Raw genomic sequence first — 140171 nt, 5'->3', positions numbered from 1 at the left:
AGACACTGTTTTTTCCATCATTTGAGTGTCACATAGTGTGGGTTGTTTGCTTCTTTGCTACCCAACCAGAACCTGCAGGGTATAACACATCAACATCACAGTGCATCAGTCATTTAGAGCCAAAGAGACCAGGCTGTGCACGACTATCTTCAGCCCATTTCAAACATGCTTTCATCACTGAAGCTGAATCCGAGTTAGACGTGGCAGATATGTTCAAATTTGTGTTTCACCACTTGGATTATTTTCATGTTCGCCTGCTAGATGAGAACAAAATAGGACATCGGCTCAGAGTTTGATCTATTCTTAGAGCCGAATCAGCAAGCCTTGGAGATGACTGAATATCCCTGAAGTCCCAGCATGCTCTATTTAGACCATGACTGACAATATTTGATGTGCGCCGTTAAACAAGAGAGCTGGGATGGTGTGTGACTGTGTGTGTCTGTGTGTGAGAGATGTTGACGTTTGCATATGATAGCCCCTGTACAGCTGGAACCAGTACATACGATTTGACCTCCATGTCCTCCATCTTAGAGTGATGCAAAGAAAATCAAGGATTAAAATATTATGGGATTATGTAATCCTTCTGTCTTTCTGTTCAGTTCTCCAGATCACAGCAATGTTTTTCAGAATTTATTATTTTTACTCTGTTTTTATTTATACACATTTTTTTTCGGGTTCTATCTTGTATTTTAGTAGCTTAGCAACTAGGATGCTTCCCAGATGAAGCACACAATTGCTTTGTGCTATAGTTTTTCACAACAACTACTTATTGTGGCTTTTCCATGACATTTTACATTTTTGACCCTTTTTATGTCATGATTTACTGTTCACACAACAGAAAATATATTTAACCTTGAAACAAAGCAAAAAATAAGAAGCATTCTAGAAAACAGCACTTGTGAAAACAGTAAGACAAGTATAGGAGACTGCTGTCAGCTGCAAGGTTGATATAAACGCATTAATTTCCTGTTCTTACATTTCCCTCCACTGCGTTACAAGCTGCTTAATTACTCCTGAAACATGCGATGTTGTATTAAAAATTAGAGCTACAACTGATTCTCTTTTGTTTTGTCTTTAAAGGAAAATGCCAGCAACGCCAGCCCTAAAGTTTGAATCAACTCACAATGAAGACAAACTGCCACCAGACAGGATGAGGAGCTGCAATCATCCTCCTGGTACGTATTTAAAATAAGAACACATGCATGATGGGCACAGATGTGGTCCACTTTCATATGAGCAACAACCCATGATGCTGCCAAGTATATAAGCAGTTTGCTTATTCTGCCTTATATATTTTGGGCATAATAATAAGTCCGCAGTGTTAAGAAAAAGGTTCAGGTCAAACTTTAAATTGCTAGAGGCTTGCAGATAGTTTTGTTCCTACAGTGTCATGAGCCAGCGATGTTGCAACATTGCTGGTGGTTGATTGTTGTCCATATTTTGTGGAGTTGTGTGTGTGTGTGTGTGTGTGTGTGTGTGTGTGTGTGTGTGTGGGTGTGAAAAGAAGAAAGACAGACTGAGCCTGAATTTTGAAATATTGAGGATTTTGTATTTTGCATCAGGAATGATTTTTAAAGTGTGCAGCACTGTGGTAATCCTCACCGCCTTATTCAAACGGAAAGGGGCATTAAGAAGGACGTTTATAGCCATTTTTATTTGCGCACAGTGTAAATGTCAGTTTTATATCATTCATTTATATATCAGAATATATACATGGAGTGTGTAGCAGCAATAGACTGTAGCCTACAGCAACAGAGAGAGTGTAAACGCTGTGAATTGGAGCGAGTGAAGTAAGACCTCCATGTTGAATTCATCATTCCTTTCTCCTTTGAAGTATTAACATTTTTTTTTTTTTACATTGTACATCTCCCCCATCCTCCTCACACACACACACACACACACACACACACACACACACACACACACACACACACACACACACACACACACACACACACACACACACACACACACACACACCTCTCTCTCTTTCATTCTCATACATTCAGCGTTTTATCCCTTTAAACACTATGATCCTATTTGTCAGGTAGACTGTGTGGTAGGTGCAGGGGAGGTGGCCGTGTAATCTTTGCTGCGGTTCTTTATCCCGTTAGGAGAGCGCAGGCGTAGGGCTCTCCCAAGGTTTGGACCTGCTCATGTGGAAAGAGTGTTTGGGTGGCTCTGTCCTTTTTGCCCCTAATGCCTTGATGAGCCACCCTCCACTTGTCCAAAGTCTCCTGATTGTTGTGCACCAAGTATCGATTTGCATAAAGGTATAACGCATTATTCAGCATTAAGTCGAATTGCTCAAAAAAATCTTTGCCTAAATTACAAAGGAAGTCTATTGTATGAAGATCGGCTCAGTGAGATGTTTTTGGTGTCACCTCGACATTTAAATAATAAATCCTCAATTTTAAGGCTTCTGAGAAATAAGAACCTGAGCCAGAAAGATGTTGTTCGAGTTATTTCAGCAAGATCGAAACAGAAACGTTCCCAGCTTTAAGGCTGTCAGTATATTCCCTCCAGTGCTCCCATAAATAGCTGAGCATTAGGAATTAAACAATAAGTGCATATTGTTAGCAAGGTCAAATCTTCATGGTTCCACAACCTTGAAGCTCAATAGAAAGCTCAGTTATTCAAATTTAGTATGGAGTTCTTTGAGTCGCCCAGATTTTCCCAAGCTTTATATTAGCATATGCAAGGACCGGCCTGTGCTGCTGTTTTCTAGAGTGGATGTAAATTATAACCTCAGTATTATACAGGCTGATAGGAGATAAATCTCTGCAGTAATGCATTGCAGCGAATGGGGGTAGGGTGGGGGGGTGTTGTAGAGGGGTTGAAGAGTGTGTGTGTGTGTGTGTGTGTGTGTGTGAGGTACTGTACAATAGCCGGTGGCAGATGGAATACAGACTAGCAAAGCACTCGCTAATAGTCCTGCTAAACTCTCTGTTCACTGGTTTTAGTTACTCTTGATTTTCTGTCACGTCCCTCAAAAAAAAAAATTTAAGAGAAAGATGCACCAAGGCATACATTTTCAGACAGTAGCGATATCGGTGAAATAGTTTTGCAACTGTGCACACATCGTTTTAAAACAAATATTAACACAGGGAGATTACTAAGTCGAAATTTGCACTTGTGCGGTCCAAAAGGCTGAGGGGCTTCAGGCCTCACGAGCAGAGTGGAGATCTCTTTGGAATCCCTATGCAAACTAGGGCTTGAATAATGAGATGTATTTATGAAGGGCTGGGAAGGGGGTCCTGCTTTTGAAAGCCAGTAGGCCGGAGCCTGAATGGGATAGAAGGAGGTGGGGGGGGAGTCGGACAAGGGGGAACGGGTGTGTGTGGAGGGGGTACAGGGGCCCCCAGCAGTCCAGGCCTCGGCTGAGGCAGCTGTGAAAAGGGGTCCCGTCTTTTTCCCACGCCCAGCAAGACGCGAAACACTGCCGCAGCTCACTAGGGTCAAGTCCCACCGCTAATATATACACACATACATATACACGCATGCACACACACATAGAGGGAGAGATGTGTGTGTAAAAGTTGTGCAAATTAACAAGCTGTCTGTGAAGCTCACTGACATGTGGACACCTGCTATTCTCCCAGGATGCTTTGCACTCTCATCAGGGGCCACTGGGCTTGATGGGACAACAATTAGGTCATAACTTCAACTTGAACTTCAAATTCTGTTAAGGGTTGAAAAGAGCTATTATTATTATTATTTATCTATTTATTTGTTCTTTCTTTTGCATTTTGAAATAGTTTACATGCCTCGTTCTCTGGTTACATTTATTTAAAAAAAAAAACTATCACTTTCAGAAGAGTGTAATTTGTTAATTTTTGAAGTGTACTAATTTTGTATTTTCATTGTTGCTCATGATGAGAGACATTTTTGAGAAACTGAGCGATATTTTACTTCTACAGTTGCTGATGTGTCCATCTACTCTGTCCAAGTCTGTGGAGACAAACTTGGCCTTGTGCTTGATCTGAAACCCAAACTGTCAACTTGGCATTGTCTGCATCCACACTAACGCACACACCCACTCACGCACACACACTCACACACAGCTCGCTTCAGGGACACACAAAAGAAAAATTTAAACATGAAATGTAGGAGGGTTGGAGGAAGATATGGCAACTATAGAGGAATGTTTTGCATCTGAACCCTTAGCGTGACCCTCTGTCTTTCTCTAAATACAAAATGTGAGGAGCTGAAAAAAAATGCCATTTTAGACAGAGAATACTGATCACTATTTTTTTTGGGGGGGGGGGCAAGAAAAACTAAGTGCTTTGCAACAATAATTAGAAAGACAAAATCAAAGAAAGGCAAAAGCGTCACACAGTTATTGAGTTAATTTGCTTCAAGCGTTTCCTTATTTGGTGTTTTGTTCATTTCATTTGCCGGTTGTTTAATCTGTGTCGTCCATGTCAGCAGCTGCTCTTTTACCACCTTACCCAAGAAGCTGGTGTCACACCCATTCCTTCCCTTCATCTCCCTCTAGATACTGACACACCAATCAAAACGGTGCCGCACTCAGTTCCCTCCCCACTCCCCTCCATCGCTGCATCTGAGCCACACAGAGCGGTGTCACACCAATTCAGTTCCCCCTGCCTGCCTGAGCTCCGAGCTTTAATTCCACACTGTGAAAGACACACTGCTATCTCCTTGAGTCTATATTAGCAAGCGTCCTCTCTTCTCTTTCTCCCTTGCTCTTGCTCCGACTCCCTTTCCTTTCTTTCTCCTGCCTCTCCCTCCTTCTCTATCTTTCTCCCGTCCTCGTTATCATGTTCCCTCCTATTCAGATGAGTTTCAAATAGAGAGGGGGACCCTTCTAATTAGCTCTGTAAAGATGCTTTGTCGTGGTCAGTGTGGCCACCAGTGTGTGCATTGAGAGGGGATGTGTGACAGCTAGTGTTAGCATTGAGAACGTGTGTATGGGCCCTTAATGAGGTTTGTTAGCTGAGTGTGTATCCTGCTGTTTGAATACACCCTCGGCAGCCTTTGAAGGAACAGAGATGAAGAGAGCGAAGGAGGAGAGAGGAGTCTTTCAGCGAGGCAAGTTGCAGAATGCAGATGATGCATTATGCTCAGTGTGGTTTCCATTTGAACAGCAGATGAGAGGAGAATAATGCTTTACTTGCATGTTGTCTGTGAAAACTGTGGGAAATATACAGAGGTCATCGTGCTCATCATACACTGGGGGGGATTCTCCTCGCCTCAGATATTTGTAGCGATTCCAATAAACCTTCGGTTGATAAATTCTCAACAAATGCTAAAGCAAGTAGAGAAACTGACGGTAGGAAATATTAGCTCCGAATTCATCTATTGGCTTAGCATTAACGATGGCGACCGTAGCTCTAAGACACTTTTGGAAACTCAGCTAACAGTTTTCTGATGAATGGGAGGCCAGGTGCAGAGAGAAACTGATTCACCTCATCATTTGTGATTACAAGTAAAAAAAAAAAAAAAAAAAAAAAAGGAGTAGAAGCCTCCTCGCTGAAGAAGAGAGCACCTGTTGGAAATCAATATTCTGCAGCTTAAGTATTAGGTAATCGAATACCTGTTACTTTTATTTTCCTTTTAAAGTCTAAAAAAAGGACTCACATGTTGTACATTTGAAATAAGGGCAGTCATGATGATGGTTAAAATAACTGGTTATCAGTGAGAGGAAACATTTTTTTTGAAAATGTAGACAAAAGTCAAAGGAGAGGTGGTGGTGGTTATGGTGGACGAACAAGGGAGATTAGAGACGGCTCTAAACAGACGAGAGCCAGAGGTGGAAGGTAGATGGAGAGAGAAAGAGAGAGAGAAGGAGAGAGAAAAAAAAATAGGTTGGGAAATGAGGGATTGTATGGCGCCAAAGCGCCAACCTGCTGGGCCTGCCTGCTGCCTCAGAGATTGTAAACTGTCAATCAGGATGCAGACAGACAAGCAAGACAGACATCATTTGCCCATATTACCCTCTACTACTGAAACCGCCGTCTATGCAGCCCCCTCTGCTCCCCTTCTTTTCCTATCCTTCACTCCATTTCCAGGCGATATTTTTTGCCTGTGCAGATGCACGTATATGAAACTCCTTAATCTATTTCCTCCATCTTCCTCCTCTCGCTACTTTCCTTCTGTCTCCGGGTGTCTTTTCCGTTGATGAAATGAGTCAGCTTGCAGTATACTCTCCCCTCTCATTGTTCGATGGTTCGTTGCCTCTCCATAGGAGGTAGAGAGTGTTCGGGCTCTTTCCCCTGTTTTACCAGTTTACCAGTGTAATCCTTTACACCGCCACAATGAGCTCTCACTCCAGCCACAGGATTCAATTAGGCTCCCAGAGAGACACAGGATCTCCATAAACATTTTCCAGCGATTCCTTGCCCCCAGCCCCAGACACCTATACCACCTTGTGGCCTCAAACTTTAAAGTTTCCTTCATACATTTTAAGCACAAATTTGTTTTGCCATAGCAGATTTTACTTGTCTGGAAACAGAAGAAGGTAGAATAAAAGCTTACAAACTTACATTACCAAAGGCTTGTTAGTGCTGTCAGCTTCAGTCCCAAACTGACTCCCAAAACAGTGTTCCTTTACAACCGCAGTGTATATAACAAGCAACTGTGAACAAGTAAATGCTTGTTATATGGTCTTTGGAGGAACACTAAAGATGTTTAAAATGCTGAAGTCACTGGAGGATGTGATTCCTGCTTTCTGCTGCAAACATGATGCCATTAAAGTCTGCAGAAACTGTATATCAAATTCACAACCTGGCTCTGTACATACATTTCAGTCAAACCATTTTTAAATGTGCAAAAGTACTGGCGCATTTTGGTGTTTCCTTTCCATCTTCAAAAGCAAAAGTTGAACGTGATCATAGGGCAACTATAGGAAGAAAATGTTGCTGCTTTTACAGACTGATACTAACATTTCGCTCCTTTCGTTGCTACATGTCATGCTTTTCTTCTTGTCGGTGCCTTTAATGGTTGTGACAGTGAGATACAGACAGGAAACTGGGGGCAAAGAGAGAGAGAGACAGGGATGTGACATGCAAAAAAGAAGTTTCACCAGCTTGAATCAAACAAGGGGCACTTGTTATATAGTACACGCAACAAGCATTTTCACTGGTGCTGAGTAATGTGTGTTATTTTATAAAATAGACAAGCACTGTCTCAGTAACAGTTTGCTGAGTCAATATTCATCAGCGATGCATCTGCAAGACGTGCATAGCACAGCCGAGTTCAGTTTCATTTGAAAATGATTTGCAACCATTAAATACTTTTTATATGATCTGTTAATGTGGCTCTGTCAATTTCTTGAAAATGCACACTTAAGCTATAGAGTGCAAGCATCTTGACATGTGCATCAATAAAATTCCCCAGACAGTTTTACTGAAAAACAAGTATGGTCAGAGACTACAGTGCTCTCCAGACTCCCTAGCTTCATCCACAATTCTGCCTCTGAGCTCTTCAGGCAGTTCCTTTGACCTCATGATTCTCATTTGCTCTGACATGCACTGTGAGCTGTGAGCTGTAAGGTCTTATATAGACAGGTGTGTGGCCTTCCTAATCAAGTCCAATCAGTATAATCAAACACAGCTGGACTCCAATGAAGGTGTAGAACCATCTCAAGGATGATCAGAAGAAATGGACAACACCTGAGTTAAATATATGAGGGTCACAGCAAAGGGTCTGAATACTTATGTGATATTTCAGTTTTTCTTTTTTAATAAATCTGCAAATATTTCAACAATTTTGTGTTTCTCTGTCAATATGGGGTGCTGTGTGTACATCAATGAGGGGAAAAAATGAACTTAAATGATTTTAGCAAATGGCTGCAATATAACAAAGAGTGAAAAATTTAAGGGGGTCTGAATACTTTCCGTACCCACTGTATTAACCAGTCCGAAGCAGGAGCTGAAAGCCGTCATTATTGGCCCTTATTAAGAACTGTGCAATGAAACTACAATTAATTATAAATATTTATTTACTTTCTGAATGGTTCTAATGTGTTTTTTAATGGTTATTAAATCCTAATGCTGCTTCATGTGGTTAGGGGATATTTTTGTACTATTTATTCAATACATCTTTGTACATCTTTGTAAATACACCAGTACTAGAGAAATGGCTCACTTTCAACTGTTGTCCCTCGGCCAAATGTTGAATTATCCATTAAAAATAATAAGACGGGCAACGTGTAAATCCAAGCCAAGAGAAAGCAGACGAAACACAAGATCTAGATTAACCATCTGTTGTACTGTACAGGCTGATGATGAATATCTCTCCAAATGTTAGAATAATGATGCTGAATATGGCTTGAGACGTCTCTGCTGCATGTTCTTTAAAATTTTGCAAATATTTAGGGCTGTAGGATGGCTCATTCTGCAGCGATGTATTTGTCAGTCTCTGTCTGTTTTGTTCCTCAAGTCCAAAGCCATGGGTCACAGCCCACCACCCCATCAACCCCCCCCCCCCCCCCCCCCCCCCCATACACAAACATATCCCTCTATCTCCCGTCCGTCTCTCTCCTCCTCCCATCTTGATAATGCAGCTCTTTTCTTTTTCACTGGGTGGAGGGCTGCCCTGAACCAACATTGTCCCCTACGCCGGCTCTAGTGGGGGGCCCTATTGTGTGTGAAGGAATGGCGAGTTAACACCCATGTCTGAACCCCCTCAATGGGTGCATTGTGTCTGAATCTTCCTCCGGCTCACCCAATCTCACCCCACGTTGCTCCCCTGCACAGGCCAAGTTAGGGGCTACTCCGAGTGTTCCCCCATTATATGCTGAAAACATCCACACAGCAGCAAACTCAGATTCACCAACAAACCATCCCATAACTGTCCTGGATCATTTTATCTCACTACTTTCTGTGTCTTATTAATTTTCCAGCAGGCCACACTGAGCTGAATGTGCATTTGCTGATGGCAGAAACAGGGTGTGGGGTTGTTGAAAGAGGCCCCTTCAATTCGTTTTTCTTATAGAAAAGAACAAAGCGACACATAAAGGACTATACTATATTAGCATGATAACAGGATTCAGAATATTTCAAGATACACTGAAGTGAAGGAGTCCACGCAAACAAATTATTTGTTTTCAGTATCAAAAGGGTTTTATTTATCATTAGGCCTGGTCAAAAATTACGTAACATAACGAATGTGAGAAATATTTACTAATAATGTAGGTTATGTGTAATGATTTTGATGTGAATGATTTATATTCCTGGAAGACATTTTAAAATATGAACAGAGATAGATGTGTCTGTGTTTCATACAGTATGCTGAGCATTTTTATTTGTTTCTGTATAGCAGCAAGTGCCTTGGGGCAGGTTACAAAAGAGCAAGTTGGCGTTTTCTTCCCACATAGTTTTAATCAAAGTGTTAGTGTTTACATTTGCATTTGCATTGAGCAGAGGGATGCTGAATGCCAAAGGTGAGATTTTGAAAAACACTCTCTGTTTTTCCTTTTTCAGATAGAAACAAGGGTGGGTGGTTGGAAGGCTGGATAAAGGCTGGTAGATGACTGAACCCAGAGACCCGGCGCAGCTCATCATCATTGCCATGGGCTCTCATCTTCCTCCTCTCCTCCTGTGGCCTGTACCTCCATCCAAGGGTCCAGCAGAGCCAGTGAAGCCCAGGCGGGGGGCTAGTGAGTGGGCTGGGAAGGATGGAGAAGGTCCCTGAAGGCTAGAAGCACCTCTGGAGCTACCGTCATGCAGGAGAAATCAATACGAAACACAGAGCCTGCACAGCTCTGAGTGGGGTTTCCTGTGTTTACTCTGTGGCCTCAGGGCCCACAGACCTCCAAAGGACAGGCCCTGCGTGGCCCTCTCAGCTGCAGCCCTGGCTCCTAAGAGTGGACCTAAAGTCCCGAACTCCACTGGCTGTGTGTGGTTCTGCTGAAGGGGATCTCTCCCCAAATAATACCCAATACCCAGAATGCTGAAAGACCGCTGAGAGGGATATTCCTTTCTCTTGATTATTTTTTCCTTCATAAGATTGACATATCCCCCACCTTCTGCCTCTGGCTGTTTAAAAACCAGTTTGGGAGTTCTGCTTTTGACTCACTCTCCATCCTCAACTCGCTGTTTATTCCCCAACCAGTTTTTACATTTGACAAAGAGACAGTACTATCTTTATTTTCTTTTCCTCTCTTGGTTTGCTGTTACTATGGTGAGCCATAGACGTGTGTCTGTTCAGACCAGAAACACTGGCACATGAAGTATGAACATCTTTTTTTTTTCTCCATGATGTATATTATTCAATTCCAGACTGATTAAAAAAGCTGACTGAACAGCGAAGAGGGCTGAAGATCACAGAGCAGAGGGACCTGCCCACCTTGTAGTGGAAATGGTACAATGGCAAGTATCTCTCTTTAGCACTCCACTTTTTCCATCCTATGAACAACTCTCAATGTGCCCTCGTTACCTCATACATTGTCTAAAATAGCGTGTGTGTGTGTGTGAATTTGGTCAGAAGGGATGATTTCGGGCTGTTAAGTACTCCTGTTAAAGAAATGTTTGGAACTTAAAAGGTTAATTTAAGTGTTAATGTGACTAAAATGTGAACATTTTGAATCGGGTGAGACAGCCACTCTCTGCGTGTGTGTATGTATGAATGGACTGTATATACTTGGCCTTGAGAGTGTTTGCCAGTGCAGAGCAGCAGTGTGCACCCACTGCTCCCAAACTGCTGCCGTTGTCACAGTAATGCAGTGTGGTTGTTTCTATCCAGATGGGCACAGCTTCAGACAAAATGGCCGCCAGTCTCTCCCTCTGCCAAAGATGGCGGGCGCATCTCTGTTGTCTGCCATCTGTGCATCCGTTAGCTGTTATCAAATGCAAATCGAGGCTAATTGCATTTGCATAACCTCCAACCATCATGTCGTTGGCATGATGCAGATAATTGCTTCCATGAATGCGGTGTAGCGGCGAGCGCACAGGAGTGGAGTAATGTTTTAAAGCATGTTTGGTGCCGTTTGTTTTTCTCTTGAGGTGCGAATATTCGCACCCTGAAATGTGTTTGATAGGTGTTTTGGTGCACATGAGATCAAGAGTCTGGACCTACTGTGCCATATGGTGTGCATGTGATTCCCTCGCATGCAAATATGACACTGTACAAAAGACTAAGCCGAGGCTTTCTTTAATCAGATAGCGCTCTGTCACACATGCACACTCACAGAGTTTTTTTACACGCAGACATACATAATGCACCAATGAAAGCATTAAGCAAACAGAGAAGCTCAGACATACACACAGACTCTAATTAAGAAGGGATCCATAGGCCCCAACAAACTCCAGACAGACAGACCATAATAGTCTCATTTTCATGCACATGGGTGTCTGGTTACCATGGCACTGAACAAATCGTGGGGGGACTGATTTTGCCTGAAAAGGGCTGCACATGAAACATATAAATAGGCGGCATCACAAAAATTGCTGCATGAAGAACACTGGATTACAGCTTTGAAGTATCATATAATGCTTTTCCCCAAGAATTCACCAGTTAGAGGAAAATGAGAGAAAACTGAACTGCTTCTCATCTGTTTGAGACTTTCGAATACCACCATGCATAAAATGAAAAAATATTCAACATGTCTGATCTCATAACTTGGTATAATGGTAACGTTCGGAGCTGTTTATGTAGTCAGGGGATTGAAGCGCTGTATAAATGAATATCTCACGTTTCTGCATTTTGGCAGTGCATCATTTTGTGGTCACATTTGATTGAGCAGGTCTTGTTTTTGGGGGCGTTAATTCATGCGATGAGAGTCGTCTTAGGGGCTGAGTAACAATGCAGCGTTTCGTATTTGCATTCGCCCATCAAGGCAGCTGCTGCGTTGTACAGTTAGGTCTACTGTGGGCAGCAAAATGGCGGTCACGCGAATCATAGGGTCTGTCTGTTGGTCGTGGGAGCTGAGGAGAGGAAAGAGAGGAGGAGGGGGGAGAAGGAGGGAGGAGGAGGGGAGGGTTAGGATTTTGGGGCGTCTGGTTCGAGAGAGAGAGCGAGGGTTTCAGGGTCTAGACTGTGGGGTGGGGGGGTCGTTCAGGAGGGGAAGATGGAGTGGGGGTGTTAGTGGAGAGGTTATTATTTGAGAAGGGGGGCGTCTGGTTTTAGGATGAACCATTAATGAGGGACTAGAGGAGGGGGGGTAGTTTGTCTGCATTTGTGAACATGTGTCTGTGTCTCGGCCATTTGCATAGAGCGATGAGGGTGTCCATATGCTGTGCAGCGAGGCAAATTCAGTCACAGCCTTTTGCACGCCTCTCTATGTCTCCCTCACATGATCTGAACGAAAAACCCGCCGAGCGTTGCGCCCTTCCGCATCTGACAGTCACATTATCTGTCGGAGAGCAGGAACACGCTCTACCCCATTTCTCACAATAACACATAAACACCCCTACTATACAAAAGCCTCATGTTAGTGGCATCACTGTTTCTGTTTGTCACACCAGCCAATGAGGAGACGAGGAGCAGCTTTTGGCCAGTGACAAATGGTAAAGAATCAGGAAGAGGAAGGAAAGGCGAGGGGAGTCGTGAGTTTACCCTTGATGTGCCAGGGAAAAGAGAATCAACAACACATCTTCAGCGGGAAGAAATAGGAGAGAGGAATGCAAAGGATAGTGGGAAGAGGAGGAACGACATGCGAGCATTATTTCGTGATAACAAAGACATTGTTTTTAAGACATACCAAAGTTGGAAAGCACCTAAATAGGAATCAAAGCAATTTATTAGAAGTAAATATGACTTTGTTATATTTTATTTGTGCCAGTCAGACATGGGATCATAAGATATTTACAGATTAATGTGAGGAGGAAGAAGGGAAAGACCCCCCCCCCCCCCCCCCCCCCCCCACTAAAAAGGAATAGTCATGAAGATGGTGGTGATCAACATGAGGGCCCGAAAAAAGTCAGACTGCCAGACACAGACACAATGCAGATGTCCATAATGTCCCCGTATGAATACTGATGTTCTGAAAGTGTGATCTTCTCCCAGGCTGGAGGTCTGCGCTCGGAGCGTGGGAATGTTGGGAGAACATATGCAGAACAGTCAGCCGCTGGCGAGACAGCCTTGCTAGCATGAATGCTGTTGTAGCAGGTGAAAGAGGACCCTAGAGTTCATGGGTCAAGGCCACTGAAGGGGTTGTCTGGTTCATGAGTGTGTGTGTGTGTGTGTGTGTGTAGGGCCACTTTAGTTGTCGTCTGGGTCCTGTAGGATGCTAATGAAGTTGCCAGGCTTTTTGATAAGCACTGCTGTCTATTGTTAGTTCAGTCTGGTTGCTCAGAGAGGACTAGACTGTGTGTAGACTTGGACAAGAGATCCTTCATCATCTTGTAGCCGCAGCAGAGTAGAAGACAGGCAGATAGACAGGCAGCCTAAAGTCAGACCTCCCCTGCTGAAAGTGTGATTGTGTTGTCTGGAAGCCTTTTCTCCCCACATCTCTGCTTTCTGTGACATTTCTTCTCTGAGTGACACATTGGTCTCAGTCTCTCCAGTGTGGGGCCTGTCTTTGTTTCTTTCTAGATTGATGGCAGCTTTGTACAAGGACTCCACATTTCCATGGTGCAGTTTTAGCCACTGTGATTTCTGTCATATCAAACTGTGAAACCTTATTAACGTTTTTGTCAAAACTTTAGAGATCTCTTTTGTCTCAAAGGATAAATTCGTCACATTCTATCTTTTGTTTATTGTCAACAAATCCCACGAAAAGACCAAAAATAATGTTGAATTGCTTATTTACTTTGGCAAAGGTTGATATAATGAAGGAATCTCTGGATCTCTCTGTTGTGTAGGTATTACCGTAATTGTAGTTTACTTCCTATTGTTTTGTTGTTTTTTTTTGTAACACAGGTGCAAAAAATCATTTAAATATCTTATATCCTTCAAATGGTAGACCATCCAGACCACAGGAGATCTTAGACAGTGTATAAACTGCTTTTCTATTTTTATCTTTCAATTCTGAGGTTGCATTTCTACATTTTTTGTCATTATTAATTAAATTAGCCTTATAGTGTTCCCATTTAATGATATTATAGTTAATAATTTGATTTATAGCAAGGTCTTTTCAGTTTCTTTGAACTGATACTACAGTGGCTGCTTATATATCCAGTCTCTGCTATGTCTTATTCCTTTGTGTAATAGAGCTCAATTATTTTCCAAAACACATCTGTGAGCTGCACTGTTGCACTGGATGACATGATCCTTGATTACAGTGAAGCGGGACACTGTGTATGTATTTTTTTTTAGCCAACACAGACACTGTGCTGCTGCTGTAAAGACACACTAAAGCACCAAATGTGTATTTATCCACAGCTGAAAACAGTCCCAAAAATATTGTGTTTACTGCTTTTTGAGCAACATTTTACTAAAAACTGCAGAAGAAGAAAAAATTAATACATTTGTGAATCTTTGGTCTTTTCATGGGTGTAAAAATATAGAAAAATGCCAGCTATGTAATTCATAGATGCAGCATTTTAACAGCATGTATCATAAAATTGTATCTGGCTTTCTGAGCATGAACATTCATGCAAAAGATTTACTTATGCTGTATCCTGTTGTGAAGAGCTGCGTGCGTAAAGGTGCGTTACTTATGGTATCCCTTTAAGAGAGAAAGCATTACCTCATCAGGAGCTGTGTAAAGGAAGGAAGTGAGTGAATGGGTGAAGGAGCGCAGTGCTAACTCTCTCCACTCCTTTATGCTTGTGGGTGCAGGCTTCATTAGCTCCACAGAATGGGACAGCTCCCTCCAAGTCCCCTCAATAGACCCATAGACCTGTCTCACTGGCACAGGCTCTGGCTCAGTGGGGAGGGTGTGTGTGTGTGTGTGTGTTTCAAAGTGTGTATTTGTGCCTGTGGTATGTGTTTGCATGTGTGTTCCCGAACCATTCACACACCACCAGGCCTCATAGTTTTTCACTCATGCCTAAAGGAAGCCTGGCATTGACACTTTTTTGCAACTCACACCTCTCTCGCACTCCCTTTGTCCCTCATTCTCTCGGTTTCTCTCACATGCTTTCCATTATTCTCCATTTCACAATTTTTACTCACTGTGTTTTGTCTTTCAGTCGCTTTATTCCTCTCTGTCTCAGGCCTCTCACAGAACTGGCCTTTCAATGACCATATGTTGTACAGGACTCAGGCTGTTGTACTCTGCTGTAGATATTAGTCTTTTTTTTTCCTTTTTTTTTTACTTATCCTCTTGGTGATCCTCCACTTAAGTTTCTTAACATAAACTTTTGTGATGATTCTCCACATTACTGGCTCTGTATAAAGACTGTAAAAATAGCACCAAAAAAAGATTAACCTATACTTAAAGCTTATTTGATTCCTACTTAGACCTTAAAATTGCATTTCACCATTATTTAAACTACCATTTTTGTATAAGAACTGGTGTTTGCATTTGCAACGATTACTCAGCAAAACTTTGCCTGTGAATTGCAAAGGCCAGCGTAGCTCACAACATGCAGTGGTGACTAATTTACTTTTCATTTTTCTGGGTACATACACATTCAGATGAGAGATTCACTCATAAAAGTGTCTCTCTAACTCCACTAAAACTGATTCCTCTGCAATTTTCTTTGCTGTATTGTTTCAAGAAACGTTCACTGTTCCACCAGGCTAAGATTTACTGTTATTTAGCTATGATGGACAGATACAGCAATGTGGTATAACTTTTTTTTTTGCTTTTATTAAAACCCTTTCTGACAGCCAAACTGCTCTGTGAATAAACTAAAGGCTCAGAGAGACAGCCGAGACGATGGCGGTAGGCGCCTATCCCTCAAAAACCCTGCTTCTGTTTCCCATCAGGCAGTGTGTGTGGGCAGCTATTCGGGGTCCTCGTCTAGTGAGGGGGAGGAGATACATATATAGGCAAAGGTGCTTGAAGGTGGCGGGCTAGCAGGAATGATTAGCATGGGCAACTGCCGCCTCTTCTTCCGCTCATTGTTGCAGTGCTGCATTAATGAGCCCAGTGTGCATCAGACACTCACCAAATCGGCACTGTCATTCGCTCATACAATGAAATTAGGGAACAAAGCTTCTTTTTACACCATACAATTATTTTGTCCGCTCAAGACCAAGTGAAAGATAACTTATCAGTATGGAGATTTAGCATACCTGCTGCTGATTAGTTGTTCTTTAATTATTGATTTCCAGTCGAGTCCAGGTCACATCTACTGTGGGTTCAAAACTCCAGCGAAAGTAGAGTGAGGAAAACTTTGTTATACCCGGGGAGAAATGCGAGCTTTGACTCAGAAATAGAAGCCTTGATAGTGAAAAAGCGAGAGAGAGGGAGAGGCTGACAGAGAAGGAGGAATAAGAGTACGATACTGTGTCCTGGTTTGTGGTTCCAGAGGGATACAGACACTTTCGCGTTTCCCCTGCAAAATGAGATAGGATGATCGCTTTTAACACACTCACACACACACACACACACACACACACACACACACACACACACACACACACACACACACACACACACACACACACACACACACACACAGATATACATACACACATGCACACCTTGTTCTCGCCTTCTAAGTGAGTCAGGACTAGATTTGTGCAGCTTTGTTGTTGAGGCAGCAGGAAACTTATTGCCCCAGATTTAAAGCAAACCTGCTTCTCCACATGCAGCAGTTAACTGTTAACGCTCTTCAACTGAATTCAACTCAAAACCATTTTAATCATAATTTCATCCTTTTATTTTCTGTTTTTCATCAGTAAATCAGATGTCCAACAAATTGCATGTGTACGTGTGTATGTAACAGAAAGCCTGACCTCTGACCTCGTCCGGCTGTGAAGCATTCATTCCCATAGGCTGGGGGTCTGTGGTCGTCCCTGTACACACAAACACATACAGTCACACACACACACACACACACACACACACACACACACACACACACACACACACACACACACACACACACACACACTGTTGGCTCTATTGGTATAGCTTTCGCTCGGCCACCCATTCAGGGCTCAGTCACGGCCACTTAGAGCGCAGCAGACTCGGGGATTCAGACGAGCTGTGATCCAATGACATGTATTTATAATGAGGGGGCTGCGGGGACGTCTTTGTTGGACAGACACAATGTCAGCATAAGGGTGTGTATGTGTGTGTGTGTGTCGGGGAGGAGGGGGGTTAAATACAGAAAGAAGGGAAGTGGAGGGAGAGAGTCCGGTAGATCCCCCCAACACACACACACACACACACACACACACACACACACACACACACACACACACACACACACACACACACACACACACACACACTTTCTCTGTTGTGCCCTCGTTACCATGAGAATATCATCTAAAGATTGTCCTTGTCCAGTGTGAGAGAGGAAGAATTTGTTGGACAGTTGGACAGTGTTTTCTCTGTGTTGGAGAAGTTTTGTTTTTTTTTTATTCTGGGATTTTATCAGGTGAAAACTTGAGTCTTGAATCTTTCTGAATTAATGTCTCAAGTCTACAGCTCTGAGATCACCTCAGATACAATCACACAAAATTACCTTACCGTTATATTTTTGAAATAGTTTTCAAAGAGGGCAAGATCTACCCAAATAAATAAACAAATGTTTGGTGAATAAAGTATGGTGTACTAGAGTAGAGTTTGGTGCGTGTGTATGTGTTTCCAGAGATAGAAAAAGATAAATTGTGGACAATGTAGATTTATTTATGAGGAAGAGAAGAAGATCTGAGAGTCTTTTTGCAAAGATATTAAAAAATCCCACAGTTGTTTTAGGATAAATGTGACAGAGTACAGAGGAGGGAAACTGAAAAGACAGAAAGCAGAGAAGTGATCTGCTAAAATAAGCCACAGTTGGAAATGGCCCATTCACTTCCTCTGACCTCCTGTATCTGTGTCTTTCTTTGGCTCGTGTTCTCATTTTTGTCTCCAAGCATAACACTATTACATCATTTTAAGGCTCACAGTAATCTTGTTAAGGCTCCAACCTTTACCCCCATCACTCCTGCTTTTATTGAAATAGGAATGAAAACGTACATATTTAACAATATTAAACTCTTTACAAGTGTGTGCAGTTTGGAGACAGGACTGTATGGCTCCCCTCTGCATACATTAGCCAGTGGTTGGGACAGCGTGGGCAGGAGAAGAGCCCTGGAGAGTCCTACAAGCTCAGGAAGGCCCCTCATAATGGTTCAGTGTCTGAAACACTGCATCTATCCAGGGACTGTAGTCTGGCTGTGATCTCCTCAATCATAACTAACCCTCCTCCTCCTCCTCTTCCTCCTTCTCACAACCCACACACACCTTGATTTTCGCTGTCTGTCAGTTTGTACTGTTGGAGAATGAATAGAATTAAAAAACTGGAATTTCAAACCATGAACCCTGAGTGATTTTAGGTTTTATAAAAAAGTTCTGCAAAAGAATTAAATTGTGTAAATACAAAGGCAGTGGGTCTGTCCTCTTGTCAGCTTTTTTTTTTTTATTCATGATCACGATTAAAGTCTGGACAAATTAGGATTAAATCCCTTATCTCTGGTAGTCAGATCCTAATCTCGTTCAGTCATGACGGTGCAAAACCAGACAGCAGAACTGTGTCTGTGTCTTGAGTGTGTGTGTGTATGTGCATGCATGTGTTTTCCCTTAGGCATAATTGTGGGGGTCCCATTTCGTCTGTGTATCCTCTTGACGCTCCAGACTTGAGAGGTCAGAGGTGGACGAGTGTGGGCTCAAACACAGACAGATATTGGTAGTCATGAGGAGGGAGTCCCTTCTGTATCTTCACTCAACACCTCAACTTTTTTTTTCTGTTTTAGTTGAAAACTGCTGTGTCAGTGCTGTGATATGACACACAGACACAATTCTCCACCCTGAAAGTTTGGTTATATAGTAGTTATATCTCAGGCAGGGTGTCTGTTCTTTCTGATTCTGGCTGCAAAATAAATAAATAAATTAATAAATAGGACAGTTTTGTTATGTCTCTTTTTTTATTTAATTCTCTGTCCCAGTTGTGTCACTAATTTCCTCTGTCTTCCTTTCTCCTTGCAGATTGATGGCGTGCTACTGGCAGAACAACTTCTGACTCAAAGAAAAGGATTCCTGGCCAGAATGGACTGGACCAATTTTGCAATTTTTCAATTTTTGCCAATTTTCTGCTGTACAGTTAACACCTAAAGAACAAAACACTAAATCCAACAAAGAGACTAAGAAAGACTTGTAACACTAGGTCCAGATCATTTTTTTCCAGCAGTTGTGCCTTTAGTGGGATTTTTATTGTTAAACAGCACATGTGGGTGTTAAGATTTAATACACAAAAATATATAATAATTAAAGTGAATATTATGTTATATTTTTTTATTTTCCCGACCATTTTCACGAAGATGTTAACTAATGTAAAGTGATATATGACACTGACTGTTAAATACATCCATCCAGTTTTAATCCTGAGTCACTGGAAGTGTTTTCTTGCTTTTTGTAGTCAAGATGTCAAGGTTGAGTCAGTTAAAAAATACCCCAGGTCTTTCTGAGTGTCATTTGAATAATTTGAGCTGGTGTAAAACTCTGTATGTATCAACTGTATAAACATATATGTGGTCAATAAAGAGAACATTGGCTTTGACGCTGATTTCCAGTGAATTCATTCAGTCTTCATACTAAATATGTTTTCAGTAAAAGCTCTTAACTGTGACACAGTGCTCTCACATTTATAATTAAAGCAGGGTCAGTGTTTATTACAGTTTCCTGTTCTGACACGTGAGCTTCTTGTATTAAATTAAGTTAGATGATTAGTAGTGGAAATTGTGTCGACACATTTTTATTTGCTTAAAAATCATCATTACTGCTTGCTGTTGCAAAAGAAATAAATCTTCAATGTAGTTATCTAGTTCAGATAGCTAAGAATTTGGCAACGTAATAAACCTATTCCGATGGACTTTCTCAGGTTTTTTCAGACTTAAGACCTTTCCTCTGTTATACACACCTTTTTTCTTTTGTTTTATTATTTTTGGCGCAGAGATTTTTTTTTTTACATAAATAAGAAATAGTATGAAATTTCAAAAATAACTGTCTTTTAGTCCAAAGGCCCAACACCAACTAATTAATCCACTGTACAGACCAACGTCCTCAGAGAAGGCTAATTAGTATGCTGTCCATTAACCCTAACCCAGTTTTGTATATTGAATGGGCTATTAGGGCAAGACTGTAAAAAAAGGGGCTGCCCTTTTTATGCCCGAGCTTTTTGTCTAAAAGGAATGCTGCATTTTCGTTTTGAAGCTTAATCCAAGGAACAAATTTAGGCCTAAATGAAATGTCCACAGGCCTAGAGGACAGTATTGCAGAATTCTGTTCTTTGTATTTTCAACAAAAGAAGAGAAAAATGGTTAGGCATTGTTAAAACAAAATTAAATAGAATTTTAAAAAAAAAGAAAAAGAAGAAAAAGGAGAGATAGTCTAGCTTTACAACTCAACTTTTCAATCAAACAAATTCTAAAATGGTTATAAACGAAAAGGGGGGAAAAAGCTTTTTGGTTTTTAACAGAACAAAATTTTGTGTTTTGGCTCCATCAAATAAAAACACATGTATTTTTTGTCAGGCATGAGTAGGTTAATGTTGTGTATTTTTGAATCAGTTTTCACTGGGTTTTGCATTGCAAGAAAGAAAATAAATAAATAAATACGGAAAAATTAAAACTTGTGTCATAAAGAAATTGAGTTTTTAAAGATAAATCTGAATTGGAAGAAATTGAAAAGGAAGAAACGGCTGTTTTGCTCCTTTTACTTTCAGAGAGAGAGAGAGAGAGAGAGAGAGAGAGAGAGAGAGAGAGAGCAGCCATCATCTGAATAAATGCAAATTGGGTCTGCCTCCACCTGGCATCATGCCAAGTATCTATAGCAACCACATCTTCTGACAGCCTCCGTCCATCCCTCCCTCCTTCAGTCTCTAATTAGTCCTCTATCTTCCCTATAGCTCCTTTCTTCCCGTGCTTTTTTTACTCCCACGTTCCCAGAAATCTTTGCACAAAGACTCTGGTCCGAGCTCTCTGTCCGGTTTAAGCACAAAACCCGGACCAAACCAAACATTTCTCCTGAAGGAAATTGTCGCTCGAGGATCACAGACAGACAGTGAAATCCCCTGTAAATAAAATACGGAGTAATTTTCCTTGTACAAAATCTGGTTTCATCTAAGTTTAACCTCAGACCCGTTCGTTCCCTTTCATTAATTAGGTCTGTTTTTGATGAGTTTGTTAATTAAGGTTAATTACATCAGTTCGTCTTCGGCAGGTTCCTGTTGTTGCTATGTTGCGTTCACGGTCAAGTTCAAAGCGCCAGCACGGCCTCAGGCGGAGAAGCAGCTCCGTCTGACCCAGCTCACCTTCTTCCCTCAGCTCTCAGAGCCGCGCTGCACCGCCACCTACCGGCCACAACACGAGCTGCTGTCAGAGGAGTTCACCTATTCATGAGGACGGAGCGTCCTCCAGTGGTCATTGTGTGCCACTGCATACCATGTGGCTTCAGTGTAAACAAAGACCCCTTGTTAAGTGTAGGGTACGGATCCCCTCTGGTGACATGGTCAAAAAAAAAATTAAATTATGGCCACAAAGTACTTATAACGTGCGCACGAAATACTAATTTGAGGCCACGAATTAGGTATAATATGCGCGCGAAATACTAAGTATTAGTATCATTCCTAAACAACTGGGTAAGCAAATCGAGCGCACCGTTTCTACAACCTGCAATAATCTGCGCACGGGGCAGGTTGTAGTGACGGTGCGCTCGATTTGCTTACCCAGTTGTCCAGGAATAATACTAAATAGTATTAGTATTAAATCTGGATCTTGTCTCCTATGTTCTATGTGTGATGTGTCAAAAAAAAGGGGGGGGGAAAATCAAATAATAATAAATAATAAACAAGTATCAATCTGTTGTCAACATCCAGTTTTATTTGTAGAATCTGATATTTCAAAGCTTTCATACAGATACACCATCAACACTACAGACTGAACACAGGGTGTGGTATTAGTAGGTACGTTTACATTCAGTTGGCACAAATCACTAGGATTTACAAAACAGCTGTTGTATCACTGCTGCACTGACACAAAAACATACAAGACAATACTAAAAACCGGGTGCAAACATGCAAACACACTAGCATTGTATGTCTGCACGTCTGTGTAGGATTTCCCACAAAAAGGGTTAAAACAAATTCAGCTTGCTTTTATTAGAGCAAATAAAGTCACAACTCTTACCAGTTTGTTGTTGTAGTGTGTCAGTGCTCCTTCTCATTAAGCCACTGTCAGGTTCTCAACAAAATTCATACTTTTATTTTGAAACAGAAAGCATAAAACTTTTTTGGCATTTAGTGATTGTCTAGTAGTTTGTCCAGATTTGTTCCCTATTGACCCTCCCTGTTATAGTATAGTTCATCATGAGTTTACTAATCTCCTTTGATCTATAGGTACGTCAATAGGGAGATTACATTACAATGCTCTTTATGTTCTTCCAATTGAAATCGAGATACAAATAGCCATTAAATGCACTTTTAAATCAACCTACATTCCTCCAATCATTTCCAAAAGTGTTGGAATGGATTCATTGAGTCTGTTAGGGAGCCAAGAATCATGCATCTCACCTTAGACAGCACTACCCTGCAAGGCAGGTTGTAAGTTTTACAAAATTCACATAAAAAACTGCACCTGAAGAAATACATTCAGTCACAGAGATCTAACAATCCCCAAACTTCAAACCACCTTCAAACCATCTGCTGCTCCTTAAATACTTGTAACTTCAAGACCGAACCAAGGCTAGAAAATGGAAGCAACCTTCAAAAAGGTTAGTAGAAGTAGCTCAGTCATAGTAAAAACGTTACTATGCCTTGCTAGGCACTTAGAGTCAGTAACTGTCAGTCAGATTTCAGTTACTGTATACTTTCAACCAAGCAGCACTCTTGCAAACAGAACAGGTGCAGGTTTCAAGCTGTCATTGATCTAAACTTAGTACCACATATTTTCCTTCCTGCTACCAAAAGTAAGGGGTAAGGATGACTAACTGAACGTGCATCTACTGCTCTGCTGTAAACCCGAGCACATCAGAGTTTTCCCACTTGTTTGCTGATGTGAAGACAGCCTGGTCAGGTTCGGGTGTGTCACCTGAACGCTACATTTCTCCTGATTCATCACTGGACAATGAGGAAAACAATCACAACATCCATTAACAGACAGATGAGAGGATGATGGTCAGACAGAGGTGGGTTAAAGGAGGGTGGTGAGTTTGATGAATGAGGGCGTAATAGTGTAACAAGCCACTGAACAGAGCTGGGTATTAAATTTCAAAATGTTTTGGTAGCGACCAAAACGTGGCCCTAGGAGCAAATATCAACAACTGTCAAGAGCCAAAAGCTGACAATCAACACTTGCTCTGATTTTAAGCGGAATTGTCAATATCTGACTATTTTTTACAGCTGCTTGAGTTAACTATTAGTATAAGTATTTGACATTCGAGAAATTTGGCGTCTATTAGTAAATGGAAAAAAAGGGATTATAGAAAAACATGTAATATTCCACAAAGTGAGGTATCAAAAAAGAATTAGTCTGGTATCAGTGCTGAAATTCAAGTATTGTATCAACATTAGAACTGAAAAATACCCAGCCCTGGAGCTGAAACTACCAGTCGATAAATGAGTTGGTTAATGGACAAAATCAATTCCAATTTTAATATGCGACTAAACTTTTAAACTGTGAAAACACACAATATCTGCTGATTAAAGATTCACAAACATAAAGAGTTGTTTCCCTCTTCCATAACTCAAAAAAAAAAAAAATCTAATTTTGGAGCGTTTGTATGCTGGTCAGAAAACTTAAGTAATGTTAAGGCATTACTCTGGGCTCTAATAACTGCTAAGGGCATTTGTCTGGTAATTATTCAAATAATTTCAAAATTAATCAATAATAAAAAAAACAATCACTTGTGCAGCCCTAGCAGAGTGTTAAACAATCCTATATTTAAAAAAAATACTAAACAGAATTTTTTTTCTTAAACAAAACTGTTGAGTTACAGTTGACACCTGTTTGACAGAGCAAACATCCTGCTTTATTCTGGTAAAGAAGAGACTTCCTGCCCTCTGCTCCAGTTGGCTCTACATCCAGCTGTTCCCTCAGCTCAACCACCCTGCCTCGGTATGTATGGTCTAAGTATAGAAACTGCCCCTTACAGCCACCGAGGCTCCTCAATGACCGTAAGCCTGCATCAATACTGCTGAAACTGTCACACATACGGTCAAATGAAAACTGAGCATAAAGCTCCATTTCTGACACTACTGCACACAAAACTGATATGTGAGAATTCTGTGAACATTTGATTACGTGCCGAGGTAAATTACAATACTGAGAACGCTAAAATGTGCTGAATTATTCCTGTAACAGAGAATTCTAATGATTTCTTCACTAGATGTGTGCATACCGGTCCTTCCAGTCAAGTTAGTTCATTAGCAAATACTGATACAGATCTACATTGTGAGTCCACCCCAACCAGAAGCTTGTAAGATATTTCAATGACCTGTCAAAACCTGAACTAGTGTCCTGTCGAGGTTTAAACAAAAGAGGCGTGAATAGCAGCAAAGTCATCAAGAGACAGATCTTGCAGCTGCTGTGTTGACAGCAAATGGAAGACAACATTTGTATATGGGACTCTGTGTGGGTCCATTACCACTGACACATACATGAGGGTGGCGTATATTAGAAACACCTGTCAATGTACTGTAACCCAAAACAATATAATTAAAAATACCAAGGATTTAAAGCGACACCTCTCACAGTGTCAACAATTATGGGACATTGTAAACTTGACAAAGGTAGTATTCACTCCAAGGTTTGTAATGGATTACATTAGACTGTGCAGGTGTTCCTACTAAAAAGTTAAATCAGTGTCTATGATTGCACGTTTGGAAAAGTACCTATCAAACTGTTTGATTTGCATTACTTGAGACTTTATGTCAATGTGAGGTTAAACTGGAACTGCTATTTTCAGCTGGTATTCTGAACTGGAACAGAAAAAGTAAAATCTGTCTAATCCCCTGTATTGACACGTCAGACAACAAAACAGTCTATCACAACTAACTTTTTTTTTTTTTTTTTTAAAAGCCCATGATATGATTAAAGTGAAAACAAACATGAAATAATATGGGCACTCTTTATACTTCATATCTGTTGGCACTGGCATAAAATATAGTTCATCTGTCTGCTATCAGCGCAGTAGGTACAGCAGCTCAAAGTAAAAGTCTGTGAATTCAATGTTCAGGAGCTCCACTCAGATACTGGAGTCAGAGATTTCTCAAATCAGATCTTCAAATCAAACAAAAAACTAACTATTTGATGGCAGTCAAGATGCTGTTATCTCTTTGCTGGGCAAGACTGCCTCTCTTTTGTGCTTAAATATACTAGCACCACTAACATCAAATAATCTGCAGCTAATTCACATCCTAACCTTTGGTATAATTCCTTAAAACAAACTCACTCATCAAAACAAATCTCAAGGGGGCTCACTTTAGTCTTATCAAGTCAAATGCAAAGATAATATTAAATGAGTGGCAACCTGCATTGCATCGAAAGGTGTCAGATTTAAAGCAGACACACAAGGCAGCTGAGCAACGTCAGTATGTGTGTGAACCTCTGAACTCTCTGATTGATGAGCACACTCACAGGCCTGGTCCACAAGGGCAGGGGCATTATAATTTATGTGTACACACATACACACATAAAAATCACTGAGCATATTGCACTTAGATGTACATGACAACAACGTGTACAGGTACATGGTACCACCCTATACCCTACTTCACGCCTACACAGACTGTACATCCCTCGTTACACACAGATATAGCGAGAGGATACATTAATATTACCCACACATCCTGAGCCAGTGTGTGTTTGCTTCTGTCCAGAAATACACACTCTTCACTCTCTCACTTCCCCCTCTTTGCTTCTCTCCAGAGGGCTTATGGGGATCTTGTGCTTTCCCCCCGTTTTCCACTCTGAAGCGCCATTATCGAGCCGTGTAGCCCATCTGATGCAGCTTCCGCAGGAGAATCTGAGTAAGGTCAAAGGTGGTGAAGCTGATCCCCACCGCAATGGGCCCTTTGACCCAGTTCATACTGAGACCTTTGTAGAGTCCCCGGATGACCCCCTCCTCGGACATGATCTCCCTCATGGTGCCCAGGATGGTGCCGTACGTGTGACCCGTGACTCCTGCGGTCTGCATGCGGCGTCGTACCACATCCAGAGGATAAGAAGCAGACTGGCCGATGAGACCTGCACACGCTCCAAACGCCAGACGTTCATATGAGTAGGGCTGTGGGCGCCCGCTGCGTTCTATGTGACAGAGGAGGACGTGAAGAAGTGCAATTCAATGGACAAGTTCTTCAGATATGTAACATAAACACAATGAGTGAAAGAAATGGGTTGCAGATAAACACTAATATATTACTAATATTTAGAATTGGCAGTGGTAGTGCATTACCGGCATGTAATTTTTTCAGTGTTTCGTAGGTAAAGAAGCTGAGACCAGCATAGGGAACAACACCCAGGATTGTGGGAGCAAAACCTCGATACAGTGTCTTCAGGCCTTCTTCTCGAGAGATGCGGACAAACACATGCAGAATGTTACTGTACCTAAAAAAGAGGAACAAAATAGAAAATAGAAAAAAAATGTTTTGCAGTGGGATTAAACCAGATAAGATGCTGTGCAGCAAAAGACTACTACTCATTATTGGATTCTGGCCAAAGACCATCCAAAAACCTGTTTTCATTCAGACAATAAAAATCTTTGACGTTCTCTGTACCAAGGTCAGCAGCACTGTGTGCTGTTTTGCTATTCTTGTTGTTTAAGTGCCCTAATATTCACTGATTTATTCACTGTGTTTTAGCAGTAAGCTGTCCTTACATTTCTTTAGGTGTTACAGCCATCCTGGCTCGCACCATATCAAGAGGATAGGTCAGCATGGCTGCTGTGGTACCGGCCATAGATCCGGCCAGTAACCTTGGGAACGGAGGCAGGGCTCTGAAACAGCAGAGGAAAACACATGCACGTCAACCTTCATCAAACAAGACATGAAGAAAACGTTATTTTGGGAGTCCCCAGAAAAGTTCATAAATGAACCATCAGACCTGAGTTGTTAGTCTACCAGCATAAACTGACACTTACTTTCCCTGAAAGCCATAGTAGCCTCCCAGCAGCCTCTTGTACTGCTCGTGTGCGCAAAACTGGATGGCAGCATATGGGATGACTCGCACCATGGTGGCAGAGTTCCCCCTCCACAGGCTGAAGAAGCCATCCTTCAGGTAGGTCCGGTATATTAACCTGTAGGCTTCCTGCACACGGAAACACACACAGTACATCCTCATACTTAGTTTGAACTGATGATTATCAATTTTTAATATTTAAGTGCACAAATCAAGTATATGCAAGTTCTTTTTTATCAGTAAATTAAACATGTTGACTTCTATGGGTGTGAATTAACCAAGAAGCAGGTAAATGTTTTATCAAGCAACTGGAAAAACTGGCATGTACAATGATCCTTAAGCCAAAACTCACCTTGGCAGAGAATCGTGCTGAAGACACTGTAAAGACAAAATATACATACAATATAAATGACATGTGTACAGTGTTTTTTAACAGTCCACTTATTATCATGTCAGTAAAAGCAAAAACACATTTTTTAGCATTCACATTGTACAAACAGCAGCAATGTAATTAAAATATAAGAGTCAAGAATAAATTCCATGTCATCAATTTGGGTCATCTGTAATATTAAAACAGTTTTAGGTCAGCCGAGCATCCAACTTGCCTTGGAAGATGATTTTAGTCCTGTCCAATGGGGCGACAGCTGTCTTGGCCACAGCTCCTGCTAAAGCCCCTGAGAAGAGCGAGTTGAGGACAGAGCGAGTGTGCTTCAGCCCCTGCACAGAGATGGAGGAATCTCATTTAAGGTCACCAACTTCAACAGAGTGAATCCTAAAGAAACTGCATCTTTAGGTGAACAAAACTGTGTTTGAGATGCTGTTGATCATTAAGCCGGAGTTACGTAAAGATAACAAATGACAACTGACTGGCTCACAGAACCTTACAAAGGGGAACAGATGCCCTTAAATGAATCAAAGACAAAGAGGAAACCATGAAGCTACTAAATTCAGTTCAGCTCTTTCACAAACAATACAGAGATCCTAATAGCAAAGGGAAGCATCCATGGTTCAAACAACTGATGACAAATGATTCACTTAATTTAATTAAAACTGGGCTGCGATGCAAAAAAAACGTATTATCAGGTGGATTTTTTCCTTTAACTGTTGAGGGAAGGCTCATGTCTATAAAATGTCACCTCATAGCTCACTTCTGACTGACTGGAGGAAGCCAGTGGCAGCACTTCTCCCTGCGTGAGTGATGCCCGTTGCTCCTGGACTCCACTCCCCATCCCCGAGGACTATGCACGGCTATCACTGAGCGCGCTCATGAATTCAACCACCGGAGGGACAGCAACACCAGGTGCTAAGAGATACAGAGAAAAGAAGCAGAGGCCAGAAAGAGACACAAGAGGTCACTTAGATGTTGAATTTTTAGCTTAGCAAGACATTTAGTTGGTTAAGTTTTGATTCTTTTTACTTTCAGGGAACCACGTCAAGTTCAAGTGGCAAGCATGACTCTGACTATGATGAATTGCAAGCATTACCTACAAATTAAGATGATCTGATTTTGTATTCAGGAGTAGCTTCAGGATGTGGTCATGTGTACCTGCTAGCTGAAAAATCTGTTTTTCTTTAGTAGTTTCTTTGCATTTCTCTGCCGACATAACCAGCGTCATGTCAGCAAGTGATGACAAACAGAGGGCGGTGATGTTTAAACAAGAAACTGAAAATGCGATGCCCACTTCTAGTAAATGGAGAATAATCCAGTTACCTTGAACCAACTCCCACACCTATGAAGGCTATAAAAAGACGCCAAGCAATGCAAAGTAAGTCACACCCAATCTCTTGCTGGACAGAGCTGAGGGCTTGTAGGTGAAAGGTATCTGTCTGAGCAGAACTTAACCAAAAATAAATAAACAGAAAACTCCCCCCCAAGAGCACTATTGAAGCCCCTCCCTTGTTAACATCCCAGATTACACTTAAGCAATTTGTACAATCAGGACATTCTTTCCCCTTTAGTCAATGAAAACATGAGATGAACTTTAGAAGAAGAACATTATCTGGGGCAATCTCACTGCCCTTACAAACAAAGAAGTCTGCATGTTTTTCAATGAGCTAATCGTTTTATAGGAACAAATCACCTATTCATACAACCTTCAACCCTAACAGGGCTCTGTGGTACTGTGTGAAATACTGTAACATCACTCTTCACAGTCAATCATTGTTCAAACCAATTTTACTTTAACTCACAGTCACAATGACTATGTTGTCAAATATGTAAATGTGAAATCCAAGAAATGTGTATAAAGTTGGCATGTGTCTTTTTGTAGAACTGCAATAACTATTTTCACGACTGATTAACATCATTACAAATATTAGTAGTAGGTGTTTTAATCAACTAGCTTTTGTTAAATAATTTTTTAAGATATTTTGGGAGAAATATCTACTTGGAAACATAAAAGACTTTAGCAGCAGTGGGGAGGACCAAGTAAAACAAAATGGAGCGAGAAAACCCAAGAGAAAAGAGAGTAAACAGAGGGTCTGCTGAAAAGCTGGGTAGTCATGGGCAACTAATATTGGCATCAGTACAGCAGGGCCTCAAGCCAGATCCTCAAATGAGTACTTAGACCCCTGATACGTCCCCCTTTCACCTCACCCACTGTCCTTACTCACACTCCGTCCCTCACCCCTCCCTACAGCCTCCTTCCCCATGCATATCATTTTACAGTTTCTTAGTCCTGACAGCCATCTAGGTCTGTTTGGTTGCTTCACTTGTCAATTTTGAATCAATACCCCATTCCCATGCTACACACCCAGCAGTGGAGAGGCACAGCTGTCTCCACGGATTAACTGTGTGAAATACACAGCAATGCCTTCCTGTGTGCTGAGCCGGTTTTGTGAGAAACCTCTGTGACCAACTTGCCTTTCAGCTGGGTTACTTAATAGTCATTAGTAAAATATCAGTGTATCAGTAAACTGTGGTACTTCACAATGTGTCAAGATATCCACAATAACTGCCTTAAACTGTGTGGCGAAACAGGGTGAGCAAACATATTAACACTTTATACATTAGGTCATTTCAGCTTAACAGCCACTTTAAAAAAATGCTCTTTGTGAGTTTTAGTGCTGTGACCACAAATTATTTCATTAATGCATGGATTATTTTTTCAAAGGTTTACAGAGTTTCAGAAAATAATGCTCAAGGTGACACTTTCACATTGTTTCTTCTGTGGGCCTGAACCCACAGATATTCAATTTACTATGATTTAAGACAGAGAAAGGCAGCAAACCCTCACATTTGCTTAAACAATTGACTGATTAACATAACTAATAGCAATTAATTTCAGCTCTGTAAATTTTAGGAAAAAAATCCAAGAATTTGTGATGTTACTACAGTGGACTGAATTTTACTATAAAGTGTTTCTGCAATTCATGTTCATACCTCCTGGTATTTTGACTTTTTTGTCATGTTAGGTAATTGTTTTGTAACATCATTGTATCCCATATGCTACTATTTCTCTTGGCATGTAAAATTACAGTTAATCATGTTATTTGTGTTATCACAGCACACTGCATAGTCCATGCAGGGTACGGTTACACATCAGCTGAGTTAGCCAAGAATTAGACATTCATCATTGATAAAATAGTCGCCACGCTTCTGTCTCACTGGCTGGTGCACCCACCAGTCTTGTCGAAACTTGCCCACTAACAAAACACAACCACCCTTTGCAGACAGCTAGCTATCAATGCTTACAAACATTATATTTCATACCTTATTTCTCTGAGACCAGCACGAAGATTTACGATTTTCTGAAGCCTTTATATCCTTCGCTCGGAGAGTTATTTAAAGTCGTTAACAGGTTCTTCCGAAGCTGTTTCTAAGTTAGCCAAATACCACTAACATTAGCTAGCTGTTAGCTTATCGCTACACTAACATCACGCTCGTTGTGGACATATAAATATCTACATTGAGTCTTCATAAAAAAAATATCTCCTGGTGTTAAAGGCACTCTCTTCCGAATATTTCTCAGATTCATTGGCCCAGCAGTGACTTCAAGTGACTGACATCGTCCATACTGTTGTATTTCTGCCGTTACTACTCCTGTCAGCGACCCGAGGCAGTTAACGTTAGCCTGACCACAGTGAGGTTTGACAAGGACGAGCGCAGCGGCATTGTGGGTAATGAAGTCTGAGTGAGGCGTGCCTGGATAGGCCGGTCAGAGGGGCGTGAGCAGGAGATACTTGGCAACCAGTTTCTTTCTATAGTTTCCTCTGTCCGTGAAGTATGTACTGATGTGGCGGTTTGCTTCCTGCTTTAGTTGTCAAAGACGTTTGTTTAAATGATTGTCGTTTAATGTTATCTTACATGTTTTATGTTTGCCTTTTACATCCCTTTCCTCTTTAACATGTTATCCCTTGCACTGATGTTTTGTAGATCCATATTTTTTAAAAGGTAGTTAATGTAGCATTTAAAAGAGTTAGCCTCAGGTTCACCAAACACACTGTATCTGGATATACACACGGCCACACAGCAAGATAAAGGTGATGCATCAGAAGTGAGTTTTATCATAGCCATGCAGGATATATGCTGTGGTCAGTGGTTGTTCTAAATATCAGAGATCTGAGTTTTACACTGTAATAATGAACAAACAGACTAAAAACAAATTAGGAAATGTTTTGTTCTGGTAAACATATAAGGCATTCAGTACATGTAAAATTTGGCTCTGCCAGCATGAGAAAGGAAACTGCACAAAACAGTGCAGTTAAACTATTTGCATAGCAGCAAATACATGTATATTTACCCATGGCACAAAACTCACAAACCTACATTTAACATCTCTCATGAACACAAATGCATTACAGATATGAAATTGGACATCAAAAATCTGTAAACAAAATAATAATAGCAAATAATACATGTACAACAGCACTACAATGAGCATTTTATACTTGTCAAAAACAGAAAAAGGACTGCAAAATATATTCAGCCTCATAAAGGCATTGTGCGGGACGAGTGGCTTGATTGTTTGAAAAGCTCACAAGTCTTTTCTACAACAACTACTCTGTACAAATGTGTCTAGCTAGGTAGGTGCAGCTGCTTGTCCAGTTCTTGGCCATGTACACCAACATCCTAACATTTCATCTTCCCTAAAAATGCATTTCAGGCAAACTCATTGTAAGGGTGCATGATGTTCATTGATGTTCTCCTCTACTTTCAGTTCGTGAGGCTGCCATGTTTGCCAGTCCACAGCTCTCGAAGCTCCACCTGGCACCCCAGATCTCTGAGGGCTGCTTTACCCACATCACCGCAGTCTTGATGGGTCTTTAGTGCCTGCGTTATCAGGGCCTCTGCTCCCATCTCCAGGATTGGTTGGCTGAAGCTGCGCATACGTGAAACCAGGTTTCTCAACAGCATACATCCCTGTTTCTGTTCATAAAGAAAGAAAACACAGACATGGAGAGTTGGCACACTGTCACAGGCCTCTTTTTTTAAGTGAGTAAATTCATTATTAATGACCTCCTACCTGCACATTAACTGCATCAGTATGTGCCTTCATTGCCTGCACAGCAGCCAAGGCACCTCCATTCTCCATGATGACTTTGCAGTTGTTGGGTTTACGCAATGCAAGGACAGAAAGGCAGGCACAGCCTTGCTCACACACCTACAGCAGAACATGAACACAATCTTAGGACATATGCAGAATTTCTATACAACTTAAATTTATTTTTACATAAAAAAAAACTTTACTAACTTTACTAAATAATTTGTAAATTCTACATCAAATCCATAAGTATGACATTTAACTTACAGCAGAATTGCTCATGTGTTTGTTCATGGCAATGACAATGAGTTCGACTCCACCAGCATTAACAATGGCATCTTTCACATCATCATTTCCTGCTATGGCTCGTATTGCACTTAGGACCTGCCTAGCCAACTCCTGCAAGAGGAAAACCAGTTCAGTGAGCAGAACAAAAATGGAATTTGAATCTTGAATCAGTTTGTTTTTTGTACATTACCGCTGTTTCATAGCAGTCTGCAAGCAACGTCATCATGAGTTTTAATCCTCCCAGATCACAGATGTCTTGACAGAACTCGTTCCTTACAGCCAGACGGGACAAAGTTGAACAGAGCTCACTCAGAACAGAAGTATTATCAAGGTGAGCTGTGAGGGAGGAACATGAGACGTCAAGATATTACATTAATGAGATCAGGATCTGATTTATAAAAAGGACATAGTAGCTGAAGCTGTTATGATGAACCCCCAAATGAACCAGCGATCCGCCTGCCTTACCTTTTGCAGCCTCAATTAAGACCTTCAGTCCATTGTGCTCGAGAACAATACTCTTGGCGTGCTCATGAGCATGTCCAAATGTAACACGGACATCATCATCAAAAGTCATGACCCTAAGAGCTGCAGAGGTCTCCTTCACCAGCTCCGCACATCCACAATGTTGTGTAATGGCAATGGTCAGCAGGGGCAGGACTCCCCCTTTAACTAAATCCTGCCTGTTCTGTTCATGTTTCAAACAGCAGTGACGTACAGCACAGATGGCTACACATGTCACAGAGGAATCTGCCTGGTACTTCTTAAGGACATCCAAAAGGAACTGCTGGCCCTCCACATCCAACAAGTCTGGCTGTCCATCTGTCAGTGCAGCCAGAGCGGACAGAGCAGCCAACACAGCCTCCTGCTCCTCCACACTCTTTTTGCAGTAGGAGAGAATGATGGGGTAGGCATCTTTTTGGGCAGCCAGGTACCTCTGGGCAAAGCCAAGTGAGCACTGCTCAGTGAAGCATTTTATGTCTGCTTTCACTTCTGTAACACCAGCAGTGTCTTTACCAATGCGGAGGGCATCCAACGCCTGCAAGTGAGAAATGAAGTGAAAACGGAGTGAGATTCTGACAGCGGATACTTTCAGATTAAGCAGTTCCTTTTTACAAAACAGGCCACGACTTACCTGTAAGACCTCGTGTGTTTGCTCTTCTTGCTTCTCATCAGATGATACAGCTGGTACAGCTTGTACTATACAAGTGAGGTCCACACCTATATCCACACATAAAATTAGGGTTAATGTATCAACACGCAATAGAATATCAAGTACAAAACAGGAGAGGAACAAGGTGAACATAATTTACATTGATGAAGCTACTAACAACTGAAGAGTGTACAGTAACATCAATTATCCCCACAAAGGTACAGAGATGTCTGTTAGGCCATTGAGAGACTTTTAATTGATCTAAGTTTTCATGAGACAGCTGTCATTTTGGAATATGAGAAAGTTAAAAACTGGCCACACATTTCCTAAGTATTAGTCTAGTCTGGACATTGATCATTGGAGCTCATGGCTCCAGTCACATTTTACCTTGAGACTCAAACTGCTCCACAGCCTCCCTCAAAGCCTCGTCGGGATCCATCTCAAACTCCTCCATGTTCTCCCTGACCGCAGCATCAAAAGTTTCCTGTGTGATCCTCCGTTTCGCCATTTTGCCTCGTTATTCTTCAGCTACGAATAAAGGTGTTGTCAAATATGAGAAACAACAAGACAGCCAGTAACAGCTATTGTTAGCTAACAGATGCTGTGTTTCTTCCCCTGTTGCCAACTATGGCTGCTGAAATTTACAAAGCTTCCTTTAAGTAAAGAAATTATTTTAATGTAAGATTGCTCCCACTTCAGAAAAATATCGTCGTAAAAGACATAATTCAAGTTACTCAACTGATACCACCGCCCAGTGACAGTGCTCTACTGTTATGAATGAGCCGACCACCCTGTCGATTTACGCACTTTACGTAGCCGGTTGCGTTCACTGCCCACAGCTCTCAGCTGTGGGCGCGGGGCGTGAATTGTGCGGAACATTTTAAGTGAATAACAAATTCCGCCAAAGGTCCCACTCATACATTTGCTCCGTTGAAACGTAGACCACAAAACATTGGTTCCACCAAAGCACTGTTTTTCTGAAGACAACGGTTTCATAACTTTTTTTTTGTATTACCGGGGCCAAAAAGTAGAAATGAAGAAGCTAATATGTTTGTTTTAAGAAGAGTTGGCCTCTTCTTGATATGAAACGTTATATGTGAGATAAGAGCCCATTTTACTTCAATGTTTTATTTTGACGACTTTCTCCTCAAAGTAAAGGAGGAATTTATGTTATTCATAATATTCCTGTTGGGAACTCACATGTCACGTAGATTTTAGCCGTGAAATTGTTTTTTTTTTTTTTCGGGATGGGTAGCCGTAAATGTTTTATTGTTGTTGCTGTCATGAGGTACAATAACCGTAATCACGCAAAAGTGTTATGTTCGCCTAAATGTTACGTATGGCGTTTTATTTTGAAATCAAGAAAGAACCGGAAGTTATTCTTCATCTTGTGATAGCTTAGCGCTATTACTCAGATTCATGCAAATGACTGAAGCAGAAAACACGAGAGAGGCCAGCTACAGCTGAGGACCAGATTCGGCGGGCATCGGTCCAGCGGCAAACTGGTATCTTTCGTTGTTGTTTTGTCTTCGGACAACTCAAGATGGCAGCGAGCACAGAGGCCCCGGAGCCCTGGTACCTGGCCCTGCTGGGCTTTGCAGAACATTTTCGCACGTCGAGTCCGCCGAAGATCCGCCTGTGCGTCCACTGTCTGCAGGCGGTGTTTCAGTTCAAGCCGCCTCCGAGGGTCGAGGCCCGGACTCACCTGCAGCTGGGCTCGGTACTGTACCGCCACACAAAGAACAGCGAGCTGGCCCAGACTCACCTGGAGAAAGCGGTGAGCAGCAGCCACAGCGTCTGACACCGGGCTGTGGTACAATGAATCACTGAAAAGGATAAACATGTGAAACACGCCCAGTGTGTAATGCTTTTTTTCATTCATTGCACCACTTCAGTGTCACGGTCGATGCTCAGTGTGATGCTGACTCTAATATTTTATTTTTCTTATTTTCTCCACAGTGGTTCATTTCACAGCAAGTATCCTTTTTCTGAATGAAATGGGAAATTACACGCATGTCGATACCAGGCGTGTAACCTCAGACTCCTCAAAAGTCCTTAGAGGCATGTACGTGTTGTGTTTCAGGATTTATTTTGGCGTTAATTCTGTATTAATACTCCTTAATAATTTATGTCAGATCTCTCAATTTGAAGATGTCAAGTTTGAAGCAGCAAGTATTCTATCAGAGTTCTACTGTCAACAGGTAGGTGCATCCAGACATCCTGTAATAACAATGTAATGCGAAACGTTGAAGCTGGGAAACTTTAATACAATGTTTCATCAGGCTAACATCCTTAATAGGCTATAACTTAAATACAAGAGTAAAAAGAATGTACTTTCTGAAGCAGATGTCACCTGGTTGTTTTTCCTCTGTTTTTGTAACTCATCTATTGGCTTCTGGTTTGAAGAACTTGGTGGACTCGGCCAAACCAGTGTTGCGGAAGGCCATTCAGATCTCTCAGCAAACTCCCTACTGGCACTGCAGACTGCTTTTTCAGCTGGCAGTAAGAAAATATCATGCATTACAGACATATTCATATTTCGTAAGTTGATTTGAAGCAATTAATGTGTGGGATGTTCTTTCTTTCTTAGCAATTACACGCACTAGAGAAGGACTTGGTATCTGCCTGTGACCTCCTCGGGGTGGGAGCAGAGTATGCAAGAGTCATGGGATCAGAGTACACACGGTAAAAAAAGATGGAACATCTTTGTTCTTAATGCTGATCTGTGTTTTAATGCTCATTATAGCACATTAACTGTGATGCTCTTTTCTTTTCCTGCAGAGCTCTGTTCTTATTAAGCAAAGGAATGGTAAGCTTCAACCGTTCAGTGTTAATTAAAGGCACTTCACATCTTCTTGGTGCTGCTCTCTTACCATGCAGTTCCGTAAACCACATATGCATCTGTGGCTCTGCAGCTGCTGCTGATGGAGCGGAAGCTGAGCGAGGTGCATCCTCTGCTGACGCTGTGTGGGACCATTGTGGAGAACTGGCAGGGAAATCCCATTCAGAAGGAGTCCCTCCGAGTTTTCTTTCTCGTGCTGCAGGTTACACACTACCTGGATGCTGGACAGGTACAACTGTATCCATATGTCTCATTATTTGCAACCAATATCATGCCGACGCCAGGCACGTATTTATCTATACACTGGGTTTAGGTGAAGAGTGTGAAGCCATGTCTGAAGCAGCTTCAGCAGTGCATCCAGACCATCTCCACTCTCCATGATGATGAGATCCTTCCCACTAATCCAGCAGCTCTCTTCCACTGGCTGCCCAAAGAGCACATGTGTGTGCTTGTGTACCTGGTGAGATTTTGTCACAAGCATGTATTCTGAAAAGAGCATGTCTATGTTGTGCAACTGCAATATGAAATGTCTTTTTTTTTTTTTTTTAAATACAAAAAGGTGACAGTGATGCACTCCATGCAGGCGGGCTACTTGGAGAAGGCACAGAAGTACACAGACAAAGCTCTCATGCAGCTGGAGAAGCTGAAGAGTAAGTCGCTGGAATACTCTCACTGTTGTTTTCCCCCCTCGGTGTCAGTGTTGTTGAATCAACTCTGGTCCATCTGTATGTGTCCAAAGTGCTGGACAGCAGTCCCATCCTGTCCACGTTCCAAGTCATCCTGCTGGAGCATATCATCATGTGCCGGCTTGTCACCGGACACAAGGCCACAGCTTTACAAGAGGTGAGTCATCAGCTGTGAAGGACAGTCTGTCTCCAGACAGCCGCTGTTTGTGAACAGAAGCATAGATTCTTTAATAGCTGTTTGCTCCACGGGTTGTCTGTCTTGTTTAAGATTGAGAAGGTCTTTGTCTGTGTGTAGATTTCTCAGGTTTGTCAGCTTTGCCAGCAGTCTCCCAGGCTATTTACAAATCATGCTGCCCAGCTTCATACACTGCTGGTAAGTCTGCAAGAAAGGGCAACACACACACTTTTTACAGAAAGGGAAACACACTGTATTACGATAAAACAAATTAGATAAGATGCAGATGTAGGAATGGCAACATACACATTCTTCTGTCACAGCCTTCACAGCCTTCATCAAAGCTCAACAGTCTCTTCTTCAAGCCCTTGAAATATGCAGCAAAATTCTGCTCACACATGTTTGAACATTTCCCTTTTTTTTCTCATTTATGGTTTTGTTTAAGTCCCTTGGTTGCAGAGTAAAGTAGAACTGCTCACTGCTGACAAGACACATCTGTCCCAGATAATATGAACCACTCACATCTGTTTCCTCTTTTTCTGTGTCAGGGCCTCTACTGTATCTCAGTGAACTGCATGGATAACGCTGAGGCTCAGTTCACTGCTGCTCTACAGGTGAGTTTCATATCATCACAGTTGCCCCCTGTCTGCTACTTTGACCCCTTGGGTTTATCCAGAAGTCTGTTTGTATTTGTTACTGAAAAGTTTTTTTTAAAGACACTAGGCGAACATGTGACCGTAACATTTTTCATTTCAAAAAGCAATAGTTTGGGCTATAAAAACCTTTGGCTGTGTAAGGCTTTGAAGACTCAGTGTTGTCAACGTCTTCTCTTTTGTGTTTTTGTCTTCTGTTAGATGACAACACACCAGGAGCTGTGGACTTTCATTGTGACCAACCTGGCCAGCGTCTACATCCGGGAAGGCAACAGACATCAAGAGGTCAGAAAGCCATTTTCTTCCCCTAGCAGTTGCAGTAAACAATTACAAATGTGTGTGTGTGTTTTTTTCCTTTACTTTGAGTATAATGTTTGATTTGAATCAACAGCTGTACAGCCTTCTAGAGAGGATTAACCCTGATCACAATTTTCCTGTCAGGTAAATACAGAGAAAGTGTTGCATCATATAAGTTTGTCACGTGCCTTTTGCTGAATTTTTAAATAACGTAACTTTGCCTTCTTCAGCTCTCATTGTCTACGAGCTGCAGCGTTTTACATCAGAGGGCTCCTGTCTTTCTTCCAAGGACGTTACAATGAGGCCAAGTAAGAACAGCCACTTCCTATGAGAAATGTAAACTTTACATTAAATGTTGATGTTCTGCGCCCAAGTTTATAATAAGAAAGCTTTACATGTAAACTTGCATCAACAGAAGATTTCTAAGGGAGACCCTGAAGATGTCTAATGCTGAGGATCTAAACAGGTTGACTGCTTGCTCACTAGTCCTTCTGGGACACATCTTTTTTGTCCTGGGCAACCACAGGGTGAGTCCACAAATCACCAGATATACTATCCATTAAACCACACACAGTAGTACTGTAGATGTGATCTTGACTGCATATCTGGTTCCATATTTTCTCCAGGAAAGTAACAATATGGTGGTTCCTGCAATGCAGCTTGCCAGCAAAATCCCAGACATGTCTGTGCAGCTGTGGTCCTCTGCACTTCTCAAAGGTACAGCTGTCACACAGCTTTAACTCACACTGAGGTTAATTGTGTGTTTTATTACACGAAATATTTACTCAAAATATGTTAAAACAAGAAATTCCAAATCCTCACTGGCAGTCTGTGCAAGCTGAACTGTTAATTACATCCCGCAAGTATAATAAGATAATAATTAATTGACACCAGGGAGAAATTCACAGCTTTCATTGCAGTCTGCCTGTTTGAAGATAAGATCGCCTGATGGGGGCGCAAGAGGAAAGCTCATGCCCATTCAGTTTTGATTTTTGTTTTGTACTAGTGGACTTTTTGGTCTGATGATGGCACTGACTGACAGTGCCAGTTTTAGGCTCAGCAATTAACAGGGCAAAAACAGCTGTTGGTGATGTTACTTGATTTTCTTAGTTTTATGTTTTAGGTTTTTTTTTTGGCCACATAAACACACCATAAGATCACCTGGATATATTTCTAGCACAGAGGGACAAAACAAAATAAGACTCCACAGTCATGCTGGGAGAGATCTCCTGCAGAGGCAGCAGAGATACCCATGTCTCAGTATCAGTACACCACAGTGTCATGAGGCCACAACTGAATTAGCATTGGACTCTGGCAACCCTTGCTTACACTGCAGTAACTTTGTACATCAAAGAAATATTGAAGGACGTGGATGTGACGTTAGGATCCAGAATTGTTAAACAGAAAATTGCTGCTGTGGTCATCAGTCTTCACAACGTTCTGTTCCCCAGCAGATCTGAACAAGGCTTGTGGAAACACCATGGATGCCCACGAGGCAGCTCAGATGCACCAGAACTTTTCCCAGCAGCTCCTGCAGGACCACATTGCAGCCTGCAGCCTCCCTGAGCACAACCTCATCAGTGTAAGCACAATATCACTCAGCCAACCAACCAGCTCATACAACGGTGAGTCAGTCCACCCTGCTTGGATATTGGAAGTGAGTAATGTTGTAATTTGTTTGTTGCAGTGGACAGACGGCCTCCCACCTGTGCAGTTTCAGCCTCAGAATGGACCTACAACCAGCCTGGCCAGCCTTCTCTGAGAACCACGTCCCACCCCGACAAGGATGAGGAAACACAGGGGAGAAATTTCAGGGAAAAAAATGACAGAAAAAGGTGAACAGAAAAAAAAGAAGAAATGGCTGATAGAAGGGTAGGAGGGAAGGAAGGCACGAAAACTAAATTAGAAACTGAAGGCATAGTGCACTGTGTCATTTGGCAGGCCTCCATTCAGTGCATTCCTTCACTCATTTGGAGCAGTGGGACATTATGACTGGATTTTAAGTAACAAGTTTTGCATGAGGTGTCGTGGGCAAATTTTTATTGCACTGGCACTCTTTGGAGTGGTTGTAGTAGTTTATTCTGCCAGCTCTAAAACAAATGAAAAATGATAGAAAAACATGAGCATTTTTGAGAAATACAGTCGTTTTCCTTGATACCGAGAGTTAGATGTGAAGGTTGATACCACTCTTATGTCTTTATAGTAAATATGAAGCCATCACCAGCAAACAGGTAACTGACCACAGCATAAAGGCTGAAGAGGGGGAAAGGGCTTTAGAGTGGGTTCCACCTTCTCATGTAACTCTCAGAAAGAAATGAAATTTCTGAAAAATGCCAATTAGCACATCTCTTTACTCTTTCTTGCAAAACCATTAAGGAGGTATTTTTATATTGGATGAAATAAAATAAAAATTCTGCGAGAACACATAGATTTTAAGATAATTTAGAGACAGACTCAGTCTATTATTGTGCATGAGCTCACTGTTTTTTCAAAGCACTGTTTGGCCAGTTCCGATACACAGTATTAGTTAGGATACATTTGGAAATGCAGTATACTATATATCTGTAATGATCTTAATATAGTTTAGTGGTAAGTTTGATATGTTTGGTGATTGAGCTGCACATGTGTTTTATTCACTGAAGTGGAACAGTTGTGAGCATTCATGCTGACCTGAGATCGATGACAATTTAAAATTACATTGGACTTACTAGACAGCTGACCATTTTATACAAATGCAACCTTTGGCTTGACATCCAACAGTGTGTAATAGTGTTCTAAAGGTAAGAAAAGTGAACTTGTTTGAGACTTTGATGCCTCATAAAGAGTATTTGGGTACTTTGCTGACATTACAATTCAGTGGACTTGCTGCCTGACTGTAATTCCCTTTAGATTTTTACCATTTCATTCTCACTGTGGTGTGTGTTTATATTCTGTGCACATTTTGCCTGGAGTCAAGAAACTAGTAATAATAGTAATATTTCTACTAAATAAGATTGACTGTTACCTGTTTGCACATACGTTGTTTCATGATGAAACCTACAATTTTATCTTTTCCATGGAAGTATTTTTGGAATAATTGTTTTATTTTTCTCACTACAGTTGTTCTCTTTTCCTGTTTTACTCATTTCTTCCAGATGATGGCAGTATAAATCTGTATTTAAATAACTTATTTATTTAATATTGCTTTTCATTATAGCAGATGCATTTGCCTTTTTGCCTTTGTTGTTTATAACTGGTAGGACTGTCAATTTAGTGACACTACTGTGGGAAGGGTACATTTTAGTTTTACCTAGTTAAGACATTTACATTCGTTATGCAGATTTCTGTACTCATAGTTTTTACTATCTAAAAATTAACTACTTAGTTTGGCTATTTGCAAAGTATTTGCTATAATAACAACTACAGTACGGTTGTCATTTATTAATATTATTTTGCAGTATTTTATAAAACTGAATGTTTGATTTGTTGTTCGCCCCCACTGTCATTTCAACTATGCTTAACATTTAACACATTTATGACTTTTATATAAATAAAAATTCAAAAGTAGAATGACTTCTTTATTCATATTGAATATGCCTTTAAAATTTGACTTACCAAACCTATGAGATACCTCATGCAAAGAGAGAGAAGCTAGGCAATGAATATAGAGAGGTGCAGATGCTCTGTGTGGTGCAATGTCTTGATGTCACTGCATTTCACCACTCATAACTGATTTGAAATGAAACAGACTATAAAATCAAAGTGCTGACATGAAAGGACCATACCAGATGTTTGTTTGAATATATTTTCCATCTCTCTTTTCATACATTTCCCATATTTTATGAAAATCTGTAAGCATACTTGTGATATTTGCTTAAGTTGTCTCTGTGAAGTCTGCATTAATTTATGTCAAAGTTACTTTACTGGCTTTGGATAATGCAGTTCAGAGTTTTCACATCAGTCTGCACTTACGCTACATTACCACACAGTGAAGGATTGTACAACTCTACTACTCTGTTTATAGCATACAGAAATGAAAGGAAACCAATGGATGCATGAAACATAAAAAAACTGAAACTGTGCATTGTGTATAGTTAACAGGCTAAAACTTAAACCAGCATACTGACATTTGTTCTTTAAGGCCAAATAGAGATGTTACATTAAAAGCCAAATTTGATAGAATGCAATTCAGTCATAAGAGCTCAGATTTTAATTATAGCCTGCCCTCTTTAAAAGTTTAAGGGGTTAAAGCTTTAGTCGGCAGTCCTCAATAACAGGCTGAAAAGATAACTAGAAATTTTTATAATCTGTTGCTTATTAACATCCACGAGTTTGCCAGAATTAAACTCCTGGGTCCAATATGAAGTCTGTGCAGCGGTGTCTGTGTTATTTATGCTCGACTAAAGATTGTCTCCTCAAAAAAGACATTGTGACAACACTGTGTATTGTTATCAGAAAATTGAGTGTGATGAGACTGAATAGCCATTGTTTCATTTCATATGTAACGCGCTTGAGCACATAACCAACACAACAGCAAAAATGTGTCACTGCAAATAGTCACACGAACAACCCAGTAAAGTTTGAAGGAGATGACAAAATTTTTGTCTAATGCAAAGGTCATCAAGATCGTAAGAGAGATGAGGATCAGGTCATCTGTTACGGAAAAAGGTCATCGAAAGGCCTCATGATTCAGATGATAAGTGCTGACATCCAGCTGTCTGAGAGGCTGTTCCTAGCCCATAAAAATTAAAGAAATTACTGTCATATGAGTGAATGAGACACAGAGAAAATGTTTGGAGAAAAGCAGCTGTTCGGAGGGAGATATCTTATGAAGGGATGAAGAGTATGCCACAACACATTTAAACCTCAATATCTCAGACAGGAAACCAGTTGGTTGCACTTTGAATGCGGGTTAATCAGTCAGGCCAAAGAATGCTCACAGATGCTTTGTTGTAATTGTCTGTACTCTTCAGTTTTACTCTTCAGTGTGCAGTTTACCATTTTCTTATTACATTGATTACATGTAACTACATCAATGTAATGTGATCCTGAAATAAAACCTGGAATCCATTACACTAATTGTACAAACAACAGTCACACTTGCAGAACGAGTCTGGGAAGGCTTTACATGTTTAGACAGTTTAAACGTTAAAAAAAAACAAAACACCAATAAGAATTATTCAGCTAAATATTACATTAATTTAAAAGATGTAGGGCTGAAGTGGGTTTTTTTAATCATTATTGTATTTTTTTAATCATTATCATTGTATCATCAGTAGTGTTGGAGGTTTACCAATCAGATGCAAAACATAATCTAATAAATTATTAGATTTAAAAAATGAATAAATAATAAATATGTGCACTTTTTGTTCTAAGGTATCAACTAGAAAGACGCTTGAAATATATATTTACATATAATATATATATTTGTCTTTTAATATATATATTTCACATATATGAAATACCGAGCATATAAGACCCGACTTTGACAAAATAATTGCTGTAATATGAAAGTAAACTGGGCTGGATATTATCATGGGCTGATCACTGGGCTGGATTCTCATTCACAAATCATTATCATTATTGTGAAATTTCGGACGTAATCGTCTTTGTTCATTTAAGTTACGCAGCCGATCTCATACATCGATATTCAATGGAGACACCCTCCGATAGCTCATCTACTGATTGTTTTTGTTTATATAAAACATGTAAACAAAGAACGTATTTTCATCCAGTTATCATATGTCTTCTCCCCTTCCTTACACCCTCGTGTTCACTGATGCCGGGAAACTATCGACACCAAAGGGAGAAGATGACTGAGAATAAAGTGAAAAGTTTTGGGACGCTCTAGGTGTCTTGGACGCAGCTGAAAGGAGCCATTTCCTGCCAAATAGTGAGCCCGTCTAATCGTGACTGCAGCAGCTACTTCCTGCATTGTTACAGTACTTAATGAGGATTAAGTTGAAGCTGTCATGTTGTTACGGGCGGCCATTAGGCCTACTCCACACGGAGAGAGAGAGAGAGAGAGAGAGAGAGAGAGAGAGAGGGAGAGGCAGAGGAGACAGAGGCTGGAGGCTCACCTCACCTCAGTCTGGTTTCAGAGCTGATCATTTCACCTGGACAGCACCAACTGAGTGACTCTGTCCTGTCAAACTGTAGACTGATGTGTGTTTAAACCACCTCCTTTTAGATTTAGTGCATAACCTCAGTTCACCCCCATCCTCCCCACGTATCAATCAATTTATAAAACAGTAACGCCTTATTTAAAAAAAAAAAAAAAAAGGCCCCTGTGTCCCATTTCATTAGGCCTATCTGGTTTGTTATGTAATAGCTGTAAACAATGAGTAAACAAAATGTGCACTGTTTTTAAATTAGATGAGGTGGACAAAGAAATAGGCCCACCTGACAATATTATGTAATCTAATACACCCTCCTGAAGCCCAACCTCAGGGAATAACCATACCTTTAAAGGAAGACCACAACCACATCTAATGGCATGATCTTCATCATGAGATCATCATGATCTTCATCTGTAGACAGTCATAGCAGGACTGCTCTCTGTATTATATTTCCAGGTGTACTTGTTATTTTCTATCTATCACTGTGCATTTATTAAAAGACAAATTAGAATCTGTTTATTTTGTTTATTTATAGTCCTGGCAAGCAGTTGTAACATTGTAATGAATGAATTATGTAAAATGTATTGAATCTTTACAGTAACTGGCCAACTAAATAGGTCCTGGAGTGTAAGGCTTGGCATGGTCAGTCAGCTGTTTGTTACAACACTGTGATCCAAACTGAATATCTCAACAACTATTGAATTGATTAGAGTGAAATTTTGTTCAGACATTCATGGTTCTCAGAAGATGAATCGTATCAGCTTTGGCGATCCCCTGACTTTTTATCTAGCGCCACCAGAAGGTTGATTTTCTAGTTTTTTAGAAAAATGTCTCAACAACTACTGGATTGATTTCTGTAAAACGTGGTTCAGACATTCGTGGTCCCCAGAGGATGGGTCCTGATGAATTGGTGATAGACTGACTTTTCTTTTAGTGCTATCAGCAGGTCTAACTTCTCACTTACTCACGATATGAATTGGCACAAAATTGTTACTAATATTCGTGGTTCCCAGAGGATGAATCCTAATGACTCGCTGGTCCCCTAAATGTTCTTATAGCGTCACCAACAAAATGACATTTTTGGCTCAGAATGACATGTCTTGACTGTTGGATGGAATACCATGAAATTTGTTGGAGATATTCACAGTCTTTGTGAACGCTGGTGATCCCATGACTTTTCGTTCAATAGCGTTGACATCAGGCCTCAGTAAGGGTAATCATACAACTCTTTACAAATACAAAGAACCTAATGACCTTGATGACAGCCCCAGGCTGAAATGCATCTGACAATGCAGTTGTTCTAAGTACAACAAGTATTCCTCCGACCAGGTAGCTAAAAATGACCAAAATCCCAGAAAATAATACCGAAGACATGAAATCATTGTCCTGCCTGATCTTGGTATTGCTGAGGTAACAGTTATTGGTGCACGAGCCCACAGGAAAACTGACAATATTTATGGAAAGATTCATCATAACATATAAACTCCAGAGTGTTTTCTTATTTTCATTAAAATTTTGCTTTGGGTAGGGTGATTGCATTTATACTAGACTGTCTGTAGCCACAGGAGATGGAGAGGAAGGATGAGAGGACGGAAACAATCAGACTTGATGACACAGCATCATCTACAGAGAGCTTTTTTTTGTCATTTAAAGAACGGCAGGGTGAGGCTGACAAAGCACTCAAACACCCCAACCCCCTGACCTGTTAGAGAAAAGGCACCCCTGCCCACTTCAGTCTTTGTGAACGACTACTTCTCTTACTCAGATCACAGTATTTCAAACACATATGTGTGTGCACGTGCATTTATATAAGTGTTTGTGGATGAGAGAGGATTAGTTCAGTTCACAGGGATGCTTTGAAGGGATGTGGGTCTTGTCATGAAAGAGGCAGCCAGCTGGAGCCTTTATGGAGGCGATTCTGCAACTTCTGACGTAGTAACCCTACCGTGTGTGCTCTGGACTCACATGTATGGATCTGACTCTAACTGTAAGCCTGGTGGACTGGTTAATAATACAACCCTTGACTTAATCCCTACTGTACAGTACTACTGTACTGTTCTGAGTAAGGATACAGTTGAGGATTGGTGCTGGAATATGATTTTTTAAAAACCTCAGTTAATACAGAAGATACAGTGCTGGTGTTGATGTTTAGATCTTAATATGGGGTCAGTCAGGTCAAGTCAAATGTGATGCCAGCGTAAGAGACAGGGGTTAATTATATGATGCTGAGGTTGGGATAAGGATCCAGATGTGGTAGTGATGCAGTTCCCTGTTGAAAGGCTGGAGGTAAATAGTCAGATAGTCAGACAGAGTTTGGGGGATAATATGATGCTGAAGCTTTTTGACTTTATGATTAGGATGAAAAATGCACTATACTGCATATTTGTATGATACAGTAGCCATGTGAACTCTCGTTGTGTATTTACTGGACTTTCTGGCAGAACCTGATTAACCCATTAGAGGGCCCCAAGGCAGAAGTTTGCTATTGGGCCACTACTGACCCCCACTCCTCCCACTCCCATGCACTCTGTCACCTCAAAGTTTCCATACAGTACAATGCACACAGTAGACTGTACATGAACCTCAGGTTACTGTGTGTCTGCTATTGGTGGCAATTTGATTAATCACGGCTCAGCTTATGAATACATGCTGATGTGCAGACAATATAAACTACTACTTTGATCCAATAAAACTTTATTTAGGAACATATGTGATGTGAAAAACAATGAAGGTCTTAAAACTAGATGCAGACACTGGGCCCCGCCACAACACAGGGTTATATTACGAAAAAAAAAAAAGAAAAGAAAAAAGCAGGGCCTACAATTATTTTATATTATGCTTTAGTGGTGCGAGTTCCATAACAAATTTGCAGTTGATCATATTACCAAAAACAAACAGACTGGCAGTAAATCTGGGACTTTTGGGGGGTCCCTGCTGGTCTGAGGCGGCAGTATAATTGAATGGATTACCAGCTGTGCCTGGCTGTCTCACACAGTATATCGGTTCAGCACTGTTAATGCTATATGGTGTTGCAACTACAGTTTACCCGCTATTTACTGCGTAAAATAATCATGTTCTTTATGTTGGATCTTTCTCCGCTGTCATGTCTCATGTTTTTGCTATAACCAGATCCAGTGTGCTCAGCATAGTGACAATAAAGTTAAATTTGAGTTGGGGGTCTGGACTTGGGGTTGCCAGTTTACATCCATATTGTGAGTTATGGAGACAAAATGTGATGCTGGTGAGTGTTTATGGGGGGGGGGGGGGGGGTGTGATTTTACATTTTCCATAGGTTCCTATTGTAACATGATGTGAGTGTTTGTGTGTAAGTGTGTGTTAGGGAAGATCTCTGTAGTTGCTGGTACAGTCATGGGTCACCCCGAGGAGCCCGGGGCCCCTGGCATGGTCGTCCTGCTTTGGCCCTTGGTGGTCAGAGGCTTACATGATGTGATCCGGTCGCCCTGGTATGCCGAGGTGCGCATGCCCACTAAGAGGACGCAGCGGCTCCATGTGTGTTGAGGCGCATTATTTGGCAACAGACGCGGCAGTGGGGAGGGCCGAAAAAAAGAGGATATCCCCTGGATTTCAAAAAAGCAACGATTTATCGAGGTTAACTGCAGATTAAACATTCCTTGGTCGACCATCGGCGAAGAACGGGCGACAAAGCGACCGAGTAAGTTGACTGAGGTGAAGCCGAAGTTTTTTAGTAAGTGGATCGAGGGGAGCCTTTTATTCGGACTCGTCGAGAGGAGCCAGGTTTTCCTCCACCTATCTGTGACGATAAAGAAGCTGATGGGCTGTTGAAAAGTAACACTTCTCCGCAGAGCCAAAGGTTGAGCACCGGGGAGGAGAGGGGGGGGGGGGGCGGCTCGCTCAGGCAAAATTTATTTTATTTTACGTTTTCCGAAGCGTGCCAGCCTGTAATTATGATCCGTGGACTTGATTTTGTGCGGTAGAAGTCGTTCAGTGAGGTAAGGATTATAACGTTACATCGCCAGCGGCTCGTCGGCGGCAAGCTCAGCTCAGTCCGTGGGCCGGTCGATGAAATTTATGAGTTCTGACTCGGAGGTTTTTTAATCTCGGGAGGGGGACACCCAGGTAAACAGTCCCAGTGAGCCCCAGACAGCCCCACTCTTAGCGCAGTGGGATGAAAGTTTGAGTCCTCCCCCCTTTCTTCTTTTTTTTTTTTTTTTATGAGCTGATGGTTGTCCCGCATCGGGGTGCAGCCAGGTCACAGATTCGGGCTCGGTTCTGGTTGTGTGGGACATGCTGATGAGCAGCTGGCCGGCTGGAGGACTTTTACTACTTCGACTTTGAAGTCGCTGTGAGCGGGTGATGGTCAGACATTAACCGCTTACATCCGAGCTAAAGTGGCTTCGTGTTTTTGTTTGTGCGATGTAGCTAATGTTAGCCCGCTAACTAATAACACGCTCACCTCCTCTGAGGCGGTGTCAATAATAAAAAAGCCGGCTGGTTGCACATGTAGTGTGGGCTGGGTTTAGTTTTTAAAGGGCTGACTTTGGTTTGGACGGTGTACTGGGTGGTGTAACGTTAATGGTGGACGCTGCCGCCCGCTTTAAGCCCCGTGGCACCAGTGTTGGTTCTGCTATCTGGTAGCTAATCTTCCTACTTCTCTGTGTGACAACCGTAGTCTTCCTCCTCTTAAAGCTGAACACACACACACTCTGACACACACCGCACACACTCCCTCCCTGTCTCTTCCTCTCACCCAGACAGGCACACACATACACACTCACTCACACACACACACACACACACACATTTCCAGCCATCGCGGCCATACGAGTTTGCAGCGCTTCGGGACAAAGCTGAGTCTCAGGATCTCTGCCATCAAACCAGTTTATACATATTTCACTATATGTCTGTTTTTATCTGGACGAGCACAAATGGATTTGAACGCTTTTATTATTTAGTTGTTGAACATGACGGAAGCCGGTGTTGCTCATGGTATGTTGACAAAAACCACATGCAGGCACTGACTGCTGCTTGTTAACTTTTATTTGTGATAGTGTAAGACTTTAAAATTTAACTGCACTTTTGATGAAACACTGCTTTTGACTGAGATTTGCTTAAGTCTTTCACATAATATCTGCCTTGTTATTACAAGTGCTTTCTCAGTAACAGCAATAATAATCAAATCTACAACTTTGAACTTAAATATGTTCATAATTGGACTAATAAAAAAGGACTGAACAGGGGATAAATGAATGGCTTTGAGTTGTTGTGTTGAACGTGTTAGTTTTACAGAATTCATGATTTCACAAGAAAATTTTAATTGTTGCTTAATCTTCTGATGAATTTTTTGTCATTTGTGCTACAAAAGATGCTTAGATGTTAGTTAGTTGTTTTTTTGTTGGTTGGTTAATCATTTAATCTTTGCTGTTCTCCTTTTTGTCAACTAAACTTTAACATTCTTACCAGTAATTATTGGTTAATTAGTACTGCAACCAGACCAGGGCAACACAACACAGGTACTTGAAAGCCCTCTGTGGACTGGGGAGGGTATGGTAGTGGAATGGTCTTCTTTTAGGAGACTTTATTGCCTCTTTGTGGAGATCTAGAATGAACACTCAGTTGTTCATGACAACAAAGGCCTTGTCGAGTGTTATTTTCATGTTAACAAACCATGGCGTGGTTGCACTGTTTATGAACTGTCACTGTGAACAATATACCGGTTGCCTTTAGTGAAGGGGTTGTCCAGCACTGGTCAAAATAAAGGAGAGTGGAGAATGCCATACTTTGTCTCTGGGATTACTGAACTACCTGCCATGACAGACAGTGCAGAAGTTATACACCCACAGTTTGATGCACTGGTAGTCCTCTCCATCCCACAGTGACAGTGGATTTATAAGTATTGAAATTACAAGACTGAGTGAGTCAGAAACTTGTTTTCCAGAAAGCACTGTTACACTGATCATACACAAGACTGATCCAGAGTAGTTGTGTAATCAGCCACTGTTCTGGAAAGGGTCGTCTGCTGGCCACATTTTAAGCTGCTGCACATGACTGCAGGGGTCACAGGGCAGCTGTTTGGTCAAGCCTCCATGACTTCATCAGATATACAGGGAGCAATTTGCTCTCTAATTGCCTTTTCTTGCCTATTCTGAGACAGTGGTGTTAGCTGCTGCATAAAGCACCGACTTGTTAAGAGTTAAAGTTATTTAATTGAGCAAGCCAGTCACCCACAAACGTTAGCTTTGGCTAAAACCAACCCCAAAGCCAAACTGTTAAATTACACCAAGTCAGATTAAAGTCTTCTGTTGTGATCATGCAGCAGTGGTTTTGTTTCACGTCGGGGCCAGGAGACCATCATTGCTATCATTAGTTATTCAGACAGATGCAGCCAGATAATTAATACGGATATTTTTTGTGGCACAGCAGCGTTTACAGGGTAGTGCTTCTGTGTGGTTGCACAGTTTTCTGAATCCCTCGTGCAGTGTAGAAATATGTTTTCGCAGGGTAAAGGTCTGTCAGTGGGTAAATAAAATGCTGAACACATATTGTGTGAGCAGCCAAACATCGATGATGGTTGAGAGTGAGCCTGCCAGCCTGAATGAAGGATAACTGAGTGACTGGTGCTTGACGTGATCCATGAGTGACAAGATGAATAACCACCTTGGGGGCAGGAAAAAAAGGTACTTAGCAGAAAACCGGACAGGTGTAGATAAACTGTAAAATCTGACGAGCGGTTCCCAGATAGTGGTAGAAACTTGAAACCAGATTAAAGTACTCTGTAATTATGATATCATAATGATATGATGATGACAGAGGTAGTGCTTGTTAACAGAGTCTTGTGGTCATTTTGTTAATGAATAGCCTGGGTCATGAGCACACACAGACACAAGGGTGGCAAGACGATTGATTAAATGATAAGTGAGATTACTTTGGTAAAAATCGGTTTTGATAATTGTCTGGCTAATGTAAAGCATATCTCTATTTGTGTTCTGTCTGTAGACCTGCTTGTGCAGAAATAGTGCTCACCCCTACAATGTAGGACCCAGGAGCATTCTGGGAAACGCACAGACACTTTGGAAAGGTGGAGAAATTATGTGGTTTTTTTTTTTGAGAAATACAATAGAGACAATGTAACTTGTTTTCCTTGTCAAAAGGATTTGGTCCCTTTAGGTTAAAGCAGTTGAAAGAAGTACAGAGGAAAACTTTAGCTCTGATAAAAGTGTATTAAAAGAGTGACAAACAAACTGTAGGGACATCAGAATAACCACGACCACACACTGTATGAAGTCTGTACAGTGTTGTTAAATGCTGTTCGAGGATTTCCATCTTATTTGAATATTTATAAGGATAATATTGTTATGGAGATAATGCTGATGATTGCACCATGAAAATTTCCTAATTACACGTGCCTGCTGATAAAAACAGCATAATGTTGAAGCTGACAGTGTGCTGTAGCGCCTATCCTGATATGTGCATTAGTGAACAGACAGTTAACTCGAATATCAGCTTTGCGTGCGTCGCATGAATGTGTTTGTAAAACTCGTCAAGTTGAGTTTTCCTTTCAGTTTTAGTTGCCTTTAGAGACTTTGCACTGGTTGCATGTGATGTCAAGTTCTTGGTGGGGTTGGGGGTTGATTCACCGTATGTGTGTGGGCTTGAAAGAAATGTGTGTAAACTGCCATGGAGATGAAATGTGAAACCTGTCAGCCATTCAGATCCCCTGTTACAAAGATAGGGTCAGTGTCCGTGTAAGGTTGGGTGGAAAAGGAGGGGGGGGGGGGGGGGGGGTCCTCACCGTGTCCAACTTTTTCCACCAGCATCATTTCACAGCTACATGCACCAGAACTGATAATTCCATTATAACTAACCTCTCATCCCCACCCCACTCCGACCCCCTCCCACCCCCTCACCAGCACACAGACACATACATGCACTCACATACACACACTGTGTAATGACCATCACTGTGGAAGCCCTGCGTCTGCTCCAGCACCTGAAGGGTTAAACCTAGCTTCAGCTTCTCTCTCAGTCATACACACACACACACACACACACACACACACACTAGCCAACCGGTTTAAACCGGTTCTCAGGAAAAGTGCTTTGTGTGTCCCAGTGAATCCTGGGAAGGGTCATGTCATGTGTGTCTCAGAGTGATGTCAGAGTATTAAAAAAAAAACTTTGTCAGCTCTGATATCAGATGATTGCTCTGCAGGCTGCATTGTGACTCTGAATGTATACTGTATAGGTACATCATGGATACACTGAGTGGGCTCTGTGCTCGCCGCCATAAACGTTCTGAGAACAGGAAGGGGAGGGGGTAGGAGTGTGTACGGTGTGTGTCGCTGTGAAGTAGCCCAGGTTGTAAGGGTTAATTGTAGTCCCTTTCCCACCCCCCACCCAAAAAAAAAAACACAGCTTCCTGTACTGCGTCGCTGGGCAGACGGAGGGCCTCAGCAGACTTGGCAGGACTAGGCCTCGATTCTGTAACATACATGCATGAATATGCTTCAAGACGTAGCTGTGCTGTGTTTCTTCTTTGTGGTTTTTCTGTATACAGGGACCAAGTGAATGTACATCTCTGAATTTGACTTATGTTCTCTGTTTGGGATTCAGTGAACTTTGACCGCAGGTCACGTCCTGCACCACGCCATATGAGTCAGCACGTGTTTACCTATTACACATTTGATAATGGCTAAAGTCATTTCAACTAGAGCGTGTACATGCATTATCAAGTCCCCGGTTGTGACTCTTATCCAAGTTTTCATCTTGTTCTGGATATGAGGTTTACACTGAACTTGGAAAAGTCTGGTTGTTGATATCCCCATAGCCGTGATCATAACTTAATTCAGGTTTCCTACCATCAGGTGTGTCTTAATCCTTTAACATCTGAGCCATCATCTCTGTACCAACAAAGTGACATCAGAAGTTGAGGATAAACACGGTGCTGTTTCCGTGTATATGCCTCAGTTACCCCTTTGCTTGATTTAGCAACTCAGTCTGACAACTAGTAATGAAAAATGAGAGTGAACATTAAATTTATACTCTGCATTACTGAAGGAATGCTTCTACTTTATCTCAGCGTGTTGATCCTCATTACACAATCGGATGTTTTATGTGGTACTGACTAACTACTAGGTCACATCAGTTGCTGACGCTCCTGTGCACAAGACCTGGATAAGGTGTTTACGTGCCGTTACGTGCAGTGTCTATTGGAGCACCCCAGCTAGTGACGTTTCTGAAACCAATATATGATGCTTACATGCGCAACACATAATGCAGATACTCTGAAAACCAGTGCACGTGTAAACACACTCAGTGTATTCATTGTACCCTAACAGCAGGCTCTTTCAGACAGTCTCTGCTGGAAGGCATGCGTAGTGTTGCACTCAGCTGTACACACGAAAAAGTGACAGAAATAGTTGTGTAAAGAGAGCTTACGAATTCAAACCCGGCTTACTTTCTCGCCTCCGCACACCTGTTCAAATGCTGCATGAAGTGTGAACACTTATCAGATTGTCGGATTCGGAAAGTTACAAATAATCAAATTGTCGGGCACAATGTCGAAAAGGTGTGGTGTCTGTGACACACACACGGTTCTTTATACACTGATGTGGAAATTGCATCGGAGGTGTGCACAGAACAATGCGGCAGGCCATTATGAAAACCTTTAAAGGTAGATGTGTACTGACCCGTGTGGTCCAATATCTCCTGATGTCTCCTTTCTCATTTCTGACCTGACGCTGGGGATTCAGAGCAGCCATTGTAGGGATAACGTGTGGCGCACATCTGCGAGTGCGCCAGTTCACTCTGTAACCCTCATCTGTCTGACACGACGAGCTGCTGTACGTCTTCGTATCCGTTACTGCTGGCATGTCATCATCTGGTGGGACTGAATTTGTTGTGCAGGAGGTATCAGACTGTACTGGATCTGGTACTCAGGGAAAGAAAGGTTATACATGAGCTAGTGTCTTTGAAATGAGTGCAAAAAATGTTTCACTTGCACATATAAATTACTAAAGTACGCTTAGTCGCTGGCTGTGATGAATATTTTAACAGAAATCATGCTCAAGTTCATTTTAAATATTCTCCAAGTCCCTTTTAACTCTAATTTGATTACGATGTTGTCATGTTTTTCCAGCTGCTTGATGTCGCTCTGCATTTTTTTTTTTTGTTGTTGTTGTTGTTAACCTTCTTTCAAAAGACCCTGTAGTTACAGTCAAACGATCCACAGATTATTTTCTGTTGTACTGAACACTAAATACTTACTGAGAACTCCATCTTTTTTTCAGTTTCCCCTTCTTTTGGTTTTTGGTTTAGACTGGATAATTGGATAATTGGATGTTTTGGAATTATACTTGAGTCAACATCTTGGTCATGTGACCTTACTAATTTAACATGTTTTGTCTGGTCACCGTGTGTCCCCTGCAGCTGATTCAAGGTCAGTTTTGTCTGCTTGAGCTCTAAATGATAGGCGCACAATCACATCTGCACTTCCAGGACAATGGATAACATAATTTATCATTATGTAATAGCTCTGTACTGCAGGTCTGTCAGACAGCGTCAACATCACAAGAACAAAATGTGGCATCCAGTCAGATCTTAAATTGTCTTTTTAAATGTTGTGCAGTACAGCTGTAAAGTTTCAAATGCCTATAATCAACTTTATTTTTAAGTTGAGCCAAATTTATTTGCTTGCAAACATTAATTGTTTCCTTGGTTGCTGGGAGATAAAATGGATAGACCTTTCGTGACTTGTTTACCACATTGCTCACAGTTCACAGTTTTCCCTTTTGGAGGAAACAAATGGGGATACACCAACTCCTCTCAATGCTTAAACCGAGCCTGAAAGCCTTTCAGTGTTTCAGCTTCAACTCTTCCAAGTGTAACTTAAAGAGCAACTCCCATAAAACATTTCACATGTAAGGAACCCATATTTTAATACATTTTAACTTGTACGGATTTGCACATTTGTATTCTCTATCATCAGGGCTAGATGCTTGGCTGTGGTGATGAAATGTAACATGACTCTGCTCTGTTGAACTTTGCTCAGGAAAAAGACTTGCATTTCTGTCACTTGCAGGATTTCACTTGTAACTTTGATGCTGTTTGAATAAATGACATTTGAGATAACAGTTATTTCTTTCTTTATCTGCAGGGGATGTCTGAGGAGGCTGTCCGCCAGACACGCAGCCAAAAGAGGGCACTTGAGAGGGAGGCTGCTCCCCAGTCTATAGATCCCTCCGATGCTGAAAATGGAAGCAAAAAGCCTAAACTGGACCCATCTGAACCCACAGCACAGGCAGAAACAAAACCAAAACCCGACCCTGTTCTGGCACAGGATGGTCAGAGCCGGACTAGCACCGGATCAGAGCACGAGAAGGAGCAAGAGCACAGCCGGCTGCCGTTATCTTTAGTGTTACCTTTGACCTCACAGCCGGTGAAGGATGATCAGGAGCTGACCCAGAGACAGCAGACAGACGAGCCCAGCTCAGACAATCGGACTGACTGCAACGACAGAGCCAGCAAGGCGAAGATGGAGCCAGCTATGGATACAAGGAGCCGGTCCCGACTGACAGAGCCAAAGGCGTCCAGTGGCATGCTGGCTGCAGGCGAGGTGAAGGCCACCATTAAAGTGGAAGTTCAGACGGGGGAGCAGCCCGTGGACATGAGCACCTCCAGAGGGTGAGGAACGGTTCATAGTGAACTCTGTTCAGCTGTGACAACCACGAGAAGTATCTGTGAAGAAAAAGTAGTGCCGTGATTGTACAGGAAACTTCATCTGCCTAGAAGCTCTCTGGTTTCTCTGAAACACTGGAAGCTTCTCATCTAAACTTTCTTGCTCTAAAAACCCACTTAAAGGAATTTTACAAACGGATAAATGACTTAATTTGAGTGTAAATAGACTAAAAATGTTGAAAGTTACTTTTATGACCGGTGATGTTTTTTTAAACTTACTGTAGGGGGAGAGGGGGCAGGTGGTGGGGGTGGGGGTGGGGGCGGGGGGTGTTGTGCTCAGAGGTGATGTTTAACTTTGTCTTTTACTCTACCTCCATTTTCCCCCCACTCACCACCTGAACCCTAAAAACTCCCCTCACACAAAATGAAGCCGTGTGTCACAAACCGGTTCCAGCCGGTTGTTGCCATGGTTTCCACAGTGGAAGGAACAGTGAGGGGAGGAGGGTGGGAGGAAAAGTGAGTGTGTCACGTGATGATGACTTTGAGGTCATGTGACTTCTTTGGAAGAGTAGTGATTAATCCACAGGAAGTGATGATGACGCTAAGCCCTGAGGAGAGACTAATACACACACATACACACAAGGAGGACGGCTAGGAGAGACAGGCCTCACGTTGTCATACGTCGACTTTAACGACTTCTTACGCCACATAGAAATGCATAATCTGTGTAATCACGAGGCCATCCTTCTTTTTTATGGGAACATTACTTATGTTCTTCAGTTTGTGAGTGTCACTAGTCAAAGAATTTAGGTCATCTGCATCCGCCTCCAGTTGAACCAGTCGCTTTGCGGTAGAGGTTATACGTGTTGAGAGGAGTTAAGTAATATAACACGATTTTACAGACAAAAGTGAGGGTTGATCCAAACTGCCTCCCACTTCCTTCAATATCCTTAGCATGCTTTGTATGATGTAGTTAGACCCATACAGGTCACCCACAAATACCTCAGACACCTTTTATACCCTGCCACAATGTCCTGTTTCAACAATTTGCCCTCTCAAACAGCCAGTTCGCTGCGAGTTAAAGACCTTTACTGGAGCATTAAGTCCCACCTTGCCCCTCCCTGGTGTTTAGGACTGTTCTGTTGTCTTTGGAATAGCATCAGCATGAAGGGAAGCTTTATGGAGAGATGTCTGGACTTGCTAGATTACAGTGGAGCGAATCAACCCCTGGTCATAAATTATTATTGTGGTTGAGCAGCAGACTTCCTGAATATAGACATTACTAAAGGATTCTAACATTTGAGTCAGGTGAGCTTCATCTTGCCTCAAACAGCCCTAAAATGTTCTTAACCTCTTCAGCCCCACTGGATCAGTGTAAACTCACACTATGCAGCCAAACATAAACCCTCAAAAACATTATTGTTAAATTCTAGTGGAGATCCCAGTGTTAGCAAAAATATCAAATACATGTTAATTTTGTGGAAATGTGTATAAAATTATGTGCAAGGGGCCTAGAACATTATAATTTGATGGAGTGGTGCTGCCATAAAAAAAAACATTAAGTCCTGGATTTGAATATTTCGCATCATAAAGCTTCAATAAAGAGCTGGAACAAGCTGATACAGTATTTCTGATATTGTCAGACAGTGTTGAATAAGATGATTTTAATAACCTTAAATCTACTTAAGAGGAAATAAAAGTGGAAAGGTGGATGTTAAGGGGTTAAAATGGATGAAATAACTTTTTTCCCAAAATGGGATAAAAGGCAAATTATATTCTTTAACATCCTAATATTTTATTTGAAGAATAATTTTGAATAATTCTGTTTTGTGTTCATGATGTACAAATATTAGTGCAGTAAAATAATATCAGTAAAATACTGAAAAATGAGTTTTACTGTCATTGTCCCTCTTATGTCCAGAAGTATTAAAAGGGAGAAGCGCCCTCCGTCCCCTGAAGACGATGATGTGATCATCTTGTCCGATAATGACTCCCCCAGTCCACCCATGAATGGCCTGAGCCACTTTAAGGAGCTGGACACGGACCTGCTCATGGTGAGACAAAGACACACACAAAGTCGTGCATTTCATGCTTCTGTTCTCCTTCAACTTAAACCTAAACTTAAAATCACAACATAAACTTTGGCTATAAGCTCTTTCAGATTTTTAAATGTGGACACAGGAGCGTGGGACTTGGTGTGTTAGAGCAACTGAAAATGTCCCACAGCATGCGTGACTGTCAGTGGACAATTGTACCAGATGAGGCTCCCACATGTGACACTGCAGTACCTGGAAAGTGTGTTTGTGTTTTGTAATGTGGGTGGTGTAAGTGATGCTATGATCTGTTGAGTGTAGAAGAGCAGCCCAGCGGAGAGGGAGCGCATCATTAAGCAGCTGAAGGAGGAGCTGAGACTGGAGGAGGCCAAGCTGGTGTTGCTGAAGAAACTCCGACAGAGCCAGATACAGAGGGACACTCTCCAGAAGGTGAACAGCAGTTATTACCCATGGCAGCTCAGGGTCACACAAAGTGTCACACATTCCCACAACACTGGCCTCCACTCTTTCTGTTTGTGGTTTAATATATTTGTCTGTTGTTTTTTTTTTTTTTTTTTTTTCAGCCCTCAGCTCTGTCCGGCTCCTCTGCTCCCCCGCCTCTAATTCGAGGATCGATTGTAAGCAATAAAGGCTCTCAGCAGGTCAGTGCTCTGATATCACACGTGTGCTCAGGCGGCATAACAGTGTGAAGCCGCCTCACACTGTAGTTCATACTGTTTCTGATGGTGGTTGTCCCTGCCCAGGTTTTGACAGGCAGGAGCTCAGGCACAGTCATCCCTCCGCCACTGGTGAGAGGAGGGCAGCAGGTGTCGTCCAAACATGGCTCCCAGATCATCATGCCGCCTCTGGTCAGAGGGGCACAGGTGAGTCGTGGGAAAATTAAACGCTCTTATTTGCACGCTAAGATATTAAAATGCCATGTTTTATATATTTAAATCTCGTCTTTGTCTGGGCAGTGATTGCCTGAGGTATCCAGTCTTTCTCTTTCCAAGACAACCTGCTGGGAAACAATCACGTTTAAATTTAGAACTTATGATTTCTTTTTGCGCCTCTCTCTCTTTGTGTGTGCCCTTTGCTTTGGTGCTTTTGCTGTCCCTCCCTTTGTCGTCCACTCCCTTTTGTCCGTGATGTCCCTCCATGTCGTCCCTCTCATTGTCCTGGTTAGCCCATCTCTGTATCTCCACAGCAGATCCAGGCTCTCCGCCAGCAGCAGCAGCAGCAGTTGGTTGCCTCCGGAGGCTCAGGCTCTGGACCCCCTCCTCTGCTGTTGGGCCCCAGGACCTCAGGCCCTACAGCCCAGGGCCAGAGAGGCATGGTCCAGGCAGGCCTCATTAGAGTCGGCAATAGTGCTAACATGCTGGTCAGTATCTCACAGGTGCTTCAAAGTTAAAAACAGAAAGAGAGAATATGAAAAAAGTATCGGACACAAATCATTATTCCAAGCAAAGTGTTTTTTACATGTCTTTGAATATGTCTGTCCAACTGTCCTAGCTCTGTTCTTTGATCATTTAACACCTTACAGTTACTCAACGGTTAATGAACAGCAAAGGGACTTTGTCAATTTCTGTATTGCTCAAACAAGTCAAAAGATGTCATGATTCAACTGAATGTCTAAACCTGTGTTGTTTCTTCCTGTCCTGCCCTTGTTTTCAAAGGCCTCCAGTTTGAAGGGCGCCTCCTCAGGAAGCAGCGGCGTGTCTGTGGTCAGCGTGAATGACTCTCCAGCCAGTCGCCAAGCTGCAGCTAAGCTCGCCCTGCGAAAACAACTGGAGAAGACCCTCCTGGAAATTCCCCCACCCAAGCCCCCCGCCCCGGAGTTCAACTTCCTGCCCTCAGCAGCCAATAATGAGTTCATCTACCTGGTGGGACTGGAGGAGGTGGTACAGAATCTGCTGGATACCATCCACAGAGGTGGCTTGATTTTGGGTTTTGATGGCTTTTGTTTACATGTTAGTGAGATAAAACACAGTTAGTTCAGTCTATGGACAGAAAAACATTCTCAAATTCCAGCTTTGAAAGTGGGCTGAAATTGCAAATAGGCAAATACCTTTGTCTGTTTCTGACAAGTGTCTCTGGGTTTCCCATCTCTCCATCCAGGAAAGACAGGTGTAGCACTGTCCAAGCCCGTTATCAGAGACCCTTTCATCTGCACTCAGTGCAACACTGACTTCACCTGCCGCTGGAGGCAAGACAAGGCTAAAGGTGGGGTAGTGCTCTGTGAAGACTGCATGTCATCCAATCAGAAAAAGGCTCTGAAAGCTGAGCATACCAGTAGGCTGAAAGCTGCGTTTGTCAAAGCGCTGCAACAAGAGCAGGAGATAGATCAGCGAATCATTCAGCAGACGTCCTCATCAGTCTCCCACGGTAGCTCTTCATCCTCCTCATCGGCCTCTTCATCAATGAAGGCAGAGCAGCTGGTGTCTCATCAGCTGAAGCAGGCTCAGGCCAGAGCGTCCTCGCTCCAGCACCACCACCACCAGGCCAACCGAGGAGCCAACATCATTCACCATCACTCCATCAAGCAGGTTGGAATCAGTTTTTTTCTTTTTTTAAGAGTAGCACTGGTGCAATCAAAGCCACTGTAAGCCAAAACCCCTCTGTGTGTCTCTGAAACTCCCCCTCAGAGCTCCCAGGGCCAGCTGTCCCATGGAGTCTCATCAGTGGGGGTGAGGGGCGTCCCCCATTCCTTCTCCTCCTCCTCCCAGCTGCAGAGTGCGGTGGCGGCCGCGGCTTTGGTCAACCGGCCAGGTAAGCATGCCCATGTTTCCCACCGCTCTGTGCAGAGTTCAAAGGTGAGCAGCAGTGGAATCGGCGGCGGCAGGAATATCAGCGGAGGTAGTGCCTCAACCACTGCATGGAAGAAGCAGAGCAACAGCAACACAGGTAGACTCACATTAATACCAGCCCAACTCTGGCGCCTGACATCTGCTCTCTTTCAAATTCCTGTCTGGTCCTAAAGCAATCCTTACACATCCTGAATTCAAATTTTTTTTCTGGTGTTAAGGAATCATTTACCGAGGTGCATTTACCTATTATAATCACACACATTCGAGAAAAAAATAAAGTACAGTTATGAAACACGCAGGAGGAAATGTTTTCGGACAAGGCAATCCCACTCTCCAGTTTCCCTACTGCAAATGGTCTCCATCCTTCCTACTATAGTCCCTCAGTTTGGTGGTTTTATTTTTTTTTCCTTGGTGTCTCTACTGTACCTCAGAGTAGAAATTCTGTCATTTTTTTTCCTTTGTCTTGTCTTGTGTGCTGTGGGGACGTGGGTAGCTAACTGTTCAGGTGTTATGCAAGATCATACTGCTTTTTTTCTTATTTAAAAAATGATTAAACTGGCAGCATGCAGCTTGTACCACACCCTGACCTGCTGCTCTGTTGCATGTTCACAGGCGTGACTATGGCCTATGTGAACCCCAGCCTGACAGGTCACAAGACGTCAGCCACCGTGGACGCTCGCCAGAGGGAGTACCTGCTGGACATGATCCCCTCTCGCTCGTCGATCTCGCAGGCGGCAAACACATGGAAATAACTGAAATACTCTTCTATTGATTATTAGTTTTTGTCCAAGTTCCTCAACTCCAATAATAAGGTCAACAGCACCCCCTGGAGGACTGTTAAGCAAATACAATCTCTCAAAGTGAAAAAAAAAAAACGTTCCTTCCTTACCTTTCTATGACTGTTGTTTTAGTTTTCTTGTTTTCTTTTGTTTAATTTTGAGCTTCACTGTTATTTGGTAACTGTGCAGAAACCATTTTGATTTGATTGAGACAAAGTAAATAACAAATACTTGAAGGGCTCCCCCCCTCTCCCCGGGTACTCCTGTCCTCCAGACTGGGTAGATAAATAACGGTGCAGTAAGAGGTTAGCAGTAAAAATGAGTACTCTTTTCTGGGGCTTGTCAGCCCTTTCTGCCATGATGTGGGTCAAACTGACCCGACCTTTTGACACTTGAATGGTTGTAGTCATACCCAAGAGTTCACATTCAAAAATACATTTATTATAAGCAAAAACAAAATAACTGAGTTGTAAAATTTTCAGTACACCACCCCTGTAGTTAAAGGTTTGAATTTTGAATATTTTGTATTTACAGTAAGTTATTTTGTTTTTTTTGTTTTTTTTGACTGATGTTAAAAATCACTCAGTATATTGTGGTTTCCACAAATGAAGAGTTTATTCTAGCTTTGTATTTTTTTTTCCTGTTTAACAGCATGCCTACCCTTAACCCCTCTGTTCATTTTGCACCTTAGCTGAAGAAGCATGGTGTTGTTGCTTAATTCATCTGTAATTACCATGTGTAATTTGCTTATTTTATATTAATGTCAACATTGTAAGATTATTTTGAGTGTTATGTCATTGCTGAGATAATGCAAACTCTGAAGGAGCTGAATTTGCCACACTGGAGACAGAGATCTTGCCTCTGATTTAAACAACCATAATCCATGCAATATCTGGCATATACACAGCCCTGAATCAGTTGTTAAAGGGAATATCTCCCAGCTACCAAGACCCTGGAATACACAAGACCGTTATTATCATGTACCTCTCACCATATTGCATAATTTCTCTGCTTCCTGATCTTAATTGCATTGTACAAACTTATGTTAAAATTTATTTGGTTTACTTTTTTCCTAGCTCCTAAAGAAATAATAAAAAATATAAATTTTAAACACTTGTTTTCATTTGTGTTTGGATAGTCTAACTCTAAATTTAACACGTCGTCCGGTATCAAATCTGCTCTCATCAGATCAGTGTACTTAGAGGGCAGGAAACGGCTCCCCTGAGTATGTCCCAAATCAAAGAGGGAAGAAGGAAATTAAACGTAAAACAAACAATAAGTCAGAAGATGACACTGTAAATTTCACTGAGCATAGATGAAGGAAAAAGGTTGATCTGCAAACATGGAAACAGGAAAGACAGGTTGGTGACATCACAGATCATTAGATAAGAAAACTAAAGATCAACATACAAGTGTACATACTAACAGCCATCTGTCACAAGTGCACAGGCAGTCGTGCCCTCTTATACATAAAAGAATGACAATTTACAACTTAGGTACAGTGGAAGAATGTAACTAAGTACATACACTCAAATACTGCACTTCAATACATTTTTGATGTACTTTAGTTGAGTGTTTCATCTTCTGTTACTTTTTGCTTCTGCTCATCTATATTTCAGAGGGAACTGTTGTACTTTTAGTTTACTACATTTATTTAATTGACACCTATACTTGCCAGTTACAGTGGGTACGGAAAGTATTCAGACCCCCTTAAATTTTTCACTCTTTGTTATATTGCAGCCATTTGCTAAAATCATTTAAGTTCATTTTTTTTCCTCATTAATGTACACACAGCACCCCATATTGACAGAGAAACATGAAATTGTTGAAATTTTTGCAGATTTATTAAAAAAGAAAAACTGAAATACCACACGGCCATAAGTATTCAGACCCTTTCCTCAGTATTTAGTAGAAGCTCCCTTTTGACCTAACACAGCCATGGGTCTTTTTGGGAATGATGCAACAAGTTTTTCACACCTGGATTTGGGGATCCTCTCCAGTTCTGTCAGGTTGGATGGTGAACGTTGGTGGACGTTCTGCTGCCCCAGCGGCAGCAGAGGAACTGCAGCTTTTTGAACGCGGAAGTGATCCTCACTGCTGAAACCTACAACTCCCCCCTTGGGGCAGTAGAGCGTTCCTGCAGTTTTTCTGCACTAGCGAAGAAGAGGGGTGTTGGTGACGTCAGCAGCGTGTTTTGGAGAAGGCCGGAGGAAGATGGCGGGGTCCAAGGTGAAGCAGGACATGCCTCCTCCGGGAGGCTATGCCGCGTTCGATTATAAGAGAAATCTACCGAAACGAGGACTTTCGGGTACATGCACCACATACTCAGTTAGCTAATTATACAGGACCATACACGAGCTCTTCAAAATGCACAGTGAATGTAACACTTGCTACTTATTGAACAGCGGCTAATGCTACCTGGTTAGCGCCAGTCGGATAGAAACAGAAGCTAATCTGCTAAAATTATTATATTAAAGCCTTTTGTGGCTCTTACTACGAGGTCTGCCTCTCTGAGCTGCATAATTAACAGTATAATATGACATTGTGTAGAATGTTTAAGGGGCTAAACAACATTCTTGTGAGAATTATTACTGACAGTGATGTTAGCTGCTTGCTAACTAGCTAACATTGGCATTTTGGTAATGTAAATAAACTAAATTTCAGATGGGTGTGTAGCTTCCCTGCAAGAAAAATATTTATGTATTTGATTGCCTTAAAGTCTGAATGCTACCATTTTAACATACAGAAGCTACACCAGGCCAGTCGTCAGTATCTGTGAGCCTTATGATAGCCCTGGATCTTATAGAAAGTCTATTAGAGATTCATTTATTCCATCGTGGTAACATTTGAGTAGAAAACTGGGGAAAGCACAAGTTAGGGAGCTTACTGTTCTTTTGTCTTTTTCTGTAACTTCAATACATATATAAACAAATATACAATGGCTAGGTCAATCATATGCACATATCTAATTAGGTTCATTTTGATACTGATAAATAAAATTGACCTGATACTATGGCTGAGATGTTACTCAAAACCCAACTCCAATATCTCTCATTCTTTAATCAACAGGATATAGCATGTTCGGCATTGGCATCGGCCTCATGGTGTTTGGTTACTGGAGGCTATTTGGGTGGAACAGAGAGAGGAGGTAGGAAAACTCTTGTAATTCTGCTTTGGGTTTTTGGGTCACACATTCTGTAATCTTCACTGACAGGTAAAACTGGTGGTGATGTTATGTGTTTGTGTATCGCAGGCGCTTGCAGATCGAGGAGATGGAAGCCAGGATAGCTTTAATGCCCCTGCTGCAGGCAGAGCACGATCGAAGGTGACAACAAATATACTCACACAAACAAACACACATTTAATGTTTTAAATTAGAGATAATTCCCGCTGGCTAGCTATATGTGTAACATTTGGATTTCCCCTCTGGCCAGGACTTTACGAATGCTGAGGGAAAATTTAGAAGAGGAGGCGATTCTCATGAAGGACGTTCCAGGTTGGAAGGTAAAGAAAAGTCATTTTTAGGTGTCTGAAAATTAAAAGTAAATTACATAACATGCAGTTTACAGGGTGGTTCCTAGATTTATCACCACAGTCACATTTATTAACCCCTGGATTCACAGGAAAGTCAGGCCAGGGCAAAAAAAAAAGCCAAAAAGAGGACTAATAATCCAAGTTAATAATTGATATCTGATCCAGGTGCCGATTAACATCAGCGTATCTGTGATGATGCAAACTGTGCGCTCTCTTAACACTCTTTCAGGTCGGTGAGAGCGTCTTCCACACAGACCGTTGGGTCACTCCTCTGTCAGAGGAGCTGTTCAACCTCCGGCCTCGTGAGGAGCTTTTGCACAAGCGTTTTGGCTTCTTGTGGTACGTGTAAGGACCAGTGAGATGAACAGTGTCCCTGAGCTCCAACTACTTTTCAAAACCAGTACCACGTGGACCTGAACCCTTGCTCAATTCAGCTTGTAAATGTTCAATATTAAAGTATCTTTTTTTCTGTACCTCACTTCTTCGTTTACTTGTCTTTTTTTATTTTCAGTTTTAAGTTTACAGCATGTACCTGATAGAAAGGATTACATCCAGTGGTGGAAAAACTCCAGCAGTGTATTTGAGGTAGTTGTACTGTCCTTAAGGTGTTTGCATTGAAAGAGGGAATTCTAGCTAATTTTGATCAGCATGCACATGACTCGCTGTTCTCGTCCTCAACTTAGCCTTAAGCACACCTGTACATACCATCTCCAATATATGCAAGGTTACTTTTCCAGACAAACTGGAACACGCAAATTTGTGCATTGACTACATTGGGGGTAAAACATGGCCATGTCCCTCAGGTGCACAGCTGTGTCACATACCTCAATTCTTTTAGATTCAGATTGTACATCCATCACTAATTTAGTCTGACTAAACCAGCCTCATATTCTGCTTAGTGTCAGGTAACAGTCTCTTTCTGTGTTGGTGTCTTCAAGTGACTGAGGACATTTCATAGTTCAATTTAAGATTGAGTTGATAGGATCAGGATTTAAAAAGGCCAATGAATCATCTCAAAGCATCAGGCTTTCATGCTGTAATAGTTTAAGTCTCATCTGGCCATAGGGAGGTATCCCTGTATTTTTGGGTCTTTCAGTCTGATCACCTGAGTAAGATTTTGCCAATTTCAAACTGTTGTGTGAAATAAAACAGAATAAGCAGTTAACCTCAGATGAATTTTATTTTTGAAATCAAAATACAAAAAGTTTAAAACTAGTGCTCAAGTGTCTGGAGCATTAATTAGCCTTACAAAGAACATAATAGTACATCTTTCATGTAAGCCCACTGTCTGAAAGGCACTCCTTGTTACATTCAAAGTAGTGAATTCAAACGATATTCAGTCCTTAGTGCATACAGTTCATCCTGCCCATTTCTCCATTTACATTGGATATCAAGGACTTTTCATCCATAACATTTGAAAAATGTGTTTCTCAGCCAAGCCAACACTTAATATTCACAATGGCCTTGAACTTTTAGTTGGCAGGGCCCTCCCAGGTAGCCACCGCTCATAGCTGCCCCACCGATGCTGCAGGTTGGACCTGAAATGGAGAATGAAGAGAATGTGATCAGCCTGGCAAATCTTGACTGCACCGGTCCACAAAAAAAAAAAAAAGCAGCATGAGGGATAAGATGTTTTACATTAATAAAACAAAAATTTACCTGGCAACTGCATCTGCATCATCAGTCACCGCCACCTAAAGCTGCACGCTTCAGCTGTGAGGAGATCGAGTGAAGCCTCCGACACTTCATTCTAAAGAAAGATTAAGAGATGGATTAAGCCTGGCAACAAATGATTGACTTAAATCACAATAAAGTGCATGCAACACTATTCATGAGTCTGCAAACTCACCACTTATTCATATGTAAGGGTACAAAGAAAAACAACTGAATACAGTCTAGACACCTTACACATCAAATAGGACTGCTGTGGGACATTACTGGAGCAAATTTGAGGACTAATGCAGTGAACAGAAGTGGACAGAGCACAAAACTACCCATGACTTAAGAGGCCAATGCTTGTTTTTGGTGGACTCGGGGTGGAGCACTACAATCCAGAGGAGCTTCATAGAAACATTTTTTTCTCTCAATGGACATTTAAGAATCAGAATCGAGGAAGAGGCCATGGCATGTTTGTAGGCGACATCTGAAGCAGAGGACTAAAAACAGCGACTAACTTGAAGGTATTCATGGAAACAATGAGAACTGAGTTTGAAGGATGTGAGCAAAGCAAAAGGAGATTTTTACCTCACGTGCATTGGCCTACTTTCTCCACATATGACCTAGGCAAGAGAGCAGCTTTCATCTCTGATGAGCACTTGTTGGTAGTCGCAACACTTCGCTCTCCAAGGACTTGTAGGTTTTTGAAGTAGCTGACCTCTTGAACGTAATGAAGCATTAACATGACCAGACACCAGCTGATGTTTCCCCAGCATTTCCATGTGCCGCTTTAAGGGACTAATTATTCATACCTCACTAGAAGTATGATCTCTGTAAACTTTGAAGTTGTCTGTCAACACATCTGGCTTATCAATGGTTCTGAGACATGTACAGGACTCACGGGGCATATATTTTTTTTTTTTTTGGTGTTAGGAAGCCAGAAGGACACTGGCAAAAGAAGTGGACTTAATAACCAAATTAGAGCTCATCCTGCTTTACCATCTTATCAAGACAACTTGGAGTAAACTTCCAATTTGTGTTGCCCTGCAGAGACATCCATGTGCAATTTCAGTGATTAGAGCAGGTGACTTGGTTCTCACGCAACATTACAGTAACAAAGCCTACAACTTCCCCATGCGGTAGTTTTGAAAGGCAAAAGAATCAAGATTATTTTCCACAGTCTGTTTAATAGGCTCCATGAAGCCAAACTGACAAAAAAAATGTTGATCATACAAAGAACATAAAGTACAAAACTGTTCCCGGTTGAGATATTACTTTGGGGAAACGAAGTTACATTTTTCGATCACTTAAACAAGATTAGTCCATTTTACAGCACATTTAAAATGCAGATGTTGAGCAGAGCATAGAAGATACCTTGGACAGACTGTAGCATGCTGCAATTTGCAACTTCATGAACAGCCGGCCACTTCGGAGGTGTAGTTCACCAGTCTGAAAGGAATTCACTCTTTTGGGAAATTGAACACACAGGAGCCTCAGCTAAACTAAGTTTTTGATAGTAAAAGGAATTTAGCATAAAATCCCCCGAAAGCCTGTGCTAGAATAAATGGATCTCTTTCCTCACTCAGTTTAAAACCTGACAGGAGGTAGGTGAGTCACAGAGACTGAGAGGGGAAATAAGAACAAAAAAAGGAGAAAAAAAAAAAGAAAAACAAAAACTATACAAGCCCCATATTTCAATATAAAAACGAAACAAAACAAAAACTAAATAAGGAATCAAATGAGGAAACACTTTAACGTGCTGGACAAAGTCTACAGCGATGGTAGTGGCTGTTCAACGGAAAGCCATGTGGAGAGCCGTTGTTTGATCCCCCAAATGGGGACTTGTACTTGTATCAGATTACAGAGATGCCTTTTTAAACGATCTTTTATAGGAATAAAGATGCCCAATCAAGCAAGGTAAGAGTCTTCAAATGTAATTTGTAACATGGTGTGTTAAGGAATGACCAAAACTCATGGCTACATTTTTTTTTTTTTAAGATGCTTGAGCTACTACAACAGAACTACAAAACTAAGGTCAGCAATAACACGTGGACATTTTCTTGAGGAGCGCATCTTTGAAATACAGCCAGCCAAGTGATGATCTTGAATCAGGGAGATGTTTACTCGTGTGTAGCTGAGGATAAGAAGTGGGCACACAGGTAAAGACACTGAAAGTTCCAACACTGGAGTTTCACAACATCCCCTTCAACCCACCAGACAGTCCAAAAACCCTCCCTCTTTTTTTTTTTTTTCCTTTTTTGGGCCTAACGGGGCTCCATCAGCTGAGATACGAGCAAGATTAGAATAGCAAATGCTGAAGGCTACACCTAGATGTTTCAAATTGTTTGCCAGCCTCTTTATCAGAGTGGGGCAGGAGGCTAGCAAAATTTTCCAACGGTATACAGAGAGGCATCAACTTGGGCTCATGTACAAAACTGAGGGGCATACATGATACAAGTCCTCATATGTTGGGGCTGTGAAATTTGTCTTAATTCAGTGTTTGATGACATCTAGTGTGATGAGGTGTTTAGAAATCTCAGCCTACTGCCGCCAACTACATATGTATTTTTTTAGAATCATTTTAAATAACTAGAAGTAACAAGCACTAGCAGACAAATATTCAACATGCTTTAAAGTGAAATGTAAGTTAAATGTGTGTTAAATGTCTAAATGCAAGTTTTTTTTTATGTTAAATTTTAAAGTTTGGAAAAAAAGACAGCCCCAACATAAGTCTGCGTACACAATACAAGTGCATATCATTCATGCTTACCATAGCTGTCGTATCCATCGCGGTAGGATCCAGAGCGGTCACCATATCCACCCTGACCCCTGGAAATCAGGCAAACAAAATTTAATTAGCAAAAAGGTATTCAATTACTTATAGTATTCAATTACTATTACTCAAAATAATTTTGTGAGAAATCATTTCATGTGTGTGCTTACCTATTTTCTCTGTAGCCACCTGAGGAATATCCCCCACTCCTGTATCCACCACCACCAAAGCTCCTCTCTCCACCTCCGAAGCTCCTGTCGCCATAACTCCTGTCACCATATCCCCTATCTCCATTGTATCCCCCACCTCCAAAGTCAATAAAAATATATTGACAAAACAAGATAAATATGGACGAATTAGAATTCAGCAAAACCACAACACATTCTACCACCAGCCCTCACCTCGGGAATAACCACGCCCACCTCTGCCGCGGGATCCGCTGAATCTTCCACCTCGTGGGCCTGAACCGAAGCCTCCTCTGGAGCGCCCACCCTTCCCTGCTTCATCAACGCGGATAGCACGGCCATCTAGAGTCTGCAACACAAAAGCCATCATGGTGATTTTTCTTCTTAAACAACTAAAACATCATTAAACACATAATGATGACGCACACATATTGTGCACAGACCAGTGAAAACGTGTGCAGGAACATGTGTTCGTGCAAAGAGTTTAAAACATTCTAAAATTTAAAAAAAAAAAAAATCTGAATTAAACAAAAATGTACGCGTTCATCGTGCAGTGTTTATTTACCTTGCCGTTCATGGCGTCCAGTGCATCTTTTGCATCTTCTGCATTATCGTATTTCACAAAGCCGAACCCGCGAGACCTTCCTGTCTCTTTGTCTCTGATCACATCCACTAATGGGCAGAAAAAAGATTATTAATAAACACGCACACTGTTAAAAAAAAAAAAAAAAAAGTCACTTCCATTGAGCACATCGGTGACGATAAATTTGAAAAAACTGGCTGCAATGGAGGTTTCACCTTTCTCGATGGTGCCGTATTTGCCGAAGGCCGCGGCCAGAGAGTCCTCGTTGGTCTCGAAGCTCAGTCCTCCGATGAACAATTTGCCCTCGTCCGACATCTTAAGTGTAGCTTAAAAATAAAATAACTAAAATAAAACCACCACAATCACCTACAGCCAACACAAAGATTTACATAAATCCGCAAAATCACGCTCTGCTTTAACGCACATTGGCAAAACACGGCCAGCAACAAAAGTAGGTCACTGTTCTCATTCCACGAGATGATCATTTCGTGCGTATCTGTGGCAAAGCCCCTTTTTCCTAAATACGTAAGAATTTGCTAAACAAAATATCAAATAAAATGTACGTGTAAGCTTGATTAAATCAATTATAAGTATTATCAGATTGGTGCCAAGCTAGGCCTCAGGCCCGTAAACGTGGTACAGTTTCGTTAGCGGCTTAGCTAGCTAGCTTTTTTCCCTCTCGGCGCCATTTTGTAGCACCGAGCTGCTGCCCCTCACTTTTGTTTCGCTGATCGACTAAAGACTCCGCTTCAGCTGCCTTATTCTCTGGGTTATATAATTGTTCGATTTAACTTACAACAACTAGGCTAGTGAAAAAAAATCTCACCATTTTACATGTCTTTGATTCTCAACAGCAGCACAACGCGCACCATTTTAACACGGTCTGATGCAGTATGAATGCTTTACATAGCTACGAAATCTATTAAGCTAGCGCTCGCGGAAAACGTTTTTTTAAAACGGGGCATTAAATTGCGAATATGCCATTTATGCCCCATAAAAGCAGCAGTATTTGGGTACATGTAATTTACACAAAATTACTCTGAAATCCGGTAAGCATGAGTCATTAAACGGCCTTTACCTTTTCACTAGCAGGTCTCAGATGGTTGGGGAACAGAGCCGCAGGTCGAATGAGCGAGAAGAGATGGAGCTCCGCTTTTCACCGCTTTGCGCTCTGCTGTCTTCTTCTGCCGGTGTGCAGGCGGGTCACCAGGTAACATGACGGCAACACATCGCCCCCTACTGTACCGGATGGTGTAACTACATGGTTTTGAGTTAAAAAAAAAAAAAAAAAAAACTATTTGAATAATAATTAGTGTGTCTGATATGACTGTGAAGTAAAGAAGTTCAGTTACCCTATTAATCACTCTTTCTCCCCCACTGAGAAATCCATCTATGATTCTAAATATACAAACTGGGGGCGTATTCAGATTTCATAGGTGGGTATTGATTGTTGATATCAATACCATAACTGAAACTCTTTATTATTAAAGGCAGCTAATGTATTATCACGTGAGGTGTGTCATGATTTATGAGGTACTGTTAATATCAGAATATACTGTACTTCAATTACCATCAAATAATTTGCCAAACATAAGGCTTTTTTTTAAATTCTTCTCTGTTAATGTTTTAATCACATGCATGTTTGAACCCAAAGACAATTTTCAGTGGCAAAAAATTTTTAAAAACTCATAGAAAATTATCAAACTGTAAAGCCACAACTTGGCCCACTTTCAGTTCAAGGTATATCACTTCTAGACAATCAAATGTAATATTCTCTGAGAGTCTGATGAGAAATCCATTAATGAGAACACCACTCCACATTATGCTTTGGATTCCAATTTTTTATTTCACTGCATCAGATGAATTTCAATCCTCATCACAAAACTAAAATGAACAAGGAATGATCATCATGAATACTACATTTTATGTATCATGGTCCATCAAGCTGACTGATCAGGAATATGAAATTAAATATTTAAAGATGTTCTTTGTTTGTATGAACCGGTTTGTGTGAGTCATGTCAAAGGCTGGTCAAGTGTGTGGGGCCTGAATTAGGCCAATGTCTGACTTGGCTGTGTGGGAGGTAGACGTGTCTGTACATGCATCTGTAAGCAGTGAAGTATGTTTGAATGCCAATGTGTAGGAAGTGAAGAGGGAAGAAGGTACATCTGTGTAGGAGGCCCAAAGCCCAGCCAGGTGTAATCGGCTCCATCCTCTCTGCACTGTTACATATTGTGTCTGAAAGGAACAGTTTGGGAAATACACTTGTTTTCGCTTTCTTGCTGAGAGTTAAATGACAAGATTGATACCACTCTCACATCTGTATGCTAAATATGGATCTGGATCATTTCCTTTCAATCCTTATGGACTTGAGCATGGTGCCCCCCCACCCCCAACACATTAACAGTGCATCTGCAGCACAGACAGTCATTAAGATACCATCATATGAGTCCAAAAACCTTGAGCGTTAAAATGTCTACCAGCTGTAGTCGCACCTCCAGCCTTTCACATGATGCTGCAGCTGCTCACCACACTTGATCATCCCCATCTGCAGACCTCCACCTCAAATGACATCAGCATTCAAGCTGCACTTCTGAGATGTGTTGTTCACCATTTTATAGCTGAATAAATAAACATACCCATCAATGAAAGAGCTGGCCTTGTGGTCTCCAGAGGAGAGAAGGAGTCCGGTTCTTCTCTTCTCTCCGTGGCAGGCTGTGCAGATCTCTTGGGGTTGGAACAAGACAAGGTTTTATCTTTCTTTTTATATCAACAGTGAAGATAGGTGCAATGCTTCCTCTTAGCACACCTAGTCACTGTACTGTTGTGGGAGGCCTGTGGTGAAAGGACAAACCCATTTATAAGAATCCTCATGAGTCATCAGCCTCAGAGAAAAGTACAGAAGATCAGCTGCTGTCATGGAAGAAGTGAAGGTGTCCAGGAAGGCTGCACATCACTGCTGCTAACATTCTGCTTCCTGGGCTTGAATATACGTGAATGAGAAAAATCAGCTCTGGCTTCTGAGGGACCCGAGCATCGCAACATTGTCTCCCACGATAGTTTCTCCAGATGCCATCATCATGACTTTTCAGCCACCCCTCTCTCTCGTACGCCAGATGCCAAACACCATGTGAGCATATTTACTGAAAGTTAAATGACTTGTCATATCTAAATGAAGCTGTGATGAAAATGAACATGAGAGATGCCTACGCCTGAATGACAAAAAGCCATCACTTGAACAAATACAGCAGATAAAGACAGCGCTGTTAAGAGTTCCTTGTCTCAAAAGGACTTGACACACTAATGCAGCATGTCCAGCTTTTTCCATTTTTTTCTTTATTCTTTTCCCTTCTTCATGTTTACATCTGACTATTGCATATGTAAAATATTTTAGAGCAACAGAGATCAAAACATACAGTTTACATTCAAGACAAGTATGGTTAAGGCATTGAATACATAGACAAACATACAGTAAGAGGTCTTTATACAAAACACCAAGATGTATAACATGAAAATGTACACTGAAATCTTTTGTGACATATGCTACAGAACAACGAGAGCCATTGTCACTTAAAGACAGACTTATGGTAGATGAAATAACTATACTCAACAGAATGACAACCACAGTAATTAGAGTCCTCAGGTCTTTTAAGCTTACATTCTTTAGAAATACTTATAATAGTATAAAATGGCAACAAACGTCTCCCTCTCAGAAACTTTCATTCATTAAGGGAGGCGCCCTCGCTCTTCAGCAAGTTGCCACCGCTATCACAAGGGGTTACGGACGATGGTGACGGTGCTGGTACGGGTGAGACGTTTGTGAGACGTGTGAGCTCCTGCGAGTCCGCCTGCGAAGGCGCCGCTGATGCATCAAAAACTGGAGGCGCTCTAGCTTACAGTGCAAGGTTTGATCTTCCTCTGTGGATGAGCGAAGGGGGTGACTCTCAATGTCTACAGGAGAGAGAAGAAATAACAAAATGTCAGACACCCTTCACAAAAGAAAGAAAGTTAGCGTTTAGTACATTCTGTCATGAATAATTGTATCACTAGAAATGTATTCAAGAGGTTTTTTGGTCTGTGTTTTTTTGGTAGAAAGTGGAGAATGTTCTCTACACTGAGGTCCAGTGCAAGAATGTAATGATAAAATCCTTCATCAAGGCAAATGTTTGACAAAGATCAGAGCACATCCAAGATTTGCCATGAAAGAAGACATGTGAAATGCAGTTCAAAATTGCAGGTCAAAGGGTCTAAGTACACAGGAAACTCCACAAACCAAAACCAAAACAGAAAATAAATTGATATATATCATAACTGAGAAATCAAAATGAATGAAATGAATATCAGAAGTAATAAAACGAAGGGAACAGAAGAGGAGTAAAAGACAAGAATAAAAACTTAAGAGTGTGGCCACACAAAGGGAACGCATGGTGAATTAAATTTACTGTAACTCATGGAATTATTCCAGCAGCGTGCAAGTGTACAACTGTATGTCCTCACTGTAAACAAAATAAAATTTGATCAAGCTGACCTGAAGCTTCACTGGCGTGCTCCGCCCTCTGGGTCACCAGAGGTTTGCTTCTGGCTTTGCTGGGCTCCTCTGCTGTGAGCACTGGGCTGACTGGAGGGTGTGAAGGAGAACAGTGGCGCTGAGGAAGGGTGGGTGTTGCCCCCTGTTGGTAGTAGGCAGCTCTGAGGAGGTCATTGAGAATCTGGAGAATGATGCTGATGCCACGTCGAGGGTGGTTGATGCCGCTCTGACTGTAAGGAGTCAGAGTGCCTGATGGGAAAAGAAAAAAGCAGACGAAAGTGAGTGAGAGAGCGAGCACAAGGTGAATGGTAGGTAAATGTTGGCAAATATGAAGTGACACAGCTGACATCTAACCGAGCCGCCACGGTTTCACATTGTGATGTGTTGTCATCCTTAGACCACTGCTGTTTGCACACACTCACCAGAGAAAGTCCCGGAGAAGACGCCTGGAGAGTGGCTCACAAAACTTTCTATGACTGCTCCTGGCTGCTTACACAGCTCTGCAGTGGATGACGCATGAACATTACTCTGTAAAACAAAAAGGAAAAGTTTATCCCCTGTTTTCGCCATCCATGATTAGCAATAAAAACTAGGTCAACTCTTAAATACCGGATATATCTTTTTATTTTTTAACTCTTTACTGGCCTGTTGTAAAAGTTATGTTACTTATGCATGCTAATAATACACAATGGTGAAACCATAACAATGAACTATGATTTGGACAGATTTTGAGGTAGAATATGTGAAACTAACCTTTTTGAAGGTTGAGGCTGGTACTGGACTCGGGGGTCCGGAACTGTAGCCGGAGGGAGCAGGGGAACAGACAGGTGTGGCTGCTTGTAGCGGACTGCTGGGATGTGGACAACCAGAGGGCAAAGAAGTGGTTGAAAGCACGGGGGCAGATGTGTGTATAGAGTGACAGGATTGAGGTAGAGGTGAGTGGTGTTGGCAGTTTGCAGCAGGGACAGTAGTGGATGGGTGGGAGGTGGGAGCTGTTGAGTTAAAGCAAGTTCTTGGTCTTTGAGTGCTAAGTTGGATCGGGGACGTAGAGTCAGCAGGGTCCGGGGCTGGAATGGAGATTTGGGAAGCAGGTGAGGTAGTGGAGCCTGTGGACCAGGCTGAGGCAGAGCCGGGGTGACTCACACTGCCAGCTGTCGGCAGGCTAGTCTGAGGCTCGCTGCTACTGCAGACTCTCACATCCCCATCCTTCTGCAGCTCTTTCACATCCTGCGCAGACAGCTGGAGCTGCACATACATCATGTGAGCACCGATTCCCAGGTTAATGGTCAAAGGTGAGCGCCCGGAGAGGAAGTCACTGATCTGCAGGACAGTCAGGAAACAAATACTATAATCCTTAGGATTTTAGTCTTGAGTGATTTGGCGACACCTGTAGTTACTAGAGGTAACCGCAAGTGTGGTTTAATACTACAGCAGACACTAACTGAGAAGCTACTGTCTGCGGTGCAACCAAACAAACAAAATTAGTGAAAGGCTTCCATAGAAAAAACCCTAGACCATTAACAGTAACATAAATGGGATGATGAACATCTTGACTTTGGGCCAAAGCACTTTGCTTTACCTCACTGTTCAAGTGAGGTCTGTAACATTTGTGCTGTATAACTCTTATTCAGCAGATGAGGTGTGCAGACACCAGTGCATAGTTAGAATTCCTCAAGGACAATCTTGTCTCTTCATCTCATTTATACATTCAACAAGTGCCTATTTGCAGCATACAATTAGTGAGACATTAAATAAAACTCTCACCTGAACTTCTGTTAAACTTTCCAAAACATCCATCATGGTCCTCTCAGCTCTAGCACTTGAGCACTGTGGCAGTAAAACAACAACAACAACAACAACAAAACACTTTCATGAAGTGAAGCCCAACAACATAAGTGTGAAAATTACAATTTTTATTTAGAAAGTATAAGATATGCTTTGGTTTACTTACTAGTAAACCGGCTTCAATGACAGGGACCAGGGTCAGTTTGCTGCCGTCTGCTACACCCAGGTCCAGCAGTTTTCCTGCAGTCAGCTGCCTGATGTATAAATCATATGCAATAAAGAGTGCAATTCTAAGTCACGCAGTGTAATAAACACACACACACATACACACACAATAAAGGCTGGTCAACCCAACCCAGCGTCCTGAAGTGCAGGGCATGCAGTGTCTTCAAACCAGCTCACCTGTCTTTATGCAGGAGCACGATTCTGTCTGTTTGCAGTCTGAGTTTTTGGGAGATACGTGTCCTCAGTCCCTCCACAGTCTCTACTCGGGGGACGCTGAGCTCCACTGGGCTGCCGGTGGTCGAGGTGATGGACAGACGCATGGTGGACTGACCGGTGGAGACTCCAACCCCGCAGCCTGCAGACCGGGCCGGGGTGAAGCTACAGAAACCCCGCTGCTGCTGCTGCTGCTGCTGCTTTTGCTTCTGCTGCTGCTCCATTCAGCTGACTGCCTGTGAAATGTCCGGAAAAAAAAAAAAAACAGACCCCGGTCGCCAGAATCAATTAGGGAAAGATGCGGCACGATTTTTCTTTTTAGTCTTGCTCCTCATTCCTCAGTGGTAAGGGTGAAGCATCGCCGAATGTTAAAAAATTAAGATTACAGGAAGGTTGAACCACAACAGGCTGTTACAGTTCCTCTTTCTGGTGGTGACAGACGCAGCTCTACTCCACCGAGCGTAAAACACCCCAACCCCTCTCAGCGTAAGCTCCTCCCGCCAGGGCACTGGGCCAATCAGCGAGGAGCTCAAGAACAGTCAGCCCGGGCTGGCCAATCATAACGTTCGTTTCACACAAGGCTCCACCCTGCGTCTCACTCACCATTCATAAATGATGCAATCCATACAGCACCACAACAATTTGTACAGGATGTCATCATGTCAAAATGTCTAATTTCTCTATTAAATGACTGTAGGAACTTGGAATTTGTAGGAACTGAAATGCCTGGTGATTATTGTCGTTATTCAAATCTTCTCCGAGATATTTTTTTAAATATTTATGCACAAATGACTTTGACATTTAGTGACACATAGTTTCCATCACAAACAGATTTACTTGGAGCTTGTGTCTCCTGTGATGATCGTAGCCGTCATGTTGCACTACGGGGGGTTTTCTGCCATGACACATTGTTAAGGTGTAAAAGAAAAAAAAAAAAATACCAGGGCGTTAGCACGCTATAACGTCAATATCTAAATTGTCTGTAAGCCTACTTGTGCGGCTTAAAAACACGGCATCGCCTACTTTAAGTTGTGAAACCTGAACATACTGATCATAAAACCCAGTGTAGGCACACCTGGAGCTGCTTATCATTCAGGATACAAGGATTCTGGACAACAGCTCTTTCAGTGAGTCAGCTTGAAATGCTAACTAGTTTTCTTTATCTCCTATATTTGAACTTTTTATTTAGCTTTTTTTTTTTTTTTGAGGATAGAGGGGGTCCTATGTGGTACAGATAGTAAAGCAAAACAAATAAATAAATAAAATAAAAATACATAAAGCGAAAATGACTTGACTAAATCCCACACCTGCCCACTCCAAAGCACATTCATGTAGTTTGAAATGACTGTATAAAACTACAATAGTAAGATGCATTGCCTCTTACATTCCTACAACGTTTTAAGGTCTTATAATGTCCCAAAAAAGCCAGTAAAAAAGGTTGCAGTCTTATACATTAATTTCTAACTACACAAATGTACATTGGAGTTGCAAAGGTGTGTCATGAAGTGCATCTTATGTATATAACCCCAAATCACAAATTTGAATTCTAAAATATGTTTTAATTTTTTTTTTTGAATCTAATAAAGATAAAATTCAGTGCATTATAACGGAATTGTTAATCAATTGAAGCTTGTTCCAGCATGCACTGGGGCTGAAGGCAGGGAAACACCCTGACCAGTCCATCACGTACGTCTGTGGGTGCTGTACAACCTCACTGATCAGCCAGTGGGAGGAGACGCTCACAGAAAGAGTCTACAGTACCCTTTGTTTCCTGCAGTCTTTCACATCCTCTGCTGTTTAGTATTCATGTCCCACCTCAGGTCCAAGGCAGGGTCTCCTTTGCACCTGTCACATGATGCACTGAGGCAAGGACCAGCTTGGAGTAAAGTGACGTATGAAGCTGGAGAGGGCAGAGAAATGCAGCTAATATTTGTCTTCTCACGAAGGCTAAAAATAGCTGCACCCACAACACCCCCGCTTTATCCAGCCTGCGTCACTCCACTCCCATATCACCTTCCTCTCTTCCTCACCTCACCTCCACACTCACGCCTCTCCACACTCTCCTGATTGCAGACGTGTAGTGTTTGTCTTGTTGTGTCTTTTCTGTCTGAAAATGATCAACCTGTGCAATGTGTGAGAATTTGTCCTGTTCCGTTTCCCTTGCTTCACTACTGCAATTTCCTCTCTGTTTGCATTAACATGCTTCATATTTATGTCCTCTAGAAATATGAAAGGCATCCTTGTGGATAATGTTACATATCCAGACAGTAAACGAAATTTAAAACCCTGACTTCATTGGAATTCAAAAGGAATCCCACGCAGATCCCTTCTTGGTCTTTTACCCCCTTTTCAGTGACTTGAGGAACTCGATGTCCCAGTGAGATTTTTATGACAAACCTTCCATCCTCGCAGCCTCCCCCGCCCTCACTCGTCCCTAACATTTCTATGGCAGCATGTCACTCCAACGTTTCACCGGGACTGGCGAGAAAGGGAGAGGTTGCTGCTTTACATTCTTCAGGCCTCGCCGAGAACAATTCCACAGGATGTCCTGCTCTCCAGAGCATGCACAGACGCAGCTCTGACGTCAACCATCCAGCAACACACACACACACACACATATACACACTGCGTTCATACTCTCCCCCACATTCCTCCCACCCCTGCACGGCCTCTCCTGGCATCATTTCCCAGATGTTTCAATCCTCTGGCATGTTACACCTTAGAGTCCTTGGAATTTTGGAGATAAAAACAATTGTACGTCAAGAATGTCTCCTGAATATTTCAACAAGGATTTCACTGATCGACTGAGAAAACATCAAATGGCTGACAGATTGTCTGAAAATATAGGCGCACAGATCGAGGAGAGTATTTATTGCTCTTCTCTGAGCTTAAAATGTCTTTGTTTTCGAAATTAATCACAGAATCTAATAAATTTCAAATCATTGTCTTTAACTCTCCCATCTGTTTTACACATTTCCTGTAAAGAACAGCAGGCCTCAAAATACTATTTAATCACTTAATGTTTATTTTTATCAGGACAAATATGTAGCATGGAACAGTGCCACATACCACAGCATTCGTAGCTTAATGCCTGTCCCTAGATGGGCCTCTACATGTACACAAATTCAACAAGAAAATACACACAAAACAGCACAAAACACAAACAGTGATGCAACACAAAACTCACTGACAAACACTAAATCAGACCATTGGTGACTTTATTACTGATTCCTCTTTTAAAGCAGTTTCATTTTGAGTCTCAAGTGATCACAGCCATGATCATCGTTGAGTTCTGTGGGTAAGGTGCTCCACGCACTGATCCCCCAAACAAGAGAGTCATCTGTCCAAAGGAGGATTTACAAAAGGACAAGTTATGATCCCCCAAAGACACACAGAGTCACTGCACCAAAAACACCGAGAGCTTTCACCATGTCAATGAACATTCAAGGTTATTTAGACTTTTATGGATGAGTTTAATATTGCATTAACATCTATGTATATTAGAAATATACATAATAAATGTAATCATATAACTATATGTACAAATTTGCATGTAAAAAGCATATAGCTGTAAAGACTGTGCCCACAGTGGCAACATTTTTTTTTCCTCTAAACTGTATAAACAAGTCCCAAGTCCTTGAAAACCATATGCTGTGTTTATGCTTTAGATGTTTGAAGAGAGCTCTCAGGGTATTTGAGTAAATTAAACCCTCTTAAGGAAGCGGAAAAGAGACTGGAGAGCTCAAAATGTCCCAAAAAATGTACTGGTACATTGCCTGAGAAGACCAGGTCAGAAAAAGTTTACACAAACATGGCATATGGGACACATCAGCCACATTCTCGAGTTGATAACATCTCTTCTGTTTCCATAAAAACTGTGACACCTCAGTCCTCCAGCAGACTTCTTAATGTCTGCAGAAGCACTAAAACAGGTTCTTCAGATGTCTCACTAACTTTTGCTGCTTCAGACTCACCGTCTTCCCACATTCTGTTATCGCACAGGCACAGATTAGACCTCCTGCCACTTTGCTGCTGAGGCATTTTCTATTTGTGCCAAGCCTTCATTTTCTACATCACACAGGAGTGCACGCTGCACAGGGTATGACTGCAAAAGGCATTTTGGATTAGACTGTGTGGGCAAATTTCGTTTGCCAGCCTGAGAGAAAAATTACTTGATGTTACAGAAATACATAGGGGACAGACAAAATGACAGACAAACACATGGTGGAAAAGGACTGATAGATTCATTGCGCCAGTGTTTTGAGAATAATGGCTTCATGAAGTTTTTAATAAAACACGTACTGTATGTAGCTGACTTAAACAAAGCAGTGCTCCTTTACCCAGCCATAGGCTTCCTGTGTGTCACTTAGTCTGCTGTGATTAGATGAAACACAGCTTTATTTCTCTGACCAAAAGGCAGTTACCCCCTTGGAACCATTGGCAAACATGACTCGTGTAAATGTGAGGAGACAGCAGCAGTGCAGGATGAAACCTTTCATTAGAGAAGAGGAATATAATCTCTAATTTTGATTACCTGTACTGATACTCTCATTCATGTAGCCGTAGGGTGCACGGTCCCCTGAAGGTCTGGACTGGATTCGACTTTGAAAAAAAAAAATTGCATGAAGAACTTCCATCTTGAGTATTTTCAGCCTGAAAACTACAGTGCAACGCTGCCACCAGGTGGTGAAACATGAGACTACAAAAACGTCCACAACAACCATCTGTCTTCGTGCATCTTGAATGGCAACAAGGAAACACTTGCAGACTGAAACACAGCAAATGGGAAATATTCAGATACAGATTTATATTCTGTTTACATCGATATTAATAATAATCTGATAACCAATCAATCGCCCTGTCAGCAGCTGCCATTCATGAGCAACCTCTGTGAATGAGGACGGGGTTTCTCCACCATTTCACAACGCCATCATCATCATCATCACCATCATCATCATCAGTGCTGGTCACGTGGTGCGTCGGGAGCGGGCGGTGGGTGTGTCTAATCGCGTGTGGTTTCATTCATAACTACGGTCTTTATTTGAAGCCCAGATTAAAGTATGCAGACGGGGCAGGCTGCCTGTGCACCGCTTCAAACCGAGTCCACAGCCCGGTGAGTCCGACCTCTGTCCAGCTTACATCAGGACCAGTTAACACCGGGACCTACAGGCGTGCTCACGGTGTAATGTGCTACTATTTCATTATGTAAGATGCGAGATAGGTGACACAGCCGGCTCTAGATGATCGCCTCATCTGATTTAGTGAGACATGTTTGATGCGCAGGGACCGCGGCGGAGCCCCCGTGTCCGGCACATGAAGGCTGCTGCGTGACTAATGGTGATTTATCCCCCGCAGGCTGAGAGCAGACGACGCAGAGATGTGGGACAGCCCTGATCGGCGGGTTTTCGGAGGAGAGGGGAAGATGATGCTGCTGCTGCTGATGCTGAGGCTGCTGCTGCTGAGCGCCGCCGGCTGCAGCGGGTCGCTGTAGTCAGTCTGCACAGAGCGGAGGGAAGCTGCTTCAACACCGCCTGTATAGACCGTAAGGTACAGCACATCTGGAGCACATCAGCATCCAGTCACACCGCCCCCCCCACCCCCACTCCCTTCCTCTTCACTCCATATAGACTTCTGCAGCTGGGATTCATAGCAACTCAACTCATCAGCATCATTACAGTTAAGAAATAAAGTAGGTGGATGTCTGTGTGTCTGTCTGAGCCGCGTCGTCCAGCTGTCGGTCGGCGCTGATGCGGTGAGAGCGAGGGATGATGTGAGGATGTAACGTGTTATTAGACCCTGGAAACTAAGGCGCGCGCACCCGCACGCGCATACACACGCTTTGGATTTGGATTTTCTCCACCAGTCGGGGTCAGTGTTTTCAGTCTTACTCTAACCCTCAGTATTTACTCACAAATCAAATGATGGTGAAGCTCAGAGGTCACTACTGTGAACCATAGCTTTCACTGTAGGAGGATGCTTATTATCAGTGGAAGACAAATGTATAGAGCACGTATAAGCACATTAATAATACATTTATACAAAATTAATAAAAATATAATTAACATAAGTAATTTAATAATAACATTAATAATAATTATGTAGTCTATAATTTAAAATGTGCTCAAAAAGAGGCCAATAAGAAATATGTTATTATAAATGTATGGCTTGAATGACAGACTGTAAATTATGTAATAGATATATAGTGTATAATAATGATGATAAAAAGGGTGGAAAAATAACCATAAACTAAAGTTATGTTGTGGGTTTGAACAATATTTGGCTTTACAGCACGAGTTTGCCATGATCGACCCAATAACATATTAACATATTATACTATGTATTTATGTCAGAAATGCTTTAAGTCAGTGTTGCTGAGTGTGAACTGACAGTTTTAGCTGCAGGTTCATTGTCTGTCCAGATTTAAAAAAAAAAAAAAAAAAAAAAGACAAAATACAAGTAGCTCGGTATGTCAATAAATGGATGAACAAATGTTTTAAAGTTGAATCCCTCCACAGTGTGATTCTTACAGACAGCTTTATAAAATACAGTGAAATTAGTTTAAATGGGCCTCTGCTTTGAAACCTCTTAAAACTGCTTCTACTTCAAGTCTGACTTTATCAGGCTGTAATAAGAACAAAAAGGAAAACGCAAGACTTCCAGGAAGGGCGTTTTTTGAAAACCTTGAACAATGCAATGCATAATGTCATTTCATTTTTACACAAAGTAGCTGTAAACCATTTGGACTGCTTGTTATTTAATCAGCAAAGAGAAGACAGACGTGCTGAGTAGCAGCTCTGTCCTGAGGGAAACAGTGGTCGTGTGAAACATACAAAAAACAAAACAGGAAATGAATAAAAAAAAAACATAACAAAATAAAAAAGGCCAGAGTTGTTGTTGTTTAAAAAAAAATAGATTAGCAGATTAATTAAAACATCCGTAACATGTTTTAATTAATCTGCTCATAGCAAATGAGAGAGAAACTCCTAACACTCACACACCCACAAGGACAAAAAGGCCTGCTGACACTGACCATGTGTGAAGCATCACTGAAGATAATTGAAAAGAATAAGGATTTAACACGTGTATGTGCAGTGTATGTGTATGTGTGTGTATGTGTGTGTGTGTGTGTGTGTGTGTGGGGGGGGGGGGGTCCTCTAGTGTAAGAGAGCGTTCTCGCTATTCAGAGCTGCATCCTCATCGTTACCTTGAGCTGTTGGTATGTGTGAGATATTACATAAAATATGACTCTCACATGGTGAGGGAATGTGTGGCAGTGTTAGCAGCATGTGTAAGGAATGCAGTCATGGACTGATGTTACACAAGCCGCGCTCTGTGTAAATAATCGTGTACTGTCAGCTATTCTGCCTTTCTCCGTCTCTTAATACACTTCTGTCTGTCTGTCTGTCTGTCTGTCTGTCTGTCTGTCTGTCTGTCTGTCTGTCTCTGGCTCAGATGCACACAGAAACATAAATGGTCATTTTACAGAGATTGGAATGTAGTCTACCCACAGAGATGAGAGTTTGTTGTGAAGGATTCTTGGCTATTGTGAATGTAATAGTCCATCTTCATCTTCTAGACATGTTGGAGTTTAATGCACAGCCCAGACAAAGCATTTGGGCTTGCTGAGGACTATATTCAGAAGTGGATTAATACACATTTTGTGATCTCATGAGTACTTACAGCAGCAGGGTGGTGTATGCGGGATTGACTGAAAATAAACTAGCTCTGTCTGACTATCATCACTTTCTTCATCCTCTGCAGGGTTCACTCACGCTGACCTGGACCATGAGCAATGATTTGCCTGTTCTGACAAGTCTGACTGAGAACTCCACTGTGAGTACTGCTGCGCCCGCCCCTCCCGCTCTGTCCGACACCATCACATCACCTAGTGTCTGTTGTCTGGTGAATGACAATGCTTTATGAGTCAAGTTGGACTTCAACCAAAGCAACGACTAATAGGTGTCCGAAAAAAAGAAAAAGGAGAAAAAAAAAGAAAGATGAGCTGAGTTAACACCACAATGTTCCAGTAACAGGTATTTTATCCCAGGTGGAACGGTAGCCTGGACAGCCTGATCTGTATCCCACTAGGATGAGACTGAAAACCAGCACTGTGTGTGTTGCTGGCTTTGTGTGCCATGCAGCCTCTGGAGAACTGAGGGTGGGAGGGTGGGGGTATTTGAGCCAGCAGCAGTGATTATCTGACAGTTAAAGCTGTCTGTGCGGAGGGAGAATTGACTGTTGTTTGCCTCCATCGAATGTGTTAGAAACATGGCTGGAAGACTGGAGAGAGGCTTCGCTGCTCCAGCTGATTGATTGTGTTGTTCTTCCTGTTTGGCTGAGCTTGTAGAAACAGCAGATTTCATTAAGCTACAGACGCTCTGACAAATTCTGTGCGGGTTTGTGTGTGGCACACATGCATGTAACTGTGGGTGTATCAAGGTGCGCATGTTGTGACAGAGCTGTTAGTCTCACACACACACACACACACACACACACACACACACACACACACACACACACACACACACACACACACACACACACACACACACACACACACACTCACACACAAACACACACACAGAGATAATATACTATATCTCCCCCACAGGCTTCAACTGAATGTAGGCCACTACAGCATCTAATGAATGTAAAAATGTACTCTATGTATGTGTGACACGGTGCTCAGTTTAACATGTTCTGGCCTGAAGCAGGTTTGAGGATGAATGAAAAGGGTGTTTTCATTTGCTCCTACAAACATAATCGTCGTCCTCTTCTGGTTTTATGAGCAGAAAACCTCAGCTGCTTCTATTCAGCAGCACGCTCTCCTTCTTGTAGCGACTTGCCGCTGTTAGATTGAGCTTGGGATTGAAGTTGAAACGGATTGATTGATGCTTTGTCTTACGGAAGTACCTTTACAGTGAAAGCAGAGTCACCACAAAATCAGCTGCTTTTGCTCTTTTTTCACACACACCCACCCTCTGTTTTCCAATCAACCACTGCCTCTATTTTACTGCCTTTTCTCCGTTTCCTGTTCTGTTACAGTCTGAATGGATAGCCGATTATTTGACAAGGTGATCGACTGAAAATTAATTGGCAACTATTAATAATTTCAATCCTTTTTCAGTCAAAATGTCAAACATTGGTCTGCTTTTCTTTTTCTATTACTGAAGGACATTCGACAAAGAAAAGTAAACTCTTTATCTTTGGCTTGTCAACTACTAATCATAAAAAAACAAGGATTTTAAAGATGAATTTTTATAACCTGAAAACAAATAGTTATTTCATAGACAAAACGATTAATTGGAAAAATAATGGGCAGATTAGAGAATGAAAAAATAGTTGCAGTGTGTGTACTTTCAGTCAGCAGCAGGCTTTGGGTTTTTTTTCTGTTGCTACTGCTGTTAAGGTCATCATCATCTAAAGGTCAGTCTGTGGTCCGTGAGGAGCTCCTCCACGCCATGCTTCTCCTCCAAAGCACCAGCCGGCGATGACAACCTTTCACATTTTCATTTATTACATAAAGCAAAAATCTTGCAATAGATGAATATTCCCTTTGCGATGGCGAAAAGAACCCAATTATATTCACCCTCTTTTGAAACTGACATCGGAAGAAGAGCCAGGAAAGTCTGGTGTGGGGATTGCTCATGTGCGCCTGCATCCTCCTCCTCCTCCAATTTCCATTTTTAGCCTGCGGAGGCCTCATTTCCCCCTCATTGAGAAGAGCTGGGAAATTGAATTAAGGGTCTCGCTGACGTTTCGATTAGCATCCCCAGGCTCACTCAGCCAAGGCTGAGAGTATTAATCAGAGAGAGTAGAAAAGAGAGCGGTTGTGTTGTCTGTGTGTGTGTGTGTGTGTGTGTGTGGATAAGAATCACTGTGAGGAGGAAAGGACTTAAGAGTCTTTCAGTGTTAATTCCACTCCTTATTAAATATTATGGCGCTTAGCTGACAGCATAATGCGACAAAGAGATTCCTCATTGCTATGAAGCTCAAAGGGAGAAGAATCAATTACTGTCCCAGTGTCAGGGCTGAGGTAAGTAGTTGAGGACACAGGCGCAGAGTCAGAGTTCAAGAGTATCAACAACAGTTTAATCAGTCCAGGATCGGTTCACAGAAAGTCAGTCCACGAAGGCAGAGGTACAACAAGGGATAGGCAGCTCGAGGTCCAAACAAATCACGGCAGAGGTCATACACAATAATCACAGTGGAACGAACGCTGGAAAGCTTGGTCGGAACACACAAGACAATCTGGCGACGAGTGCAGGGAGGACGGGGACTTGCATCAGGGGGGAGGAGAGACAATTACACACAGGTGAAACATATTAAGGGGGGGTGGGGGGGCAATCAGGAGGTGGAAGGAGCACACGAGGAGAGGGAAGTCAAGACACCTGAAACGAGAAGGAAAAACAGTCAACCGGAAATGAAAGCACAATCAAAATAAAACAGTAAATACTAAATAAGCGAAATAAGACCGCCCTGGCTCCCAGGGCACCACCTAGCTTTTCCGGGTGACGGCGATGGAACTCACGGATGAGAGCGGGGTCCAAAATGCGGGATGTAGGCTCCCAAGATCTTTCCTCCGGGCCGTACCCCTGCCAGTCAACCAGGTACTGAAGTCCCCTGCCCCGTCGTCTGACGTCCAGCAGACGGCGGACAGTGCAGGCTGGCTGCCCGTCAATGATCCGGGGAGGTGGTGGTGGAGGAGTTGCCGGCTGCAGAGGACTGGTGACGTGCGGCTTGATCTGAGAAACGTGGAAGACTGGGTGGATGCGGAGAGACCTGGGTCTGACTGCCACAGGGTTAGTGATTCTGTTTCAAATCTACCAATGTACTTGGGTGACAGTTTTTTGATTCCGTTCGGAGCTTAATGTGTGCTGTGGAAAGCATCACCGACTCACCTGGAGTGTAGGTGGGAGCTTGGATGCGGTGCAGGTCAGCCCGGGCCTCCCTCCAGATGCGTCTGCAGCGACGGAACTGATGTCGAACCGAAGGAACCGCCACCTCCCACTCTTCCTCCGGAAACAGGGGAGGTTGATAGCCTAGAGCACACTCGAAGGGAGAGAGACCGGAGGCCGAGGAGGTGAGGGAGTTGTGTGCATACTTTACCCAAGGGAGGTGGGTGCTCCAGGACGACTGGTTGCGGTGGCAGACTCATCGGAGAGCGGCCTCCAAGTCCTGAATGACTCGCTCCGTCTGTCCGTTGGTCTGGGGATGGAAGCCCGAGGACAGGCTGGCAGAGGCGCCGAAGGCAGAGCAGAACACTCGCCAAACCTGGGAAACAAACTGTGGTCCCCTGTCAGAAACAATGTCTACAGGAATCCCATGCAAGCGGAAGACATGTTTGATCATAAGTCTTGCCGTCTCCGCTTGCGAAGAGCAACAAAATGAGCCGCTTTGGAAAAGCGGTCAACCACAGTCAGAATGACAGTCTTACCCGTAGAGGGAGGTAATCCGGTGACGAAGTCTACGGGCACGTGTGACCAGGGCCGGCTTGGAACAGCTAGTGGATGTAACAGACCCACCGGTGGCTGGTTATTAACTTAGCATTGCGTGCACACCTGACATGCTGCAACAAAGTCTTTGGTGTCTTTATTTAGTCCCGGCCACCAAAAACGGCGCCGGAGAAAAGAAATAGTCCTCCTAACCCCAGGATGATATACACAGGCGCGGTGGTGAAAAGCTGCTTCAGTCTAAGAAAGGTTGAGTTAGCTTCTTCTGTCCAGCGGAACGGAGCGGAGGGAGAGGTGAGCCCCGTTAACGGAGCAGCTATTGCACTGTAGTTCCTAATGAGCCTCCTAAGGAAGTTAGCAAACCCCAGAAAGCGTTGGAGTTCTTTGCGGGTGGAAGGAACCGGCCAATTAACCAGAGTGCTAACCTTAGTGGGATGCGGCCTCAGCTCTCCCTCAGCTACAATAAACCCTATAAGGTCACAGGGGCAGAGTGAAATTCACATTTTTCAGCCTTGACTAATAACTTGTTCTCCAGCAACCTCTGCAGGACCATTCGAACATGCCGCCTATGTTTCCCTCCTGGTCCCTGGAAAAAAAATAAAATAAAAATCAGAATATCATCAAGATACACAAATACAAAACGATGCAGAAAGTCACGGAGCACGTCATTCACCATCCCCTGGAACACGGCGGGTGCGTTTGTCAGCCCAAAAGACATTACCAGATACTCAAAATGTCCCATGGGTGTGTTAAACGCAGTTTTCCAGTCGTCCCCGGCCCGGATGCGGACCAGGAAGTAGGCATTACGCAGGTCTAGCTTGGTGAAGATCCTCGCTTCCTGTAGGGATTCAAATGCAGAGTTCATTAATGGCAGGGGATACTTATTCTTAACGGTAATCTTATTTAGGTAGTCAATACAGGGGCGGAGAGTCCCGTCTTTCTTAGACACAAAGAAAAATCCCGCTCCTACAGGAGAGGTGGAAAGCCTGATCACCCCTGAGTTCAGAGAATCAGCAATGTACTTCTCCATGGCCTCTCTTTCGGCCCTAGCCAAGCTGTACATCCGACTCTTAGGAAGAGAAGCTCCTGGCAACAGTTCAATGGAGCAGTCATATGGCCGGTGAGGATGGAGAGCCGGGGCTCTAGATTTAGAAAAAAAAAACTGATTATGGAGGCACAATGGAGGCACAATTTGTGCCTCCATTATCAGACTTGACACGGGTTTTGTGGGCGCCTGTATTTCGCTCGTCAATGTGCCCACTGTTAAGGACGAGCGAAGGCGTTTGGGCGAGCCGTGCACTCCCGTACATAGTGACCCTCCTTACCGCAGTACATGCACTCCCCTGACTTAATCCGTCGTTGCCGCTCCGCCGCGGAGAGACGACTGCGGCCCAGCTGCATCGGTTCCTCAGTCGCCTGAGGGGAAGCTGAATGCCCTGCGGAGGAAGAGGACAGAACACAGGTTAGTGGATTGGCACGGTGCTCTCCGGAGCGTCCAGGTCGAGCGGAACCATCCGAGGGTAGCCGACTGGCGACTCCCACTCTGCCGTAGCCCAAGCCGCCGCTCAGCCCGTCAGGTGGGAGATGATAAACGCGATACGGGCTCGGTCAGTGGCGTAGGCCGAAGCCAGGAGTTCGAAGTGCAACTCGCACTGAGTGAGAAACGCCCGACAGTCCCGGGGAAGTGGAGAGGCCGCGGGAGTGGCGGAAACCTCGGCTGGAGGAGCAACCGTCATACACAATAATCACGCTGGAACGAACGCTGGAAAGCTTGGTCGGAACACGAAGAACACACAAGACAATCTGGCGACGAGTGCAGGGAGGACGGGGGCTTAAATATATCAGGGGAGGAGAGACAATTACACACAGGTGAAACACATTAGGGGGGTGGGGGGCAATCAGGAGGTGGAAGGAGCACACGAGGAGAGGGAAGTCAAGACACCTGAAACGAGAGGTGAACAACCGGAAACTAAAGCATAATCAAAATCAAAATAAAACAGAAAACATTAAATAAACGAAATAAGACCGCCCTGGCTCCCTGGGCGAAACCTGACACCCAGTACAACTAATGCAGGCAGCGAGCTCACAACGACAAAACATGACAGCAGAGAGATGTAAGCTTCTACCTTATTGTGCTATTAAAGGAATGACTTATGGGCTCCAGCTATGCCTTCTGAATACATGCAATGGAAATGAACCCGTCCAAAAGACAATTATGTTCCAAACACAAAAAAAAATATTCTGATGGTGGATTTCTACTCATGTACTCAAAAATCATTAGCAATGAAGAAAACTGATTAAAATACTTTATTGTGTTTAATTTTGAGAGTATTAATCAGAGAGATGTGTAATTCTGACATTCAGATCTCTAGACCATTCCAACGGCAGTCCTCTTCAGATGATATGGAACACTGTGATTGGCTAGTAGGCATCCACTCAAATAAGTTTGTGCATTTGGATGGACTTGGCATACCGGGTGATGTGTATGTGTGTGTTGTGAATGTGTGTTTTAAGGCTTGGGAAGTTGGGAAAAGGGGCTTTAGGATCATTATACAGAGTGTTTTCCTCTTCCTCTTTCTTGATGGGCTTATAAGTAGTATTAACCCCCAGCACCATTGCATTAACAAAGTTAATATTAATGTCACTTGTCACCAAAACCATCTAGAGAAAGAGCGAACAGCAAGGAGAAGTAAGAAACAAGGGGACAGCCTTGTTCCATTTGCAGCTGGTAACAGGCCAAATCACATTTTGTTTAAAAAGCCAAGACTGCAGTTGATAGATTAACATACCTCCTGTGCCTGTTAGTCTTTAAGGAGGTAAAACCTCCATCCTGACAGAGGCAAAATAAACTCACTAAGGAGCACAGGATTTATAAGGTGATAAATAATATGTCAGTGTGGCATTTATATATTGTTTCGCTTCTGCCAAGTACCTCACAATTAAACTCCAGCACATTACTTGAGTAAATGTACCACTGCTAGGGCCCTAACCTCTTCTCTTGGTTGCCCTCCCTCAGGATGTGCCTGTGTCAGCAGGCCAGGTGGAGAACTATGTGCTGCTGTTGGTGCTGCTGAGTGTTTTTGCTGGGGGGACGCTGGTCCTGCTCTCCCTGCTGCTTCTCTTCTGTCACCGCTGCTGCATGGGTGGAAGACGCTACTCCAGGTGGGTGGTGTCTACCGAGACACACACTTCGGGGGACTGGCAGGCCTGGTTGGTCTGCAAACACAAGGGGATTACAGAAGTCAACGTGATTATGACAGCAGTGGATTAAAGCTCTTATGAATATGAAACTGAAAGCTGTGATGTGACGAGGCATTTTTGTTTCTGTGAAAGAGCACAGAGTAAAACTAATTTCCTCTCTTTCAGAGCCAGCGATGACCCGGAGAAGACAAACACTACCTATGCTGAGGATTCTCAGCCCACCCAAGGTTAGAACTGAATTTTTTTTTAAAGTTCATACAGGATGTACATGCATTTCGGTCCACTGTCGTCACTAACTCCATTATTTCTCTCCTTCGGTTTGTCCTTGTCCTTTTTGTCACTCAGAGATCACCATTCGTCTGGATGAATCAGACGCTCTCTCAGCTTCGAGCTGTCACGATGGAGAGTCAGAACGATTTGTTTCCACTGGGTCTACTGGCCGCAGAGTCTCCTTCAACGAATCTGCACTTTACGAACAGGAGAAGACGACTCAGGACAAAGGACGCAGGTACAATTTATCTGAGCTAAAGGTGAAATTTTTTTTACAGCTTATTTAATAAAGCTGTTTAATAGTTAATGATTTATCCTCCTCTTCAGGTATACTCTGACTGAAGGAGACTTCCACCACCTGAAAAAGGCCAGGCTGACCCACCTGCACCTGCCACCAGCCCCCTGTGACCTTAAAATCCTCACCATCATGGAGTGTGACTCAGCGGAGAGCAGCACAGTCAACATCAGTGAGACCGCAGCTCCTAAACTGCCACTCACCATCTACCAGGTAAAATGTGTTTCTGTGGTTGAATCATTGCAGCAGATGTTAATTCGACTCTGAGTAATTCAAACGCACAAAAATAACACAAAAAAAAAAACAAACAAAACAGGTTTGTTTTCTCTCTTGTCTCTCTTCAGCCCACTGAGCGAAGAGTCCCTGACTGGATGGGACAGAGCCTCAGTGGAGGTCTGCCAGGAGACCCACACCACTCCATCATCCTGGACCAGGGACCCAGGCAGGCCTCATCAGCCATGAAAACACAGCAAACACGGTCCCAAACAGTAAGATTCACCTTTTTCCCCTTTGTATTGAGAATTAAAAAAAACAATATTTTTGATATAATTAGAATTAGACAATTAGATTTGGCATTTGTGACCTTAAGACCTACTAAATTAGCATGCTGACATTAGCATTTAAGTACAGCCATGCAAAACCGCTAGCATGAACATTAATCATGTTTTGTCCCTTCTTCAACATGAGATGAGATGCTCAGTGTTTTTACCAGGGTTTATTTTGTGTTCTCAGGCAAAACCAATATTTTCATCCTGGGTTGCTGCCACTAATGAAGCACCAATATTTCCGAGTCAGACTCTCTGGAATGCCTGTGGAAAAAAAGAAAGTTTTAAATCATAGCTGACAATTTTATCATGATTTTAGTTCCTGCTTGAACACATTCCCTAAAACTCTGCAAACCACTAACTGTTTTTTTTCCACAGTGAAAGTGAAAGCTGAGTAAGCCTGTATTCATACTAGAGAAATACATTTGCACAGTGTGAATTGATCCACACATATCACACATAATCAGAGCTGTGATAAGCAGCTGCCACAGACTCAAACCTACTGATGCACCGTGACATCAGTCATCACTGCAGCTGAGTGACAATATGACAAACTGTTGTCCCCTGAGGTCTTTGCCGCTGCCCGTCACGATTCATCTCAGCTTGTCTGCCTCAACCTCTCCTAAATGTCTCATCACCTCCCTCCGTCCTCCTCTTCCTTCATCTCTTCTGTCAGATGGAGGCTATCGGGGACAGGGGAGAGGCTGAGAGCGAAAGGGGGATGAGAGGAGAATTGACTCAAGCTCCGGGCCAGACTTCAGTTCTACATTTCTTCTCTAAACTGCGGCGCCACGCCAGTCTAGAAGGGGCAGGGCCTTACTTCAGGAGGTGGAAATTCGACAGCAGTCATCGGGCTGCCAGTCTGGATGCCAAAGGTTTGGATAAATGTCATAAACGAGTACGATTTGATTTGTGGATAACATCTAGCTTTGTAAAAGAACAGCATGTGAATAAAATGAAAAAAATGAGTGTGACAAGGTGAGAAACATCAAGTAGACAGCTGTCTTCTCGTGTGAATTACCACCAGGATCACCCAAGAGAAGACCCTTCCAGAGACAGAGGGCAGCAAGTGAAACCACCGATCACACTGAAGACGACTCTTTACCTCTTCAAGATGAGGTCATTGACTCTTTTCCACAGAGTCCCATCCAGACCAGTGGCCTCCAGTCCCTCTCTGCAGAGTCTCTATCTCACCCTGCAACTACACCCATGTCCTCAGTCTTCCTCAGCAGGTATATCCTACCCTATAATCTCATGACTTGCTCCAAATAATTCCTAGAATTACTGATTAACTGATTGTTCTCCATCTGTGCAGGCTAAAATTGGAGGCCATGGTGGAGATAGGTGGTGGCAGCAGCACCGGGAGAGAGGAACCCTGTTTGCCCACAGATGACTGTCATGCCCAGAGGCAAGAGAAGGCCACAACCAACGGCACAGGAGTAGAAAAAGAAACCAAACTTGGAGCATATGTAAAAACAGACACAGCGGGAGTCAAGCTAGAATCCACAGAAGATGATTTGTTTGGGCCACAACAAGAACCTGCCATTCAGGAAAGGTTTGAAGATGTGTCAGGGAAAACTATAGACACAAAGACAGAAGGTGTGGCAGGAGATGTGAGGAAAAAGAATGAGGCAGAGGTAGATGACGGAGAAGACATGGTGTTGGGAGCTGAGGCCAGGAGAAGGGCCGACTCAGGCTCATCTCTTTCCTTCATGATCCGGCAGGAGAGCTCGGAAGCCCCTCCATCCCTATACAGAGAAATTTGGAGTTTGCGAGCCTCTCTGGAGCAATATGCCTCCTCAGACCAGAGCAGCACAGATCGGGAGTCTATTCGCAGTGATGCTGACAGCGTCTCGTCCTTAGGTGGTGCAGGAGCTCGTTCTGGCCTGGATAGCTGCTTGTCCCAAGACCTGGATGATGACCCTGAAGGAGAAGGGGAGGGAGAGGTGTTGGAGGGGGGAATAAGAGGGGCATCAGGTGGGGACAGTGAGGTGGGAAGTGGAGCGGGAGGAGAGGGTGAGGCGGGTAACCGAAAGCTCCTTCAAATGGACAGTGGCTATGCCTCCATTGAAGCACCATCCAGGGCCCCTGAGGAGATGCGGCTTTTTGGGACTCCTGGAGCCCCAAGAGGGAAGACGGCATCTGAGAGAAGGTTGTTCTTCACCAGCTCTGGTAGAAAAGGTTCAGTGTGTGAGAGCATCGAGGCCAAGCTGTTTCAGGAGGAGCTGGAGGATGAGATGGCAGGCAGCACAGAGACACTCAAGGAGAGATCTCAAACTGGCAGCCAGTCTCTTACCATTCAAGAACCACATCAGCTTCTGACATCCCTTCATCCTCAGAAACCTCCAGACTCACAATCACAGCTGATGTCTCCGCTGATGAAGCCAATCTCACAGCCCTCTAGTCCTCACAGACCTCGCCTCCGCCGCCGTGACTACAGCATTGATGAGAAGACAGATGCTCTTTTCAATGAGTTCCTCCGTCACGATCCCCGGTTCGACCAGCAGGACTCTCCGCTGCGCTCCAGGCACCGCTCCAGAGTTCACCTTCGGAAGCAGTGGCAGAGACACAAGCAATACAGCGACCCAGGGTCAGGCACTGGGGGTAGGTACTCCCCATCTTTAGAGAGGCAGAGGTTTAGTCCTCTGAGAAGGGGTGACAGCGCCGGTTACCCTCTGGACACCAGATATCACAGCACACTCTCACGCATTGCCAGTGCTGCCGACGAAGAAGCCAGTGAGGTTGCAGCTTGCGAGGAAGCAGCCAAAGAGAGCACAGAGAAGAAAGATCCATCAAGTGAAGGGCCTGCTGGGGATTCCATAGAAACTGCAGCCAACAAAACATCTGATGGCACAGATTCTAAAAAGAGAAGCTCTAGTTGTGCAGGGTCAAGTGAAGAGGGAAACGGCTGCCAAGTCTCTACTAACAAGGACACAGAAAGCACATCTAGCCAGTCTTTGGCCACTGCGACCACACAAACGTGCAACATGGATCCAAGAGTCGACAACAGGAACAACAACAGCAGTCAGGCTATCCTATCTGAGGTTTCCCTGCAGGCAGAGGGCAGCCTGTCAGACAAGCTGGTCATGTCAGTTGAAGAGAGGCTTTACGGTGGCCTGCGCAGTGCAGAGAAGCTCGGCCAGGGAGGATCGGAGCATGTGCTTACCGTGTCTCACACAGCCTCACCTGGCTTCAGTCCCATATAACCCTTCCACAATGCCATCTTCCTCATCAACTTTGTTTCAGATCCATTGCATACAGACCAGAGACTTTAACAAAATGGTCTACAGCAATTCAAACATCACCATGTGCTAGATGCTGGGTCCATCTCTGCTTCCTTTACATTTGGACAAATCTTCAAAATAAATATTGTCTGATAACTGAAGCATCATCGCACAGATACATTCTAAAGGACAGAAGTACCTTCTTGACAGCCAGTCTCTTCCAGCGTTTCCATTCAGACCTTAATTTCCACTGTGACGACATGTGACATGTGATGCTGCCCCTTTTTATTGGTAACATTCTTTAAATCAAACGCATTCATAACATAACTTTGAAAATATAGACCCATCTTTAGAAAACTTAAATATTTTCAGACTTAACTGTGAATTTTCAGCATGCTACTGTATGTCCAAACGATGTGTATGTGAATACTGTACAGTTTTAACTTTAAAACAAAAAGCACTTTGATGGGAAGAAAGATAATTGATTGAGTTTCTGTCACCCATTTCTCTCATTTTTAAACTATATCCTCCTCAAGTGTCCTTCTTGTCTCAATCACCATGAGGGAACATGTATATGTGAGAGCTGTTGTGTCTGTATTTGGCGATAGGAAGAACAACGCTGACCATGTTAAACAAAAAAAAAAATCATAATTCTTACAATGGTTTTGTGCTTGCAGCCTTCTCTCTCATTAACACCATATCAGCAGATCCGGAGACAGCACACTATATCGTAAAAGTAAAAACAGATGGGATACTCAGACCATACAGCCAACACAGCGATTAAAAATACATGCATCAAGCATTTTTATACTCATATTTCATCCGTTTTTATCGGATCTTTGTTAGTCATCTGTCCCTGTTTTGGATCATAATCAAGGAGATGGTATCCAGGAGCTTCTGTGGGCTCCACTGGAGAGTTGTATCACTGCTGGGACTCTGCTGTGGGGGAGACTGACAGATGATACTTAAAAAGACTGACATAGGAGCCTCTCAGGCTTTTAGACAGATGGTCCAGTGATAGAGAGTTGAGGCTGTGAAAGTGGAGGTTGAAACTGAACAGCAGCGGCATTGTTGGCTCCAAAATCTCAGCAGAATGGAATGTACTCTCTGTATTACTAAATAAACGATATGTCTAGTTATATTTTTATCACTGTCAATAAATCCTGTATAAAGACCAAAACCAACAATGAACTGATCAAAGTAAGTAGCACTTGTCTATGTAGCGTAATTTTAACATAGCTTATTACTTTGTGCCACCGGGTTTGATTGTCTAAAAATACATCAATAAGCCTCAGTGCTTTACTGGATGGCATAATCGAGGCCACTTAAATTTTTTTATGAGAGAATCACACGTACATCGTCCGGCTGCCATAAATATGCACTTGAGCACAAAAACGTGTTAATCCACAGTAGTCCCTAGTCCCCTCCTAAAATACACTATTAACTCCTGTTTGAGTAATGTTTGCTAAAAACTGCAGCACCCAGCTGTTTTAAGACATATCTGTGACCTGATTTTAAAGGTTAATATCTTCAGAAGGGAAAAAAATGGGCTTAGGGCTGAGAACAACAGACAGGGTTGGAACATCAAGAGTTAATTCAGAGGCACTTGACACATTGTTGGTTTATGTCTTTTCATAGAATTTGCTGACATTAAGAAAAATATAGAAAATATGAAGTAGTATTCTTTGTATGTCAGAGATGAATCTGGAGTAGAGGTACAGCTATAACTATTTTCTTTAACATAAAAGCTGCTGATTATTTTCTTGATCAGTTTAAAATGTCACAAACAGGTTAAAAAAAATGGCCAGCGAAGTGTGGCAAAGTCTTTACAATTCTTTAACAATAAATAAAGAAAAATCTTGTCTACTAGTTTGTTTTTTTGGAGAGTGTTCAGCTGCACCTCAGTCTGAGCAGACTCCATCCCCTGATCAAGACTGTGAGATCTGACTGTAGAGCATACATTGTGAATTTTTTTTTTCTTATCAAACTACTGTTTTGAAGGTCAAGAAAGAAATTTGTTTTTTAAAATGTAGAAGCAGCAAATTCTCGCACTGAAGTCCCTGCACCAAAGAACGACTGGAGTTTTAGACTGATCAATGTCTTAAATGATTAATCCATCATGAAAACTGCTGCAGATTAATTTTTCATCCATCAACTGAAAGATTAATTAACATTGCAGCCAAGCTAGTATGGAGAAGACTTTATGGTTTCAAGTGTCAGTTTTCTCTCCACTCTCTCTTCCATGGATGTAAAGTCTAATTACTCCTTTTGCATTCATGTCAAATTAATGTTTTGTAATATGTGCGATGAAGAATGTCACCTGGGAAACTGCGATGGCAGCTTGTTCATGTCTCCTTCACACAGATTTGGGTCTGAGCTGCAGTTCATGTATGTGTGTATTTTATGAAACTCATGTCTTCATCCTCATTCATGGTGAACCATCTGCTTTATTATAAAATGAGAAAGTGCAGAGAATTCAAATGTCTTGCAGCCTTGACGAAGGCAAGACCTTGCGGGACCAACTGAGGCACATATTCTTTTTGGACTGAACATTTTTCTTAATTAAAAAAAAAAAAAAAGAGAGCGGGGGGGGGGGTGTGTGACTCCTCTTCCCATATTATGCTGTTGTAATGTGATTCATGTGACCTGATGTACTGTGCGAAACTGTCAAAACGGCAAGATCATTTCCACCAGAACCGAAAGCGTGTCCTCACATACTAATCACACTGCTGAAATGTTCTGCAGCCTGCTAACACGAGGCGTCTCTTCACCCTCACCACGTTGCTCCTCGTGTGTGTTGTCGAACGGAGAACCTCTCTGCCGACCTTGCTGACGTGGGAAGCGCTGCTCTCTCCCTCCCTCAGAGTTGTGACTCACCTGATAGATCTCTGATCTATTCCCAGCGAGGAGCCGATGATGGGCCAGGCTGCGTAAGAGGGGGGGGCAGGGCTCCCGCTGATGTGATCGGCACAACAAAGAGCATCGCTGGAAAAACAGGCGACTGGGCGATTGTGACGGCACAGCGCCTGCAGCTGAGCAGCTCTTGATATTCTAGGACCTGACTACAAACTGGTTGCAGACATGAGAGGAAGATGAATGTAGTTATCTCTCTGAGTGTATGCTTGTAAAGGACACCAAAAACAACACAAACTATAATAATAAATAATAATACGAATAATAATAAACAAAAAACAAAAAACAGGACATAAGCAGTTTATGACCCTAATCCTGAGTTGTATTGCCTAATAAAAATATGCTCAACTCAAAGTTAAACAGAAAGGATCATTCAACAAAACAGCCTGTTTGGGACATATTTTATATAAATAATAATTAAAAAATGTTCATTGGAAAAAAGAAAAAAAACAAAACAAAACAAAACACCTAAATGGAAATCAAAAATCCCCAACAGGTCAGCGGTGGATCTCAAGGCTTCAGTCTGTCAGTCTGTCCACAAACCAAGCACGTTCCCTTTCTTCCAGCTCTGTACAGCATGCAGTTTTTATGTTGGTGGTAGTAGAGTACTATCATAATTATTCTCATCATAGATTTAAATATAGAATTATTCATAACTTTTGTTATCTTTTTTTTTTATCTTTAATTTTTTACACATCACAATGTGTCTTAAAAACTGCCATTAGGGTTCTGTAAAAACAAAGGTCGTCAAAGAAACAGAAGGTGGGGTGTAAGGGGTCGATGGGTGGGGAACAGGGGTGATGGTGTTTGTAATGTCCGGTGCAACACTCGGCCCTCCAAGAGAGGATGACAGGATGGAGGGGTGGGGTGGGGGCAAATGACCAGATGACAGAAGTGGATGACAGGATTTGAAAGGGGCCAAAATATGGGAGGGAAAAAAAAACACCATCTTCACAGCCAGTGCCTCAGTCTCAGAGCAAAAAGAACATTTCATGCTGTCCTCCTCCTCCTCCCCGTCACTCTTACGGGCATCTTCAAAAGACTCTGCAGGCCAGTGGTCCAAGGAGGTATGGGGGCATTAACGTCAGCAGGTATCTCTCACAACTGTGAGGACTCCAGACACAGAAGAACAGGGACAGGTAAACCTGAGAGGGACAGAGACGGACGACGGGGTATGAGTGTGGGTTTTATTTTTAGTCGCTCTCTACATATAGCATGAGCCAAAAGTTTCCCTGAGATAACACAACGGTATGAGAGAATTATTACAAGAGAAGAACTAACTGGTGCTGTTAATGCAGAAAGACTCATCCACAGGGTGAGAAAGAGAGAGACAAACATCCCACAATCCACTTTATCTCACTCAGGGTGAGTCATCGCCTGAACAAATTAATACACAGCATCTCCTCTGCACTGCAGCCATGACAAACAGTCTCACGCCGTGAGTGGTTTGTATGTGCGAGAGATTGAAAGAGCAAACTGTGGGTGGTAACGGGAAAGAGGAGGAGGACAACCTGTTAAATTGGTGTGTACGCTCGCAGCAGAAATCTGCCCCACTTCTTCGCCTGAATGAGGTCCATTGATTAACCCTTTGGAAGGCTATAATCTACATAAACCTTTACAGAAAACAGCAAAGTGATGCTCCAAGAGCAGACCAGGCCAGATCTAGTTTTTAATGACTGTATAGGAAAGCGCCCATGTGTTTGCCTGGGGAGCGGTGGTGAGTCAGAGCACTGCTCGCTGAATATCAACACAGATTCTCTCTCTTTCTCTTCCCTCCCTGACTTCCTCTTCCACTCCACCTCCTCCTACTGCCTGATACTCAGCTCTACGTCTCTGTCTGTTCCAACGCATTTCCATTTCAACCCCCCCCCATCGTCTTTCTTCTGTATAAAAAAATGTTCTTCAGAAGCACCAGCTTTTGTTAACCGTCTACACACTCACCAGGTGGATTGTTGCTGAGGGAGGAATGGGAGGGGGTCATTGCTGTTTGCAGGTGGAGAGCTTGCGGATCTTGCTGGCTGTGGAGACTCCTTTGCGTGAGGGGTTGGATGACGAGGAGGATCGGCGTTCGGCTTTGGCCTTGCTGTTCAGAGAACCCCCCTCTGTCCCGTTCACACAAACTGGCTTGGCTACAGCTGGACTGTGGTCTGCGTTCCCCTGATCCCGATATTCCTCAGCCACTTGTCCTAAAAGCACACACACACACACATCAGGCACAAGACAAATCCATTACCTGTCCACACAAGTGCTGACACAAGTGCTGACCACTGCTTCACTGATTGCGTGTGCGGTAAAGGCATGATCGTGCACGTTTGCCAGAACACGGATGAAAATCCCCACAGACCCGCTGCTGTAAAATCTGTAAACATGTTTTCTTTTTAATGAAAGGACCTTTAAAAAAGCTCATTTGTCAGCAGCACCAGAAAAAATGTCAGGTCAGATAACCATGTGAAATACAGTTGCCTACAACAACAGGAAATCTGGTGAGTGAAAAACAGACTCTAACCCCAGTGTGAATTGTTTATTTCTAGTGCAGAGGTGTGTGTGCAAGTGTCAGCACATCAAGCTGGGGCCATGTGAAAATGAGTTAAATGAGTTCCCACACCGCAAAAACTGTAACACCAGGGAGACAATTAAAAGCGGTGAGATGTAGTTACTTCTAAAGAGAAACACCAGGTCAAACTGTTATTTAATTTACCATTCGCTATTATTTCATTCACATGAAGCATCCTGTGAGCGACAGTGCTCTGCATGTGTAGGAGTGAACCCTGGAAAACCATTCATACTCCCACACCGAAACCATTTCAACAGGACTATTTTTAGATCACTTCATTCACATTCTGCAGCTCCATTTGGTTTTTATGTGGGGCACCACTTCTGGATACCCGACACTGACTACTGCATTTATTATTGCTGGCTGTTGCCTGGCAACAGATAGAGGCTCTGAATTCTGGGGGTAAAAAAAAAAAAAAAAAGATAAAAGGAGTTGGGAAACAAATTAAATCCAAAATAAAGATGCTGTCATTATCTATTCATCCCAAAGTCAGTCAACACTCTGGTTAAGTTTGTACACACAGTTCTCTGCTAGAAACATTTCAGTATTTTCTAAAACTATGACAGTAAATGGGATGTGTTTGCTTTAAAGGGTGTTACGTCTAAGACACCGAACATGGTTTCTTTCCCTGCTCAGGTGGTGGAGGTGATAATAGTTGCTTCAGAGTTCAGCCATCGCTGTGTTTACAAGACGAGAGGTTTAAATAAGCTAACAACTCCAGAATCCAAAAATAATCCTTTAATCATTGTGAAAAACGCTGCCGCAGCTTCTGTCCTAGCTGAGAAAGATATTAGCTGGATGGATGCGTCACTCACTTCTTCAGTGTGTCACTGTTCCAGTTTTATTAAGATGAAGAAATGGCAGTTTCAGCTTGTGTAACGTGGAACTAAAATAAATGTAACAGATAGGCCCTGTATATAAACAAACATGGCATCTGGTAATTTCAAACTGTCGAATTATGCTGCACATTATAAAAACAAAATAACTGAAAACATTAGGTCTATCTTTGGATTTCTAACAAAGAACCCAAGGGCTTTCCCACAAAAAAAAAAAAAAAACAAAAAAAAAACACGTTTTTATCCAACGTGAGTTGGATAAAAACAACCAGGAGAATGATGGTTCAGTGGGGGCAGAGACAGAAATGAGAGAACTGTTTACATGCTTTGTATGTCTACGTTCAGTTTTGTAACCACATTTTTGACTCAAGGAAGTGGTTTGATGTAGAACTGCAGTTGCAGTCATCATCTTCAAGTCAAAGAGAAAGCATGGAGGACTAACCCACAAAAGACTTTTGATAATCACTGATACCTGTCATACCAATGTTGTGGCAAAAAAATAAATAAAACAAACATACAGTATATAACTGCAAGAACTGTCTGAGCTCACACATACCTGGCACTGTGAAGTCCTGAGTGTATATGATCTCATCCTCTCCGTCGTAGAGCTCGTCATCGTCGTCCTCCGTGTAGCCGTGCAGATCCTCCAGGTAGGGCACCACTGTCATACTCCGCCAAGGGTCCCTGCTCTCTGCGCTGGCAGGGATGGGCACAGGGGGCTCAGACGGAGGGTGTTTCTTACGCACCCAGCTGACGAGGGGGAAGGTGTGCATGTAAATAACAGGTCAGAATTGAGCTGGGTTTCCTAGACACGTCCTGCTGGTCAAGAACATATTTTCTTTAAACCATATTACTACATTCAAGATACATACCGATACTAGCAGGACAAAGGGTCTGCCATCTTTCACGGGATACACGATAAATATATACTGAAGCACTCACTTGTGTTGCCTTATGTTCTGTATGGAAAATCTCTTCACAGGGTCGTACTCAAGCATTCCTGAAAAACACACACATCGTAAAGGTCAATTTAATCACAGCAATCCTGAACAATTTCTCCACTCACTTCTTCTTCTGCAGAGTGCTTAACATAAACTGGTGGGAGGCCACAGGAGCGAGAGGGGTCGGCTAACGGCAGAGGGACGATAAACTCATTCAAGGAACATTAATTAATGTGAGTAATAATCTCATTCATCACCATGTGTCGAGGCGTCTTGCGAGGCTTAAGGAGTCAATGAGGTACAGTAAGGAAACATCAATATGAATAACATAACAGCTGTACCAGTGTAATGAAGATTTTGTGCCTTAATTATCATAATGTGGGGCGAATCTGTGGGAAAAGCAGAATGTCAGTGTGATAAGGCAGCAGTGATGCAGTGCCTATCCAGACCTAATAATGTAATTGTCTCCCAGTAGGCAGAGAAGGGCAGCATGCAGAGTGCTGATAGTAGTTCTGCGCCTGCTGAAGGACACCTTTTGTGGCACTGGGCTTATTTTAGACCATGTAATTATGGACCGACTATCTCTCAGGTGCTGCGTCATCACACACAGACGTCACGCGCTCACACAAAATGGGGGATGGAAGGCCCGATGAGTTACAACAGCAACAGAATGAAACCATTTTTTTTCTCTATTCATGGTTTAACATTCGATTAGCTGTGACAGAAACACTGTTAAAAACACCTCCATTTGACACAAGTCATTTCAAAAACAGAAGTAAAATCCCTCAAGTTAGAGGGTTCATTTCCATAAAAGGACAAAATGAGCAAAGCTGGATAATAGGCTACAGTACAACTTAGGCATTCAGCCTTCGTTCAATGGGTTCCTTAGTTAGTACAAACATAATCTTTGCAGCATTCTTTTTTGGATTTTACAGGGTTAGTCTGCTGCAATACAGCCGATTATATGTTTGGCTTTAAAATACTCTTTACTCTTTTTGTTTTTACAAGGGGCAGAGGCATTGCAGCATTCCACTCGGGAAAAGCAATGCCTCACTATGAAGTGTTTAGTATTCTGCTGCTGGCTTCAGATCAATGGAAACTACGTCAGCAGCTGAAGGGATTTCTACAGTTTGGAGGAAGCCTCGCCTGCTGAGGAGCCACAATGACTCTCAATGTCACGGCACCACCTACTGGACACACACAGAAAAGATCACAGAGCAACTGGCGGGGAACTTTCTTGTGGTTTGCTCTCACTAGATGGAGCAAACCTTTCCACTAAGGTTGAAAATTAATCCATGGCATTGCCTTATGATGCGTGACACGGTCAGAGCTATGACATTGGATTATCATCCTGGGGTGAACTACGAAGCCACACTAACACCTTCAAATTTCTCCTTAAATTTAAAAGCTTTAACTGTGAACAACACTAACCTCGCAGCAGGTCCGACAGGAGGGGTCCACATTCCTCGGGAATAGTGTAGTCTCCTTTTCCAATGTTCTCGAATAGCTTATAGATGTTGTCCCCCTCAAATGGATACAGACTCGTCGTAATGTTGTATCTAAATGGAAAGAAGCAGGTGTCAATAAAAAGTCTTTCATGAACTGGGACACCATTAATAATTGTCACATTGGCTTGCAAATATCTAACCGTATGTATGTGTGTGTGTGAATTCATGCCTGCATACAACCACTAGCTATCACTGGTCTTATAGGCGGCTTTACACAGAATGACCAGTAACCACCAAAGACTCTTGTTGGAGGTGGACAACAGAATATGACGGTATATGAAGTCACACAAGTGTTTGACAAGTACATAGAGAAATGACTGGTAATCAGTACGGTGATTTCCTAAGTGTCTTTGAGCAAGACTATGCATCTCTATCAACTTCAGGCCAGCTGTTCTGCCCTTTGAGCTGGCTACGAAAGGAGGACAGGAAAAGCTTTTTGCTATGACAATCAGTTTTGTAACATAAGCAACCAATATCCAATTCTGTCTGATGTGAAACCAACTTAGCTGACCGCTTGCCCATAACTGAGTCTTTAAATATGCTACAAAATTTAAAGCATTCTCTGATTTGTGAGAAACTGATCGCTGACAACTCACAGTGTTACACCAGCAGACCAAATGTCTACTTTAAACCCTGAAAAGGTGTCCAGTCCATTGGCAATCTCTGGAGGCTGGAAGGCCGGAGAGCCCTGACTGGTGCGACACGTGTCATCCTCTGCAAATGGGTGAAGGGCCTGAAAAATGCATGTGTATATTGAGTTAGTTTCTTTCTATATCCCTTTAACCACAAATACTCCTTGTGAATTCACTGGACAGTGGGGAAGCAAATGTAATTTTACACTCATCTCACTCACAGCTGCCACATAATAAACACAGACACTTCAAATGAAATACAAAATCTACAGTATTGTTTATAGGTTTACCCACTTGAGTGGATATGTATTTAAAGTATGATACACGAACTTAAAACATATCTGCTGGCAGTACCTTTCCTCTGCCTGGGATTCTGCATATAGTAAAGCTGCCTGTGATGATGTGTAAAGTTTTATATAGCTTATATATTCTAACACCTACCATAACCAATGATCAGGAATGTGTGGAAATGAAAAATCAACTTTGCTGAAATCTGTTAGTTAGGGAAAGCTGGATGGCAGCAGCCTGAGCTCACCTCTGCTACTCCCAGGTCGGAGATTTTAAGTGCCCCGTCTGTGGTCAGCAGCAGATTCCCTGGTTTAATGTCTTTGTGAACTATTCCCTGGCTGTGCAAATATTCAAGGCCATCTAAGAGTTGGCAAAAGTACCTGCAAGAAGACAAGATCAGAGGGGTTAAGGAGTAAGATCTAAGTAAGATGTACACAAACAATTAGCCTATCAAATAATTTATCACTGTGGTCAGATGAGCCTTCATCACTTGGTACTTAAGCTGCGGTGGTTTTCCGGCACTGACCAGACATTCACACAATCTATGGTCAGTTATTTTAACAGTACAGGTCCTGCAGTCCAGGACCTAAACTTAGGCTTGAAGCAAAGGCTGCAGAGAGGCGCAGTCTAAATATAGCAGAGAGAGTGAGAGAAAGAGGGAGAGAGGGGAGAGAGTGAGAGAAAAAGAGAGACTTACCCGTGAGCTTGAAATACTGGAAACCTTTTCTCTGGGACGCTGTCCAGCATTTCTTGCATCCCACAAACGCAATACTCCATCACCATATACGTAAGTCAGGAGTCAAGGGGATATGCCAAACCAAGTAAATAGATCCTTTAATAAAGTGAGCCAATTATAAAGCTAACTGACAAACAGAAACATTTAGGTAGAGAAATATCCCTCGTAAACAGCATTCAGACAGCAATATTTACTGTCTGAAATTATTAACTATCAAAGGTCAACTCATATGCACATTTGTTTAAGAGTAAGAGGATATATTTTCTGCTTCTCTTCATTGTAGAGGACATCCACCAGCTGAATCACATTCTTGTGTTGGAGTCTTCTTAGCAGCTGAATCTCCCTATAAATGGACAAAAGAAGGAAAAAACAAACAAACATGGAAAACTTTAAGTACAGACACAGACATGAGAGGAAGTGCTATATTACTTAATATGGTCCTTGTCTGCTGTGAATGCAGGCTAAACTGGTTTCACTGGTTTCATTACTGGCATTTTTAATAGGATTGATGGCTTAATGGTAACTCAAATAATTTCACTATTCAGTTATTGTCATTTTGCATTTATATTTCTGTGAAATTCAAAATGAGTTTTGTAATTAAGTGATCATTAGCCAAATTTGTATGACTTTTCCAGAAGGTGATGCATACGAAACAGAGTGTAAGAATGATACTGCCATACTCAACTCGATATTGTCTAGGATTTGCTCACAGATTATGATCCACTGAGGTAATGTGAAATAAATACTGTTTGATTTTGTCAATATAGCCCAACTTCAACAAACACACACTCACCCAAAACAGCCTGGTGAACAAGTGCTGCAGCAGTCTATTACACCAGTCTCATTATAAAGACAGATAACCTGACAGTTCACTTCACTACCCAAGGAGGAAAGGTTTAAATCAGCAGCATGGCAAAGCCCCCAGGAGACTCAACATTCATCAGAGAGCTGCGAGTGGGGACGCTAATGAATTTGGATCTGGATGGGAAGTGCACCACGTACAAAGCACAGACTTCCCAAGACATACCATGCACATCCACCCACAGAGGACATATTAAGGTTTTATCTGACAGTTTCTGGTGGTAATTTAATGACTGCATTCCAGGTCTCAAGTCAGCACAGGTGGCACCACTTGTATTTCCACAAGTTTTAGTTACTGTGAAGAAATATTAACATTTACCGACTAACCGATGTCTAAATTAGCAGCTTAACTTTTTTGAATTACAACTGCGTGTCTGCACACACTATTCTCTGCAAATGTTTTGGTTTCATATGTGGAGAAAAAACAGGAGTAAAACCTTCTCCTGGATTAATGCAAAGCCCACTGAAGTAAGACCCTTAAACTGTGTCCCTGCAAGCTTGCATACAGTTTGAGGCACGTAAAGTTGCCTGTTCCTTGGGAGACCTACGGAGAAGGCTCCGTAGGTCTCCCAAAAAAAAAAAAAGAAATTTGTAATTCTGTATTGTATCTGATTCTACAAATCTGAGAGCACGATTTAACTGTGCACATGGGTTTGTAAGATGTTTGTATGATGAAAATTCAAACTGCACCCTAATGCTTGCCTTCACTGAAGATGGCGTTGGTTGAATTAATTCCTCCATGACGCTGTTGTCAGCAGCACCACCGCAGCTGTATCTAACATCATGACTCACAGCACATTTACCTTTTCACCGTTTCATTAACACTGCATATTTAGAGAGGAGAAACTACAGTGCTACTAATCTGAAAGACTGACAACAATGAAACACAATCCAGTTTCGATCTCCGAATGAATAGCTTTCCCCGTCCTCTCCTGGAGACTTATGCGATTTAACGTATCGGGCAATTACAGGTCAACGCTATAAAGGGAGTGCGCCTGTGTCAAAAATAAATAAGAGTCTCACGGCCCCAAAAGTGCTGAGGTATCATCCATCTTATTTTTTACTTCAACACAATCTCACAAAAAAAACAGAAACCTTTGGAGTTTCTCTGTCCCATGTCACCCTGCTGTTTCTGAGCTATGTCAGCCCTCTGCCTTATACACGACCTTCCTACAGACAAATGGATATTCTGGGCCTAGTCAGTGTCTCGCTTGCACAGAGACACACACAAGCAGTTACTGCTGCATCACTGCACTGGTAAAAAAAGACACCACTACCTCATGCACACATAAAAACAGAGCTAAAGATTTGATAGGGCGTAATGAACAGCCTCATTCTAAGCATTATCTCTGCTATTCATGTGAACAGTAAGAGAAGATGACATGTCAGAAACACAACAAACCACACTGCATCTGCATCACTGCTTCTTTTCATTAAACAACTCTTAAAACAGAGGCAGCGCAGCCACTGAAGGCACAGGGACTGCTGCAGTCCATCTGCAGTCTGAGTTCAAATGTGTTCTGATGGACGTGCGTTCAAGGCCTACTGACTGCAGAGCTGAAAGGATTTCAACACTCAGCGATCCAGCAGCTACAATGGCACACAGTGGGAACATAAACAGCTGATCAAAAGCTGCGTTCACACCGTGCTGGTCCACAGACTGCCTCTAGTTTCAGGCATGTGCATGTGTGACTGTGTGCGCTCCTGTCATTCCAAACAAGGGCACAGTTTTCTGAGGGTGTTGCCGTAGAAACAGGAGTGGCATTACCCAATCAAAGCCAGTATGAGCATGCCTGTCCCTATGGTAACCCTGTCAAAGCAGGAAGTGTCTGGCAGGCAGGAATGCTGAACAGAGGCTAAACGGGGAGGCTGGGGGCTACTATGGCATCCACACACAGACAGGTCTTTACAGGCTCAAGGATCCAGCTTCCTCGGGCTCCAAAAACATAAGGCCTCCACCAAGTGAGAGAGATGCAGAAAAAGGAAAAGCATGGGAAACACAGGCAAACCAATTTCACACATCAAGAAACACTGCTGTGGTCCCGTTAACAAAGTGACACAACCACGAAGTATACCACTGCAGCTTTGTCCAAAAGATAGATCTATAGCCAAGATAAAAGAAAAAACAACCTTGAAAAGAAGAAAAGTGTGAACAGAGCTCCAGCCTATCCACCCCGTTACCAGGGGAGGGGAGAAATCATTCATGGACTAAGAAATATATGGGACAACTTCAGGATAATACAAAAAGCGTATTAGGTAAGGCAACAATAGCTAAGACGAGATGAGAATGGGACTTTCAGTTTTTAGATTTTAGTACCTTTCCATCTGAGGTACAATGCCTAGAATTTACTCTCTTAAAATAGCTTCTTTTGTATTCATATTTTTACAATATCAATACAAAAATATATACATTTTTATAATGAATATAAAAACAAACAAACCAAAAAAATCAGTCAGTACCTCCTCATCTAACATAACTGCAAATACCAAACACAAAAATAATGAACTGTGTAAGTATTCATCCCCTTTAAGACAAAAGTTAGTAAGGCACTTTTGGGAGCAATTACAGCCTTGAGTCTACACTGACATGTTGTCTTTATCAGCTGTGCACATCTGGACATAGCAGTATTTCACCATTCTTCTTTGCAAAAATGCTCAACCTGACAAGTAACACGACTTATTATTCCTGTGTAGCTTTGGCTTCATCTTTGCACTGTTGTCTTGCTAAAAAAAATAAACGTTCTCCCCTAACCACTTCTTACAAAAAAAGCACTAGGTTTTCCTCCAGGATTTCTCTGTTTTGCCATTTTCATTTTACCCTTTACTTTCACTTCTGGCACACACTAACCAATCTGTCATGTGAGATTTTTTCAGCCAGGGCAACAGTTGCTGCATGCACAGTGTCTACCATCTCAGCTGTGGAACCCTGAAGCCTTGTTCAGAGCCGTCACAGGCCCCTTAGTGGCCTTCTCACAAGGACTTATTTTTTTAAACTCTACAAAAATATCAGATGCTGATGTGTGTGTATTTAACCTGTGAACATGCTTTGATTAAATGCATCTCTTCTCAACATTAGACTGCACCATTGATGATTTAAGTGTGTCATTGTGAAGGGAATAAAGCAGTCTGATCTGATCTGATTTATTGATGAGTTAATTTGGATGAATTTGTTTTCAATTAGACATTAAAATAGCTCTTTATCTGATGAAAGTGTCCAGTTGGATCCACTGTGATTCAACATTGTACTAGATTAAAGCATAAAGTCCAAGTGAGAAGGTTACTTTTATAGGAACCGTGAGACGGTGGAGCTAAACAGAATTGAATGAAAAAAACTGTCCAACATATAGCTACACCTACATGTATTAGCTGCCTGTTGTTGGTGTCCTTTGTATTGCCAAGCTTTTTAGTAAACTGGAGAATTGTTAGCTTCGAACATTAAAGCAGTCCTTCGAACACTGCTGAAATGTTAAAGCTTCTTCTCACTCTTTCACACTCTGTCTACAGAGAATGTGTTTCAGCCACATTCAGTCCCAACTACCTGTAAAATGGACATTTGTTAATACGTGTAGGTTTCTTTTTATCTAATTACACAAACATATCATCACTCTTAGGTCTGAACTTTTGCTCACCTCCTCTCTTTCTAGCTGTCCTTGCCTTCTTCAGTTGTCACCACGATAACAAATGAATATCAACTGAATATCGAGAAAGAAATCTGGAATTAAATTTTAAAAGTGCAATTTATATTTGGTATGATCAATATAACAAAATATTTTGGGATAGACTTCAGTAAAGTTTGTCTGGCTATCGAATAAATACAAGGTATTAGGATTCCAACACGTTTTTATGGAGCTCTCTCCGCAGTCTTTTCATTGTCATCGTCTGCTGCCGTTTTGACTGGAGCCTAAAAAACACGCCATCTTGCTGTGCTCTTCTTTCTCTCTGTGTGAACTCATTTTGACAGTTTTCTAAAGCTTCCTCTATAATTAGCACAGGCCCGCAGCGAACAGCTGAAGTAATATTTAATAATAAACTACTGTGTGATTAAAACTTCTGATATTCATCAGGAAACGGGGGACGTGAGAAAAACTTTGAATACATAGAAATCACTCAGCCAGAGCACAGATGCATTAAGACAGAAGAAGAGGGAGAGACAGGAGGATACAGAAAACAACTTCAAGTCCTACACTATGGATAGCAATTCCATCCTATAACTTCAGACTCATAGTAACTTTAATCTAATTTAAACCTAAATTGTATATACTGCTACTCATGCAGTTAAGAAAAATGTTGGGTCTCTTTGGTGTTTTCAACACAACAAAATAAATATGGAGGGGCAACCTGAATGTGTAGGGTTGTACTGACTACATTTATGTGCAAACAATAAAGCAAGCTATTGAGAGAACTGACAGCTGTGTACCTTAATTAAGGCTTCTTGTTTACATGATGCTTATAAAACTAGGTTAATGCAAAAAGTTGCCAATGACCCATTTACTGAAGTGCATGCAAACTCACTTCATGTAGCAGAGGTATATTCTTCCCGCCTTTAGTAAGGACATCTTAACTTACAGTATCTCCTGATTGTTGTTCACTTATAACACTATTTTATGTAACAGTGGAAATATTTTATTCTGGCCTCCAGTGGTAAAAGTCCTCACCTTGATGCAGTGATGCAGAAGTGCATTTAGGGTGTGTTGAGTGCAATTTCACATCACTGCTGGATTTGGTAACAGGTGCCAAAAAAAAACACTTCAGACCAAATATTTGATCAATTATCATCTATCCTAATGGTTAGGACTTAGAGAAGTTAAGACTTAATAAACGAATGGGACGTAAATGAAGGGCCATTCTCATTGTGGCACAGTCTTAAGAAACTCAACTGCCTAGTGTTATATTCAATTTTCTGTGTTTGATTCAAATCAATTATCTCTTATTAAGATCAAGCATTACAGTCTAGCCGGTGCCACTGTATCTCAGGATAACTGACAATCCCTAAGTGAAAAGACACTGCATCTTGGCATGCAGAGTCACCAGCGACACTGGTGTTATGACACAAACTGTCAGATGCAGGTAAAAGAAGAAGAGGTCAAACAAAGCAGGTTGACAACCCCTCTCACCCCAAAAATAAAAACTCACTTTTTCACATTGGCTTCTCCATTAGGAATCCTCCTCAGCTTCTTCTTCTTCAGAATCTTGACAGCCCTGCGACAAAGTGTCTCTGAGTCCAGCATCTCTTTCACTTTGCCATAAGATCCCTCCCCTAGAAGATCCCCCATCAAGTACTTTCCTATCAGCTTTGCCCTCTTCCTCCGTGGCTGGTAGATCACCTCTGTAGAGTCAATGCGGTGAATGAAAGTATCCATCTCCATCAGTTCGTTTTCATTTAGATACTCAATATGTGGCAGCTCCCCGGTACTCATGACTGATAGTTCGGCAGCCACAGCTTAAACCTCCTGTGCAAAAAATGTTTGCAAATAGCTATGACTGCTGCTGGCGAGTAATCCACTGGTAACCTTTCAGGTCTGAGCAGAGTATTTTAATTCCACAAGATGGAATACAGACAAATTACAAAATACTGAGCATGGGAGAGGGAGTAATCACGCCTGAGAGTAGAGGGAGGAGGTGGGGGATCAATCCCAATTTGTAAACATTAGGGCTCTTTTTTCTCGAGAGGTGCAGACAGCGGTGAAGAACCTGTTGGGTCCCGTGCTGAGTTAGTGCTTTATACTGTGCGTTATGTACTACATCAGTGACAAGTGCAGCTGAACAGAAACTAGAAAAAAAAGTGATTTTAAATGTAATTCTTCTTCACTTAACTCTAAATCACAGCTATATGAATTTAATACCATACAGCCTAAGGTAGAGGCAACCAGTACTGCTTCAAGGCCATGCAGAGCAGGATTTCTGTCGAAGCTCCATGCTGCATAGCATAGTTTTCCTCAAGACACATAAGTGTGCACAGCTGGACAGGATCCAAGAACAGATCTACAGCCAAACGCATGCAGCAGTAGCAGTCCAATATCTGGTATCAGCCCGACTCCTGGAGGTCAACCGAGCCATCCAATGTGTCCAACCGTCCTCAGGTGTCCTCCATGCCACCACGGTTCCTACTTTCTGGTGCCTGAAAACAAGGATCATTTAAACATTAATGTAAATACACACATGGCCTTCGCTCGCTTCTGTACTAACTTAACCCTCTTTGGTAAACAATTTATCCAGACATCAACATTGACCGGTTAACCTTACTGAGTTTCCTTGCTGCTGTGAGGCTCACATTAGACAGCAACAGCCTAACATTAAATTCAGTAAATATTTAACACCCAGCTTTACTTAAACAAAGTAGTGCGTGAGTTACGACTGACACATATATTGTTCAGTTGAAATAAACAAGTGTTAATTGTTAGCTAGCTGGTAAGCTAACGGCTCGTCTGCTTGAATGAACTAGCTCACCAACATAAACTCTCACTTTATGGCTCCTTGATATAAGCACCTTGAGCAGCCATTGTAGATTTTAACTCAGAGGTCTGCTTCGAAACAGCGACAACTAATTTAATGTCCATGAGGACTGACGGTGGACGACTGGGGGGCATAACCCAAACGTCGTCACACAACTGTAGCTAACGGTGGATGTGAAGCACTAGCTAGCCAACTTTGCCTGTCGTTGAGATTAGCGTTAGCCAACTTCATCCCATTTGCCGGCGGAGCAGCGGAAATCTAGGAGACGGGCATTGTTCTCTGACTGTAATGCACCAGCCTCACTCAGCATCAACACCAATGTTAGCTCTAACATCCAAAGCCAACCTTCGACACCGGAGAAACAAACCAGACACATCCAGCTAGCGCAAGCTAAACGGAGTTGCGCTGGCTAGCAAGCCACTCAGATTCCAATGTAAATTGCTAGCTAGCTAGTTAACCTATCTAACTCCTGGTACCGGGTCTCACCTAGATCCATATGAATCCCGTTTCCGTTGCAGGTTTTATTTCATTTTTGTGTGGCGGTCCGTGGTGAAATAAATGTTTCAGTTGAGTCTCGCAAGATATCAGTGAAATTTTCTGACTCTTCGTGTTACTCTTGCCACTCAGGTTGTCGCCATCTTGTTTACCTCCCCCCCGAACTCACACTGACAGCCCATACGTTACTGCGTCAAATAAAAGTTTTTTTTTCTTTTCCCTTTTTTTTTGTCCCACACACTGAAGGAAAGAGAAGACTGTCAACTAGCACTGACAATAATGACTTTTTAGTTTTTACTCATTCAGTCATTTCAGTTTAATTAGATAATCTGATACCAGTGATATCTGCCATTTATAATGGCTAGTTCCAGGAGTAAGCCCACCAGTTAAGTAAAAAAAAAAAAGAAATATGAAAACGGTTCATTATCAGCACTAAAATAGTTTTTAAATACATTTCCAAACTAGCTTTCCTTTATGACGCACCCAAAAACCCCAACAACTTCCAACTGCGCTTAACTAGAGCTAAAGCAATTAATGTACAGAAAAACATGAGACAATAAAAGGCAGTTACTAGTTGTTAACCTTTTTTTAAAAAAATAAAATAAAATGGCAATTATTTCCTTATTATGGCCTTTCAAGTGTGAGCATTTCAGGCTTTTCTTAGTCTTATTAGATATGTAATTTATTATTTGTACATTTTGGCTAGAGTTGTGGACAAAACAAGCCATGACAACATTGCAGGCTCTGGGAACTTGCAACGTTTTGCAAGTTTCACAAGTTTCTAACATTTTACAAAGCAAATGCTTAATAGATAATAACAAATAATCATTAACTGCACCCCTACATCCAACTAAAAACATCATGCCACTAACCAACCAATGCCTTGGTTTATCTTAAACTATGGCTTTGGCTAAGTTGCCTCAGACTGATGCTGTGGCCAAAGCCAGAGTGGCTCTTGCTTAGCTGGGATTTTGGAGTTATATTTATCCCAAGTAAACCACCCTGGGGAATGGCAAACTGAAGGTCTGATTTCACTGATCTGTCACACTCCTCACCACTGCCTGCTTGAGCCTAGTCAGCTCTACTCAGTGACTCACTGCTGTCCAGAGCCATACAGAAATTAATACTGATAACAATTATCAACATGATTGGATGAACACCTGCACTTAGCACACAGGTGTTCTGTAAACTTAAAGAGTTTATCTTAGCTCCTAATTATTTCCTAATAATCAGGTAAGTACAGTAGTTATAGTTTGCCACATTTGTTAAAACATGTCTGTGACAGCACATTTCAGTAAGTGGCCATGTTTTTTTTTTATTGTGAACTCTGTAGCATTTAATGAAAGGAAGCAAAAATATAGCACAGTGAGGAAAATTACTCAGTGTAATTATACAGGAGGTCATGTACTAATACAGACCTGTTATTTAGTTTGAATGCAAAGTCAAGTCAAGCTTTGAAAGGGAACCAAATGGTTACACAAAATAATGAAATTAATACGGAAGTCAGGCAATGTCATTACATATTTAAAGTTGTTACAGAATTAAACTGAAATGTAACAAGACAGGCGATAAAATATTTAAAGAAATCAGTTCTGTGTTTTTAACCAAATTAAACCTCATATGTAATGGATTTAACAATGTTTCTACTATTTTCCAACTTCACTACCCTTGCACACACACACTTCAAATTTCAAAATTTCTACTCTGCAACGGTGTCCATTTCACAACTTCACAGAGCTGTGGCAACTCCCGAAACCAGCTTTTAATTTATAACAAACAAGACCAAGTATAAACAAAAACAGTCCTCTGCATCAGTAATATGGTCTCCGTGGATTATTCTGCAGAAAGAAAAAACAAAACAAAACACTAGATTAAATTCAAATATTATAGCAAAGGACACTTTACCATGTTGAGAGGATCAGCGGCACCACAAATACAAAAAACCTAATGTGTCAAATTTCTGTAGCCAACTATATTATTGAACAACTGCTATTATGCTTTAGCTAACATAATCTGTAAAGTTACAATGAACTGGTAAATTCACAGCATTTTTATTTTTTTAACAACAAACAGAAAATGAGTTACCAGTGGATTTGGCCTGAAGCGGTAAGCAAGCATCATCCTCTTTCTAAAAGCATCATATTCGTCGTCACTTTTTGTGAGCTCAGCTGGACGGTCGATTCCTAACCCTGCTCCGTTCACAGGTGTAGTTCCCCTAGAGTGGGACAGAGAGAGAGACACACACACACACCCAAGATTAATTTATACTTTCATGTCTGCCTGTTAATTGGGGGCAATCAAAACATTACTGTTACTGTATGTCTATACGGATTAAAAAAAACACTACATAGGCTTTTTTCACAGAAGACATTTTGACATGTCACAGTAAGAAAAGCCCAGGTATAGATCATGAAATGAATGATGGCTGGATTCCATTTAGCTGCCTCAGTTTCAGGGTTCTGGTATTGCTCGTACCGGCTTGCTGTCACACTGTCCTGACTTACTGAGACATGAATAGAGCAGACCCATATCAGTAACACCTGTGATTTTCCATCTATGACAAGTCTGCTGTGAAAATTCAGGTGCTACAGTATGATTAGATGACATACATTTTTAAAGTCACCCTGAAAACTGCCTTTATGAGAGCTACCTTAAATTAATTTATTTTCTGTTTTAATGGATTTCCTGTTCAAAGAGGATGTTGGGCTGAGAAATAACACTAGGGGAGGGATCACTCTTTTAGTGTAAACCGATGAGATATAAGTTATGGAGAGGAAGACAGTTTAATTTAATGGCAGGGGCAGACAAGTGCGTTGTACAAAAATCAATGGTTTTAATGGCCGGAAGTTTTGTACCGTATACACAGTGAGATAACATATAAAATGAACTAAGCTCAGGGAATATTGATCTATAACATTAGTAAATGTTAATGCATTTCTTGTAGAACAGTTGTATTCATGGAAACTACAAACAATTCAACATGGTGAAAACATGTTATTATTACAGTGATTTTAACATATGGTTAATATTGATGATGGATGCTCACTTGTTGACGGGAGCCTTGATTCCCTGTCCGTCACTGCCGAGACCTTCACCTTCCTTCCAGCCCATCTTCATGAGCATTCGGAAACCAAGGTTCTCCACCGTCAACTTAAATTCTTTGTATTCTGAGTAGTCTGGATCCCGGCCTTCCTGCAAGTGAAGAAGACTGAAGCTGCATTCATGCTGTACACACTGATGAGCTGTTACCATACCACTGACTGCAATATCATTTTAATGTTTCTAAAAATTCTGTTTACATGCTGTGCTGTTTTTCAACTTTGAAACTTGTAAAAGGGATAAAAAGTGCAGAGTTAAACAGAGTGTCAAAACAAGTGGCAAATATAGTGTCCTCCTGGGGATCCCTGAGGAGGAGCTAGAGGAATTTGCTGGGAATAGGGACGTCTGGGTTGCTCTGCTGGCTGTTGCCACAGTGCCCCTGACCTGGATAAGCAGCTTGAAAACAGAGGCATGAATGGATGATAACAATCCTGTTTACCCACATTTTAAACTGACCCCAGCCCAACTACATTCTGCATGGGTGACACTTAATGGCTAACTGACAGCACAAATTACACTAAAAATGTATGAAAGTTTAACAGTACTTTCCGTTAGATTCCTGAAAAGAAATTTTTGTGTTAAACAGTCTCCTACACATACCTGCAGCGAGCAGGTGAAACTGCCTTAAAATGGGATAGCTGAATTTAGTGCTTCCTCCTTTAATTCAAAAGCTTTCCTTCTTTCATTTTTACCCAAATAATAAGATGGATAGTGGACAGAGCTGACCATAGCATTTGAAAACCAGCAAAATTCTTCTTCATTAGGCTGGAGAACCAGTGAATTCAGAGAAAAAACTGACCTTGAGTGCCTTGAAGGTCTCCATGAACTTCTCCAGCTCCTCAGGAGGAAGGAAATCCCCGATAAAGTGTTTCCCTTTACCCATTTCTGTCAGAGATTCTGCCCACTCTGTAAGTACAGACATAATTTTTTTTATTTACAGCAAGGATCTAGCTAATCACCTTGCTAGAACCTGATTATCAGACATAAATTGTTGCTGCTGTTACAGTTAATATAAATAATTCTCCATGCTGAAGGTCAACCTTACCACGTGTCTTCTCCATTTCCATCTTTCGGAGACGATGCTCCCACGTGCCTGCTTGCTCGTCCATTTCTTCATCACTGTCATATTCATGTTGGTGTTCTCTCATGGCCTTTTCCCACATCACCTGCATCTCTGCCATTGCACGCTTGTGCTTCATGATCATGTCATACATCTCTTGCATCTACAGTGTGTGAGAAAACACCACACACACACGCACACGACAGATTAAATTGAAAACAGAAACAGAAAAAAAAGTGGTGGGTGGAGTTTAAGTATAGTTAAAAACGCAGCATCGTAAAATTCTATATTAAAATTTCATACTGGTATTTCACACTACAAGGTTTCAGTTAATAATTACATTCAGATAGCATTTTCCTACCTCTTGTTGTTCTTTGAGTTGTCTTTTCTGGTCCTCAGATAGTTCTGTCACTCCAACCAGACCAAGAGGTTTCCCCTTCTTATAACCAAGACCTCTCAGCTCCTGGGCTGGAACACAAAAAAGTATATGTATTCACAAATCAGCTCCTGGATCAGCCGGTGGTGTGCCAAACAGCAAATTAATTTGTCCTAATACCAAAAATGGCTGTTGGTGCGATTTTATCTATCTATTTATGATAGTAGTATGTGCTCAAATGAACAATAGGTACAACACAACTTCATGTACCAGAGAGAGAGGGTGTGTTAGGGTCTGAAATATTTATCTCGGGAGGAACGACGACAGGAGGAACGGGCAACTCGACTTTGTCATCTTCAGACCCCCATCTGCTCTTCCTCTTCCGTTTGACAGGTGGGGTGTCTGACTCCTGAACATGAGGTAGAGATGCTGGGGGGTTCAGGGGTGGGGGGATTCCTTGTAATGGCGGAGCAGTTGGTCGCTGAACGTCTGTCCTCGACTCTGCTGCAGGAGGCGAAGAGCTCTGGGAGGTTACAGCACGATACTCCTGTACTTTCTGTTTGTAGAAGCGGTAGGCTGGACTTTGGTGATCATATAAAAAACTGTAGGAAGGACAGTAGCAACAGTTTGTGAGGTGAAAATCAATCAAAGTACAACAATGCTTTTACTTAAAAATTTAATAAAATTAAAAAAAAGCCACACACACAACATGTCATGATTAGGAAACACAGCCACATATACAGTGACTGACCTGAAGGCAGGGTTGCCCCGGTTGCGCTCAGCAGCGATGGCTTCCACCTCAGGGCCACCCTCCACCACAAACCTGGCCAGCTTCTCAGCCACCTGCTGGGTTTCCGCGTCCACTGGGGGGGAGACTTTAAGCAGCCTATCAGTACTGGGACTCAATTCACACTCTACTACTGTACCGTACTCAACTGGCCCTCACACACCACCAGTCTAGAGCCAATAGGGGATAAGAAGAGGAAGGAGGGGCAAGGGGGATAGGGGTGGTGAATGGGGACCTGTATGTATGTGAGGTTTTTAGTATAGCAAATGAAGAACAAATAAAGGCCAGAGAGGCTGTACCATATACAGTATGACTACACTGTAAAACGTGTATCTGTAAACATAATGACTAGAATCTTTACTCTTTAAAATTTGATCAAATTATAAATGGTTCTCACAATTTACTGGCTAAAGATTTGTACTCTACAACTTTCAAAGTCCAAACCAAAAACAAGTAAGGTTTATTAAAACATAAGAAAATAAGAGAAAAACTAAAGAGCACACGACGTGCATATGCACAGCCTAAAGAAGCAGTCTGATGATGAACCAGAACCAGATTAATACCTTGACTAGAAATTATTTTTGTATGATGGTGTGGTCTTAAAAGCCAGTATGCAAATGTTATTTCCTCCTTTGTTTTAAAAATGCAACTGAATATGTCTATGAATAACACAGTTTGACTCAAGTTAGAGGCAAAGAAAGGTCATACTGTGATAACTGATAACTATACTGACAATATACTGTTGACCCCTAACACAGTTTCATTTTTGTATTTCATAGAGGAGTGGTATGAGAGAGAAAACAGAGGCAAGAGACAGAGGGTGCGAAGAGGTAATCTTACCATTATCTGATGAATTCTCAGGTCTTAGCAAATCCTTTCTCAATTCTGCAACTCTTTTTTTGTAGTAGAGATACTCCATAGTGCTCTTATCATATAAAAATCTGCAAAGCAAGGACAACAAGTGAAAACAGATAAGTTTGAAAATACTGTATGAGTAAAATAAACCTAGATAAGCTACAATGTCCTTCAGACTTACGAGAAAACAGGATTGTCCTTGTAGTCCTCCTTGGCCTTTCTCTCCAGCTCAGGTCCTCCCTCTGCCACAAAAGAGGCCATCTTGTCGATAATGAGTCTGGTGTCTGAATCCTCTGGGGGAGAGACTTTAAGCAGGCTATGAGTACATTTATTATAAGGGCAGTCACAAGGCAACTGTACCACTGAAATACGCAGAAGATGCACTGAAATGTCCAAGCCACAGAGTTGTCCAGAGAAACACAGGGCTTGAATTACCTTTCATCTCTAAGAATCTGGAGTAATCGGCATCTTCTTCCTCATCTTCACCATCTGGAGAACAAAACACACTCGGCCTCTGGCTGAGAACAGGACTCTTTTTGGCCTGTGAGTAGCTCTTAAACTGACTAAGCATGCTACTGACTCCAAGGCCAGGCCGCTTGCCAACAAGAATGCTCTTTTTCTGAAGTGCGTTTCCTCCTGGCAATGAAGTTGGGGTTGAAGGAGATCTGGTATCACCAGTGGAACCTAGAAAGAGTACATGGCACAATTGAAAAAATCTAGTAGTAGACTTAGCCTACTAGCTAAATTCTATTACTATGTCTGCAATTGTTGGTAAGAGCTCTTCCAGAAACCAGAGCATTTGGCAGGTAATCAACTCAAGTAAGGCATGGTACTGTTCATGGTCCTGTCACGGTTTTCAAACCGAATTCCCTTGGGTGAGGATGCCCTCTTAAATAGCCTCTACCTCCCGTACACGCTGTACACTGTACAACAGTCAAGGACCTCTTTATCTGTCTTTTCCACAAGCAAAAACTACAGGCTCAGTGCTAAACTGTCAGATGAAAGTACTAACCTGGCACATTGTTGGATTTCTCCTTCTGCATCTTCATGAACTGCTGTAAGAAACTTCCATCATTTGCAAACTTGTTTGAGGAGGCTCCTTGAGGACTGGGAGAACTACATGGATCAGATTGAAAAAAAAAATCATTGAACATCCACTTTGTTACATGTTTAAGTTCTTCTTACTGTTAAGCAATGCAAAGCCATTATACCTTACATCATTTACTTGAAGCAAATCCCTTTTATTTAATGTTCACATGTTGATAGTGTTACAGATATGTCTGTGACATATTTGTGGGCTCACATGTGTTTCCTTACCTTGGAGGCTGGGGCTTGCTAGTGGTTTGCACATTCATTTTGGCTTGCTCTGCCATTCTGGCCTCAATCTCCTTCTTCTTCTGAGCTATGAGCTTCTCTTGACGGAGAATATTCATGTTCATCTTATTTTTCTGTGGCTGTCCAGGCTTGGACTTCCATCCCCCTCGCCCTGAACGCAGATAAAATAGGAAAGTGAAACAAAACGACAACGGTAGGCATGTTAAACAGCTGTGGAGCTGTATATGTGATATTCTCTGATTTAAAATACTGCTATTCAAGACATTTGTAGGTTATAAATACTTAAAGTTATATCAATATGGTAACATTATATTTAATATAGCCAGGAAAGACTGGCGAACAAGAAAGCTTCTCCAAATCAAATAACAAAAGAAACAACTTTAATCAGCTGTTAAAAGTCAGACAGTCATTTTATGACACGTGGATATTAAAGGCTGCAGATCATAGGAAAGAATCGTATTTATTAATTTAAGTCAATTTAATGCAAATTGTGTTATTTAATAATTATCTTGTTTAGCTAACCCGACAGCTAACGCTAGCTAGCGCTCGTCATGGTTACGCCAACAAGCGGCAACATATGCTAGTTAACGTTTAAAACAAATCTGACTAACTTACGTGTTCACAAAGGACAGCTGCTTTATAATTAGTGTTAGAATCTCATTCAGATTCTTTATAAAGGTTTACCTGCATCGCTAGACTCCATGGCCGTACCAGGAGGAAGAATAAATTCCGAAAACAAAGCTCACGGACTACAACAAGCCTCTTACTGCTAACGTGTAGCTGACCTGGAGGCTGCAAAAGCAAAAACAAGACTTCCGGTCATACTTTGTCCAGAATAAAAGCGTTCTCTCTGCAAGTCTTCAAGACCACAGTATTTTCTATTATGATCATATGCTCAAAATGCTCAAAAAAAGATAAATTTGTGCTATGTGATGTAATCCAGAGTACTGTCTGCTGTAAACCTTTACCACCACATTATGGCATTCACTATTTGTTGACGCCATCATAATGGTATTAAATTGTATAGAGAGACTTTTCTTCTATTTGGACCCCATTATGTCATGTAAATAAGGGTGGACAAAACATACAGTAAACATATAAAACACTCTTGAGAACTATTGTTTCACATCACATTATTTGGAGCAAAGTTTTTGCCGAAGCTCTTATGTGTGAATTGCATTCCAAAATTTTAACATGAATGTCTTGTGGTTGAAAATAATAAATAATAATAAATATCATGATTCCACAACAAAGATAGAATATATTGATACATATTCTGTTAGTATGTGAAGCCTTTGAATGAATTAAAATAAAAAAACAATGGAAGTCATTCATTAAAGGTCGCATAGTGGTTGTATGGTTTTAAAATTAGATTTTAGTGCCTTTATTTTGAAGGAAATTTTCAACCGGAACTCTTGTCCTTAGTAAATTTGTGTAGCTACCATGGTGATGTTACGTAGGTGCTCGTGCGTTTCCGTTTCGACCGTGTCTTTCCCCCTGCGAAAGTGAGGTCTTGTTGTCCCTTGTTGCTACCCGTCCGTACCGTACGAACTGGTCTCCTGCTCAGAAATGGCTGAAGCTCCCCCACGGCCCTGCCGGTTTTTTTGTCACCGGTGTTCAGCAGAGATTAGTCCGCGTTTACCGGTAAGGACCAAAGAGACTTAGTTACCGACTTGAAGAAGGAGACATTATATTTGTTCTTGTTGGGATTTTATGTGCGTGTATGTTTGTGGCGCACAGCGAGTCACGTCGCCTGACTGCTGCTCTTTAGCTACGCTAGTTAGCACCGACGGTTCAGAGTGACAGTCAAGTGATAGTAATTAAGTTGGCGGGCACCCTCACGTTATGATCTTGTGATTTAGAGGTACAATTCCAGCTATATCGCACTACCTTAAATAGCAGCCAGATAGAGTTAATCCTACCGGCGTGACAGGTCTCATTGTGGTGGCGTTTAACGTCAGCGAGCTAGCTACTAGAAGAAAGCGTAGGCTCACTGTTTAGTCAGATACCGATTCTGTCAGCGTTGAGTTAACAGGTTTTGATTTTATCATTTACAGTCAGCCGATATAAAAACTCTTCACGGAAATTTCTTTCCTTGTTAGCCTACTGTGTCTATGCCGCAAAGAGAAGTAAAACTGCACAATATCACTTACGTCTAAAGCTAGACTCAGTTTAATGCATTAATATTGTGACAACAGCCTGCCTGCCTGCCACTGCAGTCTGTTGTCAAGCTATTCATGGGAAGCTTCTTGAATGTTACAGTAACAGTTACTTTATAGACAAACAGTCAGCCAGCTGCTCACCTCTGTGGCAGGATGCTCTCAGGAGATTATATTTACTAACTGGCAGCGTTTACAGGGTGTTATTCACAGTATGTGACATTTGTTAAATCACAGTTGCTTAATGTCCTGTAAATAAGGCATCTGTAATGGATGTTATTGGCTACTCTTATGCTCTATGTCAACATTAGCCTGTCTGCACTTAACAGTCATATTTTTTTTATAAGAAAATATGTATTTTCCAATATTAGACATCATATACCCACTTGCCAGCTTATTATGTACACATTAACCTAGTCAAAACTAATGTATTCTGATCCAACAGATCCTACTTGTATGAAGATTATAGGTTTTAGCATTAGTTGACACTGTTTTAAGTGTTTACAGTTATTTTGGAGGCTGTAGTTTGTGGTGCTGCTACTGTATTGCATTATACTAAGAGCCACTAGTACTATTTTGTTCACCTTGTTTGTATTAGCCAGGGTAGAGTAAATATTTGGAACACCTCTCAGTATAACACTATACAATTCAACAGCAGCACTTAGCTGTCTAAATAAACAAAGTTGAATAGACACCTATCTAACACTCTAAAGGAAACTTGACAACCCTTATAAGGGTGGGATGTTATGTTGTTGAATTAGGCTACACCATGTTTATTTAGGTATACCTCATTAACAGATAACTGCATATTTGTTAGTCATGTTGAATACATACTGGACATTGACATTTATATTTTCACTGTAGGACTACACCTGTCCACGCTGTGAGTCTGGCTTCATTGAGGAATTGCCTGAGGAAAGAAGGTATGGAGGATTACTGTGTTTCTCATTAATTTAGTTCTTCTGATAATTAAGCTTTTTGCTTTCTTCACCACTGTGTTTCTGCAGTACTGAGAATGGGTCGGCCTCCACATCCTCCACCAGTGATCAGAGCCGCTCAGCCTTTGAGGTCAGTGGGACTCACAAAATCAGCTCATCTGCAAGAAAATTTTGCACATTTCACCATGATTTGACGTTGCCTCTGTGTTTTCTACTAGAACATGGATCACCAACACTTATTCACATTTCCCTCTGGGTATGGTCCGTTTGCTCTCGGGATTTTTGATGAAAACTTTGACCTTCGAACGCGGTTACCCACAGAGGACAACCGAGAGACAGAAAACCGGAGAGAGCGGGAAATGGCATCACGGCAACGATATAGTGCGCGGCAACCACGGGGCCGACATGTTCCTCGAAGACAGGGTACGCGCCATGAAGGAGTGCCCACGTTAGAGGGGTGAGACATTTTCCGCAGTAGAGTGTGTGTGGGAGGTTTGTGTGGGACACAAGAGGGTTCGGGTAAAAAAAAATTGCACCTTTTGTGTGAATAATATGTGCTTGTCTTGTTATATTAGACAATACTTAAACAATATTACCTCCAGTTTTAGAATACAGTGACGTGATGTGTTAAGATACAGCTAAACGTAATGTAGAATGTTTAACTAACAGACCCAATAAAAATAACACGACATGATCTGTAATGCCTCTTACTTAGTTACCAGAAAACATAAAACACAATATCCATTATTATCATTTTAATAGCAAAGACCCATTATTCCTATAAATAACAGCAAATATCCAGTATCACCATCTGTATAATATATTTCTGAGACCATAAAGTTAAAAATATCTGAGGACATTTTCCATGTGTGCAGGTGTGGTGAGAAGACAAGTTGAATTGCTTGGTTTGATTCAGCAAATGATTTTTGAAAATGTTTTTTTTTCCTGATACAGAATCATCCAGCAGCTAGTAAATGGAATCATAGCACCTACAGCCATGCCAAATATCGGGATGGGACCATGGTGAGCTTAAGAAACTGTGATTCATGCTTGTTTTGTTGTTTAATGCCGCTGAGCTGAAAAATGTTTACTGTTTTTAACTCTTTCTCATGTTTTTTTTTCTGACTACCTTTTTGTTTTGCAGGGGCATGCTGCATTCCAATCCAATGGACTACGCCTGGGGCGCCAATGGACTTGATGCTATCATTACACAGGTAATTTTTTCTTTTTTCTTTTTTTTTTTTTACATTATACTGGAAATAAACCTGCATATCACTTAAGCACATACAGTGTCACAAGAGCTTTTTCAGTCGGGACCCTATAATTGATCTATTTATAATATCATTACTAATAATTCATGATCATGATAATTAAATTTATTTTACAGCAATAATGATTAATAATTCATGATAATGATAATTTTTTTTTTTTATAGCATATAATGTTACCACGCTGCATAGCCCTAAAATGGTTTCTACATTTTAAGGAAGATGATCTCAGCCATTTAATGCAATTCATTTGTTTTCACTCTTAGTTATTGAACCAGTTTGAAAACACAGGTCCTCCTCCTGCAGACAGAGAAAGGATAAAGAGTTTACCCACCATCTCCATCACAGAGGAACATGTGGGTAAGTCCTCACGTCTCACATTTACACACTCAGAAAAGACAGAAAACATAAAAAAATCTTTTTTTTTTTTTTTAAATCAGTGCTGTCCTTTTTACTGCCTCCACACATACATGTGTGTCACTACAACCTACTCATCCAAGCACACCAAATAAAAAAAAGAATCCCTTTTTTCTTGGCCTTTAAGATAATTCAATCACAATACATAATCTATAATGAGAGGACTGCTGATAATAATCATTCAAGTGAATGGGAAAGTGGTCTCAGACTTTTGGACCCCACTTTATATCTATTTCTATTTCAGCTTTTAATCATAGTGGTGTCAGCGGTGGTGAAGTGAAGTGCTTGAATTTAACCTCACACTGCATAACACTGCCTACACTCAAATAAACAGAATCAGTGTGTTTGCAGTTGTCCAGCTGATGCATGTGACTGAAGGTCTCTCACACACACACACACAGACAGACAGTGTTGTCTTTCTCTGTTTGTGCAGGTGCTGGCTTAGAGTGTCCTGTGTGCAAAGAAGACTACAGCGTCGAGGAGAGTGTTAGACAACTGCCGTGCAATCATTTGTTTCACAATGACTGTATAGTACCATGGCTGGAACAGGTATGTATATCTAGCAATGATGTGTCAAATAGATCCGCCTGACTGGTATCAGACGTTGATCACAGTATTTGATTGGTGTCAGCTGCACCAAACTCTATAGCTTTATGAAGCCAGATTTGTTTTTTTTTTTATAACTCAGTGTGCTTTGTAAAAAGGTTGAATGCTGTTCCTCATGCACCCCACCACGAGCAAGCGAACTGCAAAATGACACAAGCAAACAGCAGCTGGCAGTTTAAGTTAAGGGTATCAGCAGGAGAGTGATGGTGACAAAGTGAGCGAAAGGCAAAATGAAAAGCAGTGCTTCTTTGAGTTAAAAAAAAAAAGATACTTTGCCTTCAGTCTTAAGACATTTCTCTGGTGCTCCTCTTAAGTGCTGCTCTAAGTTGACAAAGTACATTTAAACTTCAGTATTGTCTTCATAATGAGAATGAAGAAAATCTGTCCAAAATTATGCTTATGTTTACTATATGACACTAAAGCACCATAGTAACATTAGGAAACTAGAAAAGGAAAGCTTGGATGCAGATTGTATTTTATTATTGCGGAGCTGTTCAGCGAGACTGATGATTAGACTGTATCATTCTGCCGCTTGTCATATTGTGCGGTGTTCTTGTTTGGAGAGGGAATTGTTTTGTTTTTGCCCTAACCAATCAGTGACGTATCAGCCCCACCTGTGTCATGTGAAAAGATCAAAGCCAATTGAAGTTTTATTTGATAGCTATATCAGTCTCGGGATAGCATGGCGTCCGCATTCTCCCACCTGCTTAGCTCTGATTGGTCAGTTGTTACTCTAACTGAGGGAAACAGCTGTTACCAGACTTTTATGAAATGCTGGCGTGGCTTTAGGTTCCAACTGGAGCGAGAGAAAAAGTTGATCAGGTCATCCCTAACATGTGATGGTCCAACAGACTAAAGACTCTTATTCATCCTTGTTTTTCCCACAGCACGATACGTGTCCTGTGTGCAGAAAGAGTCTTAGTGGACAGAATACGGCCACAGACCCACCGGGGTTATCAGGAATGAACTTCTCTCCCTCCTCCTCCTCCTCTTCTTCCCCAAGCTCACCTAGCAATGAGAATGCTGCCAGCAACTCATAGATTTTCACCGTCACCACCACCTCACATCTGAAAACCTCACGCCCAACTGAGACCCGACAGCTCTTCTCTACAGCTGAGACCAGGACAGTTGTCTGTCTCAATTCTAGGGGATGATATGAGTCGAGGTGAACTCTGAATGTGTTGCAGACTATTAATCATCATTCCTCCCCCTTGTGCTGAACGGACGCTGGGTCCAGCTCCTGCTGCTATTGTTACAGAGTGATTTAGGAGGTGGGACTGGGCAGCGTTGAAGGAGGATCCAGAAAGGCTGTGAATAATAATAATAATAATAATAATAATAATAATGATAATAAGGATAATAGTAACAATAATAAATAAAAGTGGCATTGTAACCAGAACTGGGGCAGAGTTTGAGCTGGAGTGGACTGCTTTTTGATGGAGACATGTCTTTGCCACAAGGCTGGGACACATTTTATATTTAAAAGACAAAATGTTCTTTTTTTAAAACATTGCCTGTGGTGGTGCAGAGTCCATAGATGTGTAGATAAAGAATTCATTTTGAACTGTCAGCCACTGTACAGCTAATGGATCAAACTAAAACCTTGTGAAAAGGAAACCGAGTGTATGCATCTGATTTTTATTTATTTGCACCTTTGTTTTCTTTATTTTGCACAAAATATTTTGTCTGATGTTGAGAATGTGAATTTGGATAAACTACTGAGCAACAAAAAACTTTTCTTTTTCATTTTTGCATTGAGTAAATCTTTTAGAACTTGTTTTTATTAGATTTTTTTTCTTAGAGCTTGAGCCAGTGTATTTGGTGCATCTTGAAAAGGTAAAAATCCTTGCAGCTCAACAATGGAAACATTTTTATAAATGGAAAATTTCACAGACCTACTTATTTATTGAACCCTTGCCCAAGACACAAATTGAGCAATGTAAAAGAAAAAAAAAAAAGACATAAAAAAGGCATGGGATCATCTTACCTCAACGGAACTGGCCAAATGTGTTTCACAAAACAAGTGTTTATTATTTTATTTACTGATTTTTCGTACAGTCACAATAAAGTGCTAAAACAAATTTGAAAGTTTCTGCTGATAATGTGCAGTTTCAGAATGTAGTCCCACTCTCCCAACGGTTTATAATCAAGACAAAGGCCACAGTTGTACCATTTACTTGCCAAGGTGGGAGGACGGACGTGAACATTTAAAATACATTTTCTCTTGATCAGGAATGTCTAACTTTATTTTATTTTATTATTTTTTTAATTGACTGTGTGATATTTGAAAATGCTTAAGGAAAGGCAGCCATGTGGATTTCTGAAGCCCTTTACTGATCGTGTCACTGTAAAGTGATAACTGTCATAGCCCAGCTTCTTGTTTGCTGCAACGGCACTTATGCCGGTTCCCTAACATTACTTTCTATACAGTGCCTCAAAAAGTACAGGTAGTTTTTGTGTTTTATGGTTTTACAACATTGAATCAAACAGTAGATTTGCTGGGGTTTTATTTGTTTTGTTTTGGGTTTTTTTGTTTGTTTTTTAACAGTGATAAAGGACTTTTTAATGACAAAGGGAAAACAGATATCTACGGAGTGCTCTAAATTAAATACAAATATAAAATACAGAGTACTTGTTTGCATAAGTATTCATCACCTTTAACCTTTTCTAAGTCACATAGTTTGTAAAATAGACATCACCTGTGTATCTTAAGCAGGTTTTAACTAATTGCAGAATAATTATATTTATATCTGCATCGTCCACCTTTGGGTAATCAGTATCTAGGTGAAATTCACACCATGATTAAAGAAGAACCCTTCATGAAAAGCACAAGAAAATTCCTTAGTCACTGAACATCTCTTTGAGCACAATGTAATGGCACAAAACATGGAAATTTCCATGGGGGAGAGAATAATTTTACATTTATTTAAAATTAGATTAATGTCGATAAGAATTATTCAAATGCCCTGAATTTCCTCTGTGTGTAGGCAGCATGCCATTTTTTTTTTCATTTAGGTGATTCAGGTGCAACAAAGATGCATTTGTCAGACGTTCACAGCGAGCCCAGAAATTTTAAGCAAATTTTAACAAGCAGGTGGTGTCTGAGTCACCATACCAGCAACCTGAGCTTTTCGTGATGAAACAAATAGGAATAAAAAAATTTAATGTATATTCCTGAAGCTTCCAAAGTTGCCAGAGCAAAGAGATGAGGTGTTGCCACCCACTGAAAATATAAAAAGCTGTGAGGCTGACTTACACGACCTTGACAAAATGGAGGTTCTGGTGGAGAAATGCATGCAGCTTATGTGATTCCTTATTTTCCTCTCATTTGTTTTAGTAATGCAGAACATCTGTGTGTTTGGTGCGCCACAGCAATAAGGCCATCGCTTCATCTTCCTGATGTAGGTTAACATTATTCTTTTTGATTAATGGATAAACCCTATCAGGAGGTGGTTTCTGCTCCTGTGTAATACTGTAACGTGTTTCTGGACCATTCATACCACCACTTTTTGAGTTTGTTTGATACTTCTTCTTTACTTCTTTATTTTTATTTATTTATTGCCATTTCAGTGCTTCACTGTGTCTTTCTGGTCTCTGTCATTTGTTGAAAAGTATTTGAGGGTGGTACAGTGCTGCATCACTCTGCCAGGAAATTAAACTGAACCATGGTGCGGCTGCGTGGTTTGGACTAATGAAGCAAAGGGAGGATGGCAGAGAGAAAGAAGAGGGGAGGAGAGGGGAGAGAGAGAGAGAGAGAGAGAGAGAGAGAGAGAGAGGTGACGCTAATGACTTCCCAGCACTGATGTCAAGAGGTAAGAAATTTGCATCAAGAAGCTTCAAAACTAATTTGAATTAGGATTTTATTAGGTTTTTCAGTAACAGTCTGCAGTAGGGATGATGTGTAAATTCTCTGATTGGTGAAGGTTATATAGTCATGTTGCTGTTGTTACGCAGGCCTGTGTGTATGTATGTAAACTACACATATGTGACCAAAATTAGACTCAACCAAAACTAGATCAAAGAAAATAGGTTAGCTACTTAATCTCTTCTCCAGTGACAGAGCACTCGATTATCGTGGCCCATATCTTTGCTGTATAAGGATAATGCTTCGTAGCTCTGAGGCTTTGGCCACTGGCACAAACATGCCTTCAGACTATCTTAGATACGACTGTAATTCCTTCCCACAGAGATGCTAATGGAAATGCATTTACTTCTGCACTGCACGCGTGCAACCACCTGTTTTTATGCTCATATCATACAGTTTAAGACACAGAGCCGAACAGCCCATCAGTGATGCTCAACTTACATCTCTCTGTCTGTTTGTAATACATGCAATTCCTCTGCTGTACTCGTTGACCCTTGTTACAGGTGGTACCTGCACAGATTATGCAGACTAAGCTAACTCTGCCACTGATTGTTTAAACATCTGCAACTCTAAACTAACAAAAATAGATTGAAGGGCAGAAATATAAGTGTGTTTTGGTACCAAAATGTGCCCTGTGAGAGGTGCAAGGTACAAACACGGGTCACGTTTGGAGGTATATGTGAGGACAAGCTCACCTTTGGGTAGACTAATGACTAATAACCAAGTACCTTTGACAAAGCTTGAAGCTTCTGTTGTGTCAGAATCACACAACATTGAGCAATTGTCTTACACCTCCTGTGCTCCCTGTGCAAGACCACTAGGGTGCGCTAAATACCAACGAAGGGTGACGCCGGTTCAGGGAGGTTGTCATTGAAAACACCTTCTAAAACACATGACATCATTTGAGTTTTCATTTACACGTGGTAATTAAACTTTTGATATTAGTCTATAGCGTGTTTGACACCGTGTTAAGTATGTATTTGCTTCTGATTTTTTTGGATAGAGCTGCTTGAGGCAATTCAAGCTTTGGTCATGACTGAGAGGCCTCAACTGGAAATTTAGTCTCCTTGAACTGAACTGGCAGCAGCATTAGCTAATAGTTTAATGATATTTGACGCAGTCAAAGAGCTCAATTAGTTTGATGCTTGAGGATCTCTGACAGGATGACTAGTGAAAGTATGAGCGCAGTAGTTTGCAAATAAGTCACGTCCACCCCTCCCTCTGTTCCCCTCTCCTTTCTTTCTCTCTCCCTCTCTCTTCTTCTCTACATCTCCCCTCTATCTCTGATTGGTTTTCTCCAAAGATAATTGGAGGCAAATTGTGATATGCTTAATGTCATGGACAGGAATGAGGTTTCACCTGCGTCTGCTGCCACCATGAAAAAGAAGGCGGCGGGCGGCAGTGGACGCAGCCACATCAGCGCACCCAAGGCTGTCGCGTCCAAATGCACAAGAAGCAACAGCAGCCACAACTGTCTGGACTCCGGTTCTTCTGGCGCACCGAGCGGTAAGCAGCCCGGTGTGGCCAGCAACGTCGTGATGGACGAGACGGAGGACGGAGAAGAGGAGTCCAAGTTTCAGCATCCGCGGTTGCGCCGAGCCGGGGGGAGCGGCAGTGGCGGAGGTGGAGGAGGAGGAGGAGGAGGCAGTATCAGGATGAAGAACTTTACGCCAGGAGGGGGAGCCGCGTCCTCGGCTTCCAGGAGAAACTCCAACAAGGAGCCCTGCCTTACGCACACAGAGGACGCTCCAGCCGCCGCACGGCCCACTGCTGCCTCCAGAGCTACCGAGACCCAGACACCCTGTCCGGGCGATGCTGCCCAGCGCGGCCAGACCAGCAGAGCATCTGGGGCGGAGGCGTCGGAATCAGCGGTCGCGGTAGAGGTTTTCAACGCGACAGCGGGTGATGTTTGCAACAGCGTCTCTCCCATTTCCAGCATGAAATGCAACAAAAACGGAGAATGCAGGAGGGACTCGGGTACCGGGAGCCTGCGCTCAATCATCTCCAAACAGGAGAAGCAGACAGGAGGGTCGGGGAGGGCCGAGGACGGAGGGAGCGCCAAGCGAGGAGCCTGTAACTCGACTACCGCCAGCATGGACGGCTCGATCACACCAGGCGGGTCCCTAACCGGGGGGCACGGAGGAGAGAGCGCAAATCCCGGCGCTACCCCCGTGTCCAGCGGTGTCCCCGAGAAAAAGGACTCCAAGGTGTCCTTCTCTAACGCACCAAGCCGGAAAGCCTCGTCCTCGCTGCACGGCCCGACTCAGACCCAGCAGCCCAGGAACTCTGTCACTTTCCAGAAGCCGGAGGATGGACCGCCAATTGTGCCCGCCGAGGATGCGGAACCTCGGGGTAGCCAAGCCAGCTTCATGCAGCGGCAGTTTAGTAGTATGCTGCAGCCTGGAGTTAACAAATTCTCCTTACGCATGTATGGTAGTCAAAAAGCAGTGGAGAGAGAGCAAGAGAGGGTAAAATCAGCTGGAAATTGGATTATCCACCCATACAGCGATTTCAGGTAAGAGGGTCATGAGGGGCCCGTATGGGTCCCCCATTGTCATCTGCAACTTACTTTATAGTGAGTAGGCAAACCATTGTGACTCCATGGGAACACATGCATGGTTATTGTTCAGGGCTACTGGCTGCTGGTTTTTCATTCCATCCCTTATGACTGAACCTGTGGGGATTTGAATCAATGCATTGCAGCTCTCTGCCATTAATCCCCCAAACAACCTGTTGTCAGGCAAATAGACTTTAGCAAAGCGTGTCCTTTCAAGGTTGTAAACAAACCCTATTCCGGTCTGTGTGTAGAGTAGCATCTCTGGAATGCTCAACAAGCCACGGCCTGCTAACACATCTCGACTTTTCCTTGCAGTGCGCTCACATTTAACAGAGGACAGAGCTCCGACGCTAATTCGCGTTCATTAATAATGCCACGATTTTCAAAGATCGTACAGTTCGTTGTAGTTTAAGCTGAGCTCTGCGACAAGAGCCGTGCGGACAGGATGTAGGCTATGCGTGTGTGTGTGTGTGTGTGTGTGTGTGTGTGTGTGTGTGTGTGTGTGTGTGTGTGTGTGTGTGTGTGTGTATGCGATGCACTCAGTAATGGAATGTCACCTTGAGCCAAGTGTGCGAAAACCTCAAGCATGCTCACTGGAGACATATTCGCCTGTTCGGCTCCCCGTATCCTGCATTTTAATGACGGATGCGCTCTCTTTATCACGCCTCAGCACCGATCACCCAGCCGGACATCCAGCAGCTATTTTCTCATACACATATTTAGGGAAACCCACGAGCCCAAGGAGGCTCCTCGTGACCTGGGCCAGGTAAAATGAGCCTGTAGGGCTTGTTTTTATTCGACATGTATCACTCGCTGAATTGCATTTGGGTCAAGGAACCAGTAGCCGAGGGGTTTTGTTTCCTGACGGCCGCATGTTCTGGTTTCAGCACCAGAAGGAGCGGACAGCTCCCCTCTAATTTGGAGTCGGCTCGCGCGTTTGAGAGCGCTGCCTTCAGCGCCCCCCCCCCCCCCCCCCCCCCCAAACCACACACACACACACGTACACAGCGCCATTCATGTTTGGGCCATTTGTATCACATAACGCCGAGTCAGGAGACCACGAAAGGCTAAACTTGAGACATGTCTTCAACAGCAGAGATGTAATTTGATAACAGGTCACTTTGAAGACCTTTCCTCATCACTCAGACTCCCACACTCTGCCCTCCTGCGATTCTTATGCTAATGTGGACACACAGTTAAAGTTGTTTCAGACACTATAATCGGGGCGGTTATTGTTGTTGCCGTGGAGTGGAGGAGTCAGAGCTTGTTGCATAAGTCGCAGTGTAATGACTCAGCGCTGCACCTGTCCTGCAGAGATGCCTCTGACGGGGCTCAAACCTCACTACCTTTACTCTGCCTGTCCCAGTCACCAAACTGCCTCATCACTGCTGGCAGAGAGCAGTAAAACAGTTCCCTTCTTGGCTTCCATGTGCACTGCAAGGTCAATAATTTTGCAATAATTTGCATTCACATTTAGAGCTCTAAATTAACCCTAATGTTTGGCCCTCTTTAACAGCTAAAGAACAAACTCAACATTGATTTATAGGCTCGATGCTCAATAACTTTCCCTAATTCTGTGAAAATTACTTATAAATCTAATGTAGTCCTCAGAAAAATCTGAAAATTGCTGACGGTTGGGAATCTGAGAGTACCTGGCTGGAAAACATGGTTAAATACAATGGATATGCTCTACATCTGTGGTTGGTGCTGACAGTACTTTTCATGCAGCGATACCCCTCCCAAATCCCAGATAAGTCTGTTTGGATTTTTCCCTGTTTCTTTTGGAATTTGACAACAGTTTGTTCAGATAAAGGACAACATATTGTCACATTTTACTTTTTGGCAGACAAAATCGACATATTGCTCATGCACAGCCCATTTATCATACAAAACATGGAATATTTCAAAGTTTTATGGTCATTTCAGTTTTTTATTTGATTTTTTTTTAACCTTTATCAAATGCCCAAACAAACAAAGGGAAGAGTTTCCACTTCAGTGCTTTTCTACATATTCGGTTTTGAAAAGGCCAGAAGAAAGGGAAAAAAGTGACAGAAAAAAATGAATTTATTTTTTAAAAATTATTTTTTCCCATACCTTTTCAACTGTGGAAGCGTAAATAACGAGGAAGGAAAGCTAGTGTCAACAAAACACAAATAGGGTTTAGAAAGGAGGATGCAACTGGCCTCCGTCTTTTCACCCATCATTTAAACCTTGAAAATGCAGCCTGAAGAGCAAATTTAGTTCAGTCAGTTATTATACAAGAAAAACTGCTTATACATTTTTTCTTTTACTCCAAGGTGAACTCACATCAGCAGTGACAATCATTAGATTCATTTTGTTGCACAGTGGAATATAAAGTGCACAGAGAAAGTGCTTATAAACAATGTTTATATTTAATGTCAGTCTTGGAAAAAAGTAAGTTCAGCACAACATCTTTCTCTCATTACTCTCTGCATGATCAGACAGGCAAAGTGTAGCTCCTGCACTTCGGTTACACTTTTCTGTCTTGAGCTTGGAAGTCTCTTGTGCCTATCGGCTTTCCACAGCAACTCCCTTTTCTTATCTGACTCTATTTTTGTCTTTTTTTCCCTTCCCCCTCCCTCCTCCCTTTTTTTCCTCTCCTGTATTCCACACACACATCCATGTAAACACACCATCATGTCCACACCACAACAACACACAGGTTCTACTGGGATTTCACAATGCTGCTGTTTATGGTGGGAAATCTGATCATCATCCCCGTGGGCATCACCTTCTTCAAGGACGAGACCACCACGCCCTGGATCATCTTCAACGTGGTCTCTGACACCTTCTTCCTCATGGACCTGGTGCTCAACTTTCGCACGGGAATCATCATTGAGGACAACTCCGACATCATTTTGGACCCTAAAACCATTAAGAAGAAGTACCTAAAGACTTGGTTCATTGTGGACTTTATCTCCTCCATCCCAGTGGATTACATATTCCTCATAGTGGAGAAGGGAATCGACTCAGAGGTGTACAAGACTGCTCGGGCCTTGAGGATCGTCCGCTTCACCAAGATCCTAAGTCTTCTGAGGCTTTTGAGGCTCTCCAGATTAATACGCTACATTCACCAATGGGAAGAGGTAAGAGCATGCATGTAATGACTGTCCCTGGGTAAATATTATTTAACTCTAATCACACAGCTCTTAGCCACAGAGGAGGAAACACCCAAACTAGCCGGTGATAAAAGGTCACTGATTTGTCCCTCAATATGCTGATGTTGGCTCAAGACCAAAACAGCAATCTGCCTCGCTGTCTGCTCTGAGCTGCCTCCTCCTCCTCCTCCTCCTCCTCTGCCTGGAGGCTCAGTATTCATGTTCTCACCTGCCACCTGGTGAGAAATGTATAATGTCAGCAGGCTTTTTCAGCATTAACAAACTTTGCATTCTAATTACTGTTATTGTCACACAACCCCCACCCACAAACCGCTGTCTCCCTGTCTGACCTGGCAGTTCCACAGGCAGCACCAGGCGGTCTAATAAGGAGCCTATTACCAGGGCAAACACGGTTAATCAATTAAGGCGCCAGAGGAAGAGCAGGTGTGGCGGAGGGTGATGATAATATGACGCGGTAGGGGGCTGTTGACTGAGATTACATATGTCACCAATTGTTCAGGTGAGCGGGCTCCTCTCCAGAGGACTGACTTGCAGACTTTGGATGTGAAGATCGGTGCTGTTGCCAGGTAGAGTCCCCAGGCTGTCTTATACAGTCTATGGGCTGAACTCAGAGACCCTTCCTGGTCGCTCAGCTTTTATTTACTCTGTGAGGGATGTGCTTTGTCGAGGCCCTGCTCTAGCCTCTCCTCGGACTCCTTCCTCAAATGAAGGAGAGCGGCCTGGGAGACAGAAGGTCCAGAGATGTCATGAGATCACTCGACTTTTCGTTTATGCCAGTATTGGCGGCATGGCGTTGGCATTTTGCAGTGGTGAGCAGCGCAGTGGGGCTCTGCTGCTCACTTGACCTTTGGATAATTGGATTTCTGAAGATATGATGTGATACGCACACATACACACACAGTGGTGCATGATGGGAAGTGATACTTGCCATGCATGGAGAATGAGAGTGGAGATGCTGTGGAGAGTGAGACACTGACACAGGCAATGTCCAGTTTCAAATGCCTGTCTCTTTAATGTTATTAGCCATCATATTATTTTGAAAATCCAAGAATCTGAACACAGAACTACGTTTAGTTTCTGTAACTGTCTTGGAGCTGTCCACGGTGCTGGACATATCCATTATTAATCAACACAGCTGTGTCCAGTGGAGTTTTTCTTGTCCATCCTCGGTGAAAAACAGTTTGACAAATTTTTCTATTTTGTCAGTCACTGATTGATAAAAACCGACACTGAAAACCCCATAAAGGTTAAAGCGACATTTAGAAAGATCAGCACATGTGATTCATGTCCAGTCTCATTCTTCATCTCTCCCATCACTGAGTATCACTTCTCCTTTGGCTGCACTGAGCAAGAAATGACCCACTTCTCATCCCTTCATAGCAGGCTTCATCAGACAATGCTGACTGTTCTTACTATGAAAAGTATTGTCACCTCTTCACATTTACACCTTATGGATATGATTATTATATTCAAACAGCCGTCAAACTGTTAAGCAGCAACAGGGAGTGGTTTGTTGAAGTCAGTTAGGTGATAGATGATTGGCCTAAGAGACTGTACGGTGACTCAGAATGATTGATGGGTGAGGTAACATAGACTATCAGTTGTTAAGGATCATGATGGTCCCTGTCCATCATCCTGCGTGTTTGAATGTGCGTATTTGTACAAGCTGGCATGTCTGTCTGTGTTGTTAGTGTAACTCTGTGCCCGCAGGCTTGCGTGAGTGTTTTGTGTGTGACTGGACTCTGTGTGCGTGTTTGAGCCCCTGATTGATGTCGTGTGTCTCTGTGTAACAAATGTCTTGCCTGCTCCTGCTGTGTTTGATGTGGGACTGATGGGAGCCTGTCTCCCCCACTCATTAATCAAGCTTGGTGTAATCCAAAGCAGACTATGGAGCTGAGTGGGTTGCCAGTCCTGCCGCTGAAATGTGAATTAAAGAACTTAAGTACTTGACAAAGGTCAAATTACAGTCTACATAACTATGAAGTTGTCTGTCTTTTTTCTGAGTTTTTCTGAGTTTAACACCCCCCCGCCCCCCTTGTCTTACTGTCTTGCTCCAGATCTTCCATATGACCTATGACCTGGCTAGTGCGGTGATGCGGATCTTTAACCTGATTGGTATGATGCTGCTGCTGTGTCACTGGGACGGCTGCCTACAGTTCCTGGTTCCCATGCTGCAGGACTTCCCTTCAGACTGCTGGGTGTCCCTCAACAAGATGGAGGTATGTGTCAGAAAAACATGTCTGTGCATACAAAATTGCACATACTACCCCCAGACCTGGATTTATATCTTTTCTTCCGAATTGATTGGGAAAGAGCTGATCGAGGTCACAGAGTATTGATTCAAGTGTCTGACCGTCATCAGAAAATATTGGCTGAAAGTCAGTCAATATGTTGTGGCCATGATAAACTCTTTTTTGTCTTTTACTGAAACAGAAATCCTAGTGCTCTTGTATCAACAGAGGAGAAAGCCTCAAATCTGTGTATGAACCACTGCATCTTAGTTTAGTGTGTCAGTATGCGACATTTCCATCCCTATAGCCATGCTGCTTGCAAGGCTAAAAATGAAGGGTGCTCTAGGTTAGCAGTGATAGTTATGTAGACTGTAATTTGGATCAATAGCGTCCACTTTGAAAACAGAGAACTGCACTATCAAAAAAAAAACATTATTAGCCTAAGTGATGTCTCTTGCAATTATGCTATTACTGATTCAGGAGGGAAAAGTCAAAAGTGCTCATATCACCGTTTTCTGCAGTAGTGTTCAGTCAGGCTGTCAGACACAGAAAACAACCTTAGGACACCAATGAAGAAGCTGTGAAAAAAAAGCAGGGAGATTTAAGCGCACCTCTAGATCCCTCCATGTCTCCTCTTCATCATGGTGGGGTGATGACAGGAAAGATAA

General features: G+C 42.2%; 12 protein-coding genes across 31 annotated transcripts in view; 6 read left to right on the top strand and 6 right to left on the bottom strand.

The window, feature by feature from the left end:
• Positions 1-22771: 22771 nt before the first annotated feature.
• Positions 22772-31238, bottom strand: slc25a42 (solute carrier family 25 member 42). 2 transcript variants are annotated; one of them, XM_041055201.1, is made up of 8 exons: positions 30890-31238; positions 28314-28480; positions 27783-27894; positions 27530-27555; positions 27140-27306; positions 26879-26995; positions 26456-26607; positions 22772-26307 (listed from the first exon to the last, which is right to left on the bottom strand). In XM_041055201.1, the coding sequence occupies exons 2-8, from the start codon at positions 28404-28406 to the stop codon at positions 25982-25984; spliced, it is 993 nt and encodes a 330-aa protein (XP_040911135.1). In that variant the 5' UTR covers positions 28407-28480; positions 30890-31238; the 3' UTR covers positions 22772-25981. The 2 variants fall into 2 exon arrangements, with proteins under 2 accessions (XP_040911135.1, XP_040911136.1); XM_041055202.1 differs by having other exon boundaries at positions 28326-28480.
• A 282-nt stretch (positions 31239-31520) lies between these two features.
• armc6 (armadillo repeat containing 6) lies at positions 31521-34816 on the bottom strand. Its single transcript, XM_041055363.1, has 7 exons — positions 34486-34816; positions 34081-34166; positions 33414-33984; positions 33139-33284; positions 32928-33059; positions 32643-32780; positions 31521-32545 (listed from the first exon to the last, which is right to left on the bottom strand). The coding sequence occupies exons 1-7, from the start codon at positions 34604-34606 to the stop codon at positions 32333-32335; spliced, it is 1407 nt and encodes a 468-aa protein (XP_040911297.1). The 5' UTR covers positions 34607-34816; the 3' UTR covers positions 31521-32332.
• Positions 34817-35527: 711 nt separating this feature from the next.
• mau2 (MAU2 sister chromatid cohesion factor) lies at positions 35528-42284 on the top strand. The gene is made up of 19 exons (XM_041056262.1): positions 35528-35875; positions 36058-36075; positions 36234-36299; positions 36505-36600; positions 36689-36783; positions 36880-36907; positions 37014-37169; positions 37254-37400; positions 37500-37590; positions 37680-37783; positions 37922-37999; positions 38350-38415; positions 38656-38739; positions 38846-38895; positions 38982-39059; positions 39167-39278; positions 39378-39468; positions 40206-40333; positions 40439-42284. The coding sequence occupies exons 1-19, from the start codon at positions 35642-35644 to the stop codon at positions 40511-40513; spliced, it is 1797 nt and encodes a 598-aa protein (XP_040912196.1). The 5' UTR covers positions 35528-35641; the 3' UTR covers positions 40514-42284.
• A 6100-nt stretch (positions 42285-48384) lies between these two features.
• Positions 48385-63226, top strand: LOC121193146 (transcriptional repressor p66 alpha-like). 12 transcript variants are annotated; one of them, XM_041055313.1, is made up of 11 exons: positions 48385-48522; positions 55984-56510; positions 58426-58558; positions 58859-58987; positions 59122-59199; positions 59302-59421; positions 59724-59918; positions 60214-60469; positions 60656-61083; positions 61183-61441; positions 61957-63226. In XM_041055313.1, the coding sequence occupies exons 2-11, from the start codon at positions 55987-55989 to the stop codon at positions 62094-62096; spliced, it is 2262 nt and encodes a 753-aa protein (XP_040911247.1). In that variant the 5' UTR covers positions 48385-48522; positions 55984-55986; the 3' UTR covers positions 62097-63226. The 12 variants fall into 12 exon arrangements, with proteins under 12 accessions (XP_040911247.1, XP_040911251.1, XP_040911248.1 ...); XM_041055317.1 differs by having other exon boundaries at positions 48387-48555; XM_041055314.1 differs by lacking the exon at positions 48385-48522 and adding an exon at positions 48667-48820.
• A 1069-nt stretch (positions 63227-64295) lies between these two features.
• Positions 64296-66135, top strand: ndufa13 (NADH:ubiquinone oxidoreductase subunit A13). The gene is made up of 5 exons (XM_041055324.1): positions 64296-64431; positions 65193-65271; positions 65377-65448; positions 65558-65627; positions 65887-66135. The coding sequence occupies exons 1-5, from the start codon at positions 64338-64340 to the stop codon at positions 66004-66006; spliced, it is 435 nt and encodes a 144-aa protein (XP_040911258.1). The 5' UTR covers positions 64296-64337; the 3' UTR covers positions 66007-66135.
• Positions 66136-69266: 3131 nt separating this feature from the next.
• Positions 69267-72061, bottom strand: cirbpa (cold inducible RNA binding protein a). 5 transcript variants are annotated; one of them, XM_041054941.1, is made up of 7 exons: positions 71933-72060; positions 71070-71180; positions 70837-70943; positions 70488-70620; positions 70257-70401; positions 70084-70142; positions 69267-69447 (listed from the first exon to the last, which is right to left on the bottom strand). In XM_041054941.1, exons 2-7 carry the CDS (start codon positions 71167-71169, stop codon positions 69434-69436), a joined length of 558 nt encoding a protein of 185 aa, XP_040910875.1. In that variant the 5' UTR covers positions 71170-71180; positions 71933-72060; the 3' UTR covers positions 69267-69433. The 5 variants fall into 5 exon arrangements, with proteins under 5 accessions (XP_040910875.1, XP_040910876.1, XP_040910878.1 ...); XM_041054942.1 differs by having other exon boundaries at positions 70257-70392; XM_041054944.1 differs by having other exon boundaries at positions 70509-70620.
• A 2112-nt stretch (positions 72062-74173) lies between these two features.
• On the bottom strand, positions 74174-78035 carry LOC121192630 (midnolin-A-like). The gene is made up of 7 exons (XM_041054383.1): positions 77570-78035; positions 77334-77421; positions 77147-77209; positions 76136-76702; positions 75805-75910; positions 75383-75631; positions 74174-74805 (listed from the first exon to the last, which is right to left on the bottom strand). Exons 1-7 carry the CDS (start codon positions 77827-77829, stop codon positions 74633-74635), a joined length of 1506 nt encoding a protein of 501 aa, XP_040910317.1. The 5' UTR covers positions 77830-78035; the 3' UTR covers positions 74174-74632.
• Positions 78036-82670: 4635 nt separating this feature from the next.
• Positions 82671-97341, top strand: LOC121193649 (voltage-dependent calcium channel beta subunit-associated regulatory protein). 4 transcript variants are annotated; one of them, XM_041056056.1, is made up of 11 exons: positions 82671-82718; positions 82961-83152; positions 85367-85438; positions 92075-92220; positions 92425-92486; positions 92605-92767; positions 92857-93037; positions 93169-93312; positions 94046-94244; positions 94397-94601; positions 94685-97341. In XM_041056056.1, the coding sequence occupies exons 3-11, from the start codon at positions 85391-85393 to the stop codon at positions 96573-96575; spliced, it is 3039 nt and encodes a 1012-aa protein (XP_040911990.1). In that variant the 5' UTR covers positions 82671-82718; positions 82961-83152; positions 85367-85390; the 3' UTR covers positions 96576-97341. The 4 variants fall into 4 exon arrangements, with proteins under 4 accessions (XP_040911990.1, XP_040911989.1, XP_040911991.1 ...); XM_041056055.1 differs by having other exon boundaries at positions 82683-82810; XM_041056057.1 differs by lacking the exon at positions 82671-82718 and adding an exon at positions 82740-82787.
• A 2770-nt stretch (positions 97342-100111) lies between these two features.
• On the bottom strand, positions 100112-114963 carry stk11 (serine/threonine kinase 11). Its single transcript, XM_041056115.1, has 11 exons — positions 114802-114963; positions 112996-113980; positions 107261-107344; positions 106963-107052; positions 106513-106645; positions 105942-106078; positions 105269-105396; positions 103839-103896; positions 103453-103646; positions 101448-101692; positions 100112-100651 (listed from the first exon to the last, which is right to left on the bottom strand). The coding sequence occupies exons 2-10, from the start codon at positions 113277-113279 to the stop codon at positions 101484-101486; spliced, it is 1317 nt and encodes a 438-aa protein (XP_040912049.1). The 5' UTR covers positions 113280-113980; positions 114802-114963; the 3' UTR covers positions 100112-100651; positions 101448-101483.
• Positions 114964-116105: 1142 nt separating this feature from the next.
• On the bottom strand, positions 116106-123113 carry sugp1 (SURP and G patch domain containing 1). Its single transcript, XM_041055159.1, has 14 exons — positions 123007-123113; positions 122305-122473; positions 122000-122103; positions 121423-121671; positions 121169-121292; positions 120973-121073; positions 120097-120220; positions 119616-119947; positions 119331-119437; positions 118955-119132; positions 118709-118815; positions 117857-118002; positions 116896-117025; positions 116106-116648 (listed from the first exon to the last, which is right to left on the bottom strand). The coding sequence occupies exons 1-14, from the start codon at positions 123023-123025 to the stop codon at positions 116622-116624; spliced, it is 1917 nt and encodes a 638-aa protein (XP_040911093.1). The 5' UTR covers positions 123026-123113; the 3' UTR covers positions 116106-116621.
• Positions 123114-123838: 725 nt separating this feature from the next.
• On the top strand, positions 123839-130229 carry rnf126 (ring finger protein 126). The gene is made up of 9 exons (XM_041055161.1): positions 123839-123966; positions 125346-125404; positions 125489-125549; positions 125638-125876; positions 126374-126442; positions 126564-126633; positions 126954-127047; positions 127538-127653; positions 128598-130229. Exons 1-9 carry the CDS (start codon positions 123892-123894, stop codon positions 128748-128750), a joined length of 936 nt encoding a protein of 311 aa, XP_040911095.1. The 5' UTR covers positions 123839-123891; the 3' UTR covers positions 128751-130229.
• Positions 130230-132900: 2671 nt separating this feature from the next.
• Positions 132901-140171, top strand: part of LOC121193177 (potassium/sodium hyperpolarization-activated cyclic nucleotide-gated channel 2-like) — a 24644-nt gene continuing 17373 nt past the window's right edge. The window contains exons 1-3 of the mRNA XM_041055369.1: positions 132901-134090; positions 136816-137239; positions 139330-139491. Coding sequence (XP_040911303.1) covers positions 132901-134090; positions 136816-137239; positions 139330-139491 — 1776 coding nt within the window. The remainder of the gene's footprint in view (positions 134091-136815; positions 137240-139329; positions 139492-140171) is intronic.

This window comes from Toxotes jaculatrix, chromosome 14 (assembly GCF_017976425.1).
Source record: "Toxotes jaculatrix isolate fToxJac2 chromosome 14, fToxJac2.pri, whole genome shotgun sequence".
Taxonomy (NCBI): Eukaryota; Metazoa; Chordata; class Actinopteri; family Toxotidae; genus Toxotes; species Toxotes jaculatrix.
Note: the sequence above shows the minus strand (reverse complement) of the source record. Positions and strands in the feature narration are given on the sequence as shown.

Coding starts and splice junctions, on each gene's coding strand:
- rnf126 (XM_041055161.1), top strand. CDS start 123,892: ATGGCTGAAGCTCCCCCACGGCCCTGCCGGTTTTTTTGTCACCGGTGT. Junction 125,877..126,373: donor GGAGTGCCCACGTTAGAGGG/GTGAGACATTTT, acceptor TTCCTGATACAG/AATCATCCAGCAGCTAGTAA. Junction 126,443..126,563: donor AATATCGGGATGGGACCATG/GTGAGCTTAAGA, acceptor TTTGTTTTGCAG/GGGCATGCTGCATTCCAATC.
- cirbpa (XM_041054941.1), bottom strand. CDS start 71,169: ATGTCGGACGAGGGCAAATTGTTCATCGGAGGACTGAGCTTCGAGACC. Junction 70,944..71,069: donor ATACGGCACCATCGAGAAAG/GTGAAACCTCCA, acceptor TCTGCCCATTAG/TGGATGTGATCAGAGACAAA. Junction 70,621..70,836: donor TGGACGCCATGAACGGCAAG/GTAAATAAACAC, acceptor TTTGTGTTGCAG/ACTCTAGATGGCCGTGCTAT.
- LOC121193649 (XM_041056056.1), top strand. CDS start 85,391: ATGAGCAATGATTTGCCTGTTCTGACAAGTCTGACTGAGAACTCCACT. Junction 92,487..92,604: donor GGATTCTCAGCCCACCCAAG/GTTAGAACTGAA, acceptor TTTGTCACTCAG/AGATCACCATTCGTCTGGAT. Junction 94,245..94,396: donor TGCCAGTCTGGATGCCAAAG/GTTTGGATAAAT, acceptor AATTACCACCAG/GATCACCCAAGAGAAGACCC.
- LOC121192630 (XM_041054383.1), bottom strand. CDS start 77,829: ATGGAGCAGCAGCAGAAGCAAAAGCAGCAGCAGCAGCAGCAGCAGCGG. Junction 75,911..76,135: donor CAGCCTCAACCTTCAAAAAG/GTTAGTTTCACA, acceptor TTTGTTTTACAG/AGTAATGTTCATGCGTCATC. Junction 75,632..75,804: donor CTTCTCCGGGACTTTCTCTG/GTGAGTGTGTGC, acceptor TTTTCCCATCAG/GCACTCTGACTCCTTACAGT.
- slc25a42 (XM_041055201.1), bottom strand. CDS start 28,406: ATGGGGAGTGGAGTCCAGGAGCAACGGGCATCACTCACGCAGGGAGAA. Junction 27,307..27,529: donor CAGCACGATTCTCTGCCAAG/GTGAGTTTTGGC, acceptor TTCCGTGTGCAG/GAAGCCTACAGGTTAATATA. Junction 26,608..26,878: donor GCTGTAACACCTAAAGAAAT/GTAAGGACAGCT, acceptor CCTCTTTTTTAG/GTACAGTAACATTCTGCATG.
- mau2 (XM_041056262.1), top strand. CDS start 35,642: ATGGCAGCGAGCACAGAGGCCCCGGAGCCCTGGTACCTGGCCCTGCTG. Junction 36,908..37,013: donor TCTTATTAAGCAAAGGAATG/GTAAGCTTCAAC, acceptor GTGGCTCTGCAG/CTGCTGCTGATGGAGCGGAA. Junction 37,170..37,253: donor ACTACCTGGATGCTGGACAG/GTACAACTGTAT, acceptor CACTGGGTTTAG/GTGAAGAGTGTGAAGCCATG.
- ndufa13 (XM_041055324.1), top strand. CDS start 64,338: ATGGCGGGGTCCAAGGTGAAGCAGGACATGCCTCCTCCGGGAGGCTAT. Junction 65,272..65,376: donor GGGTGGAACAGAGAGAGGAG/GTAGGAAAACTC, acceptor TGTGTATCGCAG/GCGCTTGCAGATCGAGGAGA. Junction 65,628..65,886: donor AGGACGTTCCAGGTTGGAAG/GTAAAGAAAAGT, acceptor ACACTCTTTCAG/GTCGGTGAGAGCGTCTTCCA.
- LOC121193146 (XM_041055311.1), top strand. Junction 58,559..58,858: donor TGGACACGGACCTGCTCATG/GTGAGACAAAGA, acceptor TGTTGAGTGTAG/AAGAGCAGCCCAGCGGAGAG. Junction 60,470..60,655: donor GCTGGATACCATCCACAGAG/GTGGCTTGATTT, acceptor CTCTCCATCCAG/GAAAGACAGGTGTAGCACTG.
- stk11 (XM_041056115.1), bottom strand. CDS start 113,279: ATGAGTACCGGGGAGCTGCCACATATTGAGTATCTAAATGAAAACGAA. Junction 107,053..107,260: donor AATGAAGAGAAGCAGAAAAT/ATATCCTCTTAC, acceptor CTCCTGACTTAC/GTATATGGTGATGGAGTATT. Junction 106,079..106,512: donor CCGACCTGGGAGTAGCAGAG/GTGAGCTCAGGC, acceptor TGCATTTTTCAG/GCCCTTCACCCATTTGCAGA.
- sugp1 (XM_041055159.1), bottom strand. Junction 121,293..121,422: donor CAGATTCTTAGAGATGAAAG/GTAATTCAAGCC, acceptor GCCTGCTTAAAG/TCTCTCCCCCAGAGGATTCA. Junction 116,649..116,895: donor GCTTCAGGCCAAATCCACTG/GTAACTCATTTT, acceptor TTCTTTCTGCAG/AATAATCCACGGAGACCATA.
- armc6 (XM_041055363.1), bottom strand. CDS start 34,606: ATGGCGAAACGGAGGATCACACAGGAAACTTTTGATGCTGCGGTCAGG. Junction 34,167..34,485: donor GGAGCAGTTTGAGTCTCAAG/GTAAAATGTGAC, acceptor GTGTGGATATAG/GTGTGGACCTCACTTGTATA. Junction 33,285..33,413: donor CTTAATTGAGGCTGCAAAAG/GTAAGGCAGGCG, acceptor CCTCCCTCACAG/CTCACCTTGATAATACTTCT.